This window comes from Saimiri boliviensis, chromosome 18 (assembly GCF_048565385.1).
Source record: "Saimiri boliviensis isolate mSaiBol1 chromosome 18, mSaiBol1.pri, whole genome shotgun sequence".
NCBI classification, from domain to species: Eukaryota; Metazoa; Chordata; class Mammalia; order Primates; family Cebidae; genus Saimiri; species Saimiri boliviensis.
In genome coordinates, this window is record NC_133466.1 from 43035497 (window position 1) to 43150226 (window position 114730).

General features: G+C 43.7%; 1 protein-coding gene, 3 non-coding genes and 2 pseudogenes across 4 annotated transcripts; 2 read left to right on the plus strand and 4 right to left on the minus strand.

Moving 5' to 3' along the window:
* Positions 1-241: 241 nt before the first annotated feature.
* Positions 242-54047, minus strand: GABRR3 (gamma-aminobutyric acid type A receptor subunit rho3). The gene is made up of 9 exons (XM_003928335.2): positions 53923-54047; positions 43687-43799; positions 32607-32674; positions 27012-27235; positions 23624-23706; positions 22427-22567; positions 15530-15682; positions 6126-6322; positions 242-541 (listed from the first exon to the last, which is right to left on the minus strand). Exons 1-9 carry the CDS (start codon positions 54045-54047, stop codon positions 242-244), a joined length of 1404 nt encoding a protein of 467 aa, XP_003928384.2.
* Positions 54048-61252: 7205 nt separating this feature from the next.
* Positions 61253-63272, plus strand: LOC101046315 (rab11 family-interacting protein 5 pseudogene; annotated as a pseudogene).
* Positions 63273-88672: 25400 nt separating this feature from the next.
* Positions 88673-88746, minus strand: TRNAN-GUU (transfer RNA asparagine (anticodon GUU)). The gene has a single exon. It is a non-coding gene; the product is annotated as a tRNA-Asn (tRNA).
* A 3080-nt stretch (positions 88747-91826) lies between these two features.
* TRNAN-GUU (transfer RNA asparagine (anticodon GUU)) lies at positions 91827-91900 on the minus strand. Its single transcript has one exon. It is a non-coding gene; the product is annotated as a tRNA-Asn (tRNA).
* Positions 91901-99860: 7960 nt separating this feature from the next.
* Positions 99861-100023, minus strand: LOC120368518 (U1 spliceosomal RNA). The gene has a single exon (XR_005582622.1). It is a non-coding gene; the product is annotated as a U1 spliceosomal RNA (small nuclear RNA).
* On the plus strand, positions 99919-113689 carry LOC101047578 (coatomer subunit gamma-1-like; annotated as a pseudogene).
* Positions 113690-114730: the final 1041 nt, after the last annotated feature.

Here is a 114730-nt window from a genome sequence, read left to right on the forward strand (position 1 = left end):
CTTCCCAATGGAAAACTTTTTCTTGCCGTATACATGCCTGTGACTCTCATTTATGGAGTCAAACTTTCCTAGGACCTAAATTATTTCCTAGATATAAATCAGTCAGATTTCAAATTTTCTTTAGGGCAGGAGACGTGACTGCCTCTTTCCCACTTGTACCTAGGATTGTCCAACTCATATTCAAGAGTTTTGTTTTTAAACATTGCCTGGCTTTAAAGTGGTATACATTTGAAATTCCCCTTCATACATATATACCCCAGTAAAACAAATTAAATAAAATATACACAATGGGGAATAAAATCCTAGAATAGGTATCAATGACATGGTTGTTTTCCAGAATGATTCTACCAACATGTCCTCCTAGGGATTTTCTTCTCTTTATCCGAGATGAGTCGGTGCTGGGGCGGCATATCGATTTTCTTCTCATGAAGTCTTCTGAGTTTAGAGAGAGGGAAGTCTGGTCCATGTCAATTTCAGTATCGTGATAACAACCATCGAAGGCCATGGCTTGAACTGCATTAATATTGTACATCCTGGAAATCTGTCAAAAAAACTTTTTTAAGGTAGGTCCTGAATATGGTTTCACAAATAGGAATTATGATAAATAATGTTAATAAAGTTAAATATGATTTATCAAAACAGCAATAAAAGCCAATTGGATTTGTTTTTCAATGATTTTTTTCTTCTTTATAGAAAATATAGCAGTATTCTCAGTCAGGAGATATATTTTTTGGTTCAAAACTGGATTACCATGTCATCTGGTAATCCATTTATGCTTAAATTGGGGATGGGAAAGAGAAAGATTTTAGCTGCTCCGTTCAAATGCAAATTAGCCAGGCCTTCCCATTTTTGCCTAAGAGCACCTATAAATGATCCTAACAGAGCCCAATTAAACAACATAAAATTGGTTTATTTTTCTGAAGGAGCAAATTATCAACGTTTTCTGGCTCCAGTGCCTGACTGAATCAAAACTAAAATTTTCTTTAACGTTTTACTCTGAGGAAGACAGCGGTTCCCACTACTTTGGAGCAGGGTCTACAAAGCAGCTGTTACTAACTGCTCTTGGAGAACACAAAATCACTGCTTGATTTATAAGTTCAAAATTGAACAAATAGAGGCTACTACTGGATGAGATTATTCACAATTCAAACTGGAAGCTGCAAAATAAATTCTGCCAAAACATGTATTTGGTTCATAGTGATTTTATAACCTAATATTTTACTGAATTCAAAAGACATGAAGACTCTTTTGTGCAGTCAGCGAACTAATCAAAGACCCATACTTGAGTTATGTTGTCCCTTTTTATTAAGTTTTAAATTAAAATTTGTTTCTTGTTTTAATTTATCGAGACAGGTCTGACTCTGTCATCTAGGCTGGAGTACAGTGTTGTGATTCTAGCTCACTGCAGCCTTGACCTCGTGGGCTCAAGTGATCATTCCCACTTTAGCCTCCTGAGTAGCTGGGACTACAGGCACACACCACTATACCGAGCTGATTTTTTAAAATCATTCATACTCTTTTATTTAACTTTAAGCAGGGCTTGATCAGAAAGAAGAGCTCAGAGGAGTGACGCAGTCCCAGCACCAGGGCATATGATTCATCCGAGGCTCTCCTGACACCAGTTCCAGCCCGGAGGGGCTTGGAGTGGCCTGCCATGCTCGGGCAATGGAGAGCATGAAAGCCAAACCTTGGGGCCTGGAGAGTAAAGTGTCTTATCACCCCCTGGAGATGGGCACATAACAGGTACATCTTCAGAGATAGTATTTTATTTTATTTTTAGTAGAGATGAGGTCCTGTTATGTTGCTGAGGCTGGTCTTGAACTCCTGAGTTTAGGCAATCCTTCTGCCTTGGCTTCTGAAAGTACTGGGATTACAGGCATGAGCTACCGCACCTGGCCAAGAAAGAAAGTAGCTATTTTTCATCTTTCTGAGCAACGGTCAACATTAGGGATCCGTTTTCCATAGACCTGCTGTTCTTCCCATCTGAGTATCTCGGGGAGGGAGGTGGTTGGAACGTGTATATGAACATGATGGTACTGGGTGGTAGTGGTGTGTGACGGTAGATGGTAATAACGTGAGATGGATGGTGGTGGTAGATGATGAGGTGCTGAATGGTGGCAGGTGGTTGGCTGGTGGTGGTAAATGGTGGTGAGTGGCAGTGATGTGTGGTGGTCACTACTGGTGGTGAAAGGTGGTGGTGGGTATTGGTGTCTGGTGGTGGTGGGTGTTGGTGGTGATGGTGTTGTTTGGTAGTGGTGGACATTGGTCATGGTGGCAGTAAGTGGGGGTGGTGGATGGTGATGGATGATGGTGAGTGGTGGTGGCAGGTGGTGAATGGTGGTGAGGGTATATGGTAGTGGTGGTGAGTGGGGATGGTGGTGTTTGGTAGTGGTGGAGTTGGTCATGGTGGGTGGCAGTAAGTGGGGGTGGTGGATGGTGATGGATGATGGTGAGTGGTGGGTGGTAGGTGGTGAATGGTGGTGAGGGTATATGGTAGTGGTGGTGAGTGGGGATGGTGGTGTTTGGTAGTGGTGGAGTTGGTCATGGTGGATGGCAGTAAGTGGGGGTGGTGGATGGTGATGGATGATGGTGAGTGGTGGGTGGTAGGTGGTGAATGGTGGTAGTGGTGGATGTTGATGGTGGATGGTGAGTGGTGGTAGTGGTGGTGAGTGGGGATGGTGGTGGTGGTAGGTATTGGTGGGGGTGGTAGTTGGTAGTGGTCATGGTTGGTGGTGTTGGTAGGTGGTGGATGGTGGTGAGGGTATATGGTAGTGGTGGGTGGTGGGTGGTGAGTGGTCGTAGTAGATGGTGGTGGTGATGGTACTGGTGGATGGTGGGTGATGGCAGTAGATGGTGTTGGATAATGGTGGTGGGTAATAGGATGTAGTGGTTGGTGATGTTAGCGGATGGTGGTGGTATTGGTGGATGGTGGTAAACAGTGGTTGATGATGGTGTTGGGTGGTGGGCATGGTGGTGGTGGATGTGGGGATGTGGTGGCTGTAGGTGTTGAGTGGTGGCTGGGAGTAAGTAGTGGTCAGTGGGTGAGTTAGTGGTGTGTGGTGGTGTTGGTGGAGGGGCAGATGCTGGTGGTGGGTGGTAAATGATAGGTGGTGGGTGGTGGGTGGTAGTGTTGGTGGATGGTGGTTACAGGTAGAAGGCGGGTGGTGGGTGGTAAATGATGGGTGGTTAGTGGTGGTAGTGGGTGGTGGGTAGTGGTGTTGGTAGATGGTGGTAGAGGGTGAATAGTGCTGGGTGGTGCGATGTGGTGGGATTGGTTTACCATCATGTCTTTTTTTGTTTTTTTTTTTTTGAGACAGAGTCTAACTCTGTTGCTCAGGCTGGAGTCCAGTGGTGTGATCCTGGCTCACTGCAACCTCCGCCTCCAAGGTTCAAGCAATTCTCCTGCCTCAGCCTCCCGAGTAACTGGGATTACAGGTACCCACCACACGCCCGGCTAATTTGTGTATTTTTAGTAGAGACAGGGTTTAACCATGTTGGCCAGTTTGGTCTGGAACTCCTGACCTCAAGTGATCCACCCGCCTCAGCCTCCCAAAGTGCTGGGATTACAGGCGTGAGTCACTGTGCCTGGCCTGCCATCATTTCTGACTTCAATCATTTCTTCATTTTGTCCCACAAAGATATGAATGCCAAATAGGACATTCCTTTGAGATAACTGCATTTCTCTGAGATAATTGAGGAACATTAGAAAGGTGGTTTCCAGAGCCTGGGGGAGCGGAATATGGGGAGTTGCTGTTAATGAGTATAGAGTTTCAGTTTTGCAAGATGAAAGAGCTCTGGAGATTTGTTGCACCACAGTGTGAATATACTTAACACTATTGAACTACCCACTTAAAAACAGTTTAGACTGTCAAATCTAAGTTATAGTAATTTTACAATTAAAAATTGAAAAATAATTTTTTAAATGGAGGATGCTTATTACCAGAAAAGAAACTTTGCATAGCGGTACAAAAAGATTGTGTACAATTATCAACAAACAAAAAACAATCAGGCAGTGTGAACACATGTTGTGTGGCAGATGGGGGCAGGGAGTTGTAGATATTTTGAGTCAAAGGACTAGACGGGGGCGGGCCAGAAGTACTCAGTGCCTGTTTCTTGTGTTAGCCACTCCTTGTATAAAAACAAAATAAAACATGAAGAAAATTCTTTCCCTCCTTACACATTCTTCCTGTCACCTTTCACTTCACAGATGATCTAAATCATTGCTATTCAGTGTGGGAAATAGATCAGCAGCATCAGCATCACCTGGAGCTTATTAGAAATTCAAAGTCTCAGGTCCCACCCCAGACCTCCTGAATTAAGAGTTAATCGAGGACCCAGGTGATGCCCACACACCACGGGCGCATACTGCTCTAAGTGCTCCTGCTTTCCTTACACCTGCATAGCACTCACTGTGGGTGTGTACGTGACAGGCAAACATAGTCACATTCTGCCAGCAAAGAAATGAAAGCATCTGCCAGAAAAGAAAATCAGCTCTTATTAGAGCTTTGACTCAAAGGGTGTAAAATCAAAGGATGAAGCGGGCATTCCAGATCGGAATTGCAATTGCAGTTCTGTTGGCTGAGAATCTGTCAGCAAATCACTTCATTTCACTAGAACTCTGCTTCTTCATTTATGAAATAGAGATAATAGTCTCGGCAAGATCTACACTGGGGGTTGATGTGAAGGTTTGGTGTGAGGAGAGGATATCAGAACACTCTGGGCTGGGTGTGGTGGCTCACGCCTGTAATCCCAGCACTTTGGCAGTCTGAGGTAGGCAGATCACAAGGGAAGGAGTTTGAGACCAGCCTGACCAACATGATGAAACCCAGTCTCTACTAAAAATACAAAAATTAGCTGGGCATGGTGGTGCACACCTGTAATTGCAGCTACTCAGGAGGCTGAGGCAGGAGAATCACTTGAAACCGGGAGGCAGAGGTTGCAGTGAGCCAAGATCATGCCACTGCACTCCAGCCTGGGTGACAGAGTGAGACTCCATCTCAAAAAAAAAAAAAAAAAACAGAACAAAACAAAACTAAATACTCTGAAAGTATGAGATGCTCTCAGAAGTATAAAAATATTAATAATGTTTGGGTGTGTATAAATGCTCATGTAAAATAATCTTAAACCAATGTGAATGCATTTCATTGAAGTTATGGGTGTATGTGTATAGATATTCTATACAGGATGTATATGCATACATATATACTATATGCACATATGTATGTGTGCAGATGTGTGTTTATTCTCTCAAGAGTAGACTAGAAAATGATTGAATGACTCTTATCAGTTAAGTTTCTGAAGTTCAATAAATTATGTAAGTTCTTGTAGGAGCAAGAAACTGGTGCCCAAATCCTCTATGAAATGGAGCAGGTAGAGAGTAATCTATCTACATGTATTAAACAATGTCACAAAAAACACGGACAACATTTAGAGTCCAGAGAGCACCTCATTTCTAGGATACCGTGGGGGAAGAACCTCCCTTTATGCTCTACCACTCTCCCGAGTGACAAGAAGAGAAAAATAAACGCTGGCTCTCAGCGGAGAGAATCGTTATCGTTTATTGGTTGAGAGGGCACACACAGCCTTTGAAGTCAAGGAGATCCAGGAGCAAAGCCTGATCCTCTTCAGCTGTGTGACCTTGGCAAAGCTACCACCTGGCTGTGTTTACTTCACCTCCATGAAACAAGGACAATAAACTACGGACCCCCCGGGGTTACTATGGGAGTTAACCAACATAATAGGTGAGATGCTTGGCATGATGCCAACATCTGCTAAACCCCCATTACACGTTAGCTATTATCATTATCACCATTATCCACTTCAAAGAATGTGGTCTGTATGTCAACCCCTTCTACTCAAAGTGTACAGTTGGGAGAAAGGAGCATATTGAGAGAAATTCTTCACACACACAAACTCCTGATGAGGGTGAGTGAGGATGAGAAAACCAGCCAGCACAGAACAGAGAGTAAGGTTCAATGTTGGATTGTCATCATACTGTACACGTGCCTCTTGCCAAGCATATGCACTTAAAACAAAGGCTTACCACACTGCCAAGAGAGGGCGATTGATAAGGGTAGTCTTTTCTACATTGCCCAAGGAATCTGATCGTCAAAGCAAGGCTGTACCTTCCCTGTCTTCTTGAATTGTTTCCGCTCCTCCACTGTAGTGAGGTAGTTCACAGCTGCGTACTCAATGACGGACAGAAACACGAAGAGGGAGCTGACCCAGAGGTACACATCCACAGCCTTGAGGTAGGACACCTGGGGCATGGAGGCGCCCACGGCCGTGATGATCGTGGACATAGTCAGCACTGTGGTGATTCCTGCCATTTGAGAACAGTGACAAGCTTAGTGACACAACCACTCACTTCCAGGATCTGGTGCTGAATTACACCAGGGGTGCCTTTTCTAGGACAGTATCAACCTGGGGATCCAAGAGGAGGGAAGGTGTGTGTACACTGACCAAGTACCTATCTCAAGCCAACAAGGCAGTCTCATGGGATTTTTTTTTTTTCTGTCGCTTTATCTTGCCCTCACCTTTACAGAAACATTTTTTCCCTCCATTTAAAGACTTCACAGAGACCAGACTCTGACATTTCTATTTTCTATCCTCAGATGGGCCTCTTCTAAGCATCCCAGAGAGGAAAACATGTATTCAATTAAGAAAACTCGGCCGGGCGCGGTGGCTCAAGCCTGTAATCCCAGCACTTTGGGAGGCCGAGGCAGGTGGATCACGAGGTCGAGAGATCGAGACCATTCTGGTCAACATGGTGAAACCCCGTCTCTACTAAAAATACAAAAAATCAGCTGGGCATGGTGGCGCGTGCCTGTAATCCCAGCTACTCAGGAGGCTGAGGCAGGAGAATTGCCTGAACCCAGGAGGCGGAGGTTGCGGTGAGCCGAGATCGCGCCATTGCACTCCAGCCTGGGCAACAAACTCCGTCTCAAAAAAAAAAACAAACAAAAAACCAAAAAAAACTCTAAAATCATTTTCTCTAACCTCTCCCATTCCTTCACAATTTTTACTGTTCACAACCTGTCTTTATGTCTACCTTTAATATTTCATGTTTCCGGGAGATCTTTAGTAGCATTCAAAATTGCTATTCTCTATATTATCCTTTCACAGAGAATACTTTAAAAGTCATTGTTATTCTCTTTGTCCTTTGTTAATGAAACTGCAGTTCCATTGATTCTGAGTGTAAGCGTGTTAGTGGGGGTTCAGTTCATCGTAAACATTTACTGAGCAACTGCTGAATTCCAATCGCTTTGTCCCTTGCACTCCCTTCCCCGTTCCCCTCCTTTCTCCTCCTGCCCCTCCCCACTTCCCTTCTCTTCTCTTCCTTTCTTCTCTCTCTCTGCTACCTTCCCCCTTCCCTTTCGTTTTTTCTCCCTCTTCCTTTCACTTCTTTGTTCTCTGGCCTGATCATCAGAGCTAAGAAGATCAAGGTTCTGGGGGGAAATGGAGGAATAAGTGACTCTGAGATTTCCTTAATAAAATGCTGGCCATGGGGAGGGCCATTCCGTGTCTACATTTAGTTCTCAGAGGGATATCGCAAGAGTGCCGCCTGGAGAGAAAGCATACTATTGTAAATATCTGAAATGTACACTGGCTGGCCGGGTTTTATTTCTTAATTTCCCACCAGGGAGGTGCAAATGGAATCCTTAATGATTTTTATAAGTTGTGAGGACATTTTAATGCCAACAGACAGAGTCCCAAACAGCAGGAAGAGCACTGTGATTTACTCCTAAATGTACAGCCACAGCATGTGGACTGTTTTCACCAACACATTCTATCCTTTCTGTAATAATTCTGTGAAGCTCTCATCTGAGAGCGCGCCATATCAAACACAGTAACAATTCTATAGAGTCATTCTATTTCAAAGTTTTTAGTTTGTATGATCAAGATCGACACAGCTTGGCAATTTGACAATCCCATGGGAAAACTTGGACTCTCACCTTCACACCGATTTGAACTCCAGAATAAGAAACCTAAATGCTATTCTAGCTCTTAACATTGAACACAGGCCACTACCCCAGCGAGTCCCAGGTCTCCCCCAACAATGGTACGAGCAACAGTCTGCATATCAGAGGGCGATGTCTGCAATCTCTGGCTCTAAAACGTACTTGCTACATAAACACGAAGCAAGGAATGAACTTGAAGCATGGAATGTTATTAAGCAGGGAATTTTTATTAACATTACAGGTATAGCAGAAGCCAAGATTATTAAATAAAACCTGCTTGCTTTTATCGAATATTTACCCATCACACATCTAGGTAAATAATTAGGCACACGTTGCAGAAAAGAAATAGAAGCCGAGAGTGGCGAAGGAATTACCTCGTATGTCAGAGCAGAATGCAAATTCAGTTCAGAGTGCAGAATTATGCCAAGAGGCAATGCCTTACTGTCTTTAAGATTTCACTGGCAGGAAGTGAAGGAATCATGAACTAATATTCCCACTTAGTGCTAACCTCATTTGTTTGAAAAATTTTTAATGTCTTCTCTTACCGGTTTTCTAAGATATAAAAGAGAACTGAACGTTTTCCTCAGTGTACAGTAATATGGAGCTTAGTGGACAAAGTAAGGGTTAAGACCAAACACACAAGTTTGGGTTTGGTCTCGTCATGTATCTGAAATTGGCAACTACAAATAAAAAGGAATTGCACTATTTATATCTGCCAGAGAGCAAGAAGCCATTAATCATTTTCTTTAAAAGGGTACTTAGTCCAACTAATTTATTACAGCTTTATTTATCTTAAAACCAGCATTCTGGATGTTCCTTCTTTAAGATGAGCGATAAAAAAACGACTAGAGAGGAGAGGAGTGATTTTTAGGTAGGGGGAGTGAATAATGAGAAAACTGAGATATAAATTCCTAAAGCAATAGAACTTGAAGTCAGGAGTATTATAGCTACATTAAATCCACTTATTATGTCTTGAGCCACCCCTCAAAGATACATCAATCTTGACAAATAGTAGTCCTTCCAAACCCATGAAAGTTAACATCCCAGCAAAGGAGTTTTGAATTATATGGAGCAACCATTTAGCCGAAGGAAGCTCATGTGTTTGGATGAGAAAATTATCTTCTCCCCGCTACTGATGTTGCTACGCATAGTTAGGAAAGCGCTATGAGAAAATATTTAGTCTGACCCTTTGACTCAACTCCTCTGAGCTCTTGCAGTATCACCATATTAACTTTTAAAGACATGTATGGGGTCTTAAGAACACTTTAGTCTGGGGAGAATGACTGATCATTCCGTTTCATTGGCTATTTTTAGCCATGCATGGTGGAGAGTTTCATTGACTGGTATGATAGCGGTAGGGCAGAGGCATCACTTACGACACCTCTGAGTTCACCCCTCAGTAACTGTGTTGCAGGTAGTTCTTTTGAAGGGAGGGGGTGTTATATTCACCTGCAAGTGAGTAAAAATATTTTTCATATAGGCTTAGGCAGAAAGAAAACGTTACATGATATGAAGGAAAGGAAAGTCGCCTGACATTCCAACATTACTCTATGACCAGAAACTGATAACCATTTTCCCAGGAAGGTGGTGTAAGAGTACAAATAAGTGTCATTAGAACTTCTGGTATCTCTGTGATGGTTAAATGACCTTCTCCTATCCAGTTCCGTAAGTATTCCCTTTTTCAAGCATATATGGCATATCCTCTGTTAGGAGATGATTTTTCTCTGAGAATACTACAGGTCTGAGAGCTTCCTCTGCCATATCTGTTTTCTAGTAAATGAGCCCATTACTTAATGCATTCTATAGAGAATGGAATACCTCATGCATAGGGATCAAGCAAGAATGATGGAGGCAAGAAAAGGAGGAGAAAGTATAATATTTAAATATCCTTGAACAACTTCATAATTGTCTCACATTCTCTCCATACCAAATTGAATGGAGAGACATAATAGTATTTTTGACCCATCATGCATTCCAAGTTATGGTAGCTATTATCTCTTATGAGAATTGCCTAATCACAGTGCATAATTTTTTTTTTTTTGAGACAGTCTCACTCTGTCACCAGGCTGGAGTGCAGTGGCACCATCACGGTCCACTGCAACCTCCAACAGATATTTCATCTGTCAACTTTTATTCAAGCGATTCTCCTGCCTCAGCCTCTTTAGCAGCTGGGATTACAGGCACACACCACCACGCCCAGCTAATTTTTTTTTTTTTTTTTTTTTTTTTTTTTGAGATGGAGTCTCACTCTGTCACCCAGGCTGGACTGCAGTGACACAATCCTGGCTCACTGCAACCTCCGCCTCCTGGGTTCAAGCGATTCTCCTGCCTCAGCCTCCCTAGTAGCTGGACTACAGGCATGTGCCACCCACGCCTGGCTAATTTTTTGTATTTTTAGTAGAGAGGGGATTTCACGGTATTAAGCTTCAAGGATGGTCTTGATCTCCCGACCTCGTGAGCCGCTCTCCTCAGCCTCCCAAAGTGCTGGGATGACAGGTGTAAGCCACCGCGCCCGGCCAAGAATTGCCTAATCACAGTGCATACTTCTAAATGCTAAGCACCATCTACTGTTCTTTACCTGAAACATGGCAAATGTGGGAGGGTCTTCACCAGCAAATGAGTCATCCTTTATTGTTTCCAGTTAGCAACTAAAACTATGCTGGACTAAACACCGGCAACTTAACAACTACTATTGAACAGGAAGTCCGTGCGGGAGGACGCTGCGCTACTCACTGAAGGAACAACAAAAATGGTAATAGTGATCCTTGTCCTTACGGAGCTCACATTCTAATAGAGGTCGAAAGACAAGCCACTCCTGCCCCACAGCAAAACATGAAATAGAGGAAGTAAGCTACTTAGGAGATACACAAAGAACTGTGTGTTCAAAGATGAGAGAGACCATGTGTGCTTGGGGTCATCACTAAAGGCTTTCGGCCATGTAGAGATGGAAGGATTTTGACAGAAAAATACAGGTGGGGAGGAGGAACCAATCACAATACCAAAGGACACAATTCCGGATTCCATAATCCCGAATGCTGAAATCCCCAAAGATCAAAATCTCTAAAGTCTAAAATACTAAAAATCACAATCTTTGAAAGATCGAAATCCTGAAAATATTGTTCTAAAAAATAATTTTGAAAAATGTAAAACATTTATATTTTAAAAAGGTTAATTTATTCGAGAAATATAAAAAAATGATATAACACTTCATAAGCCACTTTACTCAGTAAAATAGGCAATAATAAAACGCGTATTTCTGTAAGCATAAACACTCAGGTATACTGACTACAGTTGCAGAGGTATAGCAGTTACAAGCAGATGAACCATACTGATGCAGAAATAGGTCAAAAGGGAATCATATAAACGCGTATCACCCCGGTGGGTCATTGTGGGTACCTGGCTTTGTAACTGTGGTCATCTAAAACACCGTGATGGACAACCTAAGTCTCTGAGGATTGATCAAAAACCATATATGCAGTCACCCAAAGAGCTGAGATCTCATGAAATTTTATCTTTCACAAATGCAGATGTACAAAAATGACATGTCTTCATTTATTGAGAAAGTTCCAACATTTTTACATACATGCACAATACTTACAAAGCTAATGTGATAATGCACTTCCAGGGAGCTAAATTTGCAAAAAGGCATAATACAAATTAGAACTCCTTAATAGTCTAACTTTATATCTCCACTACTAGAAATGATGCAAAGATAAAATACATAGCATAGCAAATTATAAGTAATATAATTCTGACAATTAAAAATAGTAAAAAAAAAAAAAAAAAGAAAGAAAGAAAAAGAGACCAAAAACTAAAAAGAAAATTTCATGCATGAAGCAGCAATAAGTTACAGGCAATTGCATAAAGATATTGCCCAAGGACTGGCCTCACATGGTGCAATTATCCTGTGATTGTGATTTTTGAGATTTTAGACTTGAGGGATTTAGACTTGAGGGATTTTGATCTTTCAGGATTTCAACGTTCAGGATTATGGCATTTGGTATTGTGTCTTTTGAGATTATGATCCAAACCAGTATAATGAATTATGTAAACATTTGGAAGATCTGAATAACTCAGTGAACCAATATTTTCCAAACGACCAATGCATCAGGGAAAAATCTATTCAAAGTGTAAGGTAGACCAATGGATTCTAATCTAACAGAGTAGAAAATATTTGTTGACGTGGTTTCAGATAGCACACTGCAACTAAACTTTAAGAAACCATCACTTGCTGAGTTTTGCTGTCACGTGAAGGGAGGCTATCTGGAAAGACTATTAAGATACTACTCCTTTTTCAAACTATATATCTGATGAGGTCAGATTTCTCTCTATATTTCAACCAAAACCTATTGCAATAGCATAAATGAAGAAACGAGATAAAAATCCAACTGCCCTCTATAAAGGTAGACATTAAAGATTTGCAAAAATGTTTTAAAATGCCACTCTTCTCACTAAACTTTGTTTTAGAAAAAATAATTATCCTTCATACAATATGTTATTATGTTAACTTACAACGAGTTGATTATTCCTAGCTTTAAGTAAATTAACACGTTTTCAAATTCTATTTTAACATCTAATGCGGCTAATAATGATAGACATGACCCACAGCAACAAAAGCTCTCTAGGGTCCTCATTAGCTTTGAAGAGTATAAATGGGTCCTAAGGCCATAGTTTGAGAATCACTGTTAAAGATTAAGAAGGAAATTGAGGTTTCAGATATGAAAGGCTCAAGAAACCGGGAGGCCCTGAAGAGAATGAGGAAGGTAAAGAGAATAAGTGAAGAGAGTCAGTGGCTTTCCTGCTAACCCATCAAAGTAAGTTCTTATGAAGAAACCAACAATATAGTGTGAATTTGTTTGAAGGTTCTTTTTTTCTGCGATGTAAGGGTTTGTCAGGAAAAGCTAAACGGACTTGGGTAATACATGGGAGAGTACCTAGAAAGGGAAAAGATAAGATTGAAAAGTGAGGCTATTTGTGCTTCATACTTTCACCCTCTTTCCTTACTGTCACCCAGTTACAGGTCAGGTGGGACATCGTTCATCCCTGAAGTCTGGGTTCCCAAGGTAAGACTCGATTCTAAACAGGCTGAATGCTTGTAGCACCTGCCGGTGAAGTGCAGCATACAACAGAAAGCACCCAGATAGCATATACTTATATAGGGACAGAAGTTGGAATAAAAAAGTTTCTTCCATTAGATAAAGAGTCAAAAGTGAGCAGACCCTTGGGAGGGAGTTACTCATACTTCAGGAGTGGAAGAAAGGGCAGGACAGAGAAAAGGAAAGGGAAGTCTTCAGGAGGAGAAAACCAGACTGGTGGAGAGTAGCGGAAACTAGTGCATTGTGTATGTGGTTGGTTTTGTCCAGGCATCAAGCTAGGCAGTTGACATGATTAAATTAATTAATTCTCCCATTTAATTCTCATAATGACCTTTAACAGGTAGTATTAATAATTTCATTTTGCAGATGAGGACGATCAGGCTGAAATTTTTGACCACTGAAGTTGGTCCTAGATTTGCAGACGAGCCTAATAATGTTAAATGTTGCACAGAAGGTGAAGGGAGGAAGCAGATGAGAAAAGGCAAGTGGGCTAGATGAATAGACATTCACAGGGACCTTCCAGAGAATGGGGTAGCACAGTATTTGCAAAGAGCTAGGGAAGCAGAGAGCAAAGTATCTTTGAAAAAAAATGTGAGGCTGGTAGGAAGCAAAAGCCTGAGAGGGTCACAGTTTTATAGGAATGGTGCTGTTCTCTTATTAAAATAATTTTTTTAAAAAGAGGGAGAGGGGGCCGGGCGCGGTGGCTCAAGCCTGTAATCCCAGCACTTTGGGAGGCGGAGGCGGGTGGATCACGAGGTCAAGAGATCGAGACCATCCTGGCCAACATGGTGAAACCCTGTCTCTACTAAAAGTACAAAACATTAGCTGGGCATGGTGGCGTGTGCCTGTAATCCCAGCTACTCAGGAGGCTGAGGCAGGAGAATTGCCTGAACCCAGGAGGCGGAGGTTGCGGTGAGCCGAGATCGCACCATTGCACTCCAGCCTGGGTAACAAGAGTGCAACTCCGTCTTAAAAAAAAAAAAAAAAAAAAAAAAAAGAGGAAGAGGGCCACTTCTGATTTACATGCATTTTACATAAATCTGCATAGCAATTTCCTAACCCTAAGGGATCAGACGTGGTTGCAAGAAGCAGGTAATTTCAAGGGTGTCTTAAAAGTGTTTTACTGTTCTCAATTCACTCCAGCCTTCCATGGAAGTAGCTCTTATTGCTGTCATTTTCACAGTATAGGAGAGCAGAGCAGTCAACTTCAGAAATCTGACTGAAAATCATGTTCATAAACCATTTTACACTGAGTGCTTTTCTCCGTGTGTTTCGAGGGCTGGAAATGTGCCCTCCGTCTCGTATTTGGGTCTATGCTGCCACACTGCAGTACTGAGGTCAGGCACACGCTCTGGTGTGAAGAAACAGTCCAAATAATTTAATTGCTTCTTCAGATGGTATTTTTTCCTTGAAGATATTCAAGTCTCAAATGCTTGTAAATTCGATCTTTTAATAGGGAAAGGAGGTGAGCAAATTGTTAATATTAATAATTTATGTCTTTCAAATGCTCTTTTGAAGCATGCATATGATTTGTGAACATTAACTTACAAACCACCCTTTCTGGAGTGAATTGTGTGATAATTACAATCATTGTACCAATTATTATAATAATAACAATCTTCTCTCTAGATAGAGCACTACAAATGAAAGAATGACATCAGATAAAATGAGGGGGCTCAGCCCTGACCAGGCAAGTGGAATTATCTCGTGGGTTCTCATTAAGTAACATGTCATCTAAGTTCTCAGCTCAGCATCTTCTGCTTTCTAAGACCTCAGTAACTGCTAAGTGGGTCTGAAATGGTTCCCATAAATCAGCGTGTGCAACAGAGGCATACAGCATGCTAGATGGTGTAGATCATCACCCCTGTGTAGTGACTTAATGAGGCTGGCCACGTCTCTCCACCTAAAATCTCTTGCCAACTAATGTGCCACTGCACCTGAAATTCCCCTGTGGCTGCTTCTGATTTTGGCCTTTTGGTTAAGTCCTGATTTCTAAATCAGTATTCATATTTTCAAATTCAAGCATCCCCTCCACGTTCTTGTTAACCCACCAAGGCAATTTATTATTAATACACTAACAGTATAGTGTGAATTACATTGAAGGTCTTCCTTTCTGTGATGTAAGGGTTTGTCATGAAACGCTAAATGGACTTAAATAATGCATGGAGAGATTTTCTTAGAAGAGACAAGATTTCAAAGTGAGGCTGTTCATGCTGCATAATTTCACCTCTTTCTTTACTCTCATCCAGCTGCAGGTCAGTCAGCAAAGCCTTCATACTTAAAATCTGGGTTCCCAAGGAAATAACTCAATTACAATTTGCTCTTGAAGACGTCAAAGATACATAGATGTTCATCTCTGACTATCCCTACTAAACCACCACTCTCTTTTCCTCTCCATGTATTACCCATTTTATTTACCTCCCTTGAACTTTCTTCCATGTTAACATTTTATAAAGATGGGGAAAGATTTACCCAGGGAAACTCTTGCAGGAACAGCTCTTCGGTCAATCCAAAATGAAACCCATGAAAGCATCACCATCAATATGGCTGGGAAATAGGTTTGCAGCACAAAGAAGAAAATATGCCTCCTTAGCACAAAGTTGATGAAAAGCCTATTGTACCAACCTATGGAAAAAAGCCAAAGTTTTCATTAGAGCAAGCTTCCTCTTAGAAACACTGCACTTAGTGAAATGACCTGCTTCTTTAGACTCCAAGCTCTTGGGGACATGGAACGTGATATCGTCATCTCCATGTTCGGGCCTGGCACTCCATCAGTGTTAAACCAGCTGAACTACAGTCTGCTTAATTATGCGACTCAAAGATCCCCTTTAATTTCCACACCTACAGTTCTGGGATGAATAGTGGTTCTATTTTGTGGGATGGCCTCTAAAGACCTTTCTCCACAACATCTTGGGTTGTGGCATTTCTGCAAGAAGGAAAGTCCTCAATACACGATTAATGATGGCATAAAGGAGCCAACAGACCATTTCTTAGCTGTAACAAATGAAAAGAAACATTTATCTGAATGACAAGATTCGCAGTAGGTGGCAGGTCATTAGCTTTTGACCTGGGATGGAGAAAGCTAGGGATTCAAATGAAAAAGAAAACGGCATCCATAAGCTAGTTTTATAATTTGAAAGTCTCATGAGTACCATGATTTGTGTATGACAAATCTACAAAAAAGTAGCCATATGATGATGCTTCTTTGCATCTTATTTAAATTATATAAACTCATTTTGGTAATATTAATTGTGCCAATTAAAAGCACCATTTGTGGTCACATCCACACACATATTTTGCTCAGGTTTACCTTTCCCATTGACTACTAGGAAGTTTAAAGTCAAATTTTCAGACATCCGCAGGACTTCTCTGAGCACCATACTTTAATGACCACATACCAGGTTACATGTAATACCCCAGCCTGGTTTTTGCTTTTTTTCCTAATACATTTCTGATTTATATCACTTTGCTTTATTTCACAATAATTATGTGCCAATCTTGTTAAATCTTTACTAAAATAAGGCAATGAATGAGGAAACATGAAAATACATCTTTTAGGAATAAGTAGGATTATTTTTTCTGTGATAAATGCTGTTTACTTTCAGATAACATTATTCAAAACACAGGGACTATAGGTCAAAAGTTATAAAAGAAAAATCACAGGTATTGCAGAGTTGGAAAACCCTTCTACTAGTCTCAGCAGTCATTTGCTAAAAGCCTAAGATGGCAAATGTATTAGATGGATCACGTTAAGTACTTAGGCATTTGACCTAAGAAATACATCTAGCCAACCCACACTGAACTGGCAGACTCTACTTCTAGACTCCTATTCTCAATTAAATGCTCATTATCTGTCTTTTCTTTACCTGGTTCCAAGCTTCCCTCTGTCAGCTGATATATGCTTCAGGAATACCAAACAATTTTATTACCAGGAGTAATAAAATCACATCACATAGTACATTATAAAGTTAAAATGCAAATTGTTTTTTTTAAGCTTCTCATTGTCTTGTATCACCTGTGTCACAGCCCCAGTTCATTTCTGTGTACAATTGAGAGTTTCCGTGATGGTTGCAGAGTACAATAACAGCTATCTGAACTTACTACTTCATGTAATTATTGTGAGGTTAAAATAAGGAAAATCTGTGAAAGCAATTTAAAAGGAACACAGTATTCATGTATATGGTTTTCTGTTCATTATTAACTTGAAACAAAATTAGTTATCTGCATCCTTTATTCATAATTTTCTGAAAACCAGTTGTCCTTTTTTTTTTTTTTTTTTTTTGGTGGGGTAGGGATGGGGTGGAGTAACCAGGAAGTAAAACTGCTGCTCTGCCTTGGGGTTCTTTTGAGGAAGTTGAATCTGCAGGTCATGGGGAATCCATTTCTCTATCGGGAAAGGTGGTGCTTTCTTGGAAAGACAAGAAGCTTTCATTTTGGGTAGTACAATAAAGAGTCTGATTCTATTTTTGATGTTTGACTGCTGAAAGCTCTGAAACCCAACTTCTCTTTCTGCTCTACAGCTAAACAAGCTAATAAAAAGCCTAGGTCTCTCTTTTTTGGCACCTGTGAGAAGTTCAAAGCATGCATCCTGTCCTCTAACAGGCAGCCTTCACCCTAGCTGCAGCCCCTAGCTACCACAAAAACCCAAGCCAGTAGCCCCTGCGTGTTCTCTCAAGCCATTTTCAGACCTGCTTGGGAGCCTGACCATCTCTCTCGAGAAAGCCTCACTATGTGAGAAATAAGGCACTTTAGACCCATTTGTCATGTGCATGGCATCATCTGTTTTTGCATCTGAACTAAATTTTGGATGGGGGCGGGGACATCTGCCTCCATCAGCTTGCCATACAGTAGAAAGAAGAGGAGTTAATAAAAGAGAGAAAAGGGCTAGAGAGTTGGTCGCCAGGGAAATGGCGGACTGGGCCAGTAACTGAGGAGTGAGTCCCGAGACAAGAATAAAGTAGGTTTTTATACCTAGAGATAGTCACCTTCAATGGCCCTTTGAAACTAGGCCTTTAGCACTGAAGTATCCTTTGGGAAAAACAAAAACAAAAAAAAACAAAACAAAAAAACTAGGCCTTAATACAAAGGATCAAGACAATGTGGATGAAAATAGAGTGGTGATGACAGCTACTAACTAATATTTATTGAGCATCTACTATACGGCAGACAACATTCTAAGGTACTTAATTATATGACATCATGTATCCTCACAATCCTATGATGTAGAGAGTATTATGAAACCCATTAAAGATGAGAAGGTAGAAGGTTAGAGAGATTAAGCAACTTGTCCAAGGTCACATTGCTAATAAATGATAGAGACAGGGTTTGAACTTAGGCAGTCTCTTTTTCTCTCTCTCTTTTTCTTTTCTTTGGTTCCCTGGTCTCTTTATAGTACTTCACACATTCAGCCACTAGACTATGCTATGATAAAGAATAACTATTCAATGCATCCCTTGGGGGCAGGGGTCACTTCTTTTTTCTTTGTAAATTTATAGTGCATGATTTTGAGAAAGAGATCAGGAGGCAGAATTCCTCGCCTGCTCGTTAATACTGCCAGGTCATGGTGATTTTTGAACAGAGGCAATGGCAGTGGTGAAGACCAAGAAAATGAAAAAGCAAAGACCCTGTTGTTGAGCTATAAAATGGTAACTAAGCTCCTGTAACTGTATTTCTGCCTCATATAGCCAGAGTCAGGCGTATAGTTTTTCCATAAAGCTGATTTGGGAGTGGTGGTTGTGGCTGGTACTTGTAAAATAGGAGTGAAGGCTGGGCGCGGTGGCTCAAGCCTGTAATCCCAGCACTTTGGGAGGCCGAGGCGGGTGGATCATGAGGTCAACAGATCGAGACCATCCTGGTCGACACAGTGAAACCCCGTCTCTACTAAAAATACAAAAAATTAGCTGGGCATGGCGGTGCGTGCCTGTAATCCCAGCTACTCAGGAGGCTGAGGCAGGAGAATTGTCTGAACCCAGGAGGCGGAGGTTGCGGTGAGCCGAGATCGCGCCATTGCACTCCAACCTGGGTAACAAGAGGGAAACTCCGTCTCAAAAAAAAAATAGGAGTGAAAAAAAATCAAAAATTATTTTTGAGGAAGCTAAAATACTGAAACAGGAAACCAGTCTCAAAAAGACACTTGAGTTTGACGGTCAGAAGATTAATGATTCATGGATGATGTGAGGCAGAACTATCACATGCTGACGAACTAAAATAAGTTTCTAAAGGCAATCTTTCTGAAATCTAACTAAGGGATGGTTAAATAAACCCAAATATGATTATTAATTTGATATTTGAATACAACTTCCAAAATGCTTCCCTTCTGCATTTTTCCTATTCTCAGATCCTATTTAAATCTCTGTCATAAAAAAAGAGTATATTGTAACAAATTAAAAAATACAAGTGTTGAAAATCTCCCCAATTTATACCTACTTCTCAGAGGTATCTATTGTTAATCTTTCTAGGCTTTTCACACACACACACACACACACACACACACACACATATACACACACACGATATGCACACATACGTATATAAACCCTCATAAATATGTATACATACTTTCTTCAATAACAAGTATGGGAATTTTAAAATGTATTCTTCCGTAACTTGCTTTTTTTAAAAAAATTGCAACGTATTATGGATAACTCTCCATCTCATGCTACACAAAGCATGTACATTTGAACCTAATTATATATATTTTTTCATTTTCTAAGGAACCAAAATGCTATTTCTTAAAAATATAACTACATTTGAATGTTAAGGATTTATAAGTTCATTTTAAAATGTAAGCATTACATTTTAAAATGCAAGCATCTTTGTGAGCAGCAAGTTTTCCAATGCCAATATTTTGTCTGGCTTTGGAGAGAAGAGATTCTAAAACATGACCAGAAAAAGATAAAAATCAACTAGTGTTGGACCTGCCTGGTAGAGCTCAAAAAGTCTGACAAGCACAAATAAGATTGCAGGAGAGCAAATGGAATGACTTAGTGGTAAAGTTAGAATTTTGAAGTAAAATTTAACTTCTTGTTAAGAAAATGGTTGTATATATGTTAATAGATAACCGTGCTTCAAAAGTTAAGAAACGCCATTGTTATTATTGCATATTTTGTATATGTTCTGTGCAGGAGACAATTCTTTTGGATTTCTATGCTTCATATCTAGTACATTATATTAGCATTAAACATTACAAATATCTATTTATAATGTATCATATGCCAAAGTTATATCATAGCAATAGTAAAATTTTAAAAATCCTATAAATTATACTTTACATATATCATGGTTGTTCATTGCATACATTCTATTTAAATATTAATTTAATTTAGCATTCATGAAGAACATTAAAGTCCTGATAAACATATGCTTATATTTATTCATATAGAGAAAGGCAAAGTGAGAAAAGGAGTAGGAGGAGGATCAGAAAAATATATCAAAATAATAATACAGTTTATCTCTATGAGGTAGGATTACAAAGAGATTTTCCTTTAAATTTTTCTGAGGTCTCCTCAAATTGTCTAACATTTTTTCATTCATTCAATAATTAGCCTTTGAGCATGTACCATAAGCCAGGGATATATCAGTGATCAAAACAAATAAATATGTGTTACTTATATAATCAGAAAAGGCAATAAACATGATTAAAATTGATGGCATCATTTGCTGAATCGCAAGCAATGTAGACAAATAATGGGGTAAAACAGAGAATTTCTTCTAGATCTAAACAGCTAAATAGCTGCTGCTCCTAGAGAATCATTTAACTTCTCTGCAATGTAAACTTCGACTTCTCTCTTAAAGATGCAGGTTTTTAGATACAAATTTGATAACTACTCTCCAAGATCTAAGAACAGAGAGGAGAATCTTTGAGGAGAAAAGGAACCACCATCAAGGCAGAGGAGATAAAAACATTCTAGCCAGGACTGCTCTGAAACCCAGGGAGGGCTGCTGGTCCAAGCATGGCTTCATTGAATCTGAAATGGCATTTTATATGGATTCGCCCTAAAATGACCCAGATCATTACTATCCAGCAGGAGAATGATAGTGGAGGGTGAGGAGGGTCGAGGGGAACAGAAGGCTGCTTCCAACTTCAGTCGGTGGGGATCAGAAATAACTTTAAAAGGTTTCTTGGATAAAACTTGTCAATTCAGAAATACATCTGGCATAGTAAAGAGTGCTCTATAGGCCCAGTTTTGGATGGGTTTTTCGTTTAGGGCAACGATGCACTTTATGGATGGATTCATTCAGCTGGTTTTTATTGAGCATCTATCATGTGCCAAGCACACTCCAGGTGCTGCAGAAGAAACAGGGAGCAAGGCAGACAGATTCCCCGCCCCTTTCCTGGTGAGGCACTCAGACAATACAGCAGTCAAATGCATACTTCAGGTGATGGTAGGTGCTGTGATGACTGAGGCGGGGAACGCTGAGAAGGGAATCCTGTTTCACAAAGGGTTGGTTTGGTTAGGAAAGCACTGTTTAGAAGCTATCTGAACAGAGCACTGACTGAAGTGAAGAAGCTGGTCATGAGAATATTGGGGGAAAGTTTTCCAGGCAGAGGGAGGAGACGGCCAGGCAGAGGTCCTGCTGATGGAATTAGGTGGGTAAGCAAGAAGGCCAGTGTCAGGAGAGAAGCAGGTGGTGAGGCGCAGGGTGAGTGGGTGAGTCCCAAGTTAGGCAGGAGACTGATCACGTTGAGAAACTTCAATTTTGTTGTAAATGTGATAGAGAGACACTGGAGGCCGGGAGCCGTGGCTCAAGCCTGTAATCCCAGCACTTTGGGAGGCCGAGGCGGGTGGATCACGAGGTCAAGAGATCGAGACCAACCTGGTCAACATGGTGAAACCCCATCTCTACTAAAAATACAAAAATTAGCTGGGCATGGTGGCGCGTGCCTGTAATCCCAGCTACTCAGGAGGCAGAGGCAGGAGAATTGCCTGAACCCAGGAGGCGGAGGTTGCGGTGAGCCAAGATCGCGCCATTGCACTCCAGCCTGGGTAACAAGAGCGAAACTCTGTCTCAAAAAAAAAAAAAAAAAAAAAAAAAGGAAAGAAAGACACTGGAAAGTTTAGAACAGGAAAGAATTCTGAACTTCATGTTCCAAAGAGATTACTCAGTCTGCTGTATTGAGACTGGAGAAGTCAACAATGGAAGAAAGGCATCTTGTTAGAGGTGGTTGCATGGTGGCAGGGGGGGCGTGGCAGAGGGGGAGAGAAATGAGGTATGGAAAGATGGAGGTCGCTCCCTGTAAAGGACAGGAATGATGGTCTTGGCCAAAGGGACACTCGCTTGGATTCCGGTCTTTTCACAGGTTGTAGTGCTTTGCAAACGGTAGATGTCCAATACGTGCTGATGAATCACCCACGCAAAATGCTGTACCTGTGCTGCCATAGAAAGCTAATCCACTAGACGCACTGAACTCCTCAATGAAGAACTGAGAAAGGGAAATATGCTCTCCAGTATTTAAGGACTCGTTTCCGTGTTTCCAATACAGCATTAGGTCATCCTCATTGTAGGCATCTAAAACATGAAAATACTTGTAAGTGGAGTAAGTTCTTGTAAGCTCGATGCGTTCTATAACCATGTTTTATGTGGTTCTGTGTCCCTAGTGCCTAGTCCAATGACATGGAACATATTAGGTGACAAAAATATGTTTGCCAATGAACTGATCATACACACACTTTTAGGAAGAGGGAAAATAATCTCTAAAAGTTAGACCCTGATGACTAGTATAGTGTGGATCTTGTGCCCACACAATGAACTAAAACTCTCCAGATAGCTGCTCCTATATTTGTGTGCATTCTCTTAGAGTATTAAGCCAGGCCTCAGGGCGACACCATAGCATCCCCTCACTGTCACAGGCCTGACTCCAGCCTGCTGGTCCCTCTTTGTTTTTCGTCTCTTTGAATGAAATTCCAAAATGGGCCAATCTTATAAGAAATTTTCTAAAGTCAAATAGTGGTACAAAAAGTTTCTAATGGATTTGGGGTGGAGCATTCGTGGAATAGACATCTATTGAGATTCTCAGCATTTTAGACACATTTTCAAAAACTGCAGTCAGCTTTTAAGATCTTGTATCAAAAATAGCTGATGGGTAAAAGTGATTGACAGCTCAGATACCCTGTGATGGGGTTTTGATAAAGGGTGTCTATGTCTAGAGCTAGATTTTTCTAGGGAATCCAAGTCTACCTAATGAAGGATTGTGATTCATCTGGGAACATTAATTCCAGAGCTTTCCAAATGTGGAAAGTCTGTGTTAATCTATGTAACATTAGCAAGAATAGACCTTTTTAGGGAGCTGTTCCTTTATTGTATAAACTGCAGAATACACAATTATCAAAATACTTTCCCCCCGAATCTTCTTTAACAGACAAACTGCCATCACAACCTTCATAAAACACAGAAACCAAAAAAAACCCCACAAAACAAAAAACAAAGAAGAACCCCGCAACTGTTTTGATTTTGGATAAATATATCAAGATTTTAAAATGCTTGTTAAGAGCATGCTTATTTACATGTAAATATGTGATGATGTGTTCAAATGATGTACTCACTCCACCAGGAAGTGAGACTTACAGCTTTCCAGTTCAAGAGAACAATTTTGAGTGTCAAGAGGAAACCTGCTGAAATCCATAAAGCACATGGCAGAAACCGTTATCCTACAAAAAGAACGAGAAAAAGAATACTGCAGATCATTTAACCATCTGGCCAAATGAGCATGCAACATTGAAACTTTCTTATTGTTTGCCTGTTCTGTGTATCTTTCAAGAATAATCCAAAATGCACAGTATTATCTTCTGTCCAAATAATATGTAAGGAAGCAAACTCTAGAGGGTAGATGATTTGTTTAAGCCACAGATTCAATGAGTGAATTCAGCTCTCATACCTGCTTCTGAGCTCATCATTTCCTGATCAGCCCCCTCTGTATTTTCTGGCTCTGATGTCTCTAGATAAACACACTTTAAAGTAAGAAGACTTTTAAACAGATTTGAACATTTTTTGCTTTCTGGAAGATTCCCACATAAATAGCCTATACCTATAGTAACGAAGGGTTGAGATGGTGGCAATAAAAACCTGTAGGTAAAGGTTTCCTTTACAAAGAAAGTTTACCTGAGGAAATCCTCTTTCCAGTAGTGAGTGAAAAGCCTGGAGCATTCTTAGTTATATATCTATGTGTACAATGCATGATTCAGGTGCTATTAAGCCAAAAGATATGATAATAACTGTTTTTTCAAATTTTATATCCTCCTAGATTTTCCCGGCTTCAGGCAGAGGCTGCTGTACTAGGATCTTGCCTCAAAGTAGAAATTTTGGTACCCACAACAGCAGATCAAAGGTTCGTAAAAGGCCCCTGAGCAGGTTTGCAGAAAACAAAGGCAACAGATGCTCCTACCTGTGGTGCCCTTGAGTTAATCAGAGGAGCAGGACCATTTCATCTTCTGTGGGCTAAGTCTATTGTCAATAGTCATGCAACAAAACATCAAGCCAAGGATTACTTTGTGTCACAAAACATATTCATTTTGGCATATTCCTAGTACTTGAAACCTAGAAGGGCCCCTCTGAGGTGTTTCAGTCCATCATAGTACATGTGAATGAATTAATGACCAAAGAGGCTAGGAGGCTAAGTGGTGTCAGAACCAATCCCAGAACCGGGGGATCTGGCTCTGGGCTTGGATTGGCTCTGCTGTTGGCTGGAAGAGCTGTGCTGACAAAAATTTTGAGTTCCTCCTGTGTTAGAGGATCTCCAAAGACCACTCTCAGGGTCCGTGATTCACTAGAAGGACTTGCAGAACCCAGCAGAGCTGTTGTGCTCTTGGTTACCTATATAATAATGGAAAGATACAGATGAAAACCAACAGTAGAAAAGGAGCACAGGGCAGAGTCCAGGAGAGACCAGGAACACATTTCCAGTTGTCCTCTCCTAATGGAGTTACATGCACGGTGCTTAATTCTCTCAGCGATGATACGTGACAACACCCTTGGGGCATCACCAACCAAGGAAGCTCACCCAAGCCTTGATATCCACACTTTTAATGGAGAGTAGCCACATAGTACTGACTGCCAACCCACACGGCTGACCTCAGTCTCCAGCCCTTCCAGAGGTCAAGCTGATATCCAGTGGCTCAAAGCCTCCACTATAAATCACATCGTTAGCAGAAACTATCGGGCTCAGCCCCCAGCCCCCAAGTAAACAAAGATACTCTTATCAGTTAGGATATTCCAAGGGGTTACAGGTTACCCCACAGGAGCCTGGCAAGGGCCAAAAATTTCCTGGAATGTGCAGGGTAAGAAAAATTGACTGAGTTAATTCTTTACTCCCCCCACCAAAATTAATTTAAAATGGGTGATTCTTTGTCCAGATAGTGCCATTCTGTTCCCAATTCCTACCGAGGCTTGACTCCAGTACCTACGAGTCCTATGCTACTCCTGATTTAAAAGTCCTATTGAGGCCGGGTATGGTGGCTCACACCTGCAACCCCAGCACTTTGGGAGGCCGAGGTGGACAGATCATTTGAGGTTAGGAGTTCGAGGCCAGCCTGGCCAACATAGTGAAATCTCGTCTCTACTAAAAATATAAAAATTAGCTGGGCATGGTGGTGGGTGCCTGTAATCTCAGCTACTCAGGGGAGGCTGAGGCAGGAGAATCACTTGAATCCAGAAGGCAGAAGCTGCAGTGAGCTGAGATTGTCACTGTACTCCAGCCTGATGACACAGTGAGACCCCTGTTCTTCCCTACCATACCGCCCCAAACAAAAGCCATTGAAAGTGATATTTTCCTTTAATCACATTTTTAAAATAATTGACAGCACATATACAATGCCTGGCAACAGCTCTGTGCTGAGGTATTTTAATGAGCAAAAAGAATCTACATAAGATTCCTATTCCTGCTATAACAAATTACCACGTATTTTGTAGTTTAATACAATAGAAATTTATTCTCACACAGATCTGGAGGCCAGAACTCTGAAATCAGTATCATGGGGTTGAAATCAAAGTGTCATAAAAGCCCTTCTCTCTTAGCAGCTCTGGGGGAAAATCCATGTGTCCTATAGCTTCTGGTGGCTGCCAGCATGTTTTGGCTTACGACTACATTGTCTTCCTAAGACTGCATTTAAGTCCCACCTAGATAATCCAGGATAACTTACCTATTTCAAGATCTGCAAGGATCCTTTTCTCTTTCACTCCTTCCTTCCTTCCTTTTCTTTCTTTCTTTTTTTATTATTTATTTATTTATTTATTTATTTTTTGGTGGTCATATATGGTAAGCTTCACAGTTTCCAGAAGTTAGGACAGGGATATCTATCATTTGTTCAGCCTACTTTAGAATGCTTCTAAGGTTAGTAGGACATTAAAAAAAGCTGAGTTGCTTGGGTTTACCAAACATTTATAGTAATAATCTGTGATAAGCCACTCAATATGCACAGGACTCATGTGACTAAAAGAAAATATGGAACATTTAAAAGGAAGCGCTGTTACAGCAAAGTGTTGGAATGCACATTTTAAATTAAAAGCAAAGTAAAAGAAAGCAAGTTGGTGTTAGCTTGAATGACAGCTATGCCTTCCCATGAAAAATGAAGGAGATAATTAAGAAAAATTGTATAACTAATCCAAGGTTCCAAAACTGCTTGGTGGGGTGCAGCGTTCACATGGAGTCGGTGAGGAGGAAAAGCGGGCTTGTCTGCCTGTAAAACCGTGTGCCAGATTTTAGGATTTCCATAATTCAGCTTCACTATTTGTCCAACCAACATATACCCAAGGTGGATATAGTCAGAACAGCAAATCATTTTTATTTTAATCTGGATGTTAGAACTAGGGGAAAATCACATCGTATGCTTGTGTCCCAATCTCTAGAAACATTAAACAGACAGCAACACCGTGAGTTTCATCTGAAGCGCCAGTCATCAGTTTTGGTGCAGATAGTAGCAGTACAAGAAGGCCAAAGGCAATAGGCAGCTCTCCTTACCTGAGACTCAGGAGGACGTTTCCATCAGGGTGTACACGCAGCATGATATTCTCCATAGTTGTATCATGGATGAAGGATCTTTTAGAGTGGACAAAAAAGATGTCAGGCACCCAGATCTTTTGGATCAATCTATGATCAAATGTCATGCTTTTGTTTACTGCGCTAGGAAAGGAGAGCCTCTCGTCTTTCCAGTAATGCCTGAGATAAAAAGTCATTGTGAAGTCCTGGACAGAGAGAAGAAGAGACCAATCAAAACCAGTAGGAAAATGGTTCCGGATGACCACTCAGCACTGTTAGTCCCAGGACTCATTCTCATGGGTGCTAATGACTTAGAAGTGAATGGCTAACACTGTAGTTTCAGGTAGACCTAGGATGAAGCTAAGGAGGTTATGCTTTCAGCTTCTCTTTCACATGAACTCTGGTCAATGTTGAGAATTTCTGGGAGCTATAATAGAATATTCAAGTTGGGGAAAGGGAACCAGGTTATAAATGGGCAGCATTTCTGTGCAAGCATTTTGGTAAATCACCTAAAGAGATCTCAGAATAAAGGAAGCTGAAACTTTACTATTTTACTGTCTATTATTTTATTGTGATTCCTTTTTTCATTATAAACAAATATTCACTTTTAAAATTGATTTTGTATTGATGCTCATGTTCCTTTTGTTAAAGAAGTTTTCCCAAATCGAATAAACTATAGTCCCATAAAAATGTGGATCGAGTGTTTATTAATGCTATTCGTGTAAAGCAAGCTGACAGAAGTCCTAGGACAGAATCAGGAATCATCCTCAGCTTGAGAGACAGAAAGCATATTGTAAAATGGTGGTTCTCCAAGTTTAGTGTGCAAAGAATAATTTTTGAAGTTTCTAGAAATGGCACATTTCCCAGAAGTTAGTTCCCAGAGATTCTGATTCAGTATGGCTCAGGGATTTGAATCGTTAATATTTATTTTTATATTGTAAGAATGTATCGATGAGAGGAAAAAACTGTACTAGCATTACAGTAGGAAAAAAGTTTATTCCGTTAATAATATGAGTTTTGTTTGGCTCTTAGATGTTCCAGTATTTGGTTGTTTGAATAGAAACTCCCCTAGCTTCATCCAAATTGTTGGCTGTTGGACAACCACAATAACTTCTTACTATTTCACAATTGCTTACTTCTATCTTTTATTTTCCAAGGATAATCAAATTTTTCTTGAACTAGTGCATATGCTAGAACTCTGGCATTTATTATACAAAGAAAGGATACATTTCAGTAAACTCTGAATGAGTCACCAATTAATTATGAGCTAGTTTGTTCTAGGTTCAGAATAGAGCTATATTTTGATTTATGGCTCTGGATTAATCTGGGAACATTAGCCATGCGTAACTTTGGATTAGGGTGAGGGCAAATAAACAGAATGATTCATTCGTTAACGTAATACAGGGACTTGTGTGGGTTACTGCACAGAGTGCCTTAATAAGCATATACTTAGAATTAGATGCTTGGTCTGATCTGAAGGTTACTAGGCAAACATTTGAGTTTATGGAGTCAAACAGCAGACGTGGGTGCGTGTTTGTGATACAGCAAGTCATTACTTGCTGGCACTATCAATCACCAGGAGCAAACCGAACAGCATTCTGGAAGGAGAATGAGAGAAAACTTAGACGGATCGAAAGTGAAGTCAGGGTGGACAAGAGAGAGTAGAAAGATGATAAATGAGAAGCAAAACCAACCAAACAAACACACACTAGGGAAAAAGAGGGAATCACTGACAATGAGAAAGCATTTTCAAACTGGGCATGTGAACCCAGTCCAGTTTTATCTGATACAGACTAGCAAAGCTAACCTTATTCAGGGAGTAAAGATGATAGCCAGTTTTGGGTGCTGCTGGTTAGAGACAATAAGGATTTTAGATGCAAACTGGGTCATTCATAAATGACTTCAATATGATGCCAGGGCAGGGGAAATAAAAGCTTGTTCTCAGAGCACAACAGGCTTGGTGGAAGTACCGGTAGGAGCTGACTTTGGGTAGGAAAGGATCAGAACCTAATAAACCAGTCTTTTTTGAGTAGTGAGTCCTGTGAGTACTATTCCCTTTTGGTGTAGAGTGGCAAAATGAATGTTTAAGACAGGCGTCCCCAAACTACGGCCCGCCCGAGGGCCGCATGCGGCCCCCTGAGGCCATTTATCCGGCCCCCTGTGGCACTTCAGGAAGGGGCACTTCTTTCATTGGTGGTCAGTGAGAGGAGCACATTATGTGGCGGCCCTCCAATGGTCTGAGGGACAGTGAACTGGCCCCTTGTGCAAAAAGTTTGGGGATGCCTGGTTTAAGACCTATGTTGAACTGAAATAAATACTGAATTAGATAATGATAAGGACTAGGCAGACCATTAGCTGAGAGTTCACAGACTGAAACAAGGTGTAATGAGTCACAGAAGATTGTGTTTAGACCTTTCTAGAACTTTTATGTGTCCTGAACTTCTTTCAGTTAGTGATTTGGAGGAATCACTAAAAATAAAAATATGAATTAAGGATACAGATGAAAAGATGATTTGATTTTAGCGACTGATGTTTTCCAGGCCCTGCTCCGTTAGCAGATCCCTGTGTGTTCACTTTCTGTCTCTCTCATTTTATCTTTAATTGTGGTATTTGCATTATTACAAAAATAATACATAGAATCTAAATTTTAAAATTTAACACTGAAAATTACTATATATGCTACAATTTATATATCAACAATACTTATTCCAAAGCATATATAAAAGCTTTTGAAAGGTTTCTAAGAATACACATGTAAAATATTCTAGAAAATGGAATGAAATTCAAGGATTCATATACATAAAAATAGCCACCAAATGAGCAGACTGGATGAACAACAAACTAAATCTTTTCAGATGGAAAATGAAGTTTGAAAACAAAATAACTTCTCCCAATTGATGGAAGAGGTGCTCTGTTGGTTTTATTTAAAAAACAAACAGAAAAGCAGCCTGCCATCTTTAAAGTAGAAAACAGAGGATAATAAGCAACCAGGTAAGAGTTGCAATCTCAAATGACTCCAAGGACCGGGTGGGCAACTTTAGTCAAAGAAGCAGGCTGAATCAAGAGAAGAAAAGCAAGACACGGGTTGCAGGACAACCTGGAGGGGACAGGCCCCATCTAAAGACACTCAAACACTGATTTTTCTCCTTTTTTTTTTTTTTTTTGAGACAGTCTCACTTTGTTACCTAGGCTGAAGTGCAGTGTGCAATCTTGGTTCACCATAACCTCCAGCTCCCAGGTTCAAGCAATTTTCCTGCCTAGCCTACGGAGTAGCTGGAACTACAGGCATGTGCCACCACGCCCAGCTCATTTTTTTGTATTTTTAGTAGAAACAGGGTTTCAACATGTTGGCCAGGCTGGTCTTGAACTCCTGACCTCAAATGATCTGCCCACCGTGGCCTCCCAAAGTGCTGGGATAACAAATGTGAGCCACTGCTCCTGGCCCAAACATTAAATTATTCAGTACTTTTGGCAGAATGGAGGAAAAAAACTAAAATTTAAACCAAATCCACAATTGAAACCAAAACAAAACATATTCATAAGCTGCATCTTACTAGTAGGTTCCAGTTAGGGCCTTTGTCATTAACACGTGAAGGTAGCGTAGTATTGACAGAGAACAAAAGAGGTGGATCTAAAGAAGATGATGGAGAAGATAGCAACTGAGGAGAATTAAATGAGATGGAAAAAGCAATTTAAATATAAGGACACATAGCCATTAGGTAAGAACAAGTGATAGAGTTTGAATGTTTGTTCCTTCCAAATCGTGTGTTGGAATTTGATCCCGTGTTGGAGATGGGGCTTGATGGGAGGTGTATTAGTCCATTTTCACACTGCTATAAAGAACTACCTGAGACTCAGTAATTAATAAAGAAAAGAGGTTTAATTGACTCACAGTTCTCATGGCTGGGGAAGCCTCAGGAAACTTACAATCACGGTGGAGAGCAAAGTGGAAGCAAGCACGTTCTTTACAAGCAGCCGGAGATAGAGAGACAGAACACGTGCAGGGGCAACTGTTACTCGTAAACCATCAGATCTCATAAGAACTCTCTTACTATCACAAGAACAGCACGGGGGAAACCGCCCCCATGATCCAATCACCTCCCACAGGGTCCCTCCCTCAACATGTCAAGATGAGATCTGGGTGGTGACACAGACCCAAACCATATCAGGAGGTATTTGGCTCTTGGGGACAGATCGATCCTTCAGGAATAGCTTGGAGCCATCTTCTTAGTAATGAATAAATTCTCAATTATTTCCCATGACAGTCCCCTTCCTTCCTCACCCTGCCACTAGGAGGTGGTTGTTGAAAGAACCTAGTATCTCTCCCACCCTCATTCCTCCTTCTCTTGCCATGTGATGCCTGCTCCTATTCACCTTCCAGCATGAGCAGAAGCTTCCTGAGGCCCTCACCAGGAGAAGAGGGTAGTGATATGCTTCTTGTACAGCCTGCAGAACCAGGAGCCAAGCAAACCTCTTATCTTTATAAAGTACCCAGCCTCAGGTATTCCTTTACAGTAACACAAACAGACTAAGACAAAAAGGACACAGACGTTGAGATTTTGAAGCTAAAAAAGGCACTCTATTTGGGATAGAAAAACAAACTAAAGGGGGCTCAACCAAACTGAAACTACATTAACAAATTAATGGAACAAGAGTAAGTAAAAAGGAAATATATCTGAAAATAGATATGTAGGTGCTTGTATGTATAAGGTAGCCATGGTATTAACTATTCTTTCTTAGAGCAAAAAACTTGAAAAACTTAAAATCACTTGGCTCTGGTAATTATGTAAACAAGGAAGGCGGTCCTAAATTGGGAATAGAGAAAACGAGATGGAAAATTACAGTTGATAATATTAAAACATAAAAACAGCTAAAGCGGTTAAGGGATGAGAAGAAGCAACAAAAAAGCAAGGCATGCACTATGTCATAAAAGACAGAAACAGGCTAACAAGAAGCTTGAAGATAAGGGATCAGTTTCAAGTTTACGGCTATTTCATAGAACAAATAATCATCTATGAAAATACAGACGTTTCATTACAAAATTAAATAATGTCAGTCTCTTTTAGATTTCTGGAAAAATGTAAGGAAACAGACAAAACTTTAATTAAATTTTTAGTCCCATGAATAATCCTTTGTGCTTCGCTACTGGTTGTCTTCAGATAAGCAAAATTAATATCATTTGACATATGTGAAAGCAGTCTATCAATGTCGGTTCAACTGTTTATTGTTTTATGGGTAAGGACTCAAGATTGGGATTTCGTATCGCACATATAGTATGGTCATCCTTCTTTTTATACAATTATTCTCTCAATTCTTGCTATACAGGTAAATATATCATGATGTTCTACAGTGTTCCACCACTGGAAAACCATTAGAAGGAAAATGGAAGAGTCGATAAGGAAAGAGAATTGTAATCGAGGGCAGAATGAAGTGGATAGAAGAGAGCACAGCAATCACAACTCTATTATTAAGCAAAGTAGGAGACATAAATAACATACATAATTTAAATGATATATTAAAACACTAGTGATTTTGACACTGCTGAGAACAACAAGAATAACCCATAAAGAAACTTACCATGTTAGTCTCTGAAATGCTGTCAATGCTTTCAACATGGACATCTATACCTACTGGCACTGGGGACCCTTGAGAAAGAAGAATGGGTAATATGTTGAGAAATGCATTATAATTATTTAAAAACCATTCAAAACGAAAAGATTAATGCTCTTGGACAGCAAATGAATTAAAGTTTTTTTTTTTTGTTGTTTTTTTTTTTTTTTTTTTTTTTTTGAGACAGAGTTTCACTCTTGTTACCCAGGCTGGAGTGCAATGGCGCGATCTTGGCTCACCACAACCTCCGCATCCTGGGTTCAGGCAATTCTCCTGCCTCAACCTCCTGAGCAGCTGGGATTACAGGCACCATGCCCAGCTAATGTTTTGTATTTTTAGAAGAGACGGGGTTTCACCATGTTGACCAGGATGGTCTCGATCTCTTGACCTTGTAATCCACCCGCCTCGGCCTCCCAAAGTTCTGGGATTACAGGCTTGAGCCACCGCGCCCGGTGAATTAAAGTTTTTTAAACGACACATTTCTCCATTATTCATTGAATCAGTTATTATATACTCAATTATTATAGCAAATACACATGTGCAAATAAAAGGAATTCCAATAATCATTACTCATATGCTTGGGAATATGTCAATATTTTCCTTCTATTGTATAAGAGTGGTGTCTCCAGTTTTTCAAAAAAAAAATTATTCTTTTTAGCTGCTAGTGATTTAAAAAGAAAAACAGTTCTGAAAACACATCTGAAAGTATTAGGTATTCTATATGGTAATGGTCATATCTCATAGTCAGGGAGTGTCCTAGAATCCTTGACACTGGACAGTTTTGGAACTTTTTCTCTGCTGTCAAAAAAAAAATCAGCCTTTTCCATTTGTGCTGTGGTTGGTGGAGTAGAGGAACACAGGGGAAATTTTATTGAGATTGAAAGTGCAGTGCTACACAGGGACACCACAGGTCAGATTCGGAAATGCACATCAGCAGCAGCTCCACAGGCTGCATTTGGGAAGAAAATCTCCTTAGAAATGCATTCAATGAGAAAATACTGACTCAGAACTGGGGCAGTTTCAGACAGAGAGCTGCTGACACGCGTACAGGTGACTTATTTCACTCCTACTCTTCTCCCCAAGGCTCCCACTTGCTTTTAGCAGCCTCAGATCAGATGGGCCGACACCTCTCAATGAGGAGTCATCTCACAACAGGAGAATGGGTCCCGGGAGACCGACTGTCATTGTCTTTGCTTCAGTGGTCCCTGTGGCTCGCTTGTGCCTAGATGACACAGGGCAGGTCACGGGACACAAAGGGGAGTCAGGAGAGAGTCGATTGCAGATTAAGACACTGCAGTGGAAGTAGACCAGGCTAGAGAGCATGTGGGCTTCTGATCCAAAGGCAAAAGCCTTCACGTGAAACCTCTGATAGTGATCCGGATGGGTCACGGAGGAGCCGACTGGATGGAAGGTAGTCAGGTAGTTGTCCAGGCTGTACGCACAGCCATCCACGACAACGTTCCACTTGGGGAGAGATTCTGGATCCATGGTGGATGTTGCCCAGCAGTCATCTAAGACCAACTTGACGTTGGGGTCATCCCTGTTTAGGACTCTCACTTCCATGTAAATTGGTTGGCGGAGAAATCTCACTAGAGGGTACTCATTGTTCTCATAAGGTTGTTGGTAGGAATTACCTGGGTAGCTTTGCAGGATTAAGGTAAATGGACCTGACCTCACTAAGGCCACTGGAGGAGTAAGACTTTCAACATTGATGTTTAGTGGCATGTCATTCCTGCTGTAAGACCTTCTGTCTTACAGCATCTGTATCACCCTGGAGGTGGAGCCCAGGGTGATACGGAATCAGGTTCATGGGTCCAGAAAACCTGAATGACCACCCAAGAGAATCCAGACTAGACTGATGTTTCCTAGTTCCACCTAACAAATGATGTCACCACTTCCAGTGCAAGGTGAAACTGGTTAGTAACATCAACATTCAGTTTTGCGACGGGAATTTTATGTAGTTATGTGTTAAAATAATTCCTATATTTATATATGCAGTCTTTCATATGTTCTCTTTCCATATAAGCCATTCTCAATTAAACCTTATTGTCTATATAGTCCTTTGTTTAAAAAAATGCTTTCAATTATGATAGAGAAAATATAAATCCTGCCTAAATGGATCCAAGCTGGTTGTTTTAATCAAGATTCAAAGATTTAGGCTGGGCATGGTGGCTCTCGTCTGTTATCTCGGTACTTTGGAAGGCTGAGGTGGGCGGATTACTGGAGGTTAGGAGTTCAAGACCAGCCTGACCAACATTGGTGAAAGCCCATCTCTACTAAAAACACAAAAATTTAGCCGGGTATTGTGATGTGTACCTGTAATCGCAGCTACTCGGAAGGCTGAGGCACAAGAATCGCTTGAATGCAGGAGGCGGAGGCTGCAGTGAGCCGAGATTGTGCCACTGTACCCCAGCCTGGGTGACAAAGCTTCCTTACTGAGGCTGAGGATAGGTAATGCCTGGATATGCTACATGGGACAGGTACCCATATAATTCAATAGCCTTTTAAATGCATAATACTGTATCCATTCAGAAACCCAAGGTATGTCTTGCCAGTCCCTGTATCTTTTTTGTGACTTCCCCAGTAATTAACTGATGTCACCTTCACTTTATTAACAAATTCCCTTTTTTGGTTCCTCAAGTCCATGCCCTCAATGTCATTTTTTTTTTTTTTTTTTTTTTTTTTTTTTACTTTGAAGGGTTTCAATTGGCCAGGCACAGAACTGACATGCAAACATATTCCTGCCTCAGGTTTCTGGCATACCTCAGTCGCATCTTAACTACTATCTTCTTTCTGCCATATTACTATACATCTTTTATATATAATTGATATATGAATTACTATATATAACACTAATTTTGACCTTTTTTTTGGAGACAAAGTTTCACTCTGTTGCCCAGACTGGAGGGCAGTGGCACGATCTTGGCTCACTGCAACCTCTGCCTCCTGGGTTCAAGTGATTCTTGTGCCTCAGCCTCCCAAGTAGCTGGGATTAGGGGCATGAGCCACCACGCACAGCTAATTTTGCATTTTTAGTAGAGGCAGTGTTTCACCATGTTGGCCAGGCTGGTCTCAAACTCCTGACCTCAGGTGATCTGCCTGCCTTGGCCTCCCAAAGTGCTGGGATTACAGGCATGAGCCACTGCACCTGGCCAAGTTATGACAATTCTTAAATAATGTTTAACGGTAATTTTGATTAAGCATTAACTTGGGAACAACTCACTCTTATTCCTTCATAGGGTTCTGCTCTGTTGCTTTTTTATGTGGATGTGCCTTTTTTCTTGAATTAGTAGAATAATCAAAATGACAATTCATGAAAATATCTTTGTCATGGCTCTACGTGGTATTTCATATTGGGTAAATCTTCCCAATAATTCCAAAACTCCAAGGGAATAAAAAATTTCGAAAAGAGTGACAGAATGTCCTGAATGAAGTTCTAGCATTAAAGTCACATAGGCTAGAGTTTGAAACCAGTTCCACAACTGTTATGTAGACGAGCGTTAAGTACCGTCTCCAAGCTTAGTCTACCTGACCTATAAAATTTGTCTAGTAATACCTTGGAGACTTGTTTGAGGACTAGACAAAATACAGTTACTGAACCTAATTGGTAGTCAGTCAACAAATGGCATAAATGTTAACACTACTGCAATTAAGCAAAAATATAAACCTGCCCCTTAGGACTGCAAGCCACTACTCCCAATCCTACGTACATTTAGATAATCAGTCCAATCTTCTCTTTAAAAAAGGAAAAGAAAAAGATACCATGCTTCTCATCATTTACTAAAAAAAAAAAAAAAAAAAAAAAAGCAGAGAGCAACCTGCGGTTAGTACCCCCCGATTTATAAGTAGATCCGAGTTGCTGACGACAGTCCGCCAGCCTGGGGACACTAATAAAACTACCCTCCAATGACATATTTCTGCCAGCGCTGCCCACGCGCTGGAGCCTCCGCGTGGCCGGAAGGCTGAGCCGAGCTGGGGTTCAAACAGTCCAGTCCCTCAGGAACGGGTTTCCGGAACACCTGCCGCTTCTTCCTTCCGGCCTCCAGATTGACACCGTTTCTGGTGAGGAGGCGCTCCTCCATTTGCGAGGAAAATGTATGCCCTCGGGCGCTGTCTGGCCTCGTTTCTGTCCTTTCTTTCTTCTGAGTCGGGTCCCCTCAGGCTGGAGGGCAGCGGCGCCATCTTGGCTGGACGGCAGCTTCCACTTCCGGTCCGGGCGACGTCTGACGTCAGCCTCCCGGGCAGCCGGGGTTCCAGGCCTGCGCCGCTACGTCGTGTGTGTGTGATGTGTGTGTGGTGTGTGTGTTTGTTTTTGTGTGTGTCTGTGTGTGATGTGTGTGTGGGAGTGTGTGTGTGGTGTGTGGTGTGTGTGTTTGTTTTTGTGTGTGTCTGTGTGTGATGTGTGTGTGGTGTGTGTGTGGTGTGTGTGGTTTGTGTGTGTGTGATGTGTGTATGTGTGTGTTTTTGTGTGTGGGTGTGTCTGTGTGTGTTTTTGTGTGTGGGTGTGTGTGTGTGGTGTGTGTGTGGTGTGTGTGGGTGTGTGTGTTTTTGTGTGTGGGTGTGGTGTGTGTGTGATGTGTTTGTGTGTTTGTGTGTGGTGTGTGTGTTTTTGTGTGGGTGTGTGTGTGTGGTGTGTGGTATGTTTGTGTGTGTGTGGTGTGTGTGTTTTTGTGTGTGGGTGTGGGGGTGTGTGTGGTGTGTGTGTGGTGTGTGTGGTGTGTGTGATGTGTGTATGTGTGTGTGTGTGTGTGTGGTGTGTGTGTTTTTGTGTGTGGGTGTGGGGGTGTGTGTGGTGTGTGTGTGGTGTGTGTGTGGTGTGTGTGGTGTGTGTGTGGTATGTGTGTGTGTGTGGTGTGTGTGTGTTTTTGTGTGTGGCTGTGGGGGTGTGTGTGGTGTGTGTGGTGTCTGTGTGGTGTGTGTGATGTGTGTATGTGTGTGTTTTTGTGTGTGTGTGTGGTGTGTGTGTGTGGTATGTTTGTGTGTGTGTGGTGTGTGTGTGTTTTTGTGTGTGGGTGTGGGTGTGTGTGTGGTGTGTGTGGTGTCTGTGTGGTGTGTGTGGTGTGTGTGTGTGTGTGTGGTGTGTGTGTGGTGTGTGTGGTGTCTGTGTGGTGTGTGTGGTGTGTGTGTGTGTGTGTGGTGTGTGTGTGGTGTGTGGGGGTGTGTGTTTTTGTTTGTGTGTGTGTGTGTTGTTTGTTTCTGAGACGGAGTCCCGCTCTGTTACCCAGGCTGGAGTGCAATGGCGCGATCTCGGCTCCCCGCAGCCTCCGCCTCCCGGGCTCAGGCGATTCTCCTGCCTCAGCCTCCCGAGCAGCTGGGATGACAGGCGCGCGCCACCGTGCCCGGCTCCTTTTTTTTTATGTGTGGTATTTTTTAGTAGGTCTTGATCTCCTGGCCTCGAGATCCGCCAGCCTCTGCCTCCCAAAGTGCTGGGATGACAGGCGCGAGCCACTGCCCCCGGCCGTTTTTGTGTGTCTGTGTGTGTTTAGTAGAGAGACCCTTTCACCAGGCTGGTCAGGCTGGTCTCGAACTCCTCAGCTCCAGTGATCCGTCCACTTCGGCCTCCTGCAGGGCCGGGGTGACAGGCGCGAGCCACTGCCCCCGGCCCTCACTGCTGCCTCTTCGGAGCTCCTGTCCCGCTGTCCCTTCTTCGTGGGTCTGAGGAGCTGCGTTAGGCTCTAGCGTGCGGAGTAGAGAGGGAGCAGCGTGGGAAGCCAGGGCGCAGCGTCCGAGTCTGCAAGCTGGGTAAACGCTCCAAAGAGCTTGCTTTTTACAAAGAAGGAGCTGAGTCACAGACAGAAGGTGGTAATAAAGCATGTGGATTAAAATCCATGGAATTTGTAGCCATATAAACCCGCATTAGTGTCAAACTCCTCATGGAATCTGCAAAACAGAACTAAGCATATGGTACCTGCTTTATAGGGTTGCGGTGATTATGTGAAAGAAAGCTTGTCAAGTCCTTAGCTTAACCCCATTCAGGTGTGTTAAAACCAACTTACTCATTATCTACTGCAGGCCCGCATGCGGCCCCCTGAGGCCATTGATCCGGCCCCCGCCGCACTTCAGGAAGGGGCACCTCTTTCACTGGTGGTCAGTGAGAGGAGCACAGTATGTGGCGGCCCTCCAACGGTCTGGGGGACAGTGAACTGGCCCCCTGTGTACAAAGTTTAGGGACGCCTGATCTATTGGATCAGTAATAAAAGTAACAGTGTAAATAATAATGTTTAGATACTTTTATTAATTCAGTACCTAAAGCATTTAAAATAAAAATTAAATAAATATTAACCTTTACGATGATGGTATTAATTTCCCGGGATCACTAGGTAGAGCACACACATTTATAATCCTTTTTGCATATGCAAAGATAGAGCATCTATTTGGTTTTTATGCAGGCTGGAATAATGAGGTCTAAATAAAAGTTATGCATCTGATTTGGATAATGCATTTAAAGTTCATTATATAATATATTATCTAATGTTTTCATTATAGCTGCTTTGTTGGCTAGAGAGAACTGACGTTAGCTCCACTTGACATGAGGGAGTGCATACTCAGCGAGGTGACAACCTGTGCCTGAAACCCAGTTAATGACAGGAAAGTAGCCAGATCCTTCTGACTCTCAGTACAGTCCTCTCATTTGACAGGCAAAGACGGTACACGTAGCTTTTATAACATTAACTTTTGGGTTGACTCTGTAGCTAGCATCTGCATGCTGAAATGATTTCACTTTGAAGAAGCAAAGATATTATCATCCGTAAAACTAAAACAAAAAAAGCCCTTAGTTATGGGAGATATAAAAGGTAGGGAAAACATAAATAAAGAAAATGAGCTGCAATTTATAACCCAAGTTAAACAAAAAGCTCCCCTAAATTTATATCCTCCTGTTTCCACATAATGAGTCAATTAATCTTCTAATGCTTTATAAAAGAAAAAAACACTGCAGTAGCAGCTGGTTTTAATGTTAAAGCTAATTAGGAAAACACATTAAGTCAAGAGAAGTGCTGAAGTTACATTTAGCTCTAGAGGAAAGAAGTCCGTGCATGTGTTTGTGCTGTGGACAAGCATAAAGAAAGAAGATAAATTAAAGCTTGTCTTTTATATCCTGCAGTCTGATTTCCCCAAGGAAGGCAGCTGTGAGAACAGAGAAATGGGCCACTGGTGTAAGAAGCTGTTCCGACCAAGAGAGGCAAGAGAAAGTTAAGGGCTGCATTTCATGGAGCTACCGGACTGACACTTCTGACTCAATTTATGGATTTTTCTGCGCCAACGGACTAAACACGCAAGCCATTTGGATGCCATTTCTCCCCAGTCTATGATTCTCTGAAAAATTTCTTAATCATGGGATGATTTGCTACCTGCCACTAAGTAGTACATTTCAATTGCATTTTTAATAACACCACAAAGTCGTCTCGGGAAAGAAAGAATTTTTTAAAATGCATTTTCATTTAAAACAAATCTTAAAATGTATCTCTGACAGATCAAGCAGAGCGGAAATTTCAATCATGTTTTTCTGTGGCGGGGCGGCGGGTGGTGAGGACAAGGCTGGGATGGAGAACGGAGGTGGACGGGTTTTCAGATAAAAGAGAAGAGCGGAGTTTGCTCTTCGTCCTCTGCAGCAGTGCTTCTCAACTGCAGGGTTTAGGGGAATCACTGCAGATTTTTATTTGGACTCCTGGGCTGGGGCCCGTGCATCTGCATTTCTAACTCCCAGGTGACCACTCTGCTGTAAAAGCCTCTAGACCGCTTGGTTCAAGGTCTGCACTCAAGGACGGTCATTCTTCTCTCAATCTCTCTGGCTTTCCATGGCCTCAAATGATCTCCATAAAAACCCTTTCCTCTAGGACAGAAACGAATTTAATTGAGGAATCCAACCCGGCAGGCATTAGGGCAGCCTTTCGGATGCGTGTTGAAAATCCATCAGGCAGGGCTTCCCCCCACCGGGCTGCCCCGGGACAGTGCCAAGCCGTTCCCGTGCGCCCGGCGCCTCCTCGTGGCGGAAACCCAGCGCCGGGCAAGCTTCTCGGCTGAGGATTCCTGCTGCAAGCTGAGGAAATGTTGGAAAGATCCTTTACAGCATCCCAAGGACCACGGGACAGAATATCATCTGGTGGTAGTTGTAGAGTCTATTATATAAACTGTGGGAAAATTCGGTGGGGGAACACAGTCTGTTGAGAACGGTAGCTGGCTTAAACGTGCTTGGGAGAACCGTTGTATGGATACATGAGATAAGCAGTGAAGAAAGGTTAAAAAAAAAAAAAAGATTAAAAACGTAGAGTCTCAGGAGAAAAAAAAACCAACACATTTCTAAACCTGCTTAATCTCAAGGCTTCTGAAATCTTAAATTATGATTCAACAAGTGTGAAAAATGCTCTGGGAAACAAAAAATTAAACTCGCCGAGATTTAATCTGAGGCTGATCACCTATCAGTGGCTCTCAAATCGTGATTCTCAGACCAGCAACATCACCTAGGAATTTGCTAGAAATGCAAATCGTTGGCCTCACCGAGATCTAGTGCATCAGAGACTCTGGGGGTGGAACCCAGTAAGCTGTGCCTTCAGCACCTCCCCCAGCCCCGCCCCCCCGCCCCACCACCCCGCCGGTGAGTCTGATGCTCACCAAAGTGTGAGTCACAAACGTGATGAAATCAAGGTCAAATTCTTAGAACTGGCTGGGTGATGTGCCTCACGCCTGTAATCCCAGCACTCTTGGAGGCCAAGGTGGGCGGATCACCTGAAGTCAGGAGTTTGAGACCAGCCTGATCAACATGATGCATCCCTAGCTCTACTAAAAACTGCAAAAATTAGCTTGGTGTCCTGGCCCGTGCCTGTAATCCCAGCTATTCAGGTGGCTGAGGCAGGAGAATTGCTTGAACCCAGGAGGTGGAGATTGGAGTGAGCCGAGATCACACCACTGCACTACAGCCTGGGCATCAGGGTGAGACTCCATCTCAAAAAGAAAAAAAAAAAAAAAAAAAAAGAATTGGAACCAAATGGATTTCAGGAAATAGAAAAAACAACTCCCCTCCAAAACCCCCCAACCCTCAACATAAGAATATTTAACACACTTTTTGGTTTTGCCTGTTAACAAATTAGTTATCTGCAGTACCCACATGCCTACAGTGCTTTCCCTGGTCATAACCACATTATAAGAAGAGTATTTCCCCACCCTGAACACTTATGGGATTATTCATCAGAAGGCTGTATATGTTCTACTGCCTGAGGATCTTGCTTCTCACCCTCTTCCATACTTCCTTCATCTCCGCATCGCTAGGACTCTCAAAAGTTGTCAGTTGTGGAAACTGGAGGTTTTGTCAATGAAGGAAGAATCAGGATGGATTTAGCAGTAAGCCAGAGAGTTTAACCTGATGATTTCACCATTCTCTGTGTGTTGTTGGAAAACTTGATGCCTTCAGGGGTGCAACTATGTGTACATGAAGCAATCTGAGGAGAAGAAAATCTTTGTTCCAGTTATGTACCTGTAATATGAACTTCCGTCTTCTTCACCTGCCATCGCAACTCAGTTCTATCACTTTCTGCTATCATGGCCTTGGGCAAATCTCTTAACCTCTCTGAGACCAAGTTTTCACATTGCAATATTATCATGATAGTGCCTATTTCATAGAATCACTGTGAGGATGGAATAAGATCGTGCATTAAAGGGTGTTCCAACACTGGATCAATCTTAATTGTTAGAAGGGATAACAATTTTTTAAAAGACAGTTCAGCAGAGTACGTTCATAGGGAGCCATGGCACTGGTCATAATAGTTCCTACCCAAAAACAAGGCATTCTAGCTCATAAGAAGATTCAATAAGATTTTATACATAACATGTATCCAACTTAAGGATTTTAGTCAGAATAAGTTGGTATATAGGCAACATATAACCATTCACTATGTATGGAACACATACTATTTACCAGAGTGTAAAGAGTAGAAACATGAGGTTTTTGATCTATTTAAAATGGATAACTCATCAATTGTTCTCATTAAAGAGAAGATAATCACAAAAATCTTTTTTTGTTCTAAACTGATGGTTTGTACTTGCATTTTGGTCTTACTTGTTTTATTTTTTTAATTTTTATTTATTTATATATTTTTTTATTGTACTTTAGGTTCTGGGGTACATGTGCAGAACACGCAGGATTGTTGCATAGGTACATACATGGCAATGTGGTTTGCTGCCTCCATCCCCCGCATCACCTACATCTAGCATTTCTCCCCATGTTATCCCTCCCCAACCTCCCTACCCCCTACCCGCTGTCCCTCCATTGCCCCCCGCAACAGACCCCAGTGTGTGATGCTCCCCTCCCTGTGTCCATGTGTTCTCACTGTTCAACACCCACTTATGAGTGAGAACATGGGGTGTTTGGTTTTCTGTTCTTGTGTCAGTTTGCTGAGAATGATGGTTTCCAGATTTATCCATGTCCCTACAAAGGACACAAACTCATCATATTTTATGGCTGCATAGTATTCCATGGTGTATATGTGCCACATTTTCCCTGTCCAGTCTCTTGTCGATGGACATTTGGATTGGTTCCAGGTCTTTGCTATTGTAAACAGTGCTGCAATGAACATTCGTGTGCATGTGTCTTTATAATAGAATGATTTATAATCCTTTGGATATATACCCAGTAATGGGATTGCTGGGTCAAATGGAATTTCTATTTCTAGGTCCTTGAGGAATCGCCCCACTGTCTCCCACAATGGTTGAACTAATTTATATTCCCACCAACAGTGTAAAAGTGTTCCTATTTCTCCACATCCCCTCTAGCATCTGTTGTCTCCAGATTTTATAATGATCGCCATTCTAACTGGCGTGAGGTGGTATCTCACTGTGGTTTTGATTTGCATTTCTCTGATAATCAGTGATGATGGGCATTTTTTCATATGTTTGTTGGCCTCATATATGTCTTATTTTGAAAAGTGTCTGTTCATATCCTTTGCCCATTTTTGGATGGGTTTGTTTTTTTTCTTGTAAATCTGTTTTAGTTCTTTTGACTTCCATTTTGACAGTACGGTGGGTTTTGACATGAGTTTTTGAGGATGGAACTTACCTCCAAATCCAGGTCTCATTGCAAAATCGTTGTCTTCTATATGGAGAAGTTGCTCGTATTTCTGAGGCCCCACTTTGGTCCTGTCATCTTTCTTCATTCTAGTTTCTTGTTTGCTGTTCCCCCAAAGGGAAGAAAAATACTTTTGAGATACATATGCTTCTGGATATTTTGATTTAGGTTAGCCATCTGTGCTCAACATAGCATGTTCTGAAATACATACATAAAAGCTCATTTTCTCAGTTCATATTAAGCCAAAGAGCTGTCAACATTTGTTCTTTATTATATAAGTGTGGAGCAAATAAGGTAAACCAAATTTTGGGGCACCTTAAGTCACAAACTCAGTTCGGATTTAATGCACAAACTAGCATTGTTTCTTAGAATGTGGTTTTTAGACCTGGACAATCCCAATTACCTGAGTGGAGGTGATCAAAACTCAGATTCACAGACTCCTGCCCCAGATCAACTGTATCAGTCCCCTAGGAAGCAGAGCCTAGGACTCTGCACCTGAACAAGCTACCTAAGTGATCGTTGGGGTCACTGAAGCTGAATGATCTCTGCGCTAAGACAGTGAGAAAATAAAAAGACAGCAAGATTGTAAACAGATGAAGACAGTGTTTTACAAAGATACAATGAGCAGAAAATACAGGGTACAGGCTGAATCCTGTACCAGGCAGAATTCCCACTGGGGGTTCTAGAGCCTGAGGGATGGCAATATTTAGACCTGATGCCAGGTCAAATTGTGAAGTGGGTGAAGTCCAGTTTTGTTTGCAGTTCTCTAGGGCAAAGGAAAGTGGGCAGTGGCCTCTTGGCACTAGGTGTCCTGGTTGGGAATAAGGCCCTGTCTCTCCCTGCATCGGTGAGCTTGGGCAAGTTGCTAGACCTCCTGATTTGTTTTCTGCCATGATGGCTCAGATCCTCTTCCAGAAAAAGGTGACTGTGATCATTACCATCATCAGCAGCAGCAGCAGCTGGAGCAATAACACAAGACCCTGAGGGCTCTACTAAGTGAATCCTAGTCATTCTGAATAGCTGATATGCTTTTGTATTAATACCTGTCTTCTCCAGGAAACTGATGTGAATTTTAATATAAGACATGCGGGTAAACTTTCTGACACAATTAAATGACTTTGATGGGGAGAATTTCAGAACCTGGAGCAGCTGCTAGAAGAAATAAGTCCAGGCTTATGGGCATCTGAGATCACTGAGTGTGGCCTTTCAATAAAGAACTTTCTGGTTGAAACCATCAGAGGTTTATAGAAGTATATTTTATCAGGCTGGGCGCGGTGGCTCAAGCCTGTAATCCCAGCACTTTGGGAGGCCGAGGCGGGTGGATCACGAGGTCAAGAGATCGAGACCATCCTGGTCAACATGGTGAAACCCCGTCTGTACTAAAAATACAAAAATTAGCTGGGCATGGTGGCGCATGTCTGTAGTCCCAGCTACTCAGGAGGCTGAGGCAGAAGAATTGCTTGAACCCAGGAGGCGGAGGTTGCGGTGAGCCGAGATTGCGCCATTGCACTCCAGCCTGGGTAACAAGAGCAAAACTCCTTCTCAAAAAAAAAACAATAAGTATATTTTATCATTGATAGAAATGTGGAAGTTGGGAAATCTGTTTTGGTAGAAGGCAATGAGTTTTATTTTAAACATGTTAAGCCATTATAGCCTATGAATAATTGAACACATTACTACTATTTTTTCTATGGATCTAGAATTAACTAGAAAAATTCTTCCAAGGAGCTAGAAGGAACTATTAAAAAACAAACAAACAAACAAACAAACAAAAAACAGCAGCTAGCTTTTATTAAATGCCTACTATGTTCAAGGCACCAAGCCAAAATAAATATTATCTTCCTTGGCATACATCCTAATTATGCTCTATTTGGGCCTCACGCCCAGAGTTTCTGATTCAATAGGTTTGGGGTATGAAAATTTGCATGTATAATAATTTCTCAAGAGAGTCACTGGCCTAGAAAACAGTAGACATTTAATAAAAGCTAGCTACTTGTTACTATTTGAAGAAAAATGGAAATGTAACTAAGAGTGAAAACTCATGAAAATTTGTAAAGCTCTTTGGTAATAATCTTTTAATACAGTTAAATGGCATGTCACTAACGTGTCTGCTCAGAATCATACCACTCCATTAGACTGGAAAGGACAAATCTTAATTAAGAATCCCAAGAAGGTTTAAGACAGAGCCCGCTATGAAATGCTCTCTTGGCAGCATCAAAAGCACATCACCTTGAGAGCTCTTCAGGTGCACAATGAGATGTTCTGTATTTATCTGCTTTTGCCTTTTTTTTTTTTTTTTTTTTTTTTTTGTATCTTCTGTTTCTCAAAAAGCATCCATTGCTTAAACACCCTTTTAAAGAATTTTGAAAATCTGTGTATTCCCCTCGCACATATTTAAATCGACATGTTTCTTCATCATAAATTTTGAAATTATCCAAATATTGATGATTTCAAATAAAACATATTACTCCTTTAAGTGTATCCAATGAATCTAAATACACACATTATGTACTTAAATATACCTGAACAAGCTCTTTAAAAATCAGAAATTTTTATCATTTAAAAAAAAACTTGTATCTCCATTTTATTTACTTCATAGAATTTTATCATTCCATCATGCATTGTTATAAGAAAAATGTATAAACATTGAAATAACTTTTTAGTTTTCTATGACAACCACAAATGGAATAAAACATAATTTGTATAAACATTGATACTTACTAAAATTAAGAATGAAATGTTATTAGAAGTGTATTTATAAATGAAGTGATGATTCATTTTCCCCAATTATTCTATGTATCAGCAAATGGATATTAGTAATTGCTGGAATAAAACTGGGAATTCTCTTCTTTTTTAAAAACCTTTATAGATAAAAACGTTGAGAAAGTTTGTTCATATATGTGGAAGTACATGGAATTTGAAGAAATGTTGTTTCAGTATTCTTTTAACAATGTAACTTATTTAAACTCCTTACTTATTTTTCAAAACTCACACTGTAGAATTTATCTTGAATAATTATTTTAATGATTTATAACCTGACAAATTAATTAGGTTCTTCCTTCAGTTGTATTAAAAGCAAACAACAAGAGAACTGCCATTTAGAAAAAGATGTTTTGTGTAGCATCATCCACTATCTCTACACGTTTGTAATGATCTCTTTGTATCCAGGAACTTTTTTTTTTCCAGATAGAGTCTTGCTCTGTCATCCAGGCTGGAGTGCTGTGGCGCGATGTCGGCTCACTGCAACCTCTGCCTCCCTGGTTCGAGCAATTCTCCTGCCTTAGCCTTCTGAGTAGCTGGGATTATAGGTGCCTGCCACCTCGCCTGGCTATTTATTTTTTATTTTTTAATAGAGATGGGGTTTTATTATGTTGGTCAGGCTGGTCTCAAACTCCTGACCTCGTGATCCACCTGCCTTAGCCTCCCAAAATGCTGGGATTACAGGCATGAGCTACAGCACCTGGCCTGGACCCAGCAACTTTCACACCGGAAATACTTGTAGGATTCAGAAGGAGGGAGAGGGATGCCTGCATATTGCCAGGTGGGACAGAGCAATCATTAAAAGGTGGTAATAAAGAAGCCTGCATGTGCTGAATAGATCAACTTTAAGAAAGAGGTCAGAAGGAATTAAAGTTCCAAAAACTGTTTTAAAACTGCTCATGTCTACATGCCCCTCAAATACTTCACATCTACCCTTAGAGGTATAATACATCATACCCCAGGAGGATAGGCACCCTGGTTTGAAGGCCTCTGATGCATACATAGAAAGGTTAATAAAATGAAGGATGAAATAAAACCAAGACAGAAGGAAATATGCTTAATAAAGGATCACTATATAATGGAGCATCAGATTTAGCTCAGAATGTTCTCATCTTATTCTACACATGTATCATTTTAAACTACTTTGTGTCTTCTACCCTCTCCCCCAATCTAGAATAAATGATACAATGTTTAGCAGCTGCAGAGAAGCAGCTTTTGGATTTCTTCTGTCCGAGGAGAGGGTGTTCTAGGAGTCTGAGTCCTGATGGGATCAAGCAAAGAAATCTCAGTTTACGGGAGAGCCTCTCATCAGCATTCTTCATCTTTGTCCTTTCCTACAAAGCCTTACGAACATTGAGAAACAGTAGAGCCGTAATCTTGGTAATAGGTGTGAGTTTTCTCATTGAATGAGGGCCTTTTCCTTCCTGGATCACACACAGAAAAACTTATTTTTATGCTCCCTCTTCTCAGTGGCAGAAACTCTAATTGTGTGAAGACGAAAGTAGAGGTCTGGGACGAAGGAAAGGCCGGATTTTGAGTGGTCTCAGGCGGACTAAGAGGGTCTTTGAGGAGGACATAATAGCCAAAGAATTAAAAACTAGAACTGGTTGAGGAAAAGAAGATACACCTAACTCATTCGGCTGCATTGGAGTTTTATAAGTGGAATGACAAAAAATCATCTGACTTCAGTCACAAACACTAGGTTGACTGCCTTATAAAACGGCTTTCCCTTGAGCCTGGAGGCCTACATATTTGATGAATTAACTAGAATCAGAACTTGAAAAGAACTAGGTCTGACATGGAGAGTATTTATCCAAGGGAGGACATAATTAACAAGCATATTAAAAAATATCTAATGGAGGGGGTCAAGAGTGAGATACCAATTGAAGCCATAACTGTCATTTTGTATCTATTAAATTAGCAAAAGACAAAAAATAATGTTATTGCCCGTGCTGTGAAGGATGTAACGAGGCCAGGAGCAATGGCTCCTGTCTGCAATCCCTGTCTATAATGTTTAGCAACTGCTAAACATTGTATCATTTGTTCTAGATTGGGGGAGAGGGTAGAAGACACAAAGTAGTTTAAAATGATACATGTGTAGAATAAGATGAGAACATTCTGAGCTAAATCTGATGCTAAATCTTGGCACTTTGGGAGGCCAAGGTGGGTGGATCACTTGAGGTCAGGAGTTCGAGACCAGCCCAGCCAACATGGCAAAACCCCATCAATACTAAAAATAGAAAATTAGCCAGGTGTGGTGGCAGGCACCTGTAATCTCAGCTACTCAGGAGGCTGAGGCAGGAGAATCACTTGAATCTGGGAGGCGGAGGTTGCAGTGAGCCAAGATTGTGCTACTGCACTCCAGGCTGGGCAACAAAGTGAGACTCCACCTCAAAAAAAAAAAAAAAAAAAAAAAAGGGAATATGATGAAATGTGAATATTTCTAGTTTGCAGGTGGGAGTTTAAATATTGATAAACTCTGCTAGAAATTCATCTCAAGAACTATAAGGATATTTCATATGCTTTGACTCAATTATTCAATTCCAGAAAAATTATAATTTTCTTGGTAAAGGAAAAAATGTGAAAAATTATAATTTTCTTGGTAAAGGAAAACGTGAAAACATGTATTGGTGTTACTTATAATAATGCAAACTTGAAAATAAATGTTCAAAAACAAAGGAGATAATTCTTGTTCTTTAATTCAAATTAATAATATGAAATGATTAAAAATACCATTATGGTGTCTACGAAGCAATGTGAGAAATGTTAAGTGAAGAAAATACAAAATGGTTGCTATGCTATGATTTTAAACATGAAAAAAATCACGTAATTTCATAAATAAGGATTAGGCATGAACTTGGAAAAATAAAAGCATAATTGAGATTCTAGGTATTTTTTTTCCACATAAAAATCCATTATTACTATTGTTATTTGTATCATAAGTTATCTAGACCAAACTGGACTTGCCGTTTAGAATTCTTTCCCAATAGGAATCTGGTCAAAGCTCTCCACCTTCTCACTCCATCCTCCTTGTCATTCTGGAAGCATGCCCTCTAGATAACATGGACGTTTTTCTCAGTCAAACTTTATTGTGGACCAGTGCACGCTGAAGCTCAGCTAACTGTTCCAAATAATGTAGGCAAAATTTAAAAATGTTTTACAGACTTACTATTTTTCTTTAGAAAAATATAAAATGGCCGGGCGCGGTGGCTCCAGCCTGTAATCCCAGCACTTTGGGAGGCGGAGACGGTTGGATCATGAGGTCAAGAGATCAAGACCATCCTGGTCAACATGGTGAAACCCCGTCTCTACTAAAACTACAAAACATTAGCTGGGCATGGTGGCACATGCCTGTAATCCCAGCTACTCAGGAGGCTGAGGCAGGAGAATTGCCTGAACCCAGGAGGCGGAGGTTGTGGTGAGCCAAGATCGCGCCATTGCACTCCAGCCTGGGTAACAAGAGTGAAACGCCTTCTCAAAAAAAAAAAAAAAAAAAAAAAAAAAAATATATATATATATATATATATATATATAATGAAGCAAAAATGTTCCATTAGTCTACCTACATAGATGCAAATCCAAAGAATAAGGGAGAGTAGTGAGAAAATCAGTTGGTCCAATTTTTCATCACGAAGAAAATCTTCCTAATTCTTGATCTGGTGTTTATTTCCATGCTCCGAATGTTTTTGAAATGTCTTAGAGAAAACGTGGTACATTAGATGTAGTGAATCTTATGGCTTTGACTGAACGCCTAACTCCTGAACTCTGGAAACACATCCCTGACTTTATCAATAGCCTGTCTCTTGTAAAGGGAAAATACATAGGCAGATGAACATTTCTGTGGGAAAGCCAGCCAGAGAGAATGCTTCAATTGAAACATGACAGTTCCTACATCTCACTTGGGTCTCTGTCAGATCACGAGCTCCGTGATGAGGCCTCAGTTTCCTCATCTGTGAAATGAGGAAATCGGACCAAATTAGCAGCTGGTCTGCAGACATGTTTTTTTTTTTAATAGTCCACATGGTATACTAACTTGGACAATTTCAGATAAAAGCCTGGATTTCTTGCTTCTTTTGAAAAAATCAGAAAATCTGGCCACACGAGGCTCAAGTTTCTTATAAGGAGAGAAGGCTGTGGGCACACTGGCTCATGCCTGTAATCTCAGCATTTTGGGAGGCGAAGGCTGGAGGATCATTTGAGTCCAGCCTGGGCAACATACAGAGACCCAATCTTTAAAAAAAAAAAAAAAAAAAAATCAGCCAGGTGTAGTGGCACACGGCTGCTGTTGCAGCTGCTCGGGAGGTTGAGGTGGGAGGACCACTTGAGCGCGGGTGTTGGAGATTACAGTGAACTATGATCGCACCACTGCACTCCAGCCTGGGCAACAGAACAAGACCTTGTTTCAGAAAAAAATTAAAAATTACAAAACAAACAAAACCCAGAGAAGGCTGAACCTGACCAGCCGTTTTCCCTGAGAAGCATATACCTTGTAGTCGTAGTCTCTGCCACTCTCTTCTGTCCCTCTTCAGGGAAAAAAAGCCCCTGTTTATAGTGTTTTATTTCCATGGTGTAAATACTCCCATCATGGCTGATTTCAAGCTACCAACATGCATGGCAGAGATGTGTATAGCACACAGTATAGTATAGTATAGTATAGCATAGCATAGCATAGCATAGCATAGCATAGTATAGTATAGTATAGTATAGTATAGTATAGTATAGTATAGTATAGCATAGTATAAATGGCATAGTATGGTGTCTTGTAGTATTTCCACCATGCAGATAGAATAGCCCTAAATAACCTCAAGAACAACAGATGATAGTAAAATGTAGAGAAATCATTAGGAAGTGGTGAGTTTTAAGTATTTGCTACCTTTATTTTAGAAATTATTTAACTTAATTGCAGGCTTATATAATTTAATTTTTAACAATGTGTACTTTAAACAGCCAGCTGATAAATTTCCTGCTTGGTGCATGCAAGGCAGTTTGAGCAGACTCCAGCACTCTGCTGATTATTTTCAAGGCCAGAGTCAATGTGTTGCTCCTATAGTATTTTTACCCCCAACTCAGCACTTGCATGTAAATATCACTCAATATAATTGTTGACAGAATGAATGAATATTTAATGATTCTATTTTCTTAATTCTCTTTGCATCATCCGGGAGCAAAATTTCTTCTCTAGGCAAAAGGGGAACATTTTTCACCTGCCGTAACTTAACTTTATTCACACCCCTCCCTACTTTGTTTTTAGGAAACAAAAGTTATCTTTGAATAAATATATTTTTTAAAGTCTTTAGATTTTGAAAGAAGGGAAACTCTGGATTAAAAAGTGAGGTTATATTCTGAACACAAACAACTAAAAGCAAAACATTTAAGAGCCTTATTGTATGAAGATCGGCTCAAAATAATGGATATATAAATGCCCCTTATAATTTTCAAAGATCATGTCTCCTTTCATGTTTACTCTGTCAGTTCTCTTGCATTATAGAAGAGTGGATTATTCATTCATTCATTCATTACTTAATTATTGGCTGATAATCAGGTTGGGTGTTGGGCAAAGAACCTCACAGTATCTATTCACATAGTAAGGTAGGAAGACTCCTGGTCCCTAACTCTAAAAATGATTGCATACAGTAATTACTATATTTTGGTCAAATGCCCTAAAATCTGCATGGTAGGGTGGCTGAGTGACAGCTCAGAAATTGGCTGGCTGTATTATTGTGCTCACTCAGGGAAAACGCCTGGGTTTCATTCTAAGTGGCTACTTCTGGACCAGTGTGATGGTTTATGCAATCTCCAGTGCCCAAGAGGGTTTTTCTTTTAAGAACAAAAGAAGCAGATACAAATTTTAATGAATCCCATTCTGCTTGTGACTCAAAGAAGCATTTCATTTAGGATACAGGGAAGTGAAAACAAATACGATTGGCCCCCACATGGCTGAAATCCTGGTGTTTCCTATGAGGGAAGTCTGCTTTGCGTAGGCTCTAAAATTCTTCTTTTCCTTTACATAGGATCTAAAAATGAGGCATTTAACATCAGAAAAAAATTTCCACCTCACCTCAAAGAACCAATGTTCTTCTCTTGTTCTTTCAATGTCACCTAAAAAATACACATGGTAGATTTTTTTCTGTAGCAACTCTGCTGCTGATGGTGGGCTGGTGTGATGAATTACCTACCATAATCATCTCTCTTCTGCTCACCTGAACATCCACCAGACTGTACAAGTCTACTCTTTGGATGACAGATAATATTTTAAGCTGTGTCCATTGATTTTTAAAATTAGATAAAATATACTATAAAATGTAATAAGCTATCTGAAAAAAATATAGAGTCTGGTGGTATCATCTTCCAGTACCCAAATACTTCCTTAGCTAATCGCTAAGAAGACTGGGAAAGTTGTTACATGGAACAAAACTTCATATCATCTCAGGTCTTGGCCTGGGAGCAGAAGCCTGGCAGGCAAGTGTGAGAGGTGGTCCCTGACTTTTAATTGCAGAGCAGGAATCAGTCATCTAGCAACACACCTCTTTTGGTTTTGGTCATTAAACTGGAGACTTCAGAAGATATTTATTAAAATGTTGTGTTCTCTTTCCTGATCTTATGGTGAATGCATAATACGTATTCAGGATGTGAGGGAAATGTAGCTAAAACATCTGTCACCCCATTGGCTGCCAGGGTGGACCAGACGAGACTCGCATCTTCGTTCCTCAGTTTCTCCTTTTGGGTCTTTCTGGAAATCTGGTGCTTGTTGAAAAGGGAAGACTTTCTCAAAGGCATTCTTTGGTCATTAAAAGTATATGGGTATTAGACAAATCATTCAAGTATACCCAGGCTGAAGGGATTCCTGGCATTTGTAGTGCCAAAACCTAGGCAAGTTGGTGTATAAACAGGTCACTGTCACAGAGAGCTATCTGTCTTAGTGGCACATCCAAACATGCTCCTGACTATTGATGGGAAGATAATGATGATGTGTTGATATTCAGGATATGTCAAACATATGAAAATTATTCTTGAAAGACAAATGGCCTTAATGCCTTTTGATACTATTTCATCAGTCCATGAAACTATATACCCTACAAGTACTTGGCATTCAGAGAAGGTGGTGCTTGGACTAATTTCTACTCAAAATAAATTTGAAGAAACATTAAACAAGTAATTAATGTATTCATAATAAATGGATTACCAATTGAAGAAATACTTTCCCTGAAAGAGGATCCTTACATGAACCCTTTGTTTTCTCCATAAATAAGCATAAATAAATTGACAAATGTCAGCAAATTCCAAGATCTTGCTCTTTCAGATGTCAAACAGAGGTAACTGATGACGATGCATGAATGCTATCTCTATAGACAGACATGGTCACAAGCATGTGCTACCATTCATGAAAGATGCATTTCTAGGTTCCCTGAGGCAGCTGGTGAGAGGAACCGGGCAGTAATTCCACGGACCGCACTATGATCATCTTACCAGGTTTGTTTCATTGAAGAGGAGCACCGCTGGTGTGCCATCTTGACGTTAGAAACAGCGCAAACATTTGGTATCAATGTGATCCAGATATAGGTGAAGAAGACCAACTGGAAAGCCAGGACCATCTCTTCGAAAAAAACAAAAAGGATGCCGGTGGGTGCAGCTAACACAGTGATCACGATGTCTTCTTTAGGTGTCTTTTGAAAAACAAACAGCATGCCAGGGAAAATGTATTGGGGAAAAAGACGTCGTCTTCAATGCCGTAATTTGTGTTAGTAGATTAAATTGATCCACGTCACTTACATGCAACTATCTATCTGGATCTTCAGCAATTTGCGGAAAACAAAGCAGATTTTTAAAATTTTCAGTTTACATCCTTCAGTCCCTTTTCTCAGGATGGTTTTTAGTGTGATGCTCAATCCATACTCCGTAAGCCCTCAGCTGCGGTCCTCTGCAAACAAAGAAGTGAGCTTAGGCACTAATCCTCTTAACCCAATGCAATATCATTTAAATGTACTTAGTGACTCAGCAAAATAATATACTTATTGGGAAAAAAGATGATTAATTTAATCTTAATTACACATTTGAAGATTCCTTTACCCTATGGTTCCTTTTAATCCAGAAAGGAATCTTTTTCTCCCCAAATGCATACAGACTGCCTTAACACAGACACAAAATAAAATTATCTTTTTTTTAGGTAAATAATCATATTTTAAGATGATGGGATATTTCATTGATAACAAAAGTTGTTTAATTTAAGCTTTATTTAATAGCAAGCAACCCAGTTAATAAAAATAATCTTAATCCTGGTTAGTGTGCAAAGCATACAAAGTCACTGTTAAATTGTGGCCACACACTCTCCTCAAAGTGCTTTGCATACATAGAGAAAATATTTAAGAAACTATTTCTACTTCACATATGCAAAGCACCAATAAATGGTTGTGTTCTTGAAATTAATCTTAACTGGAATACCACAAGGTGAGCCGCATAGCAACAGCTGACCTTTTTACTAGGACTCAGGAAGAAAACCATTTTCTTCCCAGAAACACAGTGTTGTGAGAGAAATTCTTAAATTTCCTCAAATCAATTTGTGTCCTTGACCCCTTGTATGCGGTGTTAATGCTCTGTCACAATTATTTATTTTGGTATAAGTTCTTCTTTTAGCCCATGCATTAAAACCTCCTCCTCTATTTCTTAAGCATGTCTTTCCTCTTTAAAATATATTTTAATGAAAAATATTACAAATATATAGAATGATGTAATAAATCCTTGCTTCTTTTCTTAGCCTTGATTTAGTGTTTATAATTATGTGCAGTTATACTATTATTGTATATGTGTGCATCTATAAATAATGTACAAACTTTCACGTTTTAAAACTGTATGTAAATGCTGTCATACTCTACTTTTACTACTGAAAGCTACTTTTTCTTTCAACAATACTCTTAGGGATTTATTATGTTAATGAATATATTTCTAGTTAATCCATTTTATCTGCTATGTGGTATTTCAGTGTGGATACATAACATTATATTTATTCACATTTTTGTTGATGGGCATTGTTTCTTATTTTTCTATGATAAACAATCCTGTAATCATTTTTTTAATAAATATTTTCTTGTACACACATGTAAGAGTTTCTTTAGGGTAAATACCTAGAAGTAAAATGACTAGGCTGAATAACTTTCACACCTTCCAATGTACTGTGCACGATCATATTGCTCATCAAAGTGCTTGTACCAATTCACTTCCCCACTAGCAGTAAATGAGAGTTCTTATTTCTTAAAATATTTTTTAACATCGGTATTATCAGGCTTTTAGGTGTTACTTAATCCAATGGGTATTGCTGTAATTTTAATTTCCGTAATGTTTAGAAATGCTGACGCATTTTCTTCAGGTATTCCTGAGCCAGTAAGCCTGCTTTGAAGAGCCAATGGAAGAGTGTAAGAAAAGTCACTCATCTTAAGCTACTGTCAGGTTGGTTGTTGGAAAACTGCACTGTGATCAAAGTTTATTTCAGTACTTTCCACCTCAGTGCTCTTATGAGATCCAGGGCACCAACCCCTTGACCCACTCTCTATCACCAGGACCCCTTTTCCCTTAGTAAGCAATAGCTACACTAACATTTCCTGAACTACTTCTTGGCTACACGGAAGATGATTTGTGAAAAACTGTTCTGTGCTAAATGAGTTCGGGAAGCATTACACATTTTATTACTCTGTTAGGGGTCTCACCCTTAATCCCAGGTCTTGGCGCTGCTTGTCAACCTTACCTGACACACCGTTCGTCTGGATATCTGTATGTCTAACTCCTTAACTTTCAATGTTTGCTCAAATGTCATTTATTGAATGAAGCATACCCTGACCACACTTTTATAAAATGCCATATTCTTTCTTTTCTCTGCCAACCTGTGTTACCAACCTACCTTTCATCCTGTTTAGCATGTGGTAATTTACGTTATGTTTATTGTTCATAATCTGTCTAATCTTGCTAGAATGTAAACTCTGCAAAGAAGTGATCTTTGTTCCCTGAGGCATCCTAAACACTTATAACTATCTTTGAAATATAGTTGGCATTAGTAAATATTGCTTAAATAATGAATGAATATTAATGTATTCAAGGCTTCAGTTGAAAAAAGAAAAAAGCCTGTTTAGTTCTGCTGAATTCAGTGTTTCTCAAACTTACTTGATCTCAGATCCCATTTTAAAACAAAACAAAAGAAAACCGTGATACTTAACATTCTTCCAAAATAGTATTCCATGATAGCCAGTTTGGGAGATTCTCATTTATAGCTAAGTCAGTGCTCTGCACATTCTCCTTACCAGTATTTTGTATCCTATCATCTTGAGACAACCTTTGATGGCTGCTCAACTTTTATGTTCACACTGAAATATTGGTTGGTAGCTGATAAAGAACAAGCAAGATTTAAGAGGAGATTTCATGACGTGGTCTTTGATCTGAAGGAATGAAGCACTAGAGTAGAAGTTGTCCACTTTACAGGACTCAGTGGAGCTATTTGGGGCACCTACATTTTTCAGAAACGTGGGTCAGATCATATACCTCCTCACTGTCAATTAAATTATGTTAGGATGCCCTGGGGTCGTCTTCTGCATGGCAGGAGTGAATCATGATGAGAATCTGTCTGACCTCTTTATTGAATAATCTTTGCTAGACTATCTTTACCAATATAAACATTAAGGAAGTAATAAAAACAGTTTTTTATGATAAATTTTAAGTGGGAAGTGGTCTGCATAAAAATAAGACTAAGGCAACTGCTTAGACTATAGAGAGTTGGCTTATAGAAAGTCTAAGGGTTTCCGTTCAATTACAAGAAGGCATCTGTCTCTGTGGATGCTGAGTTAGCTCTTTAGCCTTATTCCTTTAGAGCTTTCCTTTGCAAGCTCAGTAAGCTTCTTAAGAAAAAAAAGCAGAAAAGCACGTCTGTCAAAACTAGAAAGTGGTAACTCCCAGGAAACAAAATGAATCACAGGGTCACTGGAGAATTTTCTAATAGTTTAAGCTCTCCCTTGCATAAATTGCCTCCGGTTCAATCTTCCTCCACTCTGATGATGCCAGCCAGCCAGTTTTTCTTTCTTTGGCAGGCACATAAAGAGAAAATTGGAAAAGGATGGCCGTATCGCCAATCTTGGGGTATGTAGCCATTATTTTGCCTGCAAAGAGAAAGCAAAAGCCAAGGTCTTATTTAGTCTGGATTGAGCACATCTGACAACAATAACAACAAATTCCAAGCTTCTAGAAATATCCCAATGTGTCTGCAAGATGTCATCTAGGCAAAATATCTTGAGCTGTAAATTGTAGAGTCATAAAATCTTGATAGGGAAAGACTTCTGGAAATCATTCAGACTACACTTAATGCCTCTCCTGCTCTCTTTTATGCTGAGGGAGCTAGGACCAGAGAGGTTAAGTGATCAACTAATTTAGTTTTCTTATTTACAGTCACGTGCTGCATCCACATATATGACTGTGGTCATCCAATAAGCTAAAGTTAATTTATTATTGAAGAAAGAAAAACCTTTGGCATCAATTTAGTGTATCCTAAGTGTACAGTCTGCAGTGGTGTACTGTAAGTGGTCTTCCACGTTCACTCACCCAGAACAGCTTTCGGTCCTGTGAACTCCATTCATGGTAAGTGCCCTACACAGTTAATCTTTTCTATTTTGTCTATGTTTATATATGTTTAGATACACAATACGTACCATTGCGTGACCATTGCTTACAGTATATGGTATAATAGCGTGCTGTACAGCTTTGTAGCCAAGGAGCAGTATCATACAGCACAGATGTGTAGTAGGCTGGACCACATAGGCTTGTGTGAGTATACGCTACAATGTTTGCACAGTGAGGATATCACCTAACAACATATTTCTCAGAGCTTGTCCCGTCATCAAATTGCGGTAACCGTCTTTCGTTTTGATGCATTGGAAATATAATCGGCCATGCCTAGAGCAGCCAGTGGGGGCATTGGCTATCCCTCCCCAAAACCCTGCTCTCACTCAGAAATCCCGTTTCCCCTCGGGTTTCCAGAATTACAGGAGAACAAGCAGATCATCGTTTTTCCATAACCAGTAGACCATCGTTCCTCCCACGACCCTCGCTTCATTTTCTTATCACATCCTTCCTGACATGCAGCGTCAGCTGTGACGGGAGTGAGGACACTGGAGAATTGTCGCTGTGTTTTACGGGAAAGCGGATGGCACTTAGAGCAAAGGGCTTCACCACCGTGTAACCGCGCAAGATCACCACTAGATGGAAGCACAGGACACACATCCTCATCCAAATCACGCTGTCGCCTCGTGTGTGCTTCCTTGGAGGAAAAGCTGCTTTGCGCGGTTTTGGTAAATGCAAATTATTCAGCACTTGTAGCGAATATTTTTCACTTAACTACCGCCAGAATGAAATGAAAAAATTAATGATATAATACCAAATGAATCAGACAAAAACCCCACAAAGCCCCTTACTGAGGAAAATGCAATTATTTACCTTGAGTAATTAATTGATGAATGAGGTTTACTGGTTTCTCTGATTGAACCCTAATTTACTTTTAAGGTTTCAGTTTTTACCTACACCTAAGAACAGCATTTTACGTGTGGGAAAGCTAAGAGACAGAGGTGAACATTAGAGAAAAATAAGCTTTCTGTGAGAGCACAGTGCCTGTTATATGTTTCAAAGGACACTAAATAAAGCACCAGGGCACATGGCTCCGGGACCGCATGTGGAACTTCCTGAATGATCTTTACAAAGCTTCGTAAACTTCCTGGACTTCAGTTTTCTGTTCTGTATTCATTAAGCAGATGCATGTAGGTGACTTTTGAGATCCCTGAGGAAGCACTAAAGCACACTGGTTAAGAAGAGACCCTAGTGATCATCTTTACTGGGATCTTTGGTGTCAGATTTCTGCCTTTATATTTAAGAGTGTGTGTCTTTACTTCTTGGGAAATTTTTATAATAATTGTTTTTAAATGTTTCTCAAATATTCCAACATCTGTAACCTTGCGATTGGCGTCGTTACGTATTGACTGCATTGTGCCCCTCTCATTCATGTATTGAGTACTGAATCTACATTTAACTGTAATTGGAGCTGGGACATTGAAGGAGACTATGAAGGTTAAATGATGTCAAAGGTTGTGAAGTGGAGGCAGGGCTAATCTGATAGGGCTGGTGTCCTTATAAAAACAGAAAGAGAGGCCAGGCGCTGTGGCTCACGCCTCTAACTCCTGCACTTTGGGAGGCTGAGGCAGGAGGATCCCGAGGTCAAGAGATCAAGACCATCCCGGCCAACATGGTGAAACCGTGTCTCTACTAAAAATACAAAAATTAGCTAGGCGTGGTGGTGCGTGCCTGTAGTCCCAGCTAGTCGGGAGGCTGAGGCAGGAGAATTGCTTGAACCAGGGAGGCAGAGGTTGACGTGAGCAGAGGTCTTGCCACTGCATTCCAGCCTGGCACCCGGCGACGGAGCAAGAGTCTGTCTCAAAAAAACAAACAAAACCAAAAAACAAACAAACAAAACCAGAAAGAGAAATCACAGTCCTCTTTTTGTATGTGCCTGGAAGAGAGGCCGTATGAGGACACAGTGAGACGGCGGCCAACTGCAAGTCGCGGAGAGAGGCTTCACCAGGAACCAACTCTGCTGGCACCTGGACCTTAGACTTCTGGTCTCTAGCACTGTGAGGAATAAACATCTGTGGTATAAGCCTCCCAGTCTGTGTTATCTTATTATAATATCTGAGCAGACCAATACAACACCTATTAATTACCTTTTCTTATACGAGTTGAAAATTTCTTGTTCTTCATATGCCAAATAATTTTAGGTTGTATCCTGGTCATTTTGAATATTGTGATAGAAGAGGCTGGGTCTTGCTGAAATCCTGTGGAGAATGTTATCTTTTTTTCAGCAAGCAATTAACCTGATTAATTCAGGTCACACATTCTGATCTACTTCCTGTGGGCTGTGGTTCAATATCAGTTCAATCTTTAAAGACTTTGCAATTCTATTCGGATCTATCTTACTTTGTGCCACCCAGTGGCCCTTGTGGCATCTGAGCGATAGTTTGTCTTTTAATTCAGTTTTGAATGTTTAAAATCCGATCCATGCACACGAAGATTGGAGGTGAGCCAGGAGTTCGTCAACCACTTAATGGGGTTGCTTTCCCAACCTCCTCCCTCTCTGAGATCTCCCTCTTATTTCCCAAATTCCTGGACACCTTTTTTCTTTTCTGTGGCCAGAAAACTGGGCCTTTTATTATTTTATGTGCACCTGCATTTGGGGCCAAGTGGCTAGAAGTAACAAGTGTTATCATCTTTTATGACGATAACTTAAAAATCACACTCGCTTAGTATTGTCTAAAATTAAACTTCTTGCAGTGATACACTAAGGGCTGCATTGTGGAATTGATCTATCTTACGTGGGAGGTATAAGGAGGATTCATTATTTATGGGAAATTTAAAAAGTATAATAAAGTTGATCAAAAGTAGTCCTGACTTTTATCAACTTCTAGCAATTAAAAAAATCAGTAATAAAATACTCTTCCCTAAAAAAGTATTTTGTTAGTTTAAGTTTCAAAAAATTGCTAAACTTCCTATTATTACTCATATGTATTGTTTCAAATTTGAATATTTTATTTCATATTAGTAAACATTACATTCAATTTAGAAGTTTATTAACAGAACTCCCAGCTTTACATTTTCTCTAGTTTCATGGGAATTCAACTATATGAACTCCTTTTAAGAGTAAATCCGAGACCGCCCTCCAGTTTGTCTCCAGGTCCCGGGGTCTACAGCGACTCGGCCCGCCCTCGCCCGCCGCTTCCCCGCCATGGCCCTGGTGCGCGGCGCGGAGCCGGCGGCGGGGCCTTCCCGCTGCTTCCCACGCATGTCCAGGTGACTGTGCTGCGGGCCCGCGGGCTGCGGGGCAAGAGCTCGGGCGCGGGCAGCACCAGCGACGCGTACACGGTGATCCAGGTGGGCCGCGAGAGTACAGCACGTGGGTGGTGGAGAAGACGCACGGCTGCCCAGAGTGGCGTGAGGACTGCTCCTTCGAGCTGCCACCCGGCGCCCTGGGCGACCTGCTGCAGGTGCAGGAGGCAGACACAGGCTAGGCGCCCTGGATCGCGGGCTCCGCCGCCGCCTGCGAGCCGGTGCTCACCACCAGGCACCGCTCACTCATCGGCGTGGGCAAGTTCCTGGGCCAGGCCACGGTGGCGCTGGACGAGGTCCCCGGCGCAGGCCGTGCCCGGCACACGCAGTGGTACGAACCGCACTCCAAGGCAGGCAAGGAGAAGGAACGCGGCGAGATCGAAGTCACCATCCAGTTCACACGCAGCAGCCTGAGCGCCAGCATGTTTGACCTGTCCATGACGGACAAGCCGAGGTCGCCCTTCAGCAAGATCAAGGACAAGATGAAGGGCAAGAAGTATGCTCCGGAATCTGCCTCGGCCACCCTCCCAAGCGGCGCCATAGAGGATCCTGACCCGGGCGGCCTGGGCAAGGTGGGCAAAGCCAAAGGCTTCTTCCTCCGCAACAAGCTGCGCATGTTGTCCCTGACCCAGTCCAGCACCTCTCAGGCGCGGACAGCACCCTGTCCTCAGCCAGTGGGAGCCTGGCCTACCAGGGGCCTGGCGCCGAGCTCCTCACCCGCTCACCGAGCCCAGCAGCTGGCTGTCCACTGAGGGGGGCAGGGAGACCGCACAGTCCCCCAAGCTGTTCACCCACAAGAGGACCTACAGTGACGAGGCCAGCCAGATGCGCGCGGCTCCTCCTCGGGCCCTTCTCGACCTTCAGGGCCACCTAGATGCTGCCTCCCGCTCTTCGCTCTGTGTCAATGGGAGCCACATTTACGAGGAGCCCCAGGCCCCTGTGCGGCACCGCAGCTCCATCTCGGGCTCATTTCCATCCTCTGGCTCCTTGCAAGGTGTCTCTTTCCGGGCTTCCGAGGAGGGGCCTCGTTCCACAGATGACTCCTGGGCCAGAGGCAGTCGTAGCAACAGCAGCTCAGAGGCAGTGCTTGGACAGGAGGAGCCGAGTGCTCAGGCCAAAGTCCTGGCCCTTGGGGCCAGCCGCCCTGGAGAGGAGGCGGGGGCCCAGCTGTCAGAGGGCAAGCCTGTCCAGGTCGCCACACCCATAGTGGCCTCCTCTGAGGCTGTGGCAGAGAAGGAAGGATCCCTGGAGGAGGAACGCAAGCCTCGGATGGGCCTCTTCCACCACCACCACCACCAGGGCCTAAGTCGGAGCGAGTTGGGGCGCCGAAGTTCTCTGGGGGAGAAGGGGGGTCCTGCCCTAGGGGCCTCCCCACATCACTCGTCCAGTGGGGAGGAAAAGGCCAAGAGTAGCTAGTTTGGCTTGAGAGAAGCCAAGGAACCAACTCAGAAACCCAGTCCCCACCCTGTGAAGCCCCTCAGTGCCACTGCTGTGGAGGGCAGCCCCGAAAGGAAGCAGTCGCGCTCCAGTCTGAGCACAGCCCTGAGTAGTGGGCTGGAGAAGCTCAAAACAGTCACATCTGGGAGCGTTCAGCCTGTGACCCAGGGCCCCCAGGCTGGCCAGACGGTGGACAACAAGAGGCTAAAGGACTCAGCTGTGCTGGACCAGTCGGCCAAGTACTACCACCTGACCCATGATGAGCTCATCAGCCTGCTCCTGCAGCGGGAGCGGGAGCTGAGCCAGCGGGACGAGCATGTGCAGGAGCTGGAGAGCTACGTTGACCGGCTTTTGGTGCGGATTATGGAGACCTCACCCACGCTGCTGCAGATCCCCCCGGACCCCCCCAAATAGCCTTCCTCACCCCACCCCAGGAGGGTTGGCGTGGACCTGCTGCCGCCTGCCCTCCCTCCTGCTGAACTCTAACCTGTGGCGGGGCATCATCTGTCCCGCCTTATCACTCCTTGCCCCCCTCTCTCCTGCCTGGACTGGGGCTGCTGGAAGGGGGGCGCTCTGGACTCCCTCTGGAGGCATCAGGTTCTGTGCACAACTTTCTTGTCTTTGGGAGCCCTGAGTCTTTCCCACCTGCCTATTTTGGAACTCTTCCCCCCAAGACAGAGCAGGGGTAAGCTGTAGCTTGATGCGGTATCTGGGACAAGACTGGTTGCTAGCACATACTTTATTACACCACAAGGATAGTCAGCCATTTCTTCCCACAGCCAACCCCCATCCCCTTCATTTTCCTCCAGTCTCTGGAGGGGCTTCTAGTATTACTGGGACAAGGATCTTGCTGCCTATTTTTGAGTTATGGGCAACCAGGGTGCCTGCTCTTCAGCCTCAGACCTATTCCCCTGAGGGCAAGGAGCCTGTGTGATCTGGACCAGTCTCTGCTCTGTCCCGAGTCTGTTTCAGTCTCGAGCTGTCTGTCGGGCGAGTGCCATGTGGACAGAGGTAGATGATGTGTGTTCTTTAGGCTGCTCCCTACCCCCTCTGACCTTCCACAGGTGTCACATGGGAATGTGTGGGGTGCAGGGGTGGGTGCAGGAAGAGCTCCTCCTTGCTTTTTGAGCTCTTGCCCACCTCCAACATGTAGGCCCCTCCAGTCTGGGGCTTGGGGCTGCTTTCGTTTTGGGGAATCAAGCTTCTGTGTCTATTCTTGTTGCCTGTCCAGATGCCAAAACTCTGTGTTGCTGCAGGGTTTGAACTTTTGGAAACCAATTAAAATGTGCCTTTTGTGGGCAGGGTCAAGAGCCCCTGGATGTCGACCTCTCCCGCCGTGTGGCGTCCCCTCCCACCTGTTGAATACATACGGATGGCTCTCTCAGGGCCCTGAGAAGGAGAATGGGTGGCCCTGCTGTGCGCTCTTCCCCTCTCCTAGAGTTAATCTCTTGGTCTGGTCAAGTTACTGCTCACTCAAACTTCCTGCCATCTTCCCATCCCTCAACCCCAATAGGAGGATCCCAGGATAAAAACTACTGCTGGGCAAGTGGGCAGGCAGGCCTAGGGCTGCCCTGCTGACTCTCTCATTTTGTCTGGCCTCAGAACTTAGCCATGCTAGACCGGTCAGCTTGCCTGTAAGTGGGAGGTCCCACTATGCCTTTGGGAGACACCCACTTAGGAAAAAGCCTCTGTTGCCCTCCCATCCCTCCACTAAGCTGCTGTCCCAGCCTGTCCCTCTGTCCCAGGACCTTGCCTGGCTTGGCTGCAGTGCACTTTGAAATGAAGTGTCTGTCCTTTGGCCCTGCCCCTAGTTTGCTTGTAGAAAATATGGCAGGCTTCCCCAAGGCATCTGTAAGGAAACTTTGCGGCTTGGGCCATCCTGAATTAGCAAAAATGGGGGGCGATGAGGTACTGAAGGAGGTTACTTATGGCCTAGTGAGGAGGCAAGAGCTCCTCTGTGACCACCGCTTCTTCAGGAGAGGGCCAGTGGGCTTGCATGGAAGGCCTTGGATAGACACGAGCCCTGTGGGTGATGTCTGTCTGCCGCGAGGATGAAGCCGAGGAGCGTCACACATGGAGGAAAGCCCCTGTAATGTTACCTACCTTAAACTCCACTCATTAGAGCTGAGAAAAGTGTCCACTAGTCCCCAGGGCTTCAGTCATGCTTTTTGGGGGTCATTGGGCATTAGAGAAGTAAGTATCTTTTCTGAGCGAGGGGGAGTCACCCCCCTACTGGGTATTCATCTGGGCTTTATTCAGTCCCATCCCTGGCCCTGACCTTTGACTGTGGGCCTCCCTAATGCCCAGGGCATGGGTCTTCAGAGGAGTTTTTGAATCGAAGCCCAGCGTCCTTGTTGATGTGTCTTTTAGCCACACTTGGAGGAGAGTGGGCAGGGAGCAGGCATGGTTCTGCTTTGCTGTTTGTCTTCCTAGTTGTACATCCTGTTTATAAAGAGCTTGTTCTTCATGTTTTAAGCACTTTATGAAGACTAAAACATTCATGTACTGCAAAAAAAAAAAAAAAAAAAAAAGAGTAAATCCGTAACAGTTTAGAATTATTTTGGTTGCATTTTTGTGTCTCCAATACCTTTGGTATTAAATATTCCTACATTACGTATTAGAATAAAAATAATGATAGCACATTGATTTTAGAGGTAAATGGAATTCGAGTTACTTTCATTTTTTCATTGTATAGGATAACTTGAAATGTTATTTGCATTTAAAATTTACAATAGCCAACTAGAATGCAAATTGATGAACCTAGTTATAGGGTTTATTATATGTCAATATATAAAGAAGATACATTTTGGAAAAATCATTGACGAATGTGCAAAAGTGAGACATGAAAACAAACTAATATTAATCATCAGATCAAAATGTCAATGTACTAGTTTTCTTTTTAAAATATAAATGTAATTAAAGGAATTAATCTGTTGCTTTTTCATGTTTATAGTATAATTTAAAAAATTTTTACTGGCATAATATGAAGTCAAAAAATGAAAATTTTAATTGTTTGCATTCTTTTTCTGATCATTTGCTTTGTTAAATTTTCTGATTATTACTGAGAATATTTTTGAATTATAAAGGAGATGTTAAGAAATTATCAACTACATCTGTCAAATAAGCTAGTTATGCTATTGACTCTGTTTACCCCATGATATAGCAACTGCTCTCTATTAAGGAAAAAACAAAAACAAAAAACAAACAAAAAAAAAAAACAGGGAAATGAGGCATATGTCCACTGAAAGACAAATTTATACTTGCGTTATTCAAAATAACCAAATACTGGAAACCACCTAAATGCCCATCATCAGGAGAATAGATAAACTGTAGCATTTTCACAAAATGTACTACTGCGTGGTAGTAAATTCATTAAACTCATGGTGCAAGATGACATGGATAAATCTCAGAAACATTATGCAGAGTCTAATAAGCCAGCCACAAACAGCTACTATAAAGTTTCATTTATAAAACAGGCTATAATCCCAGCACTTTGGGAGGCAGAGGCAGGCAGATCACGAGGTCAAGAGATCCAGACCACCCTGGCCAACATGGTGAAACCCCATCTCTACTAAAAAATATGAAAATTAGGAGGAATGCTGGGAAGATGGCCGCCTAAGAACAGCTCAGGACTTCAGCTCCCAGTGAAGGTGCAGAGGAGACAGACAACAGGTGGATAAACCCACAAAAATGGGAAGAAACCAGCGCAAAAAGGATGAAAACTCCCAAAACCAGAACACCTCTCCTCCTAAAAGGGATCACAACTCCTCACCAGCAAGGGAACCAGACCGGATGGAGAAGGAGGGTGATGAAATGACAGAATCAGACTTCAGAAGGTGGGTACTAAGAAACTACAATGAGCTAAAAGAACATGTTCTAACCCAACGCAAAGAAAATAGGAACCTTGAAAAAAGATTGGACGAACTGCTGACGAGAATGGACAGCATAGAGAGGAGTATAAGTGAATTGATGGAGCTGAAAAACGCAACACGAGAACTTCGTGAAGCATGCACAAGCTTCAACAGCCGAATTGACCAAGCAGAAGAAAGGATATCAGAGGTCGAAGAGCAACTCAATGAAATAAAAAGAGAAGGCAAGAACAGAGAAAAAAGCACAAAAAGGAATGAACAAAATCTTCAAGAAATGTGGGACTATGTGAAAAGACCTAATCTACGTCTGATAGGTGTACCTGAATGTGATGAAGAGAATGAATCCAAGCTGGAAAATACTCTTCAGGATATTATCCAGGAAAACTTCCCCAACCTAGCAAGGCAGACCAATATTCAAATCCAGGAAATACAGAGAACACCACAAAGATATTCCTCAAGAAGAGCAACCCCAAGGCACATAATCGTCAGATTCACCAGGGTTGAAATGAAAGAGGAAATGCTAAGCGCAGCCAGAGAGAAAGGTCGGGTTACCCACAAAGGGAAGCGCATTAGACTCACAGCAGATCTCTCAGCAGAAACCCTACAAGCCAGAAGAGATTGGGGGCCAATATTCAACATCCTTAAAGAAAAGAACTTTCAACCCAGAATCTCCTATCCAGCCAAACTAAGCTTCATAAGTGAAGGAAAAATAAAATCCTTTGTGAACAAGCAAGCACTCAGAGATTTCATCACCACCAAACCTGCTCTACAAGAACTCCTGAAAGAGGCTCTATACATATAAAGGAACAACCAGTACCAGCCACTCCAAAAAACACACCAAATGGTACAAGAGCATCAACACAATCAAGAATCTGCATCAACTAACCAACAAAACAGCCAGGTAGCATCAAAATGACAGTATCAAATTCACACATAACAATACTATCCCTAAATGTCAATGGACTAAATGCCCCAATCAAAAGACACAGACTGGCAAATTAGATGAAAAGCCAAAACCCATCAGTGTGCTGTATCCAGGAAACCCATCTTACATGCAAGGATACACAAAGGCTCAAAATAAAGGGATGGAGGAAGATCTACCAAGAAAATGGAGAGCAAAAAAGGGCAGGAGCTGCAATTCTAATCTCTGATAAAATAGACTTTAAAGCAACAAAGATCAAAAGAGACAAAGAAGGACATTACATAATGGTAAAAGGATCACTGCAACAAGAAGAGCTAACGATCCTAAATATATACGCACCCAATACAGGAGCACTCAGATACATAAGGCAAGTTCTTAATGACTTACAAAGAGACTTAGACTCCCACACAATAATAGTGGGAGACTTTAACACCCCATTGTCAATATTAGACAGATCATCCAGACAGAAAATCAACAAGGATATCCAGGACCTGAATACAGACCTGGAACAAGCAAACCTAATAGACATTTACAGAACTCTCCACCCCAATTCCACAGAATATACATTCTTCTCAGCACCACATCACACCTACTCTAAAATTGACCACATAATTGGCAATAAATCACTCATCAGCAAATGCAAAAGAACAGAAATCATAACAAACAGTCTCTCAGACCACAGTGCAATCGAGTTAGAACTCAGAATGCAGAAACTAACTCAGAACCGCACAGCTTCATGGAAACTGAACAACTTGCTCTTGAATGTTGACTGGATAAACAATGAAATGAAGGCAGAAATAAAGATGTTCTTTGAAACCATCTGACAAGGGGCTGATATCCAGAATTTTCAAAGAACTAAAGCAGATCTACAAGAAAAAAACAAACAAGCCTATTCAAAAATGTGCGAAGGATATGAACAGATACTTTACAAAAGAAGACATACAGGAGGCCAACAAACATATGAAAAAATGCTCATCATCACTGGTCATCAGAGAAATGAAAATCAAAACCACATTGAGATACCATCTCACACCAGTTAGAATGGCGATCATTAAAAAATTGGGAAACAACAGATGCTGGAGAGGATGTGGAGAAATAGGAACACTTTTACACTGTTGGTGGGAATGTAAATTAATTCAACCATTGTGGAAGACAGTGTGGCGATTCCTCAAGGACCTAAAAATAGAAATCTCATTTGACCCAGCAATCCCATTACTGGGTATATATCCAAAGGATTATAAATCATTCTACTACAAGGACACGTGCACACGAATGTTCATTGCAGCACTGTTTACAATAGCAAAGACCTGGAACCAACCCAAATGCCCAACGATGATAGACTGGATAGGGAAAATGTGGTACATATACACCATGGAATATTACGCAGCCATCAAAAACGATGAGTTCATGTCCTTTGTAGGGACATGGATGAACCTGGAAACCATCATTCTCAGCAAACTGACACAAGAGCAGAAAATCAAACACGGTATATTCTCACTCATAGGCGGGTGTTGAACAATGAGAACACATGGACACAGGGAGGGGAGCACTACACAATGGGATCCGTTGGGGGGAATGGGGGAGGGGGGGAGTGGGGAGGTGGGAAGAGATAGCATGGGGAGAAATGACAGATACAGGTGAGGGGACGGAAGGCAGCAAACCACACTGCCATGTGTGTACCTATGCAACAATCTTGCATGTTCATCACATGTACCCCAAAACCTAAAATGCAATAAAAAAAAAATGGAAAAGAAAAAAAAAATACGAAAATTAGCTGGGTGTGGTGGCATGCGCCTGTAGTCTCAGCTACTCGGGAGGCTGAGGCAGGAGAACTGCTTAAATCCAGAAGGCAGAGGTTGCAGTGAGTTGAGATTGTGCCTCTGCACTCCAGCCTGGCACCTGGTGACAGAGAAAGACTCTGTCTCAAAAACAACAAACAAACAAACAAAAAACAAGCATCACTGCTATAACAAAATAATTACATTTACGAATGATTTTCTATAAAATAGCTTGATTTACTCTTGGTCAACTTTATCTTCTCATGAGTATATTCAGCTCAGAGCATTTTTAAAGTTTTTTATTTTTAAAATTTTTTTCAGAGCATTTTTTTTCTTCCAGATATAGCTAAAACTAAAAAAAAAAAAAAAAAAAAAAAAAAAAAAAAAAAAAAAACAAAGAATGAATCTGGTTTCCATGGGCCTCTGAGTAGTTTGAATGGCTACATGACTCCTCTTACAGAGCAGGCTGATCCACCCATTTGCCCCCCAAGACGTATTCCTTAAAATATGCTTACGACCATCCCATATAAATTTTGCTCTCAATCTATGCATTCTGCAGTCCATAGTAGTTTGCATTTATGTAAACTTCTACCTTCCTCCTCTCCTGCTTCTTCTCTTCTCTCTCCCCTCCTTCCTCTTTAATTTCTCAAATATTAATCATTTCTATTTCAGGACTTTTTGACCATTCAGATGGGCATTGCTTTATTCTTGTATTATTCAAGTAGTTTTTCTTGGTCCTCACGTTCATGTTTGTCTTCTTCAAGGCATTCCAGAAACGCATGCTATACCTTGCACAACTCTAAAATTATCTGAAAGTTTTTCAGATTCTTCTGATACTTAGAACTTCACATCCTCTGTGTCCCCCAGTGACTTCAAATTCTAGAACACTGATTAAGACCTGAAATGAGGATTGACTTCTATTTATTCAGGACACGAGTAAACATTTTTCCAGTAATTGATGTATTTTATATCTTCGGATTACTAAGAATTACATAATTGCCTAGCTTATTAGAAAATCCAATAAAAAGGCATAAAATAATTCAGTTGACTTGATAAAATGATAGCTTCCTTTCCTTTCCTTCCATATATTGAGCATGTTTCATTGAAAGGAACAACTTGATACATTGTTCCAACTAGGTCTTACTATCTAGCAAGACATCAACATTTAGAGCTTAAAAGACAATTTACTTTGGTATCTCATGTTTCTTTGCATTGACATAGCCAGGTAGCATGCTGTTGAAGTCAGGCTTTTCCTGTAGCTACAATCATCATAGGGGGCTCCTGGGCTGGAGGTCAAGATGGCTTATCATACGGCTGGCAGTTCAAGGTAGCTATCGTCTAGTAGTGCAACTCAGGGTTAGAGTGCCTATATGTTACCTCTTCATGTATCCTGAGTTTCTCAAAGTATGAAAGTTTGATTCTAAGTGTTAGCATCAAAAGACTTAAGCAGAAGTGGAAGGCTTAATTGTGGAAGTCCCACCAAATACGTTTTGCTGCATTCCATTGGTAAAGCAAGTCATTAAGTCCAGACTAAATTGAAATGGAGGAGATTTAAACTTCCCCTTTGAATGGAGGAGTGACAAGGCCACATTGCTGGGGAGCACATAAGATAGAATATATTGTTGCAGTCGTTATCTTGAAAATAAAGTCTCTCATGCCTATTATTTTAAAAAATGAAGACCCAGGCTGGGCACGGTGGCTCATGTCAGTAATCCCAGAAATTTGGGAGGCTGAGGCAGACAGATCATGAGGTCAAGACATTGAGACCATCCTGGCCAACATGGTGAAAATCCGTCTCTACTACAAATACAAAAATTAGCTGGGCATGGTGGTGCGCACCTGTAATCCCAGCTACTTGGGAGGCTGAGGCAGGAGAAGCGCTTGAGCCCAGGAGGTGGAGGTTGTAGTGAGCCAAGATTGCACCACTGTCCTCCAGCCTAGAGATAGAGCAAGACTTCATCTCAAACAACAACAACAAGATGAAGACCCAGTGAATCACTTTATGACAGTTTAACCAGGCTGTTACTTTTCCTAGTAATTACCAGTGATAGTGAGTGGAATCAGTATGAAACCAGGGAGACTGCCACAGGGCCTGGCATACTGTCCGTGCTTCAATAAACAAATGCTTGATAAAGGAAACATATAGTCTTAGCTGTTTTAAATGCATTGATGGAAAATTGATGCAGACCATAACCTTAGAGTGGGTAGAGAATTTATTTATTTACCAGACACTTAAGTAACCCTTAATATATGTCAGGCGCTTGTGAAGAGTTACCCTGTGCCCTGGGTACCAATCTGTCAGTCTGGTGAGGTAGAACACCCAAATACACTGTAAATTCCATGCAGCTGATTTATTACTTGCAGATAGTTATAAAGGAGCCACTGAAGGCTCGGATTCACGAGAAGCCAGTCTCCCGAGGCTCAGGAAAGCTTCCCAGGCTGGGTGGAGTACTGTCTGTGCATGCCCCACCCCACCTGCATCACAGCCGACAGACCCTAGAAAGAAGTCTGCCCTGGGTTTGATATCCTGGGGGATTATATGCATTGCTGGGACAAAGCCTTGAAGGCTGTCCTGTTTCTAGGAGGGACTGGAACAGAACCATGTTGTTCCAGCAGGTTCCTTCTTAGTTCAGGATGAAGCTTTCCCAGCACTTCAACAGTCATTTGTGAGATCTACGAGCAAGAAAAGGGAGAGAACTAGGTTGGTTCAAGGCCACCTGGAGAACCATCTGGCAATATTTGTACCACTTTAAAATATGATCTCATTTAACCGAACACCAAGCAGGTGGGATAGGTACTACTCTTATCCTGATTTTGCACGTCGACAACTAAAGCAACCACACGCAAAGTCACGCAGGGAGTAAGTGGTAGCCCCAGCGTTTATTTTCAGGCAGGCAGAGCAGAGACCATGTTTTACTCAATACCCCGTGATGCCTCTATGGGCTTATTTTGTCTTATGTGATGGGGAGAAAACCAGACAGGAGAGGAAAAACAAAATGTGGATAAGGACGAGGTTACGTGTGCGTCAGAGGAAAAGAGAAGAAGATAGGGCAACGCTGGGTGCTGAAGAGGTGTTGGAAGTAGGTGGTGCCGGCCACGTTCTTCCTCCGCTTCCTCTCATCCAACTGTGTTCCATGGGGCTAAGAGAGTGGAAGGCAGCCTGTGGCCCTGTTTCTTGCTTTATTCCCTTTTCCTAGAAAAGTTCAGGGGCTAGTTTGTAATCAGATCCTGTGAGCTCTTTGCAGATATTTTCATTTCTCATGGGTTTCTATTTTACATGAAACACCGTTTGAATGCCACTTAAGAGCTATATGACTAATCGAGAACTAGAGAATTTCAGATGCTTCTCAGTCCAATTCATAGCCTATTATACAACTGAACCATTTCTTGATTGGTTAGATCCTGTTGAATAATAAATAACACAATTGGCCGGGCGCGGTGGCTCAAGCCTGTAATCCCAGCACTTTGGGAGGCTGAGGCGGGTGGATCACGAGGTCGAGAGATCGAGACCATCCTGGTCAACATGGTGAAACCCCGTCTCTACTGAAAATACAAAAAATTAGCTGGGCATGATGGTGCGTGCCTGTAATCCCAGCTACTCAGGAGGCTGAGGCAGGAGAATTGCCTGAGCCCAGGAGGCGGAGGTTGCGGTGAGCCGAGATAGCGCCATTGCACTCCAGCCTGGGTAACAAGAGCGAAACTCCGTCTCAAAAAATAAATAAATAAATAAATAACACAATTAATGAATAAATGTCACAATTCGGGTCTTGCATGTCTTCTTCTTCCTTACACATAGTGGTTCTCACTCTTAATTATCACTCTAACCCAAACGAATTAGAATCTCTAAGAATGGGTCCCAGGATTTAGTGGTTTTATAAAACCTCCAAAAGTAGCCAGTGATGATAACCACCAAAGACAATCACCATGTGAAACTCGGCAAGCCTCTGAAAAGATTAGATTACTATTGTGTAGGGACACATCTCAGAATATGGATTATAATAATTAGCCTGTAAAAATAATAAATTCATGGATAGTTTACAGAATTTTCTATAAAGCCTTTTATTTGTATTTCCCCCATATGTTTGATGAGGCAAAGAACTAATAATGTATAAATAGAATGCAACTTCTCTTTCAAGCAGCGGTGCTCAACCCTGCTGGCATGTTGCAATTGTTCCAGGTACTTTAAAAATAAATATTCTCAGCTGGGCGCAGTGGCTCAAGCCTGTAATCCCAGCAATTTGGGAGGCCGAGGAGGGCGGATCACGAGGTCAAGAGATTGAGACCATCCTGGCCAACATGGTGAAACCCCGTCTCTACTAAAAATACAAAAACCATTAGCTGGGTGTGGTCACACATGCCTGTAGTCCCAGCTACTTGGGAGGCTGAGGCAGGATAATTGCTTGAACCTGGGAGGCAGAGGTTGCAGTGAGCTGAGATTGCGCCACTACATTCCAGCCTGGTGCCAGGCGGTGGAGTGAGACTCTGTCTCAAAAAATAAAAAAATAAAAAAATAAAGATTCTCTGGCACAACCACAGACCACTTAAATCAGACTCTCAGGATATGGAACCTGGCTGTTGATATACATTCAACTTCCCATGTGATGCCAATGTGCAGACCAGGTTGAAAACTGCTGATTGAAGGGAAAAGTAGAACCTTTAGATGACTCTCAATTCTGGTATTGTTTTTGGAAGGGCAACACAACTAACTGGTAGTGGATGTAAACCTGGCATTTGCTGTTGTAAAGATGCTATCTCTAAAGACGCATTCTTGAAAAACTGTAGAGAACCAATTGCTTTCAAATAGTCATCAGTCAGTCTCGGGAGACTGCTATGTACATGTACACAGTTTGCAAAAAGCAAACTACAATTCTTTTCTAATAAATATTTATCTAGCCTTCTTAGAGTCCTACGCTTCAGCAGGTATTTTATTCATGTTGGATGATTTTTCCATTTTTATCTATATTATGATATAGTATAATCAAACCACTGAATACCAGTTGAGCTCTTACAAGGTGTCTGCTAGTTGCCTCACTTATATGCTTGGAGTAAATCGCCTCAAGGTAGCATTTACAACTGGTAATGTAAGCAGCAGAGAAGCCAGTGATGTGAAGATTTTTCACTTGAGGTTGTCATTTTCAAACCTTAGTGTGCGTGAACCTCAGGGTATTGGATTCAGCAGATCATCAACAGGCCACAGATTCTGCATTATTCACAAGCATCCCAGGTGATACTGATGCAGATGGGCCTTGGACCACATTTTGAGAGCCAAAGCCATAGAAATTGTTCATACACAATGAGAACATGTGGACACAGGGAGCGGAACATCACACACTGGGGCCTTGAAATTGCAAGATTTCTCCCTGTCCTTATAAATTTCAAGGGGACTTGAAATCTTGAAAATGCAAAATTTCAAACCTGAAGGCTTGTTATTTTTCCTAAGCCTCAACTGAAGCTAAAAGAGACCACAATGGACTCCAGCAAAACTACGAGTGCTAAAAGACAAAAAAAGTGAGTGTTTGATTCTAATTTAACTAGAGACTGCTTTAATTTCTTCTGTGTAAAATGGGGGATAATAAGAAGCACTCATCTGCATGTTCAGGTAATCAAGTGATTCAATACATGTGAAAGTATATGTTGTACACATTACAGAGTGTACTTCCAAATCACTGTAGAAATATAAGTTTTTATATTTATGAGCAAGTTAATAGACGAATTTCCCAAAGTTACATAACCAACAAATATTTAGGCCAATGGGGGAATCGCTGTTACAAACTGCATCATCACAGATTGCCAATGTGATCACTTTGGAATTATTTTCATTACATCATGGTAATGTGAGAAATGTCTGGAGCTCTAACATGTTGAGAAACTAAGATATATTACATGCATATATGTTGTTGAAAGTTAAATGTAAAAATGGAATGAAATAGATTACAATAATTTTTAATAAAGAAATATATTTTTAATGGCCATACTGCCCAAAGTAATCTACAGATCTAATGCTATCCCCATCAAGCTACCAATGACCTTCTTCACAGAACTGGAAAAAAACGCCTTAAACTTCATATGGAACCAAAAAAGAGCCCATATAGCCAAGTCAATTCTAACAAAAAGAACAAAGCTGGAGGCATCACACCACCAGACTTCAAACATACTACAAGGCTACAGTAATCAAAACAGCATGGTACTGCTACCAAAACAGATATATAGACCAATGGAACAGAACAGAGGCCTTGGAGGCAACACCACACATCTACAACCATCTGATCTTTGACAACCCTGACAAAAACAAGCAATGGGGAAAGGATTCCCTGTTTAATAAATGGTGTTGGGAAAACTGGCTAGCCATGTGCAGAAAGCAGAAACTGGACCCCTTCCTGACACCTTACACTGAAATTAACTCCAGATGGATTAAAGACTTAAACATAAGACCTAACACCATAAAACTCTTAGAGGAAAATCTAGGCAAAACCATTCAGGACATAGGCATAGGCAAGGACTTCATGACCAAAACATTAAAAACATTGGCAACAAAAGCCAAAATAGACAAATGGGACCTAATTAAACTCCACAGCTTCTGCACAGCAAAAGAAACAGTCATTAGAGTGAATCAGCAACCAACAGAATGGGAAAAAATTTCTGCAATCTACTCATCTGACAAAGGGCTGATATCCAGATTTTACAAAGAACTAAAACAGATTTACAAGAAAAAAACAAACAAGCCCATTCAAAAGTGGGCAAAGGATATGAACAGACACTTTACAAAAGAAGACACACATGAAGCCAACAAACATATGAAAAAATGCTCATCATCACTGGTCATTAGAGAAATGCAAATCAAAACTACACTAAGATACCATCTCACGCCAGTTAGAATGGTGATCATTAAAAAATCTGGAGACAACAGATGCTGGAGAGGATGTGGAGAAATAGGAACACTTTTACACTGTTGGTGGGGGTGTAAATTAGTTCAACCATTGTGAAAGACAGTGTGGCGATTCCTCAAGGACCCAGAAATAGAAATTCCATTTGACCTAGCAATCCCATTACTGGGTATATATCCAAAGGATTATAAATCGTTCTACTAGAAGGACACATAGACACGAATGTTCACTGCAACACTGTTTACAATAGCAAAGACCTGGAACCAACCAAAATGCCCATCAATGATAGACTGGACAGGGAAAATGTGGCACATATACACTATGGAATATTATGCAGCCATAAAAAATGATGAGTTCATGTCCTTTGTAGGGACATGGATGAACCTGGAAACCATCATTCTCAGCAAACTGACACAAGAACAGAAAATCAAACACCACATGTTCTCACTCATAGGTGGGTGTTGAACAATGAGAACAGTGGAACACAGGGAGGGGAGCATCACACACTGGGGTCTGTTGAGGGGAAATAGGGGAAAGACAGCGGCGGGAGGGGGACAGGGAGTTGGGAAGAGATAGCATGGGGAGAAATGCCAGATATAGGTGATGGGAGGAAGGCAGCAAACCACACTGCCATGTGTGTGCCTATGCAACAATCTTGCATGTTCTTCACATGTAACCCAAAACCTAAAATGCAATTTAAAAAAAAAACTGGAAGTAACCAAAACGTCCCTCAGTAAGTGAACGGCTAAACAAACTCTGTTTATCTGTACAAGAGAATATGATTCAATGATAAAAAGACATGAGCTATCAGGCCATTAGAAGACATGGAGGCACTTTAAATACAGAATGCTAGGAACAAACTAGTCTAAAGACTCCAGACACTGTATGATTTCAACACTAAGACATTCCAGGACAGTCAACATGGTAGAGATAGTGAAATGATCAGTGACTGCCAAGCGTGCAGGAGGGATGAATTGGTTGAACACAAGGAGCTTTTCAGCAGTGAAACTTCTGTGTGATACTGTACTGAAGATTCAGGACATGAGGTAATTGTCAAAACCCAGAGAACTGTATAACTCAAAGAATGAACCCTAATGTAAACTATGGCATTTAGTTAATAATAATGTGTCAATATTGATTAATCAATTGTAAACATGTATCACATGAATGCAAGATACTAATGATAGAAGAAATTGTGTGCTAGTGGCCAAGAGAGAATAGGGGAATTCCCTGTACTATTGGCTCAATTTATCTGTAAATCTAGAATTATTCTAAAAAATAATGTCGATTACATTTTATTAAAGTTAGGATGCAACTGTCCCAAATCAAAATTGTGGTGGTATCCTGTTATGTGTGGTTCATACTGGGTGTTGAGGTGCACCAACCTGGAGTCAGAACAGTCGGAGACATTAACGCCTGTGCCTTCAACCTCTGGCTCTGTGGGGGTTCCTGGAATCCAGAGGACACATCAGTGAGCCTGAGACAGACGCAGTGCTCCGGATAGTGCAGGCTTCTGGTAAGGACAGGGAGAAATCATCTCAGGGCAGTAATATGGCCGATATATGTTTTACTTTGGACATGGGTGAATCTTGAAGTCTAAAAAGTATTTAACTTAGAAGACAGATAATCTCTGCTCATTATGTTCAGAATAAATTTAGAATCATTGTTACACTTACATCTTTATTTCCCTAGCTGGCCAGGACCTCATCAGTAGCTACTGATGTCACTAGTGTCCTCTGATCACCTTGGCAGTCTTCACTGTTTTGACCCAACAGGAAACTGAGGTGTTGCTTGTACCTAAGATGCTGACACCTGAGAGAAGTCTAGGGTCACTGGCCCAAAGCCAGTCATCCAGCTGTCGATAACAACCACAAGGGGGACCAGGCCATCCACTGAGGTCATCTCCATGCAGCATGAGCCACTTGCTCTAATGAAGTCACCATCACTACACTTCTCATAACTCGCTAGTCACTAGACTGAGAGTTCTGTGAAAGCCGAGATCGGATTCTACTCATCTCTGTGTTCATGATTCCCAGCTTAGGGTCTGGCACTAAGGAAGTTCTCAGCAGTGTTCACTGAAGATAGAATAAAACTGACTACACAGATCCAATCCGATCACTGACATTCCTCTCCAAAATGTCCTACCAGGGATGTTATAATTTCTCCCAAGACGCAGCAAGCCTCCTTCCTACACCTGTAGACCCTGCTCTACGGACCAGTCATGCGTCAGGATCTCCTTCTGTGGGACACTGGAGGAAAAACGAGACTACTCTGAAGAATTCCTCTTATGGTTCCCCTTGTCCTTAGGAGCAATGTCTTCACCTACACTCCCATCCTCTGGGCTGCCATGACACCTCACTTTCGGAGAACTACCCTATTTTCTTGAAATCATGTCTTTGTGTTCTTCCTCTCATGGGCTTGAGTTCCTTGGGGAAACTTCTATCTGAACCCCAAGTGCTTAACACGGTATAGAGAAAATTAAACACCCAGTAAATACTCATCACATAGAGACCTTCCTCAACTCAAAGTACAGAGGAATAGTGGAAGTATCACTGCCTCGTATACTGGCAAGAATCACTGACTCTGGCACCTGACCTAGGGCAGAGCTGTTTAATTTAAGAATAGACATCTCCAACCCTTCTCCAAGCATGGTTACTCCCTCTAAGCCACAGCATCCACCGTTACAGCAGCCCCGAGGTCGAGGCTCCGGGGTCTGGGGTGGGGCTCACGGTCGCATCCTCTCCGTCTTGGAGTGGTGCTGCCCCTCACTATAAACCAGCTCTGATCCACCCTTTGGCTCTCCCTATTCGGGGTCAGGAGACTTCCGTGGAGTTAGTTTCTCTCTCAGTCCCCGCTGCTCAGCTTGCGCTGCTCCTGGAGTGACTGAATGATGACAGTCCCATTGCCCATTTCGCTGAGGCTTGCGGCCCCGTTTGTGCTTATTCTCCCCTGCTTTGGTTCTCACCTGTTCTAGCGTTGACGTGTCCTTTGCAGGTTCTTCTCTCTTTTCTGAAACCTGCTGACTTTCTTTCTTCCATCTGTTCCCTTGGTTCTGGGCTTCCACGGTGTGGACTCGGCTCAAGCTCTGCAGGAGAAACATAGGGGCAGGCCCAGAGAGGTGAGAGGCAGGTTACAGGTCCAGGCAGAGCTAAAAACCTTCTTAGTCCCTCAAGGACTCAGAGTAAAATGAGCAGGAAAGGACCTCAGAGAGATACACTAAGCCCCTTCCTTACTGATGAGAAAACTCAAGTCCAGAAAGACTAAAACTCTCCCAGGCTCCTTCCCCACTTGGTGGCAGCAGATCCACCACGCAAGCCTTGGCCTCAGCCTCCCTGTGCAAAGCAGGTAACTCACTCTCCAGAAACTCACTGCTGCCTTTCAGAAAACTTTGGATTAAATACAGCAATGTCACCTTGCAAACAGAGTAAAAGGGCCTTTCCTTGGACAATTCTTTAGCATGGTTCTATAGTGCTATTATTTATTCTCAGTGTGTTGTCATTTGCTGGCTACTAGATTGGGGCAGGGAGCACATGAGAATTAAATAGTGCTCAACACAAACCTGCTTTCCCAGTCCGGGCGTTCAGCTCCTCCATGCTTCCTCAGGGCGTTTCCTCTGCTGTGACTGCTGGAGAGTCCAGGCCCTCACGGGGGTCATTTCTCCATGAAGATCCCTGTTATTTTCTTCCTCTCCTGGAGATAGAGAGGGCAGAGAATGGCTCTGGGTCTCCATAGTCTTAAGTTTTCTCCGAAGCCAGCCAGGGCAGCTGAAAGCAATCATGACTGAGGTCAGGTCAGTGAAGACGGTCCCAGAGGAGCACGGGCTCACAAGGACAGCCCCTCGTGGACACGGTCAGCACTGTGACACGGGCACTATCTGACCAATTCTGCCGGGGATGACGGACCAAGGATTAAGCGGAAGATGATGCCATGAGGAGAAAGGAGAAGACCAAAGGAGTGGGGGCAAAAATAAGATAAAAGACAATGGTTTCAAGAAATGCAGAGCAAAGATCCCAGAGGCGAAGTCCCACGGGATGGAGGGGCAGTCCCAGGCTGTGGATCCTACTTAAGAACCTCCTGCTGGATTTTGCCCAGCTCCATTTCCAAACGACTGTGGGTCGGTGACTTCTTTCTCCCTTCCATGTTCCTTCTTTTTGAACTAGAATCACCGTAGTTGTCATTCTGTGTCTGTCCCGCCATTCAGCATTAGGAGCAGATAAGCAGTTTGTTCAGTTTCACAGGTCGACGGAGGTAAGGAAACGATGTCAAGGATCTGTACTTAATGGACACCCTCAGAGGCCTCGTCCACACCTGGTTTTAGATGAGATTGTAAACTTTGGATGTGATGTGGTATGCGACATTTTTCACGTCAAACTAATGCTTTGATGACCTGAAATTTGGAAACTTTAGAGAAGAGGGTGAAAGTATTTTGCAGATGGGGAAATGTGAGTGTTTAACTGTGGCAGGCGGAATTTCTGAAACGGTCCCCAAACATGCCATACCCTTGTCTTGGAGCCTGTTAAGGTGATGAGACATGATTCCTGTGATTATGTTGTTATATGACAGTTACATGACATGAAGATGGTGAGGTTAACTGCATCAAGTGGATCAAATCATATCACTCCGTAGGTGACAGCTTTCTTTGGCTGGTTGGAGAAGATGAAGTCACAGAAGGGAGGCGCTTCAGAAGGACTCCATGAGTTGTGATTGGTTGAAAATGGAAAAGACAGGTGAGGAAAGCAGGTGGCCACTGAAGGCAGAGTATCTCCTGACTGACAGCCAGCACAGAAATAGGGCCCTCAGTGCCTCATCAACAAGAATAGAACCTTTTTCCAGTATCTGCAGTGAACTTGGAATCAAAGCTTGAGCTCTAGAGAAAAAGCATACCCAGGCCATTCCTGGATTTTAGCCTCACATGACCCTGATCAGAAACCTCAGGAAGGAAGAAAAAGAAGGAAAGAAGGGAGGGAGAGGGGAACAGAAAAACTTACATGAAGATGAGAAGATCCAGGGGAACTTACACCAGCAATATTTTCCATTAACAGGAACACGCTAACTAGTTATTAGAGAAAGACGCACTACTGTAAAACCATATACTGTTTCCATGGCGTATGATCCTTTCTGCTTCTCTGAAACACTTTCTGTCTCTGGCTTGCTGTCGTTAGAGACACCGAGTCTTCCCTTTGGGCAAATTCTGGCACCCACAGGAATGAGATGGGACAGTGGACCCCAGAACACCAGGCCACGACCTTCCCTGCTGCTCCTTGTCCACTCCAGAAGCTGCCCGGCTGCAGGAGGGGGTCTCAGGCCCTGGGTCTGATATCGTCCCTTTGCCTTGCTCACTGGGCTTCTCTCCTTGCACTGGCTCCCACTCCCCCAGGACCTGGCAGGTGACCACGTGAGAAGGACACAAACAGGCCACGCCGCTTTCTTTGTCCCACTCTCGATGCCTGCAGTGGTGGGTTCCATGGGGTAGTGACCTGATATTTACTCATTATGGTGCCCCTAGCCCAGAGCAGGGCCTGGCACCTAATAGCCACCCTGTGAATGCTCAGTGAAAGAAGGTGTCCACCACAAGGTCCTGAGGAACCAAGAATTCCACGGTGGCCCATCAGTTTTAAGTCCTACACGATTCTAGAATGGGAGCTGTGAAAGGCCTTCAAAAGTGGCCACTCTCTGAAACCATTATACTGGCAGCTGAGCCATGTTCCCCCATCCTGGACACATCTAGAGGGCACCGCCTAAATCCACACACATCTTGCCACCCAGTGCAGGGGCCTTAGCCTGGGAAATGCGGGTGGACGGGAGAACCATGAAAGCTGAAGAGGAGAAAGCAGGTGAAAGGGAACAGCAAGGTGGAAACAGAGAGAGAAATGGGGATGGAGACTGGGGGTGAGAGGGGAAGAGAGAGGAGAGGGACGCAGATCCAGCCACTGAGAAAAAGGCCTAAAGAGAACACTGTACTCTCCTGAAGTCAAATAACTTCCACCTGACCACTCGCTGCAGGTCGTGGTGGCACACGCTGGTCATGCTGCGATGTTTAGGGTCCATGGCATCTTCCCTTCGCATCTAAGTCATAATAGAGACAGGACTCTGACCTCACGAGTTTTACCTGCTGGATCTGGCAGCTCTTCATGTCAGTCCACACCTTGTGAGGCTGCTCTTGGCGCACCGAATGGGGAAGATTCCACATCAGTGCCTCGGAGAGTCCACTGGAAGCCCTGGACGGCGGGAGTCGGTGGTGCCCCAGCATGGAGGCCGAGAGCACACAGCACTGAAGCTCCAGACGCCCTCAGGAGGACAGTAGAGGACAACGTGCCGGGGAGAGCCTGGGTCAGCAGGAACCTTCGCTTGGGTCTGAGCATGATTTGCCTTCATATGGGCTGTGACATAAAAGAGAGAAATCAAGGTTAGCATCGAGATTCAGCGCTTGGGCAACTTGAAGGATGGAACCGCCACTTACTGAGACTGGGAAGACGGAGAAAGAAGCAGATTGAAAGTGGGGGAACTAGAGTTGGTTGGTTTCTGTAATATGCAATCAACAGTCCTGACCAACCTGGGGAACACAATAAGACCCTCTCTCTGAAAATAAAAAATAAACAATTAGCAGAGCATGGTTGCGGTGAGCTGAGATCGAGCCATTGCACTCCAGCCTGGGTAACAAGAGCGAAACTCCGTCTCAAAAAAAAAAAAAAAAATTAGCGGAGCACGGTGGCGCACACTTGTAGTCTCAGCTACTCTGGAGGCTGAGGCAGGAGGATTCCTTGAGCCTTGAGTTAGAGGTTACAGTGAGCTATGATGGCACCACCACACTCCAACCTGGGGGGTGGGAAAAAAAGAGTCCTGACTGATCACTTGAGTAGCCAAAGTGCTTACTTTTCACAAAGTACTATTTGAGGCAGATCTCAGTGAACAGGAATTCCATTCTTTCTGTTAGGAGGAGAGTGTGGGTGTAGTTAGTTAATGCTGATTCAACTATCTTTGGAATCTCATCTACTGGTCTATCTGGTCTATTTATATGTGTATATTCTACCTGCTGTCTCACTGAGCTTTGCGAGTTCATGCTGCAGTCACAAAAGCCCCAAATCTTAGCAGCTGCACATACAAAGGTGGATTTCCATCAACATTTCCTTTTATGGCAGGTTGACTGTGGCTCTGCTCTATACAAGCTATTTATTTGTGAGACGGTGAATGCTGTGATGCTTGGAGAATTGTTGAATGTGGTATCCGTATGTTCATTCGTTCATTCATCTAACAAATATTTATTCAATATCCTGTTTCATACCAGGCAAGGTCAAGTACTGAGAATAAAGTAGTGAATAAGGGATAAGATTTCTAATTTCCAAGAGCTTATACTGAAAATGAAATTAAACACATACAAAATAAACAGAACAATAATGAATACCACATTCATAAATAGCAGATTTTAGTAAATATTTTAAACTAGAAATAGATATAAATTATTAAAACTAAAATGGCCAGGTGTGAGGGCTCACAACTGTAACATCAACACTTTGGGATGCCAAGGTGGGAGGATCGTTTGAGCCCAGGAGTTTGAAACCAGTCTGGGCACCATAGGAAGGAAGATCCTGTATACAAAAAATAAAAAATGAGCTGGGCATGGTGGTGCATGCCTGTAGTCCCAGCTACTAAGGAGGCTGAGGTAGGAGGACTGCTTAAGCCTGAGAGCTCAAAGCTACACTGAGCCATGATCGCACCACTGCACCACTGCACTCCAGCCTGGGTGACACAGCGAGACCCTGCCTCAAGAAAAATAAAAAAACGTTTGAGGAAAAAGAAACAATTTAATGAATGTAGTCCTGAAACTATTATGTAGAATACTATTGTCTACATCACATCACATCGGCCCTTTAAATGACTTAACATTTATTTAGGTATTGATCCCTAAAGTTTTCCTGGTAATTAAGGACACTTAAGAACAATTAAGTAGAAAAGAGTTACTGCCTTGACAGGAAGACTGTAAACATTTTAAAAAGACAAATAAATAAAAGAGTCAAAACTGTAGCTCTGTAAGGCCCAAATAACATCTAATTCAAGTCACAATGAACATCCAGCAATCATTCTGAACACCATATAATTCCCTTAATACATTTTGCCTGAACACCCAACAGATCTGACTTACCAACACCTGTATGTAGCTAAGAAATTGACAATCGTTTACAACTTATCACCTATGACTCCACCTGCTCTACCCACTTTTTAAAAATGATTTATTTTATTCTATTATGTAGAGACGGGATCTCACTGTGTTGCCCAGATTGGTCCAGAAGCAGACCCACACTAATTTCATAAGTCAGATGACCATATAGCCATCCAATTTATGAAAAAAAAGTGCCCAACAGTACAGAAGGGCAAGGATGGTCTTGTGCTGGATCAAGCAGTCACATCCATTTAGTAAAAAGTGAATCATGGCCAGTTGGGCTGGCTCATACCTGTAATCCCAGCACTCTGGGAGGCTGAAGCAGGCACACTATTTGAGCCCAAGAGTTCGAGACCAACCTGGGAAACATGTCGAATACTCATCTCTACAAAAAATACAAAAATTAGCCAGACAATGCTGGCACATGCCTATAGTCACAGCTACTCAGGAGGCTGAGGTGAGAGGATCACTTGAGCCAGGAGGTGGAGGCTGCAGTGAGCTGAGATCATGCCACCACACTCTAGGCTGGGCAGCAGAGTGAGACCCTGTCTGAAAAATAAATGCAGAAACTAAAATAAAATTGCTATAAGGCTAACACAGAAAAACGTGTTCATATTCTTAGGTTAGGCATTGATGTCTTAAACAGGACACAAAAAGCAGTCACCATAAAGAAAAAGATTGATCAAGTATAATTTTATTGAAATTAAGAAACTCAGCCTGGGTGCAGTGGCTCACGCCTGTAATCCCAACACTTTGGGAGGCCAAGGACGTGTATCACTTAAGCTGAGGAATTCCAGACCAGCCTGTGCAACGTGGCAAAACCTCATCTCCACTAAAAATACAAAAAAGAGCTGAGCATAATGGTGCTCCCCTGTAGGTCCCAGCTACTTGGGGGCTCAGGCAGGAGGATCACCTGAGCCTTGGGAGGTCCAGGTTGCACTGAACTGTGATTCTGCCACTGCACTCAGCCCGGACAACAGAGTGAGATCCTGTCTCAAAAAGAAGAAAAACAATTAGAGAATCTCCATTCATGTAAAAACACCATTAAAGGAGTGAAAAGGGAAGCTACAGTTTGATAAAAGAGAAATGCAATACATATATATTCTAGAAACGACACATACCCAGAATAAAGTATTACAAATCAACAGAAAAACAAGCATATCAATGAAAACAGGATACAAAGATTGAACAGACACTTCACAAAAGAGGACATATAAATAAATGGCAATAAAAAATACTCAATCTCAATACCAGGAAAATAAAAATGAAACCACACTGATATACTGCTGCACCTCTACTCGAATGGCAAAATAATTTTGAACTGACAAGCATCAGCAAGGATGTGGGGTAACCGGAATATTCCCTGCTAAATGGTCCAACCACTTTGGGAAAATGTTCAACAATATCTCATACTAAAGTTTTATCATTCATATACCTCTAAAACCAACAATGCCACTCCTACATATATACTCCAATCTAGTAATGTTCTATTTCTTGGTCTGTGCTGGTTCACTTAGTAAAAATTCATTACCTGTACTTTTTTGTTGTTGTTTAAGCGGCAGGGTTTCACCATGTTGGCCAGGCTCTTCTCAAACTTCTGACCTCAGGTGATCCACCTGCCTTGGCCTCCCAAAATGCTGGGATTACAGGCATAAGCCACCATGCCCAGCCTCTGCCATCCAGGCCAGAGTGCAATGGCATGATCGTGTCTCACTGCAATCTCAACCTCTTGGGCTCTGGTGATCCTCCCACCTCAGCCCCCGGGGTAGCTAGGCCTACAGGCACACACCACCACACACAGCTAACTTTTGTATTTTTAGTAGAGATGGGGTTTTGCCACATTGCCCAGGCTGGTCTGGACAACTGCTGGGTTCAAGCGGTCTGACCATCTTGACCTCCCGAAGTGCTGGGATCACAGGTGTGATCCACTGCTCCCAGACCACCTGCACTTTTAAAATTGTGAACTTCTTGTGTATACTTCAGTAACTTTTCAAAGATTTCTTTGACACAAAGTTCTCAGAAATCTTAAAGCTAGCATTTTAGAATACAAAAAAAAAAAAGAGCTTCAGGTTGACTGGTGAAATTTTAGTAGTAAAATTTAAAAACAAAAAGAAAGCAACTAACGCATAACAGCTCAGATCAGAGATTAAAAACTCCCAGCAGATCACTTTAACTTCGTCAAGCCCTGGGAGTCATTCCTTCCGCAAAGAACGGATGGACAGCAGTGTAACCCCAAGAAAAGACGGCACCGCAGGAGAAGACTGACTGTCGGAAGCAGCTTTACCAGCAAGAGACAGGAGGAAAGCGAGGAAACCATTCCAAATGTCCTGCTTAACTCCTGGGTGAGAGGATGCCAAATGAGATCATCTAAGAAGCCACAGAGACAGACAGACACAGACACAGACAGACAGAGACACACACACACACACACACACACACACACCAATTCTTTGGAACGCAAACAGCAGCACCACAATCCAACCTGCCGGAAACCCTGCGGTGAATCTATAACATCAAAACCAGAAACCCACACTGATGCCACTGATGGAATAAAATCATGATAAAAAATGAGAGAGAGAGAGAAAGAGAGAGAGAGAGAGAGAGAGAGAGAGAGAGAGAGAGAGAAATTGTGCTATAGCCATAGCAGTGGGTAAAAACCAAAAGAGCTTCATTTCCATCATGATATTCAATAGAAGAATTGAAGGAACATGAGCCAATAGCTCTAAGGGTCCACGTCTGCACAAGGCGCTGCTGGGTGCAGGGTTCTGTGGGCTCCAACAGTGCATCTCAAATGCACTAATTGTTATGGACATGACCCCTACAAAATTCTATTAAAGAATAACAATTTACATGCTAATTTACCATTTTTAGGAGAGAGCACAAGCATTAGTTTGGTTACATCAAATAAAAGCAAAACCAGGATTCGTGAAGAAAAGAGGAAAGGGGAGGAGAAACATATCACCTGGGACCTTAGTGATTTTGCTCCCCTTGGAAGAGCGACTTGACAGACAGCTTTCAAAGAGGTCACTGTGGCCTGTCTTCTCCAGACCCACGTGACTTGGTCACCACAGAAAACAATTACAGATGTTGGAGGACCTTAAAATATCTTAGAAGCTTAGCGTTCGTCGTATGCCGCAGAGTGTCCGTGTGTGATGTCCACCGTGTCCCTCTGTTGTCCACCCCGCGGTGAAGCCAGGAGGGCGCCTCTCCCCTCAGTGGAATATCATACATCCACGTGTAGGAAGTTGCTGTGCCGGCAAGTAAGTGACAAAAGAGACCTGGATGGAACTGGGAAACTAATTGGAATATGATTTGGTCCTGCTCCCACGGAAGATAAAAGTTTGTAGAAAGCATTCAAATTAGAAGCATTAAATGAATACTGGAATGTAGAAATAGCACATCCGGTTCTCTACACTATAGAAATACCTGCACACGTGACCAAAGAAATGTGTACAATATCGATGGGGACTGCAGCATCATTTGTAATCCTAACACCATGAAACCCACCTCGTTTCAAAAACGTTTATTTTTTTGAGACCAAGTCTCGCTCTTGTCCCAGAGGCTGGAGTGCAATGGTGTGATCCTGGCTCACTGCAACCACTGCCTCCCAGGTTTAAGCCATTCTCCTGCCTCAGCCTCCCAAGCAGCAGGGATCACAGGCACCTACTACTATGCCCGGCTAATTTTTGTATCTTTAGTAGTGACAGTGTATCACCATGTTAGCCAGGCTGGTCTCAAACACCTGACTTCAGGTAATCCGCCTCCCTTGGCCTCCCAAAATGCTGGGATTACAGGCATGAGCCACCAAGAACAGCCTTGAAAAACATTTGTAAAGGGTTAAATAAATTACACAAACTGAGAAAGAAATGCTGTTTTCACCAAGCATAGTGAGGATCAGCATGAAGATGACTGATTCCACTGGTCACATTATTGACAGAGCGATCAGTAAACCCAGGAACATCCTGGCTAGAGGATGCTACTGTAATAGGTCTCCTATTTTTGTAAATGAAAAATTTGATGCACTTTGCTCACCCAAGCCTTCCATGGCAGCAAAGATTTTTATCCAGAAGTGAATCACTAAGTTCTCTGGGATTCCTGAGTTTGACATGTACAAGCTGCTGTTGGTCCTTCTGACGGCCTCAGTTGTAAGGAGGTCAGGAAGAGGACCCGTGTGTCTCAGGACTAATGTCCCATGGTTAACCTGGTGGATTGTATATTAACAGGAACAGGTTAACCTGGTTGATTGAAACGGGTTAAAACACAACACAAGGCGTCCCTGGGTGGGATCGAACCACCAACCTTCCGGTTAACAGCCGAACGCGCTAACCGATTGCGCCACAGAGACCGTGACTACCGATTCTACAGGACGCTGTAGGCAGGGCGCACTCACCAAAGGGCCCCCAGCCCTTCCGTCCTCAGGATGACCGAGGAGGCCTCGGAAAACCGGAGACGCTAGAGACCGGTGAGTCGCTCTGGTCACGTTGAACACCCGCGCGCTGGGAGATTCTGGGGCCAGGACGGTCGAGTGGCCTTCACCCACCCTGCCCCTGGCCTGCTTCAGAAGTCTCCGGAAACGCCCGCATCCGAAACCTGCCCGAGCCGCCCGGTGGCCCAAGGGAAGCTGAACGCGCGGCGGGCTCCCGGGATGGCTCTTCCCGTCCCTTGCTCCGCCTTCACCTAGTGAGGGAGCCTGTGCCCACGCTGCTCAGTGGCTTTCGGGGCGCTGCGGAGCTGCCGCTGCCGTCTTCGGATCCTGTGCCCCGATCGCGGGCTCCACCAGGGCAGGGATGGGGTGAGGGTCGCTGGTGGGTCTTCTCGGGAGGAGCAGGGTCTGGCGCTCACCAGGGCCCACGGCGAGGACTTGTCGAACGAATCCGTGGTCGCCTTTTGCTTTCAGCCCTTTGAAGAACCCGGAAAATAGGCATCACGAACTGTTTTCCCATGGGGAAGTTTGTTTTGTTTTGTTTGTTGACAGAGTCTCACTCGGTGGCCCAGGCCGGAGTGCAGTGGTGCAAACTCGGCTCACTGCAGCCTCCACCAGCCTCCACCTCCCGGGGCCGAGCGATCTCCTTGCCTCAGCCCCCAGACAGCTGGGACGACAGGCGCGCCACCATGCCGGCTAACTTTGTATTTTTTGTACAGACAGAATTTCGCCACGTCGCCCAGACGGGTCGCGAAGGGGAAGTAAGTTCTTTCTAAAAAGCTTTGATTCCGATTGATTCCTCCGCATCCCCAGAAGAGGGCAAGGGGCGAGGCCCGCTAGGGGCCAGCGGCAAGAAAAGGGTCCTGCCCCTCTCTTGCCACTTGGCGAGGTGGAGCTGAGGGGCTCAGCGCGCTGATTCTGGGTGCGTGCCTGGGGCAGGAGGCTGGGAGCTGGGCAGGGGGTGGGTCCCACAGGGAATGGCCAGGAGGAGGGCCGGTAGTCGGTAGAGTCGGGACCCAGAGTCAAAACTTGGCAGTAGCTTTGTGCAGCGGTGAGGACTGCAGCAGGGAGAGACGAGAAGTGGTTTGTTATTGCAGCAGAGTGGGGAAGAAAGGGAGGAAACGGAGAGACACGAAGAAAGAAGGAAATCTGTGAGGAGCCTTCCATCTCCAAAACGGAAGCGGCGCTGCATGAAGCTCAAAGGAGTCCGGCCGCTCAGCTCCTGTGGCTCCCTGTGATCCTAGTGTGGCCGCAGCAACCTCGGCTCGAATCGGAGTCACTGCAGTGCCCCTTCTAGCGTGTCGGGCTCTTCTTTCCCTTTAGCCTCCAACCTCAGCCTGGGCTGCGCCATTTACCTGCGATTAGAGAGGGTACAACTTCCTGTGGCTTCAGAGCTCTCTGTAGCGGCAGGAATGCAAGGAACCCGTAACCTGCACGCGGGGATCATGTCATCCTGAAAGGCTAGACTTTTGCCCCCTCTCTGAGCAAGTGCAACACCTAAAAGCTGAGGAGCTCCCTCTCAGTCAACCTCAGGAATCTTTTACTGTTGACAGGATGTGGCCCTACCTGTTTCTTTAGCTCAGATATTTCAAAAATCCGTAGGGCCTTTTCAGGCCAAATCAGAAATGAACAAAAGAAGATGAGAGTTCACACTCCAACCGGGTATTTTAAGTGAAACCTAAAGAATACAATAAATGTAAACTTAATGACATTCCACAACCCCAATTTTTAATTTTGTTTTTATTTATCTGCTATCAGTAAATGACTGAAGTATAAACCACACAGACCAAAGTGTGCTAATCTTAACAACGCTGCTCAGTGCATTTTGACAAAAGAAATCATCACCTAGATCAAGTTACAGAACATTTTCACCAGCCCAAAAAGTCATTACAGCCTCTTTCCAGTCAATCCTCACGCCATCCTCACCTAGGTAGTCACCCTTCTGATTTCTATCTCTGTGATTTACTTTTGCTTCTTCTTGAAATCATGTAAAGGTGCCTCTCCCACAGAAGATAAATTTGCTAAATGTGCTGAAGTTTGAGGCATTATATAAGGTCGGATGCAGTGGCTCATGCCTATAAATCCTGACACTTTGTGAGGCCTCCCAGCTGTTTGAACCCAGGAGTTTGGAGACCAGCTTGTGCAACATGATGAAATCCCTTCTCTACAAAACATACAAAAATTAGCAGGGCATGATGGCCCATGCCTGTCGTCCCAGCTACTGGGAAGGGTGAGAGATGGGAGGATCGCTTGAGCCTGGGGAGTCGAGGCTGCAGTGAGATGTGATCAGGCCACTGCACTCCAGCCTGAGAGACAGAATGACACCCTGTCACAAAAACTAAATGTAATATGGCAGTGGCACATCCAGTTCTCTACACTATAGAAATATCAGTGGCCACAGATGTGTGTAAGAGAATGATGACTTCGGGATTCTTTGTAATCCTAAAACCAAGAAGCCAACCTCATTTCAAACACATTTTGAAAAGAGAAATACATCGTGCACAAACTGAGGCCCAAAAATGCTGTTTTCAAAAATGATGGAGAGGATGATGATGATGATGAATGATTCCACTGGTCACATTATGGATTGAGCAATCAGTAAATCCAGGCACATCCTGGGGATAGGACACCTCTCTAGGCCTCCTATTAAAAATGAAAATATTGAAGCTGGTATATAACCCTTCCAAGCCTATAAGGGGCAGCATGAGGATTTTATTGCATCAGAAGCGACTCCTTTCATCTATTTCCTGTATACAGGCACAAGACAACCGGACTTTTTAGGAGGTGCTCTAGCAGAATTGGACCTGGCGAGGCAGGGGCCACGGCTTGACAAGGATCCCTGTTAACTGTAACTAGAACCCTGGGAAGAGAAAACCCTCCCTGCCATGGGGATACCAGGCCGGCCTGGAACCACCAGTCTTTCGGACTTAGGACTGTGGGAGCAAACGGGGAAGATTCTCTAGTGATTGACAATACAGGAGCGCTTTAAAAGCTAGAGGAGGCGTCCCTGGGTGGGCTCGAACCACCAACCTTTCGGTTAACAGCCGAACGCGCTAACCGATTGCGCCACAGAGACGATTACGGATAACTCCACGGGGCACTATAGGCACGGCGCACTCACCAAATTCTCATCCCTTTCCGCCTCAAGGCCCGCCCGACAGGACGACTGTACAAGGTCTGGGGAAATCGGAGCGATTGGAGAGCGGTGAGTCGCGCTGGTCACGTAGGACACCCGCGCTGGGAGATTCTGGAGCCTGACGACAGCCGAATGGCCTTTGCTCGCTCTGCCCCTGACCTGCTTCTGCAGCCCGCGGAAACGCCCCCGTAGGCGACCCGAGCCGCCTGGGGGCCCAAGGGAAGCTGAGCGCCGGGCGGGCTCCCGGGATGGCTCTGCCCGTTCTTTGCGCCGCCTTCACCCAGTGAGGGAGCCTGTGTCCGCCCTGCCCCGTCGCTTTCGGGGCGCTGCAGAGCTGCTGCTGCCGACTTCGGATCCTGTGGGAATCTGTGCCGCGCAGGGGTGCTCCCCAGGGCAGGGATGGGGTGACGGTCGCTGGCCGGGAGCAGGGGCTGACACTCAGCGGGGCGCACGGCTAGGGCTTGTTGAATGAATTCGTCGCCTTTAGCTTTTAGTCCTTTGAACAGCCCTGGGATTGAAAATCAAGAGAGGTTTTTCCAAGGGGAAGTTCTTTTCGCAAAGCGTTTATTCAGGTTGACTTCTCGCACCCCGCGGGGCCCCCAGGCCAGGAGCAGGGCGTCCCGTGCACCTGCTGCGCGGTGGAGCCGCCGGGGCTCAGCTGGGCGGGGGTCGCTCATGGACGGGAATGCGGAGCGAGGAAAGAGAAAAGCGGGAAAAGAAGCCGGGAGGGCTGGACCAGACATCCGCACCTCCTAAAAGGTTCCTGCAGAGGCACGGGCGGGAGAAGAATTGTTTTGTTTTGTGTTGTTGGCTTTTGGTCTTTGTTTTTTTTTTTTTTTTTTTTTTTTTTCGAGAGGGAGTCTTGCTCTGTCGCCCAGACTGCAGTGCAGTGGCATGATCTCACTGCAACCTCCGCCTTCTGGGTTCAAGGGATTCTCCTGCCTCAGCTTCCTGCATAGCTGGGATTACAGGGGCCCGCCGCCACGCCCAGCTAACTTTTGTGTTTTTAGTAGAAATGGGGTTTCACCACGTTGGCCAGGCAGGTCTGGAACTCCTGACTGCCCACCTCAGCCTCCCAAAGTGCTGGGATTACAGATTGAGCCATCCCACCTGGCAGAGAATTTTTTTTATTGTAGCAGAACGAGGAGGAATTGAAGAGAAAACGGAGATAGAACCTGAAAGACCCCAAATGGGAGAAGCTGTAGCTGCCAAGAAGCAGATCTTCCAGAAGAACGAGGCCCAAAACTAGGAACGCTAAAATCCTTGCAGGAGTAGCATCACCCGGACCCTCTGCGTTCCTTTAGGCAAAGGACATGCTTCCATTGTTTGTTCAATTGTGTTTGTTACATAAATAAAACCCTTTTCATGTATCTTTGAAACTGCGTTGGTTCTATTACCTTGTGATGACAAACAATGCTGCAGTCCTCATTCTGTACACTCCTCATTGGCCGCTTGTGCATTTCTGCAGGGTAGAGGCCTGGAGAGCAGTTGCTCCCGCAGAGTGATGACCTGGGTTGCTGTTGTTGTTGTTGTTGTTGTTTGTTTGTTTGTTTGTTTGTTTTATTTTGAAAAGGAGTCTCACTCTGTTGCTGAGGCTGGAGTGTGCAGTGGTGCGATCTCAGCTCACTGCAACCTCCGCCTCCCGGGTTCAAGCAATTCCCTGCCTCAGCCTCCCGAGTAGCTGGGATTACAGGCACCTGCCACCACACTTGGCTAATTACTGTAGTTTTAGTAGAGATGGGATTACACCTTCTTGGCTAGGCTGGTCTTCAACTCCTGACCTCGTGATCCACCTGCCTTGGCCTCCCGAAGTGCTGGAATTACAGGCATGAACCACCATGCCCAGTCTACATGGTTTTTGCATATTTATTTATTTATTTATTTTTGAGACAGAGTCTCACTCTGTGACCTGGGGTCACAGGCTGGAGTGCAGTGGCACGATCTCAACTCACCACAACCTCTGCCTCCCAGCTTCAAGTGATTCTCCTGCTTTGGCCTCCTGAGCAGCTGGGATTACAGGCTCAAGCCACCACACCAGGCTAATTATTGTATTTTTAGTAGAGATGGGGTTTTACCGCATTGTCCAGGCTGGTCTCAAACTCCTGACCTCAAGTGATCCGGCCTCTCAAAGTGCTGGGATTACGCGTGTGAGCCACAGCGCCCAGTAATTACGTGGTTTTTATACCCTTCCAATTTTTGGAATTATTTTTAACTTATTAGCTGTTACTCTTTCTTTTGTTATGTCAGTGATGGCTTTCGGGTTTCTAGACTACATCTTGATCAGTCTGCCATCAAGTGACATTGTACCTCCCCTTCTGGTCTTTATGCTAGTGCTGTCATGTAATTTGATTTTAGACATGTTATAAACCGCAGAATTCATTATTCTTGCTTTTATTTAATCTGTCCAATTTTTAAAAGTATTTAAATAATAAGAAAATAATAAATTTACATGCATAGCAACTTTCAGTCAACTCCATTGCCTTGTATGGGTCCAGATTTCTGCCTGGTATCCCTATCGTTAGGCCTGGAGGACTCCTTTAACATCTTTTGTAGTGTGGTTTGGTGAATTCTGTTTTTTGTTTTTTTTTTTTTTTCTTTTTTCTTTTGAGAAGGCGTTTCACTCTTGTTACCCAGGCTGGAGTGCAATGGCGTAATCTCGGCTCACCGCAGCCTCTACCTCCTGGGTTCAGGCAATTCTCCTGCCTCAGCCTCCTGAGTAGCTGGGATTACAGGCACGCACCACCATGCCCAGCTAATTTTTATTTTTTGTATTTTTAGTAGAGACGGGGTTTCACCATGTTGACCAGGATGGTCTCGATCTCTTGACCTCGTGATCCACCTACCTCGGCCTCCCAAAGTGCTGGGATTACAGGCGTGAGCCACCACGCTCAGCTAATTTTTGTAGTTTTAGTAGAGATGGGGTTTCACCATGTTGGCCAGGATGGTCTGGATCTCTTGAACTCGTGATCTGCTCACCTCAGCCTTCCAAAGTGCTGGGAATACAGGCGTGAGCCACGCACCTGGCCTTTTTTGCTGTATCTTTAAATGTCCTTATTTCAGTCACATTTTGAAAGAGTTTCCAATTTGGCATAGAATTCTAAGGAAACTTTCTTTCACTACTTTATGACGTTGCCACTCTGACACTTTGCCATTGATACATCATCTTTCCTGTTTTTGTAAAACTGGCATAAACTGGGCTTCCTGTACTTGTTATATGTTTTTTGGATTGTGTCTTTAAATTAAAAATATTAAATTAAAATACCAAAAGGCCCTGGGTGAGGTGGCTCATGCCTGTAATCCCAGCACTTTGGGAAGGGGAGGTGGAGGATCACTTGAGGCCCAGAGTTGGAGACCAGCCTGGGCAAGATATCAAGACCCTCTCTCTACCCTATGTATGGATATATAAGTCCTAGATTCATCTTAAGTTCTCCAACAATCGCTTAAAGTGAAATGTGCCCACCCTGAGGGGCGGACCTACCTGCTGACTTGCCATCTGTGTTTGTGAGACATTCTCAACAGCATTTGCTTTCCCTAGCCAAGCGGTGTTTGTGGTTTCCTCACACCTGAATGCCTTCAGTGTAAAACTTGTCAGAAATCATTTTCTTGGCCAAAAGATTTCAAAATACTCTTACTTCAAGTAAGTGCATTAAAAATGAATTTCTCGGCCGGGCGCGGTGGCTCAAGCCTGTCATCTCAGCACTTTGGGAGGCCAAGGCGGGTGGATCACGAGGTCAAGAGATCGAGACCATCCTGGTCAACATGGTGAAACCCCGTCTCTACTAAAAATACTAAAAATTAGCTCGGCATGGTGGCGCGTGCCTGTAATCCCAGCTACTCAGGAGGCTGAGGCAGGAGAATTGCCTGAACCCAGGAGGCGGAGGTTGCGGTGAGCCGAGATCACGCCATTGCACTCCAGCCTGGGTAACAAGAGCGAAACTCCGTCTCAAAAAAAAAAAAAAAAAAAAAAATGAATTTCTCAGCCGGGCGTGGTGGCTCACGCCTGTAATCCCAGCACTTTGGGAGGCCAAGCCAAGCAGATCACCTGAGGTCGGGAGTTCGACACCAGACTGATCAACATGAAGAAACCCCATCTCTTAAAAAAACAAAACAAACAAACAAACAAAAAACGCCAGGTATGGTAGCACATGCCTGTAGTCTCAGCTACTCGGGAGTCTCGGGCAAGAGAATCGCTTGAACCCAGGAGGCAGAGGTTGCAGTGAGCCGAAACTGCACTGTTGCACTCCAGCCTCCATCTCGAAAAAGAAAAAAAAAATAAATTTATTTCTCAGTTGCATCCCTGGAATCCACGGAAAATCCAGGGGAGACAATCAAGTGCTACAGAAGCGAGCACTAATCAGCGGAGGACCAAGCGTGGCTTCCTCACTAGGACTCAGGGCAAAGTTATCTGCTTTGGTCTCCAGTGCAGAGCAGAACTCGGTTCACCCGCGACGGGAGGACCCGGCCCAGAGGAGGCGGACTTCCTTCTCCAGGGGCCTTCAGAGAGGAAATCCCCTAGGATTTCTTTCTTTCTCTTTGATCTACTTCCAACTCTTTTCTCCAAGACCTTTTTCGAATCCCTCCTGCCCAGGACCTAAGGGGGCAGTGTCCTTCCCTACAGGACCCTTCCTGCCTGGGTGTCTTCCCAGCCCAAGATCACCCTGAAACTTACTGCCCACCAGAGACAGCGAGAGGACCAAGGAGGGTGGCGGATGCGGTGGGAACCACAGAGTCACCGCGCACCTGCGCCTCCCGGCTCTTCGCAAATTGAAGCTTCCCCCTGAAGCTTCTCTTCAAGTCACAGGGAAAGGAAGGGTAGCTGCTGACCCAGTGGGAGAAGCCCCTAGGAAGGAACTGGCCCTACCCCCTGGGCCCTGAAGACAGGCCTGGCCAAGGCTGATTTTGACCGGGAGGCCCAAAGAAAAGGCTCAAGGGCAGCCCAAAGTCCAACCCCAAGCTTAAGGATTTCAAATGTCTGATCTTTTCCAGGTTGGTCAGTACAATCTTTCCCACCTTTATCAGGAGACGCCTTTGCCAAAATTCAAAGACCTGGGATTCTTGCTGCTTGCAGCAAAGAAAGCCAATCACTGAGATGATTATTCCCAAGGAATGGGTTTTACTAGGGTGCTGCAGCCGGGGAGATGAGAAGTCTCAAATCCATCTCCCTGACCAACGAAAACCAGAGGTTTAGATGGCAGGGAAGAAATGCAACGATGTATAAGAAAACAGGAACTAGGGAGGGCAAGGAAGCAATCATAGTGCATGAGTGTCCAGCATCTCACTGTCTGGATGACTTTCAGTTCTTTGATAGCTTGAGAGGCCTGAAGGAACTCAAATAAAACAAACATTAAGTTTCAAGCTTTAAGATCAGAAGCCTTCTATGTTTACCAAACAAATCTACATTTTCTTGGTTTCAGACCAAGAGAAAGATTGTACAGATCGCAGCGCAGTTAACCAAATAGAAAACCAAAGCATTTTCTGAACAACAGGATGTATGAGGTCAAAGAAAGACCACCCTACAGAACTGCTTTTTGGACTGAGCATAGGGAATGCTAAAGCTGCAACAACTACATGGGATTAAGCTGCAGGTGTGGGCTGGATGTGGTGGCTCACACCTGTAATCCCAGCACTTTGGCAGGCTGTGGGTGGATCACTTGAGATCAGGGGTTTGAGACCAGCCTGACCAACATGGTGAAACCCCGTCTCTAATAAAAATACAAAAATTAGCCAGACGTCATTGTGGACACCTGTAATCCCAGCTACTAGGGAGGCTGAGGCAGGACTTTTGCTGGAACCTGGGAAATGGCGGTTGTAATGAGCCGAAATTGTGCCACTGCACTCCAGCCTGGGCAACAGACCGAGATACCTTCTCAAACAAAAACAAAAGGCTGCAGGTTAAAAAAAAAATCTGGATTTTGGTTCAGAGCCCCTGGACCTTCCTGGAGAGTTTCCTCGTTCCGCGAAAAAGGAAGCCTGTCTCCGTTTCTGCATCTCTCTGAGTCCTTCTGGAGAGTGAGGATAGGGAGGTCTCAGTGCTTGGCCCCCCTCTGACTCTGGAGACCTCCCCTCCCGTGGGTCAACCTGGTCCAGTGCACAGGCCCCAGCTCTGCCACCATGTCACCCCACTTTGCCCCCAGCAAAGGCCGTTTCTAGGTCAGTTGCCCGGTGCAGCCAGGACCGGGCCACCCGCTCCGCGATTTTGGGCTCCGGAGGCCGCGAGCGCTGCGGTCCCGCGGAACGCTGTCTCCCTCTAGTGGAGAAAGTGTGGAGGGCAGCGAGGGCTGCACCTGCACCTGCTGAGGGAAGCGGCAGTTCCGGATCTCAAGGCAAAAGACGTTTGTCATCTGAGAGGCTGGGCTCAGTTACCATCATTTCAAAATTTTCAATAAAAACCATGAAAATTTGTTTTCTTACTTGTAGAAATCTCCTCGCAAGAACTCCCATCTTAGATTCCACGGAAAATAGGGTACTCCACGAAGACACAGGGTGGACTGCTGTTCTGACCTGCAGGCCTCCACGCCCTGCGCAGGAGCGCCAGGGCACGGTCAGTCCTTCCCCTAAGGGTGTCATCTACAACCAAACCAGGACCCTAACGGCCCCCAAAATGCACTGCTTTTATTCCAAAGAAAATCACCAGTTCTGAGCACAACTTCTACCTAGCTCTGTTAGCTGAGCACAGAAATCCTACACATTCCCGTGAATACTGTGGTGAAAAGCAGGCGCTACCCAGGCGCGATGGATCACACCTGTAATCCTAGCGCTTTAGGAGGCTGAGCGGGTCGCTTGAGCCCAAGAAAGAGTTGGAGACCAGCCTGAGAACATGTTGAAACCTCTACAAAAAAGAAAAAAGAAAGAGAAAGAAAGAGGCCGGGCACCGTGGCTCAAGCCTGTAATCCCAGCACTTTGGGAGGCCGAGGTAGGTGGATCACGAGGTCAAGAGATCGAGACCATCCTGGTCAACATGGTGAAACCCCGTCTCTACTAAAAATACAAAAAGTTAGCTGGGCATGGTGGGGCGTGCCTGTGATCCCAGCTACTCAGGAGGCTGAGGCAGGAGAATTGCCTGAACCCAGGAGGCGGAGGTTGCGGTGAGCCGAGATCGCGCCATTGCACTCCAGCCTGGGTAACAAGAGCGAAACTCCGTCTCAAAAAAAGAAAAGAGAGAAAGAGAGAGACGGGAAGGGGAGGCGCGAGGGGAGGGCAGGTGAGGGGAGCGGAGGGAGGGAGAAAAACACAAAAAGCACGAATTAGCCTAGCCGGGTGTGCGTCCTACTCAGGAGGCCTGGGATAGGAAGATGGCCCGAGTCGAGATGGTGCCACTGCTCCAGCAGTGGACATCTAAGAGCTAACTTCTGGGATGGCGGGAAAATACTAAAGTTTTAAGGATTGTTAAAAGCCCTCGGTGGCTCACGCCTGTAATCCCAGCACTTTGGGAGGCCAAGGCAGGTGGATCAGGAGGTCAAGAGATCGAGACCATCCTGGTCAATATGGTGAAACCCCGTCTCCAGTAAAAGTACAAAAATTAGCTGGGCACGGTGGTGTCACGCCTGTAGTCCCAATTACTCGGGAGGCAGAGGCAGGAGATTTGCTTGAACCCAAGAGAAGGAGATTGCAGTGAGCCGAGATCGCGCCATTGCACTCCAGCCTGGGCACGGAGAGCGAAACTCAGGTCTTCCAAAAACGGAAAATCGTTAAAATCCCTGGGGAGAACCGCTGATGGACAAAGCAGGCCCAAGCTAAACGCCCAAGAAAAACAAGTGAATAAGTTCCGCCCAAATGTATATTAAAAAAACCCCTAAGTCTAACGCCAAAAAACACACAATAACACAAAACGTAAAAGTGAAGAAATAATTGCCGCCACCGAAATCATTACTTCTCGTCTGTCATTTAGACCAGCAAACTCCAGGGGAAAGCGCGAACGCAGCCCCCACTACCACAAATTATGCAGTCGAGTTTCCCACATGTGGGGAAACCGCAGGGGTCAGCGCATCCGGAGTGCAATGGATCAGCCTCGCCCTGGGAGAACCACCTTCGTGATCATGGAATCTCCCCTGCCAGGTAAGTATGAGGACACGCGCCTCCGCCCCGCCGGAGCCTCACACGCCGCGCCCTTTACACGCACGGTCACTTGCCCGGCGCATCCTCTCCGCACCCAGCCACCCCGAGCTCTCCTAGCCCGGACACACAGCCGGGATTCTCAAGTCCGACACCGGTCCTGGACTTGCTCCCACAGCACCAGAAATCCCTGGTGGTGAAGCAGCAGCCCCTGCGCCGCCTCATCTGCATAGAAGCCACCGTATCCGTGATGTCACCGACAGTGCCTTTCCCGGTGGCGGGCTGCTCTTCCGCTCCACCCTCCGCCGCTCAGCCGACCGGCCGCCGCCCGAGGCCTGGGGAAGGGACTCCGCCTCTCCCTCCGTCCCCCCGGCCGTGTCCGCCGGGGAGGTGCGCTGAGACCCCACAGCTGATCATCAAACAAGCGACTGCTTCACCTGTGTCCCGTGGCGGCCAGCTGGAAGCCTGTGCACCAGTCTTCAAATAACGGCTTTTAATTCGCAAACCAGAATGTTTGGGATTACAGAAAACCGGTTCCTTTCAAACGTGGTTATCTTTGTGAAGTAGCATTGCGCTTAAAATCGGAAGTCCTTCAATATCAGAGAGAAACATTCTCTGAAACCGGAGAGGCTGCTCAGATGACTGCACCCCAGCCGTGTTCCCGATTTTACCAGCAGTAGTGTCATGAAGACAATCGTCCAACTTCGTGAATCTTGTAGGTTGGGTGTTTTGTTTTTGTTTTCAAATACAGTATTGCACAAAAAGAAAGCAGAGCGTGGTTGCAGTCTCAGTGTAATGCCTCTCTGGGCCTGAGAATTTGAAAAGGCTCAGATTTCTCACATAAACGTTCTCTTCTTTCCTCATTCTCCCTTTAGATGAAAGTTTTTCTTGAAAGCGTTGACGATCAAAAGCTGGGTCAAGGTGTTTCTCCTTGCCAGAAAGGCTCATTCCCAGATAGTCCGGTCCCCCACGGGAGTCCTCTCACCGATGAGGTTTTATCAGCGCCCAATAGCTGAAATGCTGTGGCATCACAGAACGAAAAAAAAAAATAAAGAATAAAAAAGAGAGATCTCCGTCAATTCTACAGTTGCTGTCAGTTGTTGAATCATCTCTAGTCTTCAGAGGACCATGAATTTAGTTTCTCCAAAGAAGAAAGAAATGAGAAATACATAGCATTAACAATTGGAGTAGTAGAAATCGAATGCGCACAAGATTGATAATGACAAAGAGAATCTGTGTGCCTGAACAGGAAGCGAACCTGCTCCATTAGCAGCAGCTGAAAACAGCAGGGAAAACACCAACTCCCAGTTCTTCTTCGGTGCTTTCTTACAGCCAAGTGGCTTCTTTTCTGATTTTTTCAACACACGGTTCTACTTCATGGGAAATATTTATGTATACGCAACAGAAGGTATCTGCCACCACATACATCTCCCTGCTCCGCTAAATGTATCACCAAAGCGATACGATTATCTCGTACAACCTTAGCCAGTGAATAAATAGCTCTTTGTTGAGCTGCAAAAGAGGCTGCAGTTTTATCAGCCATATTTTTCTTTCTTTTCCTTTCAGAGACCGTGTCTGGCTCTGAGACAGCCCAGGCTGGAGTGCAGTGGCACCGTCATAGCTCACTGCAACCTCGAACTCCTGGGTTTAAGATTCTCCCGCCTCAGCCCCCGAGTCACTGGGATTACAGGCCAGAGCCACCATGTCTGGTTTTCATCAGCAATGTTTCCTGAGTTACAGAAAGATTTGTAATCCTGGGAAGAAACACTCCCTTCAAGCAAAAGTGTTCTCCCCACAAAATGCAAGGAGTTATCTTCTTGATGGCCAGGCACAAAATTCTCTGGTTTTGCCCCAATAGAATCTCTATCTAAAATAGAGTGGTGGTCAGGCCTAGTGAAAAGTTTGAGGAAACTTGCCCAATGTTGGGTTTCTTCAGAGCCATGTATATATTCAAATATCCTAAAGACACTGCCCTTCACACTCCATGTCCTTAGACATTTATAGGACCTGGGTGGTGATCTCCTCCAGACAAAAATAAATGCTACCGCAGAACAGGAAAGCGTATTATCACTTGAGTACATCAGCTTTTGCGCATTTTAACCCATGGGTCAGACACGTTAGAGCAAGAGGGCAGGTGGACAGCAGGAGGGAGTGTGTTCCTTTTAATTTCCCAATAGCACAGTGGTGTTTGCCACAGTCATTCCAGAGGGAGGTGACAATCTGTAGATGTTGCTGTTTGTTTCTGTGGGTTTCGTGTGTTTGTTTTTGAGACAAGGTCTCACTGTGACCCAGGCTGGAGTGCAGTGGCATGATCAGGGTTGACTTCTGCCTTGACCTCACGAATTCAAGCAATCCCCTCACTCATTCTCCCAAGTAGCTGGGACTGCGAGCGTGTGACACCCCACCCTGGGGTGTGAACTGGGATCTGAGGTTTTAGCTGGCTCCCTAAAGGACAGGATCCCTTACTCTTCTGGAATACAGATCATCATTCTTGTGTGCATTATATTTCTACTACCTTGCTATTTCTTTTTTTTTTTTTTTCTTTCTGTAGAGACAGGGTTTCATCATGTTGCCCAGGCTGGTCTCAAACTCCTAAGCTTCAGGGATCCACCCACCTCAGCGTCCAGTGTCCCAAAGTGTTGGGATTACAGTTATAAACAACAGTGCCTGGCCTAAGCTAGTGTCTTTTCACTAAGGTAACTAAGTCTTTATTTAAGCCATTGAGAAAATCACAATTTATAAGGGAATCATTCTGGTGATCTTTTTTTTTTTTTTTTGAGACAGAGTCTCACTGTGTCGCCAGGCGCCAGGCTGGAGTGCAGTGGCACAATCTCGGCTCACTGCAACCTCCGCCTCTCGGGTTCAAGCAATTCGCCTGCCTCAGCCTCCGAGTAGCTGGGACTACAAGTGCACGCCACCACGCCCAGCTTATTTTTGTATTTTTAGTAGAGACGGGGTTTCACCATGTTGGCCAGGATGGTCTCAATCTCTTGACCTCGTGATCCGCTTGCCTTGGCCTCCTTAAGCGCTGGGATTACAAGCCATTCTAGTGATCTTAAAGGCTAGTGTCAGCCATTTCAGAATACTGTTTAAAGAATCCTCCATCGAGGGTCCCTGTAGAACCATTGTTGCACCGCTACTCCATGCCCCGCCTGGGAAGCATCGCATTGCTGTGTTGCATCCCACTGGCTCCACCACATTGAAGAAATTTGACAAGAAGGACGAGGAGTCAAGTGGAGGCTCCAGCCCATTCCAGCACCTTGCAAAGGGTGCCATACTCCAAGAGGCTCGTGTATGTAATGAAACTCCCATCAATCCTCGGAATTGTGCCCACATCCTCACCAAGATTCTTTATCTCATAAACCAGGGGGAACATCCGGGGACCACAAAAGTGACTGAGGCCTTCTTTGCCATGACCAGGTTCTCCATCGGATGTGCTACTTGACCATCAAGGAGATGTCACGCATCACAGAAGATGTCATCATTGTCACCAGCAGCCTAACAGAAGACATGACTGGGAAAGGAGACAACTACCGGGCCCGGCTGTGCGAGCCTCTGCCAGATCACCGACAACACCAGGCTGCAGGCTACTGAGCGCCGCGTGAAACAGGCCATTGTATACAAGGTGCCCGTGTCTCCAGCTCTGCCCTTGAGTCTTCCTTGCACCTGCTAAAATGCAGCTTTGACGTGGTCAAGTGCTGGGTGAATGAGGCTCAGGAGGTGGCATCCACTGATAATATCGTGGTCCAGCACCACATGCTAGGGCTCCTGTACCACGTGTGTAAGAATGACCGCCTGACTGTCAATAACATAATCAGCAAGGTCACCCGGCATGGCCGTAAGTCTTCCTTTGCCTCCTGCATGATGATCCAGGTGGCCAGCAAGCCGCTGGAGGAGGAGGATGGCAGCCATGACGTCCACTGTTTGACTTCATCGACCGCTGCTTGTGCAACAGACATGAGATGATGGTGTGCGAAGCTCCTCGGCCATTGGCACTGCCAGGCTGCAGTGCCAAGGAGCTGCCCTGGCTGTGCCAGTGCTCCAGGTTTTCTGCAGCTCACCCAAGGCTACTCTCCATTATGCAGCTGTTCACACTCTCAATAAGGTTGCCATGAAGCATCCGTCAGCTGTGACGGCTTGCAGTCTGGATCTGGAGAACCTGGTCACAGATTAAAACAGCAGCACTGCCACACTGGCTGTCACCACCCTCCTGAAGACAGGCAGTGAGAGCAGCATCGACCGCCTTATGAAGCAGATGTCCTCCTTCGCGTCAGAGATCTCCGATGAAGTCAAGGTGGTGGTTGTCCAGGCCGTCAGTGCCCCGTGTCAGAAGTATCCTCACAAACATGCCATCCTCATAAACTTCCCGCTCACTGTGATCCAGGAAGAGGGTGGCTGTGGGTACAAGCGTGCCACTGTGGACGGCATCACCAGCACCACTGAGGAGAGCTCAGAGACCAAGGAGACGGGGCTGACACATCTGTGCAAGTTCATTGAGGACTGCGAGTTCACAGTGCCGGCCATCTGTGTTCTGCGTCTCCTGGGCCAGGAGGGGCCCAAGACCACCAACCGCTTTATCTACGGCCGAGCAGTCTTGGAGCTTGAGGAGGTCCGGGCAGGTGCTGAGAGTGCTCTGGCCAGGTCTGGAGCCCAGAATGAAGAGATGTTACCCAGTATCTTGGTGTTGCTGAAGAGGTATGTGATGGAAGATGACAATGAAATAAGGGACTAAGCCGCCTTCTATCTAAAAGTCCTGGAGCACAGCAGAAGGCCCTCAATGCAGGCTAGATCCTAATGGCCTGACTGTGTTCATCCTGGTCTGGGAGGGCTCTGCACCAGTACACGCTAGAACCATCAGAAAGGCCTTTAGACCTCAAGTCTGTGCCCCTCACCACTGCGCCCACGGCAGAGCAGACAACGGAAAGCACCCCCATCACTGCAAACAGCCTGAGAAGGTGGCAGCTACCAGGAGATCTTTAGGACCAGTTGGTGGCAGTGCCAGAGTTCCAGGGACTTGGGCCCCTCTTCAAGTCCTCGCCTGAGCCCGTGGCCCTCACCGAGTCAGAGACCGAGTATGTCATCGGCGGCACCAAACACACCTTCACCGACCACATGGTGTTTCAGTGTGACTGCACAAACACACTCAGTGACCAGACCCCGAAGAATGTCACCATGCAGATGAGCCCACCGAGGCCTATGAGGTGCTCTGTTACGTGCCTGCCCAGAGCTTGCCCTACAACCAGCCTGGGACCTGCTACACTCTGGTAGCCCTGCCCAAAGGCGACCCCACAGCTGTGGCCTGCACATTCAGGTGCATGCTGAAGTTCACTGTCAAGGACTGTGCTCCCACCACTGGGGAGGCCGATGACGAAGGCTGTGAGGATGAGTATGTGCTGGAAGATCTGGGAGTTACTGCAGTGTGGGGAACATTCCCGTGTGAGACCCCTAAAAGGCGTGAGTCTCACTCTACGGTGAGTTTGATCCCAAACACAGTTTCCACTGGAGGCAGTCGAGCTATCCGGAAAAAGGATCTGAAAGATGGATGATCAGTTTCTGATATCAACCACAATATCGTTTGGGACTAAAACTATGCTTTGCTGCTAGACCAAGTGACCCCCTGCCAGCTACCGGTTCCCGCTTTTAACTTTTTTATGACTCTTTAAGAATAAGCCTTAAACCTTTTCTTTACTTACCTGACTGCCTTGTACCCTAGATAATGGTTTAACTGTCGATATTTGCAAAGCAAATGCCACCATAAGGGATGGCTTTGATTTCTGACTCAGAGACTCCTGAATGGGGAAGTTGAGATAAGTTGAGTCAGGAGTAGACAAAGGAGAATCCGGATAAAAGATATTCTGATGAGCAAAACCAAAAAACCTTTTCACATCTCAGTTCTAAAACAAGATCAAACCAGAGATACCTGCAACCAGGAGGAATAATGTCTGGATGTAAACAAGCTTTGTGATCACAGGAAATTCTGTTACTTTTTACAACCACTGATTGCATATCTGACTTCTCTATTGTATAGGCCATGTAAGGTATACATTTGCATTTCCTCTTGCTATGACGTAAACTAGAGCAGAAGAAAGTGTATTTATTCCTGGCCTTTGAAAAATAAAATTTGCTGTTTAGGCACAGCCTATCAGCCCTCCAGACGCCTCGCTTTCTCTCTCTCTCTATCTTTCCAAGCGTTCTCTCTCTTCCAGGTATTGGGACCCTCTTGCAGGTCGAGAGACCCCCGGCAGACGTGCCTGCCCGTCCCGGACGGTCCCCAACACTGCAGCTGACCACATTCAGAAGGTCATGAAATTGAACTTAAAAGCAGCCTGGGATGAGGCAGGGGATGAATTCGGGAAGGAGGAAATGTCCGCCTCGTCTACCATCAAGACACTCGGAGAGGCTGTGGATAACGTGGTGAAGTTCTCGGGAATGCTCCCTCGTGAGAGGTCAGACAAGCTGCTGGATGACAAGGACACCCACACGTTGCTCCTGGCTGGTGTGTTCTGGGGTGGTCGTGACATCCTGGTGCGCCCTCAGCTGCTGCTTTTGGACACAGGGACAATGCAGGCGACAGCCAGAAGTTTGGAGGAGCTGCCAGTAGACATCATTTTGGCATCTGTGGGCTTGGGGCCAGCCCGCATAGCACCTTATCCCCTTCCCCAACACGACCTGGATGTCGTGCCTTCCTCAGGAAACTGCCGGAAACCCCTTCCCAAGCTTCTGTATTCAAAAACCATTAGGAATCATTGCAGATATGGATTTTTAAATTCTGTCTTCCTGTTCAGGACTACTTGGAGGGTGACTTCTTTTTTTCAATAGGGGATGATTTTAGCTTGTCCTAAATCTTGCTATCCTTCCTTCCTGGAAAGGGATCATAAAGGAATCAAACATTCTCAACTCCTCTTCAATTTATCCCGCAAGAGACCACTTTACCCCTGTAATAAATTAGCATGTATCTATTAAAAAAAAAAAAAAAAAAAGAATTCTCCATCAAATGTGGTGGCTCATATCTGTAATCCCAGCATTTTGAGAGGCTCAGACAAGAAAATCTCTTGTGCCCAGGAGTTCAAGACAAGCCTGGGGAACAGATGAGAGCGAATCCTCATCACTACAAAAAAAAACAAAAAACGTAGCCAGGCCTGATGGTGCTCCCCTGTGGTCACAGCAGCTACGGCAAAGGCTGAGGTGGGAGGATCACTTGAGGTCGAGAGATCGAGGCTGGGCCGGGCCATGATCCTGCCACTGCATTCCAACCTGGAAGGCAGAGTGGGACCCTGCCCGAATAAAGACACAGATTCTCGAACCATTTTACTATAAACGTTTATAAATGGTGTTTTTGTTTTTCTTTCTTTCTTTCTTTCTTTCTTTTTTTTTTTTTCAGACAGTCTCACTCCGTGTCCCAGGCTGGATTGCAGTGGCAGGATCTCGGCCCACTGCAATCTCTCCCTCCTGGGTTCAAGCGATTCTTTTGCTTCAGCCGCCCGGCAAATGTGTGTATTTTTAGTAGCTACAGGGTTTCACCATGTTAAGCAGGCTAGTCTCAAACTCCTGACCTCAAGTGATCCGTCCGCTTTGGCCTCCCAAAGTGCTGAGATAACAGGCATGAGCCACCACACCTGGCTCTCACACCATGTTAAGTAAGCAAAGACAGATTTGCCATTTTAAGTAAGCAAAGACACATTTGTCTGGCTTTTAGGACATTGCTGAATTATCCTCCAATCTACGTTTTTAGGAAGGACCTGGGGAAGGGCAACATGAAGTTATTTGGCCAAAATGCAGACCCTTTCATGTTCTGCTTCAGTCTGTTTTTGAAAATCCTTCCATTTTGCCTTTTGTATCCAGTATAGTGGCCTTGCCTTCTTACACCAGTGTGTGACTTAACCGATGAAGGTTAGAATATCTGGGCTCAAAGGTTTCAACAGTTAAGTCCAGCTTTCTCCCAGACTCCATAGTATCTTGGTGCCTGCATTAGAAACAGAAGGGGAACATGTATTTACGTTTAGATCAGGGAAGTCTTACATAATATTTTAAATTCACATTATGGTGAAGCAGAATACACAGCGGTAGGCTCCCCTCTTCCTGTGGGTATTACCTTGAAAGGGGCTGTCAGAACAGAAGTTTCAGGGAAGGGGCCAGAGCCCTGGGGACTCTCCGCAGGTGATGGTGATGGAAGAGGAGGCAGGGCAGGACAGGAGGGCTCAGGTGGGGGAGACTGTGCAGATGCAGGGGCCGGAGGAGAAGGAGCAGGTGGAGGCGAGAGAGACAAAGCCTCCTCAGTACTTCTCAATTCAGAAAAAGTCTGCTGACCTCCTTCAGTTTACTCCTCAATGGAGGCCATTTTCTCAGTTCTTTTAGAAATTTCTAGGTATCATTGGGAGTAAGTCAACCATTTAATTTGTCTGGTTCTAAAACCTTTTTTTTTTTTTTTTTTTTTTTTTTGACACAGTGTCTCACTGTGTCATCTAGACTGGAGGGCAGTGATGTGATCTTGGCTCACTGCAGCCTCTGCCTCCCAGGCTCAAGTGATTGTCCTGCCTCAGCCTCTCAGGTAGCTACGATTACAGGCACATGCCACCACTGCCTGGCTAATTTTTATGCTTTTAGTAGAGATGGGGTTTCACCATGTTGTCCAGGCTGGTCTGGACTCCTGACCTCAAATGATCCACCCACCTTGCCCTCCCGAAGTTTTGGAATTACAGGTGTGAGTCAGCAAGCTCGGCCTGTAACCAAATAGTTCTAATTGTCATCACTAATAAATTATTTTAGGGATTTCAAAAAGATCCCCATTTTCTCCATTCTGCTCATGACTTTTTCTGGTTAGGCAGATTCAGTTTCTTGGATATTTATAAGAGGACGCCTCATAAGTGTTATACATAAACCCAGCTGGTGTTTCTAAAGGTGGTTGTTTTTTCACAGCGTGCTCGGAATTTAAATCTTGATTTTCCATAATTCAGAGCTTTTCAAAGATGACCAAGGCCCGAGATGTGTTTTGGATCACAGCTTATGAAGTCACTGCTACAGATGTCACCCGAGTCATTTCTCTCAGTGGCTCCCACTGTTTCTAACCACCAGGTGGCCACAGAATGCCTATGCTATGGGGGACCGTCCCACGTATACCATCCCAGAAGAGCAGGAAAGGGGGTTCATAAAGATATTCTCCTGATGGAGAGTGCCCATGAAGCCACCTTTACATGGTGAGTAGTGACAGTTACTTATGCAGAGTCCGCGGTCACCTGAATGGGTCAGCGGGAGCAGATCACTTCTTTTCTTCAGGGTTAAAAACTAGCAGGAGTTCGTCACAAATGAAAAGCTAAGTTCAAATGTTCAAGAAGACATGCTACATAAAGTGAAACCACCAGTGCCTGCCTGGTTCTTTGTCATGACAGGGTACTGCCAACCGACTTTCCAAAGTTTTTGAACTTATTTATACTTCTGCCGGGAATAAGTAGGAGATTCCAGTGCTCTCATTCGGCCAAAATTTGGGAATGTGGCTTTTTTTTTTAAAGTCAAGTTTAGCTGGGTGCGGTGGCTCACACCTGTAATCCCAGCACTTGGGAAGGCCTAGGCGGGCAGACCACAGAAAAAAATTAGCCGGGCATGGTGGCATGCACCTGTAATCCCAGCTACTGAGGAGGCTGAGGCAGGAGTATCGCATGAACCCGGGAGGCGGAGGTTGCAGAGAGCTAAGATAGTGCCACTGCACTCCAGACTGGGCAATAGAGTGAAACTCTATCAAAAAAAAAAAAGTCAAGTTTATTGAGGTATAATTAAAATCCACCAGCATTATGTTACACACATTGTTTTCATGACATCTATCTTTGCAAAGCTGGCTTCTGCTGGTAGCTCTGATTAAGAAGCTAGTGCCAAATAAAAATATCAATATGTAACAAAGAGCAAAGGTAATCATTTGAGAGTGTTTGAGACGCTATGAGGTGCACAACACCGGGGCATATTCTTTTAAAATGTCAAAATATTAAAAAGAACAAACGACGCCGGGCGCGGTGGCTCAAGCCTGTAATCCCAGCACTTTGGGAGGCCGAGGCGGGTGGATCACGAGGTCAAGAGATCGAGACCATCCTGGTCAACATGGTGAAACCCCGTCTCTACTAAAAATACAAAAAATTAGCTGGGCATGGTGGCGCGTGCCTGTAATCCCAGCTACTCAGGAGGCTGAGGCAGGAGAATTGCTTGAACCAAGGAGGTGGAGGTTGTGGTGAGCCGAGATCGCGCCATTGCACTCCAGCCTGGGTAACAAGAGCGAAACTCTGTCTCAAAAAAAAAAAAAAAAAAAAAAAAAAGAACAAACGACTTGAGTGAACGCTCACAAAATTCCCAAGAGTTAAGAGAACACATAAGAATTCCCACAGCACTGGCAGCATGCCTACGACATGCAGAAATCTACGTGAACCCAGCAAGCAGTGGTATTCTCCAAGTAAATCAATGAAGTAAGAGACAACCAAAGGCAATCGAAAGCGTCAACTCTATTTCATATTCATCATGAATTTTTTTAGACGGAGTTTCGCTCTTGTTACCCAGGCTGGAGTGCAATGGTGTGATCTCGGCTCACCGCAACCTCCGCCTCCTGGGTTCAGGCAATTCTCCTGCCTCAGCCTCCTGAGTAGCTGGGATTACAGGCACGTGCCACCATGCCCAGCTAATTTTTTTTGTATTTTTAGTAGAGATGGGGTTTTACCATGTTGACCAGGATGGTCTCGATCTCTTGACTTCGTGATCCACCCACCTCGGCCTCCCAAAGTGCTGGGATTACAGGCTTGAGCCACCGAGCCCAGCCTCATCATGAATTTTTAAATTAACTATATATCGTGAAATTTTAAATTGAGCTGACATATAATAGAGAATGATAGTGTTACATGTTAGATGATATCTAAAAATATTTACCCAGGCATCCTAAGTGGAATAATTGAGTCTTCTGGTTTGTAGAATCATAAAAATGAATTCCCTTCTAAAGATATTACCTACTTAATTTATAACTGAGTCCAAAGCTCATATCTCCTGCTGCATTACAGCCAATAAGTTGAGAGACGAAGTGTAGGGGCAGGGAAGGTGACTCTATTCCAGAAAGTCACCAAACTGAGCAGACGGTGAACTAATATCTAAAGAACCATCTTAATACGAATTTCAGGCTCCTTGTATGTTAGGGAACGGAGGAAGAAAGAGGTGGTTGAGGTGAGGAGACAAGGTGTAGGGGCAGGGAAGGCGACTTTATTCCAGAGAGCCACCAAACTTTCCAAGTTGTAACCCTTTTTATAGTCTGGAACAATCCCTTCTCCAAGAATATCTGAGAAATTTGTTTGAATGGAGAATCCTATCCCAAATGTGAGGAGTCATGAAAATGTTTCATCATTTTCCATTTCTCAGCCTCAGGAATAGAGTTTCCTTTCTTTTTTTCACCTTCTTATGCCCTTGCAAAGAATAGAGTTTATTTTCTAGCAACCATCTGAGGGGTCCCACTGGAAGCCTTGTGCTCAGTCCCTTTAATTTCCTTAAGGGTACAGCAGTATGGTGCCGCTGATATGGATGGAGCGCTTGCTGGTAGGACAGCAGCCTGGAATACCAGCCTTAGCTGTGGCCTTAGCTGCTCTTTCAAGCAGGCCATCTCCTCTAATAATAAAGGTGTCTCTCTTCTGGTGTCCCCTGTGGTGAATAATTATTATTTCCTTTGGGAGCCGGACAGCACTAAACGTTGCAAGATCTGGATAAAATTGAACGTGGGATCCTTAGCTGTTGACAGTCCCCTTTCCTTCCCTGTGGCTGCCTGAGCATGGAGCACCAGGAACCCAGATTCACAGTCAGTAAATACATTGACTCTTAAGTTTTGTTTGTTTATTTGTTTGTTTGTTTTTGTAACAGAGTCTTGCTCTGTCAACCAGGCTGGAGTGCAGTGGCATGATCTCAGCTCACTGCAAACTCTGCCTCCTGGGTTCAAGTGATTCTCATGTCCCAGTCTCCCAAGTAGCTGGGATTACATGCAGCCACCATGCCTGGCTGATTTTTGTATTTTTACTAGAGATGGGGTTTCGCCATGTTGGCCAGGCTGGTCTCGAACTCCTGACCTCCAGTGATCCACCCGCCTCCACCTCCCAAATGCTGGGATTACAGGCATGAGACACTGTGCCCAGCAAAAGTATATATTTTTAGGCCTGGCTCTGCAGCTCACGCCTGTAATCCCAGCATTTTGGGAGATGGAGGCAGGAAGATCACCTGAGGTCAAGAGTTTGAGACCACCCTGGCCAACATGGCAAAACACCATCTTTACTAAAAATACAAAAAGTAGCCAGGCATGGCAGCGCAACCCTGTAATCCCAGCTACTAACACAGTGCAGAAAACAGTATCTGTTCACACCAACCAGAATGGAATTATTCATCATTCATAATGTTTTAGTAATGAGATATAATCAGCCTTGGACTGAGCACTGCTCCTGAACCACCTACAAGTTCATAAAAGCAAGATCCAAAGGGATCAAACTGTTTACATGCCACTTCAGTGCATCCCAGAACAAAATTCAAGACGATTTATAGAAATTATAAAATATGACTTCTTCCTGGCAAGGACAAAAAATGAATTTAAAAATAGCTACTATGCAAGAAGCTAAATTTCACAATGTCCAGCAGCCAATTAAAGGACACCAAGTATGCAAAGAGCCAGGAAATGATGACCCATAGAGAGGGAAATCGTCAGTTAATCAAAATTGAAGAGACCTAACATGATATTAGAATTAGCAGAGAGGATGGCCAGTGGTGGCTCACGTCTGTAATCCCAGCACTTTGGGAAGCCCAGGCGTGTGGATCACCTGAATTTCAGAGTTCAAGACCAGCCTTGTTAACATGATGAAACTCCATCTCTAGTAAAAACACAAAAATTAGCCAGGCGTGGTGACAGGCACCTGTAATCCCAGCTACTCGGGAGGCTGGGGCAGGAGAATTACGTGAACCCCGGAGGTGGATGTTGCAATGAGCCAAGATGGTGCCACTGCATTCCAGCTTGGCGATTAGTGTGAGAGTCGTCATAAAAACAAAAACAAACAAAAAAACCCCATCTGATTGTTTAACCAAAAGTGATCTAGATGGATTATGGGGTTTATAACACAGGTTCAAGCAATTCTCCTGCCTCAGCCTCCTGAGTAGCTGGTGTCTGTAATACCAGCACTTGCTATGACGCCCACCTAATTTTGTTTTGTATTTTTAGTAGAGACAGATTTTCTTCCATGTTGGTCAGGCTGGTCTCAAACACCTGACCTCAGGTGATCCACCTGCCTCAGCCTCCCAAAGTGCTGGGACTACAGGTGTGAGCCACCACGCCCGCCTTTTTTTTTTTTTTTTTAAATTGATGGGAGTCTCATTGGTCTTTTTCTGAGCTCAAGACTAGGCCTCCCAAAGTGCTGGGGTTACAGGCAGGAGTCACCACATCTGGGAACAAATGCCAACATTTATCTGTGCACAACTGCCAACATTTAAAAGCAGTCCCTGAATGGACTTGAACCACCAACCTTTCGGTTAACACCCGAACGCGCTAAGCGATTGCACCACAGAGACAACCTAAACCTTTTGTTTTCATCTCAACATAGATTAGGCAATCGCTAAACTCTAGGGGTTGCCATTCTCTTTCTGCAGGACGAGTGTGCAGACTTCAAAGCCTTGGAAAACCGAGGAGGTTGAGTTAACGAATCGTTTTTTCCCACGTTAGCATACCGTGCACTGTGTGACTCTGAAGCCAGAAGGGCGGTCAAATGGCCTTTGCCCTGCGTTGCCCTGCTCCTGCTTCAGAAGCCAGAGCCTCTGGAAATGCCTGGATCTGCGCCCCCAGCCTCAGCCCAGTGCGGCTCAAGGGAAGCGACTCCTCGAGTCTCTTGCTGGTTTTCGTGCGCCACGTTCAGGAAACCGTCTGCTCCGCTTGCTCTCCCCTCACTCAGCTCGGCTGCAGTAGATGGGGTCGGAGGCGCGGGAGTGAGAACGAGACAGGGGGTTCAAAAGGGGAAACGTAAGAAGGAGGAGGGAGAAGCAGAGGGGGCCAGGACGAGACGACGGGACCGCCCAGGATGCCTGTGCAGAGGGCACCGGCCGGATGCCGAGGAGACGGGACATGCCTGAGAATGGAGAGGGGAATCAGGGGGAAGACGGGAGAGAAAGTCACAAGAACCTGTAGCTGTCGAAGAATAAAGAAGTAAAAATAGCGTAAATGGTTGCATGTAAAAACAAAACAAAACAAAACGAAACAAGACAAAACAAAAAACAAAACAAAACTGGGGGCCGGGCGCTGTAGCTCAAGCCTGTAATCGCAGCACTTTGGGAGCTGGAGGCGGGTGGATCACTCCCTTGAAGTAAGGAGTTCGAGACCAGCCTGGCAACGTGGTGAAAGCCCGTCTCTACGGAAAATACAAAAATTAGCCGGCGTGGTGGTGCACGCCAGCAGTCCCAGCTACTCGGGAGGCTGAGGCAGGAGAATCGCTTGAACCTGGAAGGCAGATGTAGCAGTGAACCGAGATCTCCCCACTGCCCTCCAGCCTGGGCGACAAAGCAAAACTCTGTCAAAAGAGAGAAGTAAAAAAAAGAAGAAAGACAGAAAGAAAGAGGCGGGGGCGGGGGCGGGAAGGAAGCAGAAGGACGGGCAGCAGGTGTGGGGCGCCCTGGGGTTCTACCGCAGTTAGAACTCCGCCTGCCTGCAGCAACCTCCGGTCTTTCTTTTTTTTTGAACATAAA

Coding starts and splice junctions, on each gene's coding strand:
- GABRR3 (XM_003928335.2), bottom strand. CDS start 54,047: ATGGTCCTGGCTTTCCAGTTGGTCTTCTTCACCTATATCTGGATCACA. Junction 27,236..32,606: donor GCATTTCAGAGACTAACATG/GTAAGTTTCTTT, acceptor CTCTCTGTCCAG/GACTTCACAATGACTTTTTA. Junction 15,683..22,426: donor AGCTTTCTATGGCAGCACAG/GTACAGCATTTT, acceptor TTTTTTCCATAG/GTTGGTACAATAGGCTTTTC.